We start from the raw sequence: 144179 nt of genomic DNA, 5'->3' as shown, positions 1-144179 counted from the left end.
TATTAATATTTATAAAATAATTATAAAAAAGAGCCTGAGGGGACCTTCACATTGGATCCCCAACCACGGTAAAGCTGCCAGCTGTGGTTTTCAGGCTACAGCCGTCTGCTTTACCCTAGCTGGCTATCAAAAATGGGGGGACCCAACGTCATTTTTTTTTTTAACTATTTTTTAAATAGAAAAAATTAATGGGCTTCCCTGTATTTTGATTGCCAACCAAGGTAACGGCAGGCAGATGGGGGTGGCAACCCATAGCTGTCTGCTTTATCTGCGCTGAGAATCAAAAATACCGCGGAGCGCTACGTCATTTTTTTAAAGATTTATTTTTACAGCACTGTGATGTCCAGCAATCAAAATACAGGGAAGCCCATTTTGTTTTTAGTTATTTAAATAAATAATTAAAAAAAATATATATGGGCTCCTGCTGCATTTTTTGTATTGCTAGCTAAGGGTAATCCAAGCAGCTACTGGCTGCTAACCCCCACTGCTTGATGTTACCTTCACTGGCAATGGAAAATCCAGGGAAGCATTTTTTATTTTTTTTGCCAAAAAACTACAAAAAAAGGACGTGAGCTTCGCCATATTTTTGTATGCTAGCCAGGTATAGCAGGCAGGTGCTGGAAGAGTTGGATACAGCGCCAGAAGATGGCGCTTCTATGAAAATGCCATTTTCTGAGGCGGCTGCAGACTGCAATTCGCAGCAGTGGTGCCCAGAAAGCTCAGGCCAACCTGTGCTGCGGATTCCAATCCCCAGCTGCCTAGTTGTGAAATTCATGAAATAATAAAAAAAAGGCTTCCCTTTATTTTTGGTTCCCAGCCGGGTACAAATAGGCAACTGGGGGTTGGGGGCAGCCGTACCTGCCTGCTGTACCTGGCTAGCATACAAAAATATGGCGAAGCCCACATAATTTTTTCAAGGGGCTAAAAACTTCTGCATACAGTCCTGGATGGAGTATGCTGAGCCTTGTAGTTCTGCAGCTGCTGTCTGTCTGTATGGAGAAGAGCAGACAGCAGCTGCAGAACTACAAGGCTCAGCATACTCCATCCAGGACTGTATGCAGAATTTTTTTGCCCACGAAAAAAAATGACGTGGGCTTCGCCATATTTTTGTATGCTAGCCGGGTACAGCAGGCAGCCACGGGCTGCCTCCAACCCCCAGTTGCCTATTTCATGAAATAATTAAAAAACAAATGACGTGGGCTTCGCCCCATTTTTGTGTCCAGCCGGGTACAACTAGGCAGCTGGGGATTGGAATCCGCAGCACAGGCTAGCCCGAGGTTTCTGGGCGTCTCTGCTGCGGATTTCAGTCCGCAGCCGTCCCAGAAAATGGCGCTCTCATAGAAGCGCCATCATCTGGCGCTGTATCCAACTCTTCCAACAGCCCTGGAGCCGGGTGGCTTGTTGGGTAATCATGAGTTAATACTGGCTTTGTTTTACTAGCCAGTATTAAGCAAGAGATTCTTAATGTCAGGCACGTTTGACCCGGCCATTAAGAATCTCCAATAAAGGGTTAAAAAAAAAACACCACACAGAGAAAAAATACTTTAATAGAAATAAATACACAGACACATTAGAGACTCCATCTTTATTACCCCCTGTCAGCCCTCCACGATCCTGCTCTTCTGTCTTCTTTCTAGTGTAGTAGTAGTGACGATTGTAGTGAGGAAGGATGAGGCTCACCAGCCCATCACTTGGGGCTGGGGAACCTCATCCTCACTACAATGCTCACTACAATCGTGCAGCCTTCACTCCGTGAGTGATCAGTGCTGGCTGTCAGCGGTAACAGCGGTAACGCTGACAGACGCGTTACCATAGCAATGGTGCTCTCGGACCCGCGGTTAGCGGTGACGTCACCGCTAACTGCGTTGCTATGGCAACGGTGATCTCCGTTAATGACCGGCTGTGTCAGCCGGTCCCTAACGGAACGGGGAGTCGACCGTGTGCTAGAGCATGTCGCCGGTACACGGCGATACACATATGTGCACCGTGTACCGGAGAGATGCACTCGCAGGTCCTACATGACGCGTCATAGTCATGTGACCAGTCTGTAGCCAATGAGATAATAGCCACGTGACTGGTCACATGGCTATTTTGACGTCACGATAGGTCCTGCATCTCTGCTGGCAGTGCCGGTCGCCGGGAGGATTCAGTGATCATCGGATGGAATAGCGGCAGGAGACAGAGTGCAGAAGGGATCGCGGGGACCGGTAAGTGTTATGGCAATGTTTATTAACTGTTTGTGTACATTTATCATGCATTTTTATGTGTTTGTTATTGCCTCCCATTATAGTCTATTGGCTCGAGTTCGGTTCGTCGAACGTTCGACGAACCGAACTCGAACGGGAGCTCCGTTCGGCGAACCGACCTCGAGCCGAACCGGGACCAGTTCGCTCATCTCTACCCGGGACCCCAAACCAACGACATTGCTGAGAGTGACAGCTAGAGATGAACAAACCCCTCACGGTTCAGTTCACTGAGCTGAACCAGGGGCATGATCGAAAACCTTTAGCAAAACAAAGCAATGGGAGGTTAAACGTAAGGCACAGATAACACCTTAAGGGGAATTGAAAAGCTTGCAAAACAGCAAAAATATGTTTTACAGTCTAAAGGCCACTTTACACGCTACGACATCGCTAAAGCGGTGTCGTCGAGGTGACGGAAATTGTGACGCACATCCGGCCGTGTTAGCGATGTCGTTGCGTGTGACACCTATGAGCGATTTTGAATCATTGCAAAAACGTTCAAAATCGCTCTTGCCCCCCTAATCTCGAATATCATTGCTGCAACTATGTAGTTCGTCGCTCCTGCGGCAGCACACATCGCTCCGTGTGACACCGCAGAAACGAGGAGCCGCCGACCGCAATGAGGAAGGAAGGAGGTGAGCGGGATGTTTACGTCCCGCTCATCTCCGCCCCTCTGCTTCTATTGGGCGGCGGCCTAGTGACATCGCTATGACGCCGAACGAACCGCCCCCTTAGAAAGGAGGCGGTTCGCCGGTCACAGCGACGTCACTAGGCAGGTAAGTAGTGTGATGGGTCCGCGCGATTTTGTGCGCCACGGGCAGCGATTTGCCGGTGTCGCACAAATGATGGGGGCGGGTGCGCATGCTAGCGATATCGGTCACGATATCGCAGCGTGTAAAGTGGCCTTAACACCACTGTTTTGGCATAGCCATTAGCTTCCTAGCCTATTGACAGAAGAAATATAGAGGTGGATGAGAGACAGGTGTAGGGCTGGTGCTCCCATACCACTGCTAGTACAGACAAGACACAACTTGGAGACCTATGTAGTAGTCTCAACATTAAAAATCCTTCCAGGGACACAGCAGTACAATACCATTATTTGCCTCCCTCCCCATAGGGCTTTAAAACACCAGGAAGTTGTGGTCCATGCAACACACAGGCTGTGGGTAGGTTTTTTGTTTTGTTTTTTTTAATCAAGACATGCATTAGTGGACCAATGGCAGGTGTAGGCCTCTGTTTCCAACAACACTGACAGCAACCTCTCCACAACATTTGAAGACACATCTTTTAGTCTCTGCCTTCCAACACAGCAGTACAGTACCATAAATTGTTCCCCCTGTGAGGTTGTACCTCGCAACCTGGGGTTTCCAATCGCTTGCAGCGGTGCAAGGTAGCTTCAGCAACACAGGTACACAGTTTCTTTATAAAAAATTCCAGCCATTTATTTAAACACTTGTCATAAACGGCAAATATTCAAAATAACAGGCCTCTCCTGGCTTAAAAGGAAAACAGGTACTGCCACCTACCGTGGGCTTCCAGTCCAATACAGTCTCTATTAGAGGTCTGGCACCTGTACACACAGGGTCCTGCCAGCAAACACCACTTGCTGTGGTTCCTTCCAAGAACCCAGAGACACTCTATAGACTCCTATCTGTCTCTCCTACAGGAGAGGTTCGGCCCTGCAGCCACAGCCCTAGCCTGTCTGCACTCACCTACCAGTCTCAACTCAGACTGAATTCCAGACTCTGACAGTCTCCTAAATCAGACTGGACACAACCACAGGTGGAGGTCTGTGTTTCTCCAGACCTGCACAGCACACTGGCATTATTAAAGGGAATCTGACTGTTATATGCAGAAACAAGCCTTTGTGGAACTACAAGTCCCATAGCAACTTCTTCAGTTTAATATTGTAGGGACCTTCTTCACTGCGACACATAATGTGACGCCCTGGACCCCAGGGGTCACAGGTCATTACACACACACACACCCTTCCCTGGACAGGGCACACCAGTCAAACTCAAAATCCTTGTTGCCACCCTCCAGGGCTGATGTTCACACCAGGTGGGGCGGAGCAAGGCAGTTGGCCCCGCCCACCGAGGAGTTCACAGCCTGGAGGCGGGAAAAACACAGCAGTGAGTCGAGTTGTGGTCTGTAGTGAGAGAGGAGTGGAAACTGTTGGTGTCTGGGTCGGAACCCAGGCACATTCAGCAAGGTCGGCAGACGGTGGTGGCCGTCTGCAGGAGTTGGCGAAGGTCAGCGGAACCGTAGGACTGGGGTTGGGTGGTGGCCCATCGGTACCGAACCGGGGAGCCGATTGAAGCCAAGCACCAGGCAGGGTACTCAGACCCCGACTAGGCTTAAAGCCAACCTCTAGTCAAATTCTCTGATTGCGGTCTGGACCTCAGGGGTTCATTCTCAACCAAGTCCCGATTGAAGGCAACAGCCCAAACAGTACGGATAAGTGCCACCGCCAAGGGCCAGAGATCCAAAGGGCCAGCGTCTGCGGGCAAAGGGGCTCCTCTGGCACATACACGTCGGAGAGCGGACTACCGGTGCCCAGGCATTGGAGTCAACATTCAAACACAGGTGCAGGGAAACGACAGCCACCATCAACCCATCCAGGGAAACACCGCAGCCGACTGCGGGCCCCGTCTATCCAGCCGTTTGGTTTACCAGAGACACTGTCCATCTGTATCTGAGTGAGTACACCAGTGCCATCCGACACCACGCTGCGCTGCACCGCGACCCTGCACCCTGCGAGCCCCATCCTACGGGAATCCCAAACCTCCTACCGGGCCCCGGGACCAATCACCCCTACCCACGGAGGGGTCAACACCTAGCTGCTCCCCGCCATCGCTCCCGGGAACCCCGTCACCAGCAGCGGTGGTGCCCACAATCACCACAACCCGTGGGTGGCGTCACGAACTCTATCTATCCCAAAAAAGTCCAATTCCACCCCCCTTTTCACTCGAGGAGCGCTGCTCCAGCCCCGGGTCCGGCCCGCTCAAGCCACCGAGGAGGAGGCACCAGATCCTAGCGCGATCTCCCCAAGCAGCCCCCGCGACGAAGAAGCCGGCCCCCGCCCCCGCCAACTGCGACCATTTACCACATTGGTGGTCGCTACCTCACACCCCCATAGGGAATTGCCGCCTCCCACATAGGTCTTTAAAACACCACGGAGTTACGGTCGATGCAACCCAGGCTGTGGGCCGGCATTTTTTTTAAAAGCAGTGAAGACCTGCATTAGGGTAAGAATGCACTTTGCGTTTCCACCTGCGTTTCAGGTGCTTTTTAGATCCGTTTTGAACTGCAGCGTTTTCATGCCAAAAGGCATGCGTTTTGATTTTCCAGCAAAGTCAATGGAAAATGGGGATTTTCAGACCGCACTTTGCGTTTCGAAACGCTGCGTTTAATTTGCATATTTTGTGGCAAAAACCATGCGTTCAAAGAAGCAGCATGTCAATTGTTTTTGCCATTTTGGGTGCGTTTTGCTAACATTGAAGTCAACGAGAAATGTCAAAAACCAAGATTCCTTCAAATTCCTGCGTTTTACCTGCTTTTTATGTGCACAAAACATGCGTTTTGGACTACCAAAACGCATGCTTATGGACATCAAAATAATAATTTGATATGTCCCTTTACACACACACATAATCCGACAATTAAAGTTTAGAAAAATATGCATTTATTGCTATTTTAGCGATAAAATGTATATTACCGCCATAATTTTATGAAATATATCTCTTTTCATTATTTTTCCCATTAATATAGATTTGATCCTTTTTTTCTCTTTTTTCATTCTGTATGTTTAAACTTTATTAAGCAGTGTCTTGATGTTCAAAACACATCTGTCAAAACGCAGGTGGAAAAGCATCCAAAAAGCGCTAAAAACGCATCAAAAACGCGGTAAATACACATGCATTTTCAGAAAAAAGCAACTTTGGTCAAATCACTTAAGCCCAAAACGTGCGTTTAGAACTGCAAGTAGGTGACCGCAAAGTGCGTTCTTACCCTTACACTATTGTCCAGTAATGAAGAATGTTGTGTAAAGATCACAGATTTTTGGTAATCCTAAATTGTTGGCGAAACTTCATTAATGTCAACTTTGAGTGGGACACCCAACTACTGGGCTCATGAGGGGTTGATCACAGGAGAAGGAAGCAGCAGATGCAGTTGATTTGGTAGCCTGTGGTTGGGTAGGGATGGGCATGTTAATGCAGTGAGACTTCCACAGCAATGCATCTTGTTTGCGAATATACCAATTCATCCATGTAGTAGTCAAATTTATTGAATTTTTTCCTCTACTGCGTTGTTTTTCACAATGTTAGCAGATAACGGAGGAAATCTGGTGGTGGATGACAGACAGATGTAGGGTATGGGCTCCCATACCCATGCCACTTAAGACAAGACCCAACTTAGAGACCCATCTTGGAGCCTCCAAATTCAAAAACCTTTCAGGCAGACAGCAGAGCAGTATGGTAGCATCAATTGCTCCCTCCCCATAGGGCTTTAAAACACCAGGGAGTTACGGCCCACGCAACACATAATCTGTGGGGCAGTATTTTTTTTAAAATAAAATGAAGACATGCACTATTGGGCCAGTGGCAGCAGTAACCTCTACACAAAATTTGGAGCCATATTTTGTAGTCTCTTCCTTCCAAAACAGCAGTACATTAACATCAATTGCTCCCGCCCCATAGGGAATTGCCCTCTACCCATAGAGCTTGAAAACACCAGGGAGTTGCGGTTCATGCAACACAGGCTGTGGGCCATTTTTTATTATTTATCTATTTAACCCTTAACGACCGCGGGCAATAATATTACGTCCTAGCGGTCATAATGTTACTGCCCGCGGTCTGACGCCAGCAGCATGCCGCGATCGGCGCACATCTCAGCTGATTTTCACAGCTGAGATGTGTGCCTGCTAGGCACGAGCAGAATCGTTATCTGCTCGTGCCGTTTAACCCCTTAAATGGAGCTGTCAATATGTGACAGCACCATTATAACCGCGATCGCAGTAAACATTTACTTACTGCCCGATACCGGAAGTCACATGACATGAGCAGCACATGACTTTTGGTAGTTGTCATGGTATATACACACATTTGGTATCGCCGCATTCATAAACGCCCGATCTATCAAAATATAAAATCAATTAATCTGATCAGTAAACGGTGTAGCAGCAAAAAAATTCCAATGCCAACATGACTTTTTTTTGTCGCCACAACTTTTGCACAAAATGCAATAACAGGCGATCAAAACATAACATCTGCGCAAAAATGGTACAGTTAAAAATGTCGTCTCAAGACGCAAAAAATAAGCCGTCACTGAGCCATAGATCCCAAAAAATGAGAACGCTACGGGTCACAGAATATGGCATAAAACGTGCGCCACTTTTTTCGGACAAACATCCAATTTTTATTTAACCCCTTATATAAAAGTAAACCTATACGTGTTTGGTGCCTATGAACTTGCACTGACCTGAGGCATCACACCCACACATCAGTTTTACCATATAGTGAACACAGTGAATAAAATATCTCAAAAACAATAGTGCTATCGCACTTTTTTTGCAATTTTTCTGCATTTGGAAATTTTTTTGCTGTTTTCCAGTACACTATATGGTAAAACCAATGGTTTCATTTAAAAGTCCAGCTCATTCCACAAAAAAAATCAGCCCTCACATGACCATATTGACTGAAAAATAAAAAAGTTACGTCTCTCAGAAGAAGAATGGCAAAAAAAACCCCGGAAAGCAAACAAATCGTGTGCTGGTATTTTTTTTTTTAAACTCAAGACGTGTTAGTGGGCCAGTGGCAGGCATAGACCTTTGTTTCCATGAACACAGGCAGTAACTTCTCCACAACATTTGGAGACACATCTTTCAGTCTCTGCCTTCCAAAACAGCAGTACAGTAACATCAATTGCCCCCACCCCATAGGAAATTGCCCCCTCCTTATAGGGCTTGAAAAGACCAAGGAGTTACAGTTCATGCAGCACAGAGTGTGGGCCGCTAATTTTGTTTTTTTTTAAATCAAGACATCCAGTGGCAGGCCAGGACACTGTAAGTAACCTCTACACAACATTATCCCCTCCTCATTGGAAGTGCCCCCTCCACACAGGAAACCTGTCAGGTCCAATATGCCTTCTAACCTACAAGCAGGGGGATGTGTGGGCTAAAAATCCCTGCCTACCCATCCCAGTGTTATACTGTAATAGTGTGTAAAATGAAGTTATAAAAAAAGATTTAATGACTTCCGTGTTCCCTATGTAAATGAGCAAAGGGACTAGTCGCAAGGGCATTGCCTTGCCCTGTCTAATCTGCCCTCTTTCCGTGGTATCACCATCAGCTCATGGAAATCCCGTGCATGTGCACGTCTCTTTCAGCAGCCTTCTTAGCTGGGTAAAAACGTTTATAATCAGTGATTTCAAGTACATACCGTACTTTTGTACTTGATCTAAGCTCATAAATTTCCACACACCTGAACGCGCAGCTGTCACTGGTTGCCGATGCTTGTCCGATTCACTGTGTCTTTACGGCTCCCCCGTCTCAGGCCACGTGTTGCCCTGGGTCGGGTGATCTGTGACGCGTGGCTGACCTCGCGTCGACAGGTTACTATGACGGCGTGCGCGTCATTATTGGTGATATACGATGATTGGAGGTGGGTGTATTTAAACCTCCTCTCCGGTCAGTGAGACACACCCCCTGACAAATAGATCGAAACACGTGTCGGGTGTTACCCTCTCTTTAACAGTAACTGTTTAAATTGATGTTACATGTGTAAAAATGCCATAGCATTGTATTAACTATACTGTGAATCTGTGCGGACTAATTCGCTTTTGATGTAGGTGTGATGCCCTGGCAAAACCACAGAGTGTCACAGAGCCTGCAGAAATCCAGCAAAGTGCAGGCCATTCTCCTCCTTGGTAACCCGATCCCACACAAGTGCAGCAGGACAGACAAACCCCCCCCAGTGTAGAAGCTAAACAGAGCAGCGGGGGAGGGGCTGGAGCAGAGTGAGTGAGAAGAGTGAAGAGAGCAGGCCAGGGGAGGATAGCTCCTGGCTGCTGTAAGGAAGGGAAGTGTGAGAAAGGGGCAGGGTAGCGGCCCGCCGGTATCAAGGGAAGACCTGGATCACTGCAGGGGGAGTGGGCTCCCCGTTCCCGAATGAGGAGAGAGAGTGGAGAACAAGGCAGGAGAAAGAGGCATCTGGCTACAGGGCAAGAACAGGGGCTGCTGAACCCTGTGTGAGATACCAAAAACACGCTTCATACCAAAGGCTGCGGACATCGGCAGTTCCTAGTTTACCAGTGACTCTGTGTGGTTTAATCGTGAGTACAACAGTGCCATCCGGCACCGCGCTGCACTGCACCGCAACCCTGCACCCGGCCAAAACCCATCCTGCGGAATCCTCCTCCCTCTTATCGGGCCCCGGGACCACCAGCCCCTACCCACGGAGGGGTCAACACCTAGCTACTCCCCGCCATCGCTCCCGGGAACCCCGTCACCAGCAGCGGTGGTGTCCACCATCACCACAACCCGTGGGTGGCGTCACAAACTCTCCACATCCCGAAAGAAACCCAATTCCCCCTTTCACTCGAGGGCGAGGAGCGCTGCTCGAGCCCAGGGTCCGGCCCGCTCGAACCACCGAGGAGGAGGCACCGGATCCAAGCGCAATCTCCCCGAGCAGCCCCCCGCGACGGGGAAGCTGGCCCCCGCCCCTGACATAGGAAGCGCTGTTTAGATCCATGTGACAAACAGGGCTACCTGGCTGTCTTATATAGTATTAGTGACCTCTAGTGGTCTGGACGCAATTATCTAATTTGTGTATGTCATGCATCGGTCAAGCATGGGATTTATGACATACTTGGATATCTAATGTATGACAGATGCTTGACACAGTGTGCTCTGTTATTTGATATTTGACACATGGTTTTCTACAGCTCCATACCTGGCTGCCTAATATAGCAATAGTGACCCTTAGCGGTCCGGATGTAATTATTGATTCCATCAATTTTTGATACACAGTATTATATGTATTTATCCCTATTCAGATATCATTCGGGGGAATATACAATTGTGAGTAATATCTACAGTCCCGTTTTATATGTATATATTTATGATGCATACTAGTTGCCCGAACAAAGTACTTGTATAAATTAAATATATGTGATAATAAATTCAACTTTTTGATACAACCACTATCTTTGCATGATTGGTCTTCTTTGATCGCTTTTTCCTCTTGTTTTGCTTCTTAGCTGGGTGTATGTGTGACGCCCTGGGCAAGCCAGGGGTCACAGGTCATAACACCACCACACCCTACACCCCAGCTAGGAACACAAAGGCTAACCTAAAATCCTTGTTGCCTTCCTCCAGGGGCTGATGTCCACACCACGGGGTGGGCCAGGCGGTTGGCTCCGCCCACCGAGGAGTTCACAGCCCTGGAGGCGGGAAAACCAGGCAGTTAAGCTAGGGAAGTAGAAGGAAGTGAAGTGGTAGAGGAGCAAAGGAGTGAAGCTGAAGTAAAAGGAAAGTGACAGTTAAGACAGCCTGAAGTTGGTCCGGGTGTGTGCCCCGGAGTGACAGACAGCAAGGTCAGCAGACGGCGGTGACTGTCTGGAGGGGAGGCTGCTTGGAGGTTGCCGAAAGGACCGCGGACGAGTGGTGGCCCGGCGGTACCGGAGCGGTATACGAAGAACAGTCAGCACCATTGGCAGGGGCCTTTCGGATCCCGGCAAGGCTAGGAGTCGCCGTGAATTTGCCAAATCCGTTAGTGAAGGGGACTTCTGGGTCTCCCAACAAGCAAGTCCCGATTGAAGGCAACAGTCCAACCGTTACAGAGAGACACCGCCACCGCCAGGGCACCAGTTTCTCAGGGCCAGCGCCTGCGGGCAAGAAGGGGCTCCTCCGGCCCAGATTGAAGCCGGGGAGCGGGTTACCGGTGGGAACCCATCGCTACCAACACAGAAACATTAGGTGCAGGAAAAGTGACCGTCACCGTCAACTACTGGGGAATAGCAAGTGCAGCCGTCCGTGGGAACCGTCTTTCCAGCCGTGTGTTTTACCGAGAACTGTGTCATCGTCTCAGGCTGAGTGAGTACCACAGTGCCGTGAGGCACAGCGCTGCCCCCGCGTCCCTGCACCCCACCAAGCCCTGCATCACCCACCTCATCACTGGGCCCCGGGACAACTACCCCCTACCCACGGAGGGGAGAACCAACAACTTTGCTGCTCCCTGTCATCAATCCCGGGATCCCCATACAGAGCAGCGGTGGTGTCAACAAATCACCACAAACGTGGGTGGCATCACGGACAATAAACTATCCCAAATCCCAATCACCTTTCACTCACGGGCGAGGAACGCCGCTCGAGTCCCCGGGATCCGGCCCATCGCTCGAGCCACCGAGCAGCAGCAGCAGGCCGCAGCAGCCGCAGCGGCAGCCGGACCCGAGCAGTGGGAGAGCGCGGCGTCCCCTCCTCCGCCCGCGACATATGCTTGTTGGCTTCACAAGTGCACTGCACATGATCTGAAGGCTCCCGCACCTTCGACCATGTGGAGAGTATGTCTATAGCTTGAAAGCAAACACCCGGCACAGCGCATGATCAGAACCTCCAACCTGGCTCAAGTACACCGTGGAGCCGAAGAGCAAATGGAGAGGGCCTATTTGTAAGCTGCACTGTTGTTTACAGCCCAACTATTCCACCAATGATTTGCAACCTCTTTAAGATTACAATTGGCATCAAACTGAAGAAAACTACAACTGTTCACATAGTTTTCTACATTGAAGAAAAACAAAAAGCCAGCACTAAATGTGCACTTCAGCACTAAAAATTCCAAACTGTACTTATTATAAAAATGTGAAATTTTGGCAAAAAAATTGCAATTTCTTGAGCTACCCCGCCACATCACAGCAAATCTTTTTGGGCCAGTCCTACACTAAAATATTTTTATAAAATGTGCCAAGCAACCTCACATATGAAATAATAAAACTGCTCTTAGCAGCACTTACTTGGTCTTTTTCAATTCTAGTTTACAGCCCAACTGTTCCACGATGATTTGCAACCTCTTTAAGATTACAATTGGCATCACAATGAAGTGAACTACAATTGTTCACATAGTTTTCTACATTGTGGCAAAAAAAAAATGTATATATATATATATATATATATATATATATATATTGCTCAAAAAAACAAAGGGAACACTGAAACAGCACAATGGTATTTTAGTGTTCCCTTTATTTTTTTGAGCAATATATATATATATATATATATATATATATATATATATATATACTGTACATTGTGTGTGTGTCTGCGTGTGTGTGTGTATATGTATGTATATATATATATATATATATATATATATATATATATATAGAGAGAGAGAGAGAGAGAGAGAGAGAGAGAGAGAGAGAGCAAATTTTGACCACGCCCCTAGCCACACCCCTAGCCACACCCATTTGGCAGTAAGGGTCATTCAACAGATGCACCAGACTGTTCATTCATAGTCATAGCAGCGAGAATTTTACTATATTTATATATGTCACTATATTATTATTATTATTATTATTATTATTATTATTATTTATTATTATGGCGCCATTTATTCCATGGCGCTTTACAAGTGAAAGAGGGTATACGTACAACAATCATTAACAGTACAAAACAGACTGGTACTGTATAGGAGGAGAAAGGACCCTGCCCGAGAGGGCTCAGTCTACAGGGAATGGGTGATGGTACAATAGGTGAGGACAGAGCTGGTTGCGTAGTGGTGTACTGAACTGAGGGTTAAGGGTACACGCTGCGATATCAGTACCGATATCGCTAGCGAGCGTACCAGCCCCCATCGGTTGTGCGTCACTGGGAAATCGCTGCCCGTGGCGCACAACATCGCTAACACCCATCACAAAGACTTGCCTTCCCTGCGACGTCACTCTGGCCAGTGATCCACCTCCTTTCTAAGGGGGCGGTTCGTGCGGCGTCACAGCGACATCACACGGCAGCTGTCCAATAGCAGAGGATGGGTGGAGATGAGCGGCCGGAACATGCCGCCCACCTCCTTCCTTCTTCATTGCCGGTGGACGCAGGTAAGGAGATGTTTGTCGTTCCTGTGGTGTCACACATAGCGATGTGTGCTGCCGCAGGAACGACGAACAAAATCGTACCTGCAGCAGCAACGATATTTGGAAAAGGAGCGACGTGTTAATGAGCAACGATTTTTCCCATTTTTGCGCTTGTTGATCGTCGCTCCTTGGTTTCACATTCTGCGATGTCGCTTACAGCGCCGCATGTGCGTCACTAACGACGTGACCCCGACGATATATCGTTAGTGATGTCGCAGCATGTAAAGCACCCTTTATTGTAGGTTGTAGGCTTGTTGGAAGAGATGGGTCTTGAGGTTCCTCTTGAAGCTTTCCATGGTAGGGGAGAGTCTGATATGCTGAGGTAGAGGTAGAGGTGATATGCTGAGGTAGAGCGTTCCAGAGTATGGGGGAGGCACGGGAGAAATCTTGTACGCGATTGTGGGAAGAGGAGATAAGAGAGGAGTAGAGAAGGAGATCTTGTGAGGACCTGAGGTTGCGTGCAGGTAGGTACCGGGAGAATAGGTCACAGATTTAAGGAGGGGACAGGTTGTGGATGGCTTTGTATGTCATGGTTAATGTTTTGAACTGGAGTCATTGGGCGATGGGAAGCCAGTGAAGGGATTTGCAGAGTGGCGAGGCTGGGGAATAGCGAGGGGAGAGGTGGATTAAGCGGGCCGCAGAGTTTAGGATAGATTGAAGGGGTGCAAGAGTGTTGGAAGGGAGGCCAGAGAGCAGGAGGTTGCAGTAATCGAGGCGGGAGATGATGAGGGCATGTACTAATGTTTTTGCTGATTCTTGGTTAAGGAAAGCACGGATCCGGGAGATATTTTTGAGTTGTAGTCTGTCTGAGGTGAAGAGGGCTTGGATGTGTGGCTTGAAGGATAGAGGAGAGTTGAGGGTTACTCCAAGACAACGAGCTTGTGAGACTGAGGAGAGTGAGCAACCATCAAGTTTGATGGAAAGGCTTGGTGGAGGAGTTGAGTGAGGAGGAGGAAAGACAAACTCTGTTTTGTCCATGTTAAGCTTTAGAAATCGCGCAGAGAAGAAGGATGAAATAGCAGACAGACATTGTGGAATTTTGGTTAGTAGGGAGGTGATGTCAGGTCCAGAGAGGTAGATCTGTGTATCAAAGGCATAGAGATGATACTGAAAGCCGTGGGACTCTATGAGCTGTCTCAGGCTGAAGGTGTAGATGGAGAACAGCAGGGGTCCAAGAACTAAGCCTTGGGGGACACCGACAGATAGGGGGCGAGATGAGGAAGTGGTGTGAGAATGGGAGACGCTGAAAGTTTGGTCAGTTAGGTATGAGGAGATCCAAGACAGGGCCAAGTCTGTAATGTCCAGAGATGAGAGAATCTGTAGTAGGAGGGAGTGGTCTACCGTGTCGAAGGCAGAGGACAGGTCCAGGAGGAGGAGGACAGAGCAGTGTCGCTTGGCTTTGGCGGTTAGTAGGTCATTGGTGACTTTGGTTAGGGCAGCTTCAGTAGAGTGATGAGGTCGGAAGCCAGATTGTAGCTGGTCAAAGAGGGAGCAGGATGAGAGATATGAGGACAATTCAAGGTGGACATGCTGTATAGTGCCACACGTGATATATTGTTTAATGTGGAAGTTCTTAGATCCATCTGATGAATAAAAAGATGAGCTACGGAGAACATTGCCTTGTGGGCATTGTTTGGCCTGCAGCAATGTTCTCCGTAGCTCATCTTTTTATTCATCAGATGGATCTAAGAACTTCCACATTAAACAATATATCACGTGTGGCACTACACACGTGATATATTTCGCTACATGTACGTGCCCCCTGACCTATGTGGGGCTCACTTCCCGTGAGCTCCGCATTAGGGTCAGGGAGCACGTTAGAGACATTGCTGCGGCCAAATCAGAGGTAGACCCAAGTGTTTTAAAAACATTACCGCAACATTTCAGATCTCACCACTCCTGTGACCCCTCCAAACTTAAAATCAGAGGCATTGATGCCATAGTGGGAGGAATCAGGGGTGGTGACCTCAGGAAACGTCTAGCACAATGCGAGACGAAATGGATCGTGACATTGGACACTCTGGTCCCTAGAGGTCTCAATGAGGCCGTCAGTTATTCACCCTTCCTGTAATACTATTTAGGAAATATATATGAGGACACGTGCTCATATATATATGAGAATATACCCAGCCCTGTGGATGAAGTCTGCAGGGATAGATAGTTTGTAGATATCTCCTTTGTCTCACTTGTTGGTTACGATACCACCATTTTTCTTCCTAACCACCTATAATCTTATCATTTTTAATAATTTTTAATTTTTACCCTTCTGTCCATCTGTCCCAGAGTTTTCATTCATGCTCTTTGTGATTGCAGAATAATCTGATAAAAACTACCATTGGTGGAAGTGTGACAGGATACCCACATGGACTAATAAAGATGAAAAAGGATGCTCCTTGTGGAACATGATACAAATAATGTTATTATGCCTGCCACTCTCTGCAATTGTGTATTCTATGTACCTGCAACATGATATTTGTATATGCTGTTACGCTTCTGGCGAGTTCCGGTGGTTCCTGTGCGCGTGCACCGGCTCACATGCTCGTCCCTGCCTGATCGCCGCCGTCTGGCCGTCTCGCGCCTGCACGGGAGCCATGGAGACGCGTCCGCGCTCCCGCGCATGCGCATGCGCGATTATGACGTGACGGCGGTGGTCTCGCGGGACTTGCCTGTAAGCCGGCGCATGCGCCGTGTGCGAAGTTCCGGGTCGGTCTCATAGCGCGCTCATTTAAAAACCGGAGCTCTGGGATAGATGGTTAGAATACCTCTATCCTGATGAAGATTTTAATACATCATTGTTTGAAACGTACGTCGCCGTTGTGAGGTTGTTCCTGTGACCAGGCTGGGCCATACCACCCCACCACTGACTGGTAGATATACCGAACATAGCATGGCAATTGCCGTGATATGATGGGGCCTTGAGGGGTAACATTTCTGACAGGCTGATACTGCTTAAAGTGCACTCAACACATGCACCGGATTGGGTGCATTACTATATTATTGTTGTCTGAGATTGAGCCCTGATATGGCATGTATCCCAGCTCTGGGTCCTGTAAACAATGGATTTTATGTGATTTTATGGTTATTCACCTTCTGTATCTAATAAAACTTGCTTATCTTTTGCACACAAAAACTCTTGGTTCTCTTGTATATATATCTAGAAAGGTGCAGATTTTCCACTTGAATCCCTGCAATGCGTCCGGTCTTCCATCATACTGAGGTAGCCAGGCAGCGCCGTGCACGTAGGGCAAGGTGATCGGCATTATCGGCGTGACCACTTCAGCCCTGGGTGCCACCGCTCCTGCGCCCAGAGTGGTGCCCGCGGCATCCGCATCACCCTGGTCTGGCGAGGGCAGTGCCATGGTGCTCCCATCATCCGGCACGGACATCTTCCCGTTCCCCCTTGGTTTTCGTCAGCCAATCACTCTCGTGCAGGGGAACATTGGGAACTTCCGGTTCCGGCCACGCTCTCAGGACGAGGGGTGGAGCTTCAGCTTTGCGCTCTTTTGGTCGGGAAGTTGGCGTTTTTGCCGCTAAAGATGGCGGAAAATGGCGGGACCGAGATTTTGAAATTGCAACTTGGATTTTAAAAGCGCACCTCACCCGGGTTAGTGGGACCAGTCCAAATCCTGTTCGTGACTCCAGAAATTTGAGGTGTGCCGCCCCTGCATCGGTCGAACCGTTCGGATCCAGGGTCTGCTGTGGCTCGAGGGTCTCCGGACCTGGGGGCTCGCGGCCACTTCAAATGAATAGGGGGAATATTTACAGGGGATTAGAGTTCGTGACACCACCCGTGGTTCGCGGTAAGGGGAGTACCGCCACTGCTGATGGGAGTACCCAGGGGAGATGGAGTGGGGCAGCCAGATGACGTTCCCTCCACGGGTAGGGGAGGCCCTGGGACTCTGGATGCTGGTGGAGCAGGGGAGCGCAGGGCTGGTTAGGAGCAGGGGAGGACCATGTACTCACTCAGGCAGTGTTGGTGATGATGCAACCGCAAAGCAGACTCTGACAAGGTAAACCAAGTCTCTGGGTGCCGCTGCCCTCTTGGGGGAGCCAGTCCGAGTGTCTGTCCCCTCTGGTACTGCTGGGTTATTCGGAGCCTGCCTCCGTGCACAAATTAGAAGTGTTCTGGTGGCCCATTGGCTTAAAGCTGTCCCGGCCCCGCTCCCTACTTGTTAGTAGTGGAGCTGCGCTCGCAAGGGCTCACGCTTGGGATTTCTGTGGGCTGCATGGGTTGGAAAGCCCTTTCCCCCTTGATGTGCTAGTGCCCCTGATCTCTGAGCTTCTTGGGGACAGTCCATAAAGTCACTATCCTCCACAAGTTAATTGCCAAGTTACCTGAAGCTACTCCCCAAACTAGGGTCCTGTACCCCGCCGTGCTTTCGGTCCCGAACTGGTTATCAGACTCAGATGCTTCCCGTCCTCCAAGACCGGGTCTAGGCACCCAGCTTCAATACCCTGTGATCGGGTCTCCGACTCCTCTAGTCCCAGACCACCATCTGCGACCCAACCTGCCACAAACAGAGAGCCACCACTCCCTCAGCTCCTCACTTCTCAAGGGTTAACTCTCTTTTCCTTCTTCCCTCCCACCAGTCTGCCTGACCCCTAGGTGAGTGGCCCTAATCCAGCTAGGCAGCCCACTGGTGTGCCTGACAGGGTGTGGTGTGAGGTGTGATTGGGATTTGGACGCTAATGGAGGCAGTACCATAGGTTGGTAACCCAGAACCATGAGGGATTGAGTCCTGCACCAAAGGGCAGAAAGTGCAGTACCCTGTGACGCCCTGACTAGTCCAGGGGCATCACATTTGTTTTTTTATTTAATTAAATAATTTAATATTTAATATGTGGTCCCCCAATTTTGATACCCAGCCAAGAGAAAGCTGACAGCTGGGGCTATATTCTCAGGCCGGGGAGGTCCAGCCTAAAAATATCAGTCTCCAGCTGCCCAGAATTGTCGCATCCATTAGATGTGACAATCCCAGAGCTTTACCTGGCTCTTCCTGTTGCCCTGGTGCGGTGGCAATCGGGGTAATAAGGAGTTAATAACAGTGCACAGCTGCTATTAAACAATAGACTAGTGATGGCACATGCATCTATGAGACCCCTATCACTAATCTCTAAGTGAAAGTAAATAAACATAGACACTGAAAAAATCCTTTATTTGGAATAAAATACAAAAACCCACCCTCTGTCACCACTTTATTAATCCCAACACACCACTTCATGTCCAATGTAATCCACATGACGTCCCACGATGATTCAGCTCTGCTACATCTGAATATCACAGCCAGCGGCCATAGAGTAGCATGACTGCTCGCTATAGTGCAGAATGAATGAGCTGTGACTTGATGCAGGGAGACGTGTCTCACAGGCTGGGGGCGCGTCTGACTGCAACCAATCACATACACCAAGCCAGCCGGTGGGCTGGGAAAGCCGTGCATATGAAATGAGCGGCACAGGGAGGCCGCAGGAGCAGCATACAGCAGCGCAGGAGCAGCGTACAGCCGCCGGAGCCTTGGTAAATATGAAGCGTTAGCTTCACTCTTATTTTCTTTATTTTCCCTTTATTCTTTTTTTTTAATCTTTCAAGATCCGGATCAAACAGCGGGCAACTTTGAAACTGCACGGAGCCAGACTTTTTCAATCCAGGTCCGCTGAGCCCAAGTGTTGAGTTATTTGGAGGGCACCAAACTAAAGGCTGCTTTACACCAGAAGATCTATCGTGCGATAGATTGTCGGGGTCACGGATTTTGTGACGCACATCCGGCATCGCTTGCGATGCCGGCCTGTGTGACACCTCCTAGCGACGCAGTATCGCTCACAAATCGTGAGTCGTGTACTGGTCGCTAGGTTTCATAATATCGTTTAATTTAATTGTTCATCGTTCCCGGGGTAGCACACGCCGCTCCGTGTGACACCCCGGGAATGATAAACATCGCTTACCTGCGACCCGCGGCTCTCGCCGGCTATGTGGAAAGAAGGAGGTGGGCGGGATGTTTACATCCCGCTCATCTCCGCCCCTCCGCTTCTATTGGCCGGCCGCTGTGTGACGTCGCTGTGACGCCGAACGTCCCTCCCACTCCAGGAAGTGGACGTTCGCCGCCCACAGCGAGGTTGGACGGGAGGTAAGTATGTGTGACGGGGGGTTACCGACTTTGTGCGCCACGGGCAGCGATTTGCCCATGACGCAAAAAGGACGGGGGCGGGTACGATCGATTGTGAAATTGCACAATCGGTCGTACCGTGTAAAGCAGCCTTTACACTGTTATACAATCCATACACTGAATACTGTACATTGTATCAAAGGGTCAGATCTTCAGTGTTGTTCCATGAAAAGATAGAATTAAATTTTGTAAAAACTGTTAGGTTTGTACTCACGTCTGTGATATATTGTGTATGTGTGTATATATATATATATATTTTTTTTTTTTCTATACAAATTTATCTATATATGAAAATGTCACCCTCAAAATGAGCACAGAAGCAAAGATTCTCATTAAATTGTAAATAATGACACAAAAGCTGACACTTACACTCCTTACATTTACACTGTTACCCTCACCCCCACATCCTCGCCCCACTGAAATGAGCCACCATCTGTGTAGTGGTCAATTATGCATGATCAACATTGGGATTATTTGATGTCTCTGGTCTATCAATTGTTTACAGTCTTCAGAGGACTACAGAGAGCAAAGACTTTCTCGCACCATCTACCATATATTGAATATTGTGTTTTTACGGCTAGGTGTAGGTTCTATAGATGTGGTATTCATATTTTCAACATCGTTTCACCATCACGAACACAACGCATACACTGGCATTGTGGTGCAATTTATCTATTAGCCCAAAATTCATATAATCCAGAAACATAATGTTGTATATGCCATGTCTCATATGTATAGAAAGCTAAAATCATCTTAGGAAATATGGCATTAATATCTCCTACCTGTGTGACCCATGGTTGCAGATATGCTTAAAATTGTGGATGTCATATTTTTTTATTTATTTATTTTTTTACCTGAGCCTCATTTAACATCCCCATCTGATGTCACAATGGGAGGTGGGTGTAGTGTCTGTTACCTGATAAAAGCAGGTTATGAAGTAAAGTCTAGTTCTGCGTTGGGATTTACAGTTTACTGTTGGACTGCACCATTTCATACACGGAGCTCTCCCGTTCACAATCGATCACCATTCCTATAAAACAGGTATAGTAACTTTCTTTCGTTTGTCCCTTTCATTTTACGTGACTGTAAATACTGTATTGTCTTGTCCCATTTGTAACATCTTATATATTTTTTTAATTACTAACTAATTGTATTAAAGGGAAGGTATCGCTTTTTTTTATTTTTGTATTAAAAATAGTGATTATGAAATCAAGTATTTTTAATACAAAATTAAAATCACTGCTTATTTATTTTTTATTTAATTCTAATTTTACTGGCTTTACTAGCTGCCATGCTGGATTTGCTGTGTGTGTAACGACAGTTACTCACTCCTTTATGGCAGCCCCTGTGCATAGAGAACAGTGGTCGGGATCCGACCCTATGCAGTAACGTTACAGTGTGCATCTGCTGTGACCTGGACGCTCGTCCTGGGCTGTCCAGATCACAGCAGAGGGAGGAGATCGGCGCCATCATTGTGGAGCTCACAGCTATGCTGATTGCTCCACTGTACCCCTGTCACCCGCCGGAATGTGTGAGAACGGGCCGCCTACCCTACTCTCCCCTCGCTTTTACCGTCTCCAATGACACCCCCTCTCCCCCTTCTACCCAGCCCCGCTCTCCCCCCGCTACTGCTGCCACTGGCGCCCCAACCCCTTGCCATTCCCGTCTGCAATGACACCCCCTCCCTCCGCTCTACCCAACCCCCGCTATTGCTGATGCCGCCATCACTGCCCCTCCCCCCGCCGTTACCGTCTCCAATGACACTCCCTCCCTGCGCTCTACCCAGTCCCTGCTCTGCCCCCCGCTGCCCCGCTGCTGCTGCGTGTGTGTTTGTGTGCCTCTGCATGTTAGTACCGCCGCTGCTACCATCTCCAAAAACACCCCCCCGCTCAACACCTCCTTCCTCCTGCCACCTGTATGCAGGGCTGTGTATCTAATCCTATCCTGTGTGATACTGTATAAAGGGCTGTGTATCTAATGCTATCCTGTGTGATACTGTCTCCAGGGCTGTGTATCTAATCCTATCCTGTGATATAGTTACTGTGATACAGTCTGCTGAGCTGTGTACTAATCCTATCCTGTGATACTGTCTGCTGAGATGTGTATCTAATCCTATCCTGTGATACTGTCTGCTGAGCTGTGTATCTAATCCTATCTTGTGTGATACTGTCTGCTGAGCCGTGTATCTAATCCTCTCCTGTGTGATACTGTCTGCTGAGCTGTGTATCTAATCCTCTCCTGTGTGATACTGTCTGCTGAGCTGTGTATCTAATCCTATCCTGTGTGATACTGTCTGCTGAGCCGTGTATCTAATCCTCTCCTGTGTGATACTGTCTACTGAGCTGTGTATCTTATCCTAGACTGTGTGATACTGTCTGCTGAGCTGTATATCTAATACTATCCTGTATGATGCTGTTTGTTGAGCCGTGTATCTAATCCTCTCCTGTGTGATACTGTCTACTGAGCTGTGTATCTAATCCTATCTTGTGTGATACTGTCTGCACAGCTGTGTATCTAATCCTATCCTGTGATACTGTCTGCTGAGCTGTGTATCTAATCCTATCCTGTGTGATACTGTCTGCTGAGCCGTGTATCTAATCCTCTCCTGTGTGATACTGTCTGCTGAGCCATGTATCTAATCCTCTTCTGTGTGATACTGTCTGCTGAGCCGTGTATCTAATCCTATTCTGTGTGATACTGTCTGCTGAGCCGTGTATCTAATCATATCCTGTGTGATACTGTATGCAGGGCTGTGTATCTAATCCTATCCTTTGTGATACTGTCTGCACGGCTGTGTATCTAATTCTATCCTGTGTGATACTGTCTGCACGGCTGTGTATCTAATTCTATTCTTTGTGATACTGTCTGCACAGCTGTGTATCTAATCCTATTCTGTGATACTGTCTGCTGAGCTGTGTATCTAATCCTATCCTATTATACTGTCTGCTTAGCTGTGTATCTAATCCTATCCTGTGTGATATTGTCTGCTGAGCTGTGTATCTAATCCTATTCTGTGCTATCCTGTGTGATACTGTCTGCTGAGCTGTGTTTCTAATCCTATCTTGTGTGATACTGTCTGCTGAGCTGTGTATCTAATCCTATCCTGTGTGATACTGTCTGCTAAGCCGTGTATCTAATCCTCTCCTGTGTGATACTGTCTGCTGAACCGTGTATCTAATCGTCTCCTGTGTGATACTGTCTGCTGAGCCGTGTATCTAATCCTATCCTGTGTGATACTGACTGCTGAGCCGTGTATCTAATCCTATCCTGTGTGATACTGTCTGCTGAGCCATGTATCTAATCCTATCCTGTGTGATACTGTATGCAGGGCTGTGTATCTAATCCTATCCTTTGTGATACTGTCTGCAGGCCTGTGTATCTAATCCTATCCTGTGTGATACTGTCTGCACGGCTGTATATCTAATTCTATCCTGTGTGATACTGTCTGCACGGCTGTGTATCTAATTTTATCCTGTGTGATACTGTCTGCACAGCTGTGTATCTAATCCTATCCTGTGATACTGTCTGCTGAGGTGTGTATCTAATCCTATCCTGTGATACTGTCTGCTGAGCTGTGTGTCTAATCCTATCCTGTGTGATACTCTGTTGAGCTGTGTATCTAATCCTCTCCTATGTGATACTGTCTGGTGAGCTGTGTATCTAATCCTATCCTGTATGATACTGTCTGCTGAGCCATGTATCTAATCCTCTCCTGTGTGATACTGTCTACTGAGTTGTGTATCTTATCCTATCCTGTGTGATACTGTCTGATGAGCTGTGTATCTAATCCTATCCTGAGTGATACTGTCTGCTGAGCTGTGTATCTAATTCTATCCTGTGATACTGTCTGCTGAGCGGTGTATCTAATCCTCTCCTGTGTGATACTGTCTACTGAGCCGTGTATCTAATCATATCCTGTGTGATACTCCAGCTGTCTTTGGTGACACTTTAGACATTTCTGGTCACCAACAAAATGGCTTTGCACTGTGTCATCATTCTCTCTTATCTGTTGGAAACACTCAGGTTGGGAGGGGGAGATGACATCACTCACAGGAGCGCAGATTCTGCCCACTTTACTGCAGCTGTAATCCAGGCTTTTACTACAGTAGGATTTCTGTAGGATTTCAGCAGCTGCTCCCCCTAGTGTTTAACAGTGGAAAATATCAAACTTTTAATTTTTTTTATATTTTGCTCAATTAAAAAAAAATAATAATATTTAAACAAAACATTAAAACATTAATGCTTTACATTTTTCAGTTATTGAATTTTTTTTCTTTTTTTGACGACACCTTCCCTTTAAAGTGATTGTCACACTGAAAAAGTTGATTTTAATCAATAGATTTGAAATAATAATAATCTCCACAGTTGGATATTATATAAAATGTTCCTGAGGTGAGATAATCTTATATATGTGCCCCTGCTATGTACTGTGTAATGGCCGTATCTGACCATACAGGGATACGGTGTGATCATACCACTTCTACTGGGCAGTGGAGGAAGTAATAAAGTATACAGACATTACAGCATGGGATCACAAATTATTCTTTCTATGAGTAAAACATTTATAAAATAAAGACAGGGAAATTATTTACCTCACAAAAATAATCATCTTTGATCCTTGTTATGTAATGTAATGTTAGTAATCTTCAAGGGAATATGTCTGCTGAGTCATGCTGACCAAACTGTGGCCAGCATCTATCAGCCACTGGTTGTACGATCACAGCCGTATGGGCTAGGTCACACGACACATGGTAAAAAATCGCATTCCACTCGGACCCATGTTACTCTATGGGGCAGCTCCCATGTGCAATTTTTTTTCTCTGCCATAAAAGTGTATGGGTTTGAGTGAAACATTGGACTGCACTCTGATGTCATCCAAGTGCAGTGTGATATACACACAAACTGACATTGGAGGAGATGGAGAGATCACTCTCTCCCTCTGTTCTGTAGCGGTGATCTGATCACGCGGTTCACGCTCGCAGCAGAGGCTTAGCAGAGAGCCATTAGCATATCGCATCCATTGCCATACGCTAATTTGACTCCAGCTCATGAATATGCTGGACTACCTGGCACCACGCCAAGTAGCCCTCTAATGATAATTTACTGCTGATTAATTAATGATTTTATCAAAACCACACAAAACAGCCTAGTGACGCATTGCTGAAATCGGGCTCTCTGCCCACATCATGCTGCTCTGGGTGCGGAAATGGTGCACAAAATTATTAAACATAAAATAGCAAACAAAACCTACCAAACAAGCACTTTTAGACATAGACAGAGAGGGAGACAGACAGAGAGGGAGACAGACAGTCGGAGAGGGAGAGTGAGAGAGACAAACAGAGAGACACTTAGTTACTATCCCGGGCAATGTCGGGTACTACAGCTAGTTTATATATATATATATATATATATATATATATACTGTATATATGGCAAAAAGTAAACCTAGACCAGCTCACCTGTTGAAGCTCTGGAAAAACTGAATCCTCCTGGTTACTTCTGTAGTGCACAGATCCAGACAGTCGCGATGGTTACCCGATACACGTAGTTCGCCGCTGCAGGATGTGTATCGGGTAACCATCGCGACGAGGGAGGAACTTCGGCTGTCAGACGCTACTCAAAGGCTTGTGTGAAGCCCTGGACTAGCCAGGTAGTCACAGACATAACAACACACACACCCCTTCCCTGGATAGTTAACACCAGTCAAACAAAACCCTTGCTGCCTCCCTCCAGGGTCTGATGTCCACACCAGGTGGGGCGGAGCCAGGTGGTTGGCCCCACCCACCGAGGAGTTCACAGGCCTGGAGGCGGGAAAAGAGACAGATATGAGTCAACAGTGAAAGAGAGAGGACAGAAACTGTCGGTGTCTGGGTAGGGGCCCAGACACAAACAGCAAGGTCGGCAGACGGTAGTGGCCGTCTACAGGAGGTGGTGCAAGTCAGCAAAACCGCAGGACTGGGGTCGGGCGGTGGTCCGCCAGTACCGAGCCGGGGAGCAGAGTTGTACTAAGCACAACACGGCAGGGCCATTGGAACCCGACCAGGCTAGGAGCCGCCGACAACGGTCAAATCCGAGAGTGACTGGAACCCCAGGGGTTCCCTAACATCCAAGACCCGACAGAAGGCAACCGCCCACACCGTGAGGATAAAAAGCCACCGCCATAGGCTAGAGATCCAAGGGCCAGCGCCTGCGGGCAAAACGAGATTCCTTCGGTACATATACGCCGGGGAGCGGACTACCGGTGTGCAACCACAGGAGTCAGAACATTCTAACAGGTGCAGGGAAAGACAGCCACTATCACCCTGTCCGGGGAGAGCAAAAACACTGCAGCCGGCTGCGGGACCCATCCATCCAGCCATTTGGTTTACCAGAGACTCTGTGCATCTGTGTCTGAGTGAGTACAACAGTGCCATCTGGCACCGCGCCGCGCTGCGCCTACAACCCTGCACCCCAGCTACTCTGCCTCCCCGTATCACCACCGGGCCCCGGGATCACCAACCCCTACCCACGGAGAGGGAACCAACATCCTAGCTGCTTCCTGCCATCGCTCCCGGGATCCCCGTCACCAGCAGCGGTGGTGCCCATTATCACCACGACCCGTGGGTGGTGTCACGAACTATCTCCCAACACAAACCACCCCCTTTTCACTCTTGGGCGAGGAGCGCTGCTCGAGTCCCCGGGTCCGGCCCACCGCTCGAGCCACCAAGCAGCAGCAGCAGCAGCCCCGGACCCGAGCGTAGCGAGTGCGGCCCCTCCGCCCGCGACACTTGCCAGAGGCAAGCGGCTCCTGCCTTTGACATCAGCGTTCTGGCAGTGGAAGTTCCGGCTTCGGTCGCGATGGTTACCCAATACACATCTTGTAGCGGTGAGCTGCAAGTCCCAGGAGGCCGGCGATGGAACGGAAGGTAAGGTGAGCATAATCTGTGTGTGTGCGTGCATGTTTGTACGTGTTTGTGTGTGTGTGTGCGTGCATGTTTGTGTGTGTTTGTGTGTTTTTGCAGGTGTTTGTGTGTGCTTGTGCATGTGTGGAATGGCACAATAGGGGACCAGGATGGGACATTTAACAAGTTGTGGAAGGAATTGTCTGCATTGCAATGATTTCCTATGGGAAATCTTGCTTTGCTAAATGAGTAACTTGGTTAACAAGTACACTCCCAGAACGGATTGTTCTCGTAAACCAAGGTTCCACTGTATTAACATTGAATGACAGTATTACTATGAAAAGCCTGTTACGCTTTTGGTGATCGAACCGTTATCGAACATAACCTCGAACTGTTGAACTTGAAGCTAATTATTCGTGTTCGTCGAATGACTCGAACATTGCCTAAAACAGGTCGAATTTGAGATTGGCGAACAGTTCGATTCGAACAACGCTCATATCTAATATATATAAGAGACAAAAAAGTTTCGAGCAGCATAAAGACAAAAAAATTTTTAGGGTGCAATATTCCCACCTTGCGGTTTCTTCAGATAGCCATCCATGAAAAAGACAAAAATAAGCAGGCAGCACTCCACAATTTTTTTAAATTACTTGATCTGTATTGATCACATAGGTGCATATTGACGTTTTGGTTTTCACTTGAATTGTCTTCTGTCAGAAGATATATATAAAAATAAACATATATGTAAAAGTCTATCGGTCTCCATCTCTGTGTCTGTCTCTCTCTATCTCTGTGTCTGTCCCTATGTGTGTGTCTGTCTGTCTCTTTCCCCGTCTGTCTCTTTTCCGTCTGTCTTGGTCTGTCTCTTTCCCGGTCTGTCTCTTTCCCGGTCTGTCTCTTTCCCGGTCTGTCTCTTTCCCGGTCTGTCTCTTTCCTGGTCTGTCTCTTTGCCTGGCTGATTCTTTCCAGGGCTGTCTCTTTTCAGGACTGTCTCTTTCCCCGTCTGTCTCTTTCCAGGTCTGTCTCTTTGCCCGGCTGACTCTTTCCAGGACTGTCTCTTTTCAGGGCTGTCTCTTTCCCATCTGTCTCTTTCTAGGTCTGTCTCTTTCCCGGTCTGTCGCTTTCCCCGTCTGTCTCTTTCCCTGTCTGTCGCTTTCCCCGTCTGTCGCTTTTCCCGTCTGTCGCTTTCCCCGTCTGTCGCTTTGCCCGTCTCTCTCTTTGCCCATCTGTCTCTTTGCCCATCTGTCTCTTTGCCCGTCTGTCTCTTTCTCCGGCTGTCTCTTTCACCGGCTGTCTCTTTCCCCGGCTGTCTCTTTCCCCGGCTGTCTCTTTCCCCGGCTGTCTCTTTCCCCGCCTGTCTCTTTCCCCGCCTGTCTCTTTCCCAGGCTGTCTCTTTCCCAGTCTGTCTCTTTCCCCGTCTGTCTCTTTCCTCGTCTGTCTCTTTCCTCATCTGTCTCTTTCCCCGGCTGTCTCTTTCCCCTGCTGTCTCTTTCCAGGGCTGTCTCTTTCCAGGGCTGTCTCTTTCCCCGGCTGTCTCTTTCCCCGGCTGTCTCTTTCTCCATCTGTCTCTTTCCCTGTCTGTCTCTTTCCCCATCTGTCTCTTTCCCCGTCTGTCTCTTTCCTTGTCTGTCTCTTTCCTCGTTTGTCTCTTTTCTCGTCTGTCTCTTCCCCGTCTGTCTCTTTCCAGGGCTGTCTTTTTGCCCGTCTGTCTCTTTCCCCGGCTGTCTCTTTCCCTAGCTGTCTCTTTCCAGGGCTTTCTCTTTCCAGAGCTTTCTCTTTCCCCGGCTGTCTCTTTCCCCGGCTGTCTCATTCCCCTGCTGTCTCTTTCCCCTGATGTCTCTTTCCAGGGCTGTCTCTTTCCAGGGCTGTCTCTTTCCTCGTCTGTCTCTTTTTCCGTCTGTCTCTTTGCCCGTCTGTCTCTTTGACCATCTGTCTCTTTCCCCGTCTGTCTCTTTCCCCGTCTGTCTCTTTCCCCGTCTGTCTCTTTCCCCACCTGTCTCTTTCCCCGCCTGTCTCTTTCCCCGCCTGTCTCTTTCCCAGTCTGTCTCTTTCCCAGTCTGTCTCTTTCCCCGTCTGTCTCTTTCCCCGTCTGTCTCTTTCCCCGTCTGTCTCTTTCCCCGTCTGTCTCTTTCCTCATCTGTCTCTTTCCCCGGCTGTCTCTTTCCAGGGCTGTCTCTTTCCAGGGCTGTCTCTTTGCCTGTCTGTCTCTTTGCCCGTCTGTCTCTTTGACCATCTGTCTCTTTCCCCGCCTGTCTCTTTCCCAGCCTGTCTTTTTCCCCGGCTGTCTCTTTCCCCGGCTGTCTCTTTCCCTGCCTGTCTCTTTCCCCGGCTGTCTCTTTCCCCGGCTGTCTCTTTCCCAGTCTGTCACTTTCCCAGTCTGTCACTTTCCCCGTCTGTCTCTTTTTCCATCTGTCTCTTTCCCCGTCTGTCTCTTTCCCCGTCTGTCTCTTTCCCCGTCTGTCTCTTTCCTCGTCTGTCTCTGTCCCCGGCTGTCTCTTTGCCCATCTGTCTCTTTGCCCGTCTGTCTCTTTACCCGTCTGTCTCTTTGACCATCTGTCTCTTTTCCCAGCTGTCTCTTTCCCAGTCTGTCTCTTTCCTCGGCAGTCTCTTTCCCCGGCGGTCTCTTTCCCTGGTGGTCTCTTTCCCCAGCTGTCTCTTTCCCCGGCTTTCTCTTTCCCCGGCTGTCTCTTTCCCCATCTGTCTCTTTCCCCGTCTGTCTCTTTCCAGGTCTGTCTCTTTCCAGGTCTGTCTCTTTCCAGGTCTGTCTCTTTTCAGGGTTGTCTCTTTTCCCATCTGTCTCTGTCTGTGTCTCTGTCTGTCTGTCTTTTTCTGTCTATTTATCTATCTCTCCACCGACATCATATAACCTCACGCATAAGCTTCAACTAACAGTTTATTTTGTTCCTATAGCAACCACTGACAGTTGCTATTAATAACCTATAGCTCCCAGCTCCATTCAGTTTAATGACGACAGGATTTTAGAGACTAACTGTAAAGCCTGCTTTACACGAGTCGATCTATCGTGCGATAGAACGAGCGATCGTACCCGCCCCCATCGTTTTTGCGTCACGGGCAAATCGCTGCCCTGGCGCACGAACTCATTTAACCCCCGTCACACGCACTTACATTCCGGACGACCTCGCTGTGGGCAACGAACGTCCACTTCCTGAAGTGGGAGGGATGTTCGACGTCACAGCGACTCATATGGCAGCCGGCCAATAGAAGCGGAGGGTCGGAGATGAGCGGGATGTAAACATCCCTCCCACTTCCTTCCATTTATCCGGCAGGTGCCGTGGGACGGAGGTACGCTGTGTTCATCATTCCCGTGTTGTCACACGGAGCAACGTGTGATGTCACGGAAACGATGAACAACCTGCACCCATGAAAATAAACGATATTATGAAAGTTAACGACGAGTACACGATTCACGATTTGTGAGCGATACTGCGTCGCTCGGAGGTGTCACACGAGACGACGTCGTGCGCTATGCCGGATGTGCGTCACGAAAACCGTGACCCCGACGACATATCGCACGATATATCGTCTCGTGTAAAGCCCGCATAAAGCACGGGGTTAAATTTTTCTGTCAAACCATAGTCTACGACGCTCCCTGGTCACATGAGGTGCCTGTGCAAAATTTCCTGATTGTAAATGCGACGGTGCGGATTCCTTTAGCGGACATACACACATACACACATGTGTATATACAGTCAGATGAAAATGTTTGGGCACCCCTATTAATGTTAACCTTTTTTCTTTATAACAATTTGGGTTTTTGCAACAGTTATTTTAGTTTCATATATCTAATAAATGATGGACTCAGTAATATTTCTGGATTGAAATGAAGTTTATTGTACAAACAGAAAATGTGCAATCCGCATTTTATCAAAATTTGACCGGTGCAAAAGTATGGGCACCTCAACATAAAAGTGACATTAATATTTTGTAGATCTTCCTTTTGCAAAAATAACAGCCTCTAGTCACTTCCTGTAGCTTTTAATGAGTTCCTGGATCCTGGATGAAGGTATATTTGACCATTCCTGTTTACAAAACAATTCCAGTTCAGTTAAGTTTGATGGTCGCCAAGCATGGACTGCACGCTTCAAATCATCCCACAGATGTTCAATGATATTCAGGTCTGGGGACTGGGATGGCCATTCCAGAACATTGCAATTGTTCCTCTGCATGAATACCTGCTTAATGGTCACACCAACATCCATACGGCCTGAGTGAGTACACTCTCCCCTGAATCTCACTGCCAGGCCTGCACCACGCTCCCCTACGCCTCCACCATCGAGAGTCCCGGGGCCTCCCCTACCTGTGGAGGGAACGTCATCTGGCTGCCCCACTTAATCTCCCCCAAGTACTCCCATCGGCAGCGGCAGTACTCCCCTTACCGTGAACCACGGGTGGCGTCACAAACATTAATCCCCTGTAAATAGCCCCCTTTCATTTTCGGGTGACCCCGAGCCCCCAATTCCGGAGACCCTCGAGCCACAGCAACCCCGGATACAAGCAGTCCGACTGCTGCAGGGGCAGTACACATCTATATATCCCTATGAGTCTGCATATATATATATATATATATATATATATATATATATATAGATTTCGATATATACACATCTATACAGAAACTCAGGATATGAGGTCTATTTACTTTTCAGGATAGATCTATTTACTTTTTTACAGCAATGTAGTAACAGGTGGCAGCAGTTTAAAGTACTCCACCCTTGTGTCTGTGTGTATATCTATATAAATATATATATATATATATATATATATAAAATGTATGTACCGCCCCAAGTCAGCAACCAGGCTGCTCAGATCCGGATCTGCAGTGTGGCTCGAGGGGGTCTCTGGACCCGGGAGCCTCATGGACATTTCGAAATAAAAAGGGGATGTTGGTATGTGGGGATATTATATACAGTCCGTGACGCCACCACGGTGTGTGGAAAAATGGGGTACCACCGCTGCTATTAGGGAGCACCTGGGGCATTGGGATGGCAGCTAGCTGTTGTTAAGCCTCCGTTGGTAGGGATGGATGTCCCGGGGCCCAGTGTCTCTGTGCTGAGGATGGTGATTGCAGGGGCCGGCGCGCCCGGATGGACCGGGGGATGTTGGTGTACTCCAATTGAAGAAATCACACAAGTCTGTGGTAAACCAAGGTGCCAGTGGCCGGAGCTCTGTGGCTGGGTGTATTCTGGTCCCTCACCCGGGGTGATGGTCGGTGTCACTTTCATCTGCACTATTTTAGTTCTCTTTTGGACTTCTCGGTATGAAACTCGGGAGTCCACTCCCAGAACTAGGGGTGGGAGCCTTGCCCGCAGACTCTGACCCATGGGATCTAAAGAGGCCTTGGCGGATGGCCTATCCCTCTTGGTGGGCTGCTGTTCTGCTTTTGGGACTTTGGGTTGGACAGGACCTGTAATCCTGTCCTCAACTGGTTGATTAACAAAGTCGGTGGTTCCGTACTCTGCTTCAGGGTCCAGGTACCCCCTCTGTGCACGGTTTCTGGGTCGGTTCTATGGTGTCGGTACCGGCGGGCTCCTACCCTGTCCCGGTCCACCTCGGATCTCCGGCAGCCATCTTCCTGTCTCCTGTCAGACACTTACCACCATCTGCCCCCTAGCCAGAACGCCGGGGTTCCAACCCCGACGCCTTTTTGCACTCTCACTCCTACTCCTCTCCCAACTTCACTCCACTCAACTCAACTCAAAACTTCAACTCCAAACTTCAACTGCCTCTTTTCCCGCCCCCGGATTCTCTAGACCCCTAGGTGGGCGTTGTCCTTCCGCCTGGTCCCGCCCATTGGTGTGCCTGTCCTACCCTGGGGGAGGTGACTAGGGTTTTTGTTGGCTTTGGTGTAACCCTGTGAGGGATGGTGTTATGCGGGGGCCTATTTTATGTGTTACCACCTGGGGCACCAGGGCGTCATATATTTATATATATATATATATATATACAAGTAAAATATATCTTTGTACCGTGTTAGCCAGTAGAGATAAAAAAATTGTTTAAAAGAACAGAGAGTCCTCAGTGGTTGATACCTTTTAATGGCTAACTGAAAAGATGGTAATAATTGCAAGCTTTCGAGACTACTCAGGTCTCTTCATCAGGCATGGTATAACACAAAATCTGAAGAGTCACGTATTTATACACAACAGGACTTAGAATAGTGCAGTAAAAAAAAAAAAAAAAAAAAGGAAAAAAAAAAGGACAAGTTATATGAAACAGAACTATCTCTATGGCAGGGGGACAAGCTGTTCTAGCCATAAATACTGCTGCAGTTCAGTGTGAAAGTTTTATTGTCCTTTGATAAGGGTCTGGTCCAGGGCTGTGACATGCTCGGATGGTCAGAGGAGCACATCTTTTAACTGATGTAAAAAGACATGAATCCATGAGACACATTCATTCCTTCTCTGAATGTGTCAAAGGTCATCATAAGTTTGTACTCCCATAGTCTAAATATATATATATATATATACATATATGCGCACGCTGTTACGGGGGGCTGTCTGATAATAAAACCTAAAGGAATGTCAGACAGTCAGGGTCCACCGTGCAAAGACTCTGCTGCAGACTATGGCAGGGGATAAGGGGTATATAAGTGTGCCACTGTAAAAAATAATAGCACAAGTGCAGAGTGCAATGCCTTTGTTAAACTCACAGAGGAATATAATTAGAAAATAAAGCAATTCCTCCCTTACTTGGAGGGTGTGTGGAATGGTCTCTGTTAAAGATCACAGAGACAAAAGCAGTGAGTGTGAAATGGCACCTACCTAGGTCAGCTCCTCTAGTGGTGCCAGGAGACGGACAGCAGCATAAGCCGCACAAAGCTCCTACCTGCGTTCGCTCCCCTAGTGTGCGAACAACTGCCAGACGCAGTATAAGGAACGTTACCCTAGCGGCAACGACCACCTACGAGTAGAATCACAAGGCCCAGCTGGACCATGTCCGCTCCACTAAGAGGTAAGGATACGGACTGCAGCCGAAGCTGTAAGGTATAAGAACGCTACCCTGCCGGTAGTGCTCACCTAACATAGACAGAGAGATGCCTAGAGGGACGTGCACAGGGCGTCTACCCTCATGCATGAACCAAGAGGACTGAGCGCCGGGCGGCGTGCGTCAGGGTCTTATATAGACTCTGTGCCTCATCCAAGATGGAGGACACCAGAGCCAATCCGCTGCCAGAATGACAGCAATGACGTCACACTGGCCTATCACCGAGCAAAGCGTCACAAGCACATGACCAGCAACCAATCGGCATAGAAGGTGTCAGAGACATGTGACCACGTGTCACAAGCACATGACCAGTGGCCAATCAGCTTAGAAGGTGTCAGAGACATGTGACCTCGTGTCAGCGATGATGTCACCCGCACATGTGCAATGGCTCCAAGATAGGACTTAGTCTCCAGCGCTTGCACATGTGCAGTAGCAAGAAATCCGGACATAGTCTCCACAGCCACAGCAACCGTAACACACGCGCACACACGCATACGCACGTACGCATGCACGGACCATCAGTTGTGTTGTGCAGAAGTCTGGTGGCTACACAGCAGATAGTCCTACTGAATAGACTGTTAGAATTTGTATTATGGGATGAAAAAAGCAGCTAAGTAAAGAAAAACGAGTGGCCATCATTACTTTAAGAAATGAAGGTCAGTCAGTCCGAAAAATTGGGAAAACTTTGAAAGTGTCCCAAAGTGCAGTGGCAAAAACCATCAAACATTACAAAGAAACTGGCTCACACGAGGACCGCCCCAGGAAAGGAAGACCAAGAGATACCTCTGCTGCGGAGGATAAGTTTATCCGAGTCACCAGCCTCAGAAATCGCAGGTTAACAGCAGCTCAGATTAGAGACAAGATCAATGGCACACAGAGTTCTAGCAGCAGACACATCTTCTGAACAACTGTTAAGAGTAGAGTTGAGCGCGGTTCGTGGTTCGTGGTTCTCCAGTTCTAGGCTCGAGTGATTTTGGGGCATGTTCTAGATCGAACTAGAACTCGAGCTTTTTGCAAAAGCTCGATAGTTCTAGAAACGCTCGAGAACGGTTCTAGCAGCAAAAAACCAGCTAAATCCTAGCTTGGTTTCTGCTGTAATAGTGTAAGTCACTCTGTGAATCACACTATTATGACATTTCAGTGTATAGTGTGCGTCAACAGTGCCTTCAGATCACTGCTGTTTCTATAATGGCGATCGCCATTTTTTTTTTTTTTTTCTTGTCTTCCTTCCCTAAGCGCGCGCGTCTTGTGGGGCGGGCCAGCATGTCAGCCAATCCCAGACACACACACAGCTAAGTGGACTTTTAGCCAGAGAAGCAACGGCATGTGTGATAGGATGTCCATGTCACATGTCCCTGCATTATAAAAACGGACATTTTCCTCCAGGACGCCATTATCTGCCTTCTGCGTCTTTGGTGTCAGACATCACTGTCGCAGCTCCGTCCTCCTGAGTCCTATCACCGATACAGCTGTATGCGCTGCATACACAGCGTTAGACAGCTTAGGGAGAGCACTTTCTAGCAGTCCTTTTAAGGGCTCAAACCGGCAGGGTCAGAGAGCCATAGGTGACAGGTCCTGAAAACAGCAACAGCGTCTGTGTAGCCAAGGTCAGGGATTTCCTCCCTGCATTTCACTATTAGGAGGGAATAGAAAGGCAGGCTTCCATTCCTCTACCCAGAGCACCACAATCCTGCCACTGTACCCTCTTGTCCTCTGCACACTCCAACTCATTATAACTAAGCCATTATACTAGCAAACACTCAGTGTACCTAGTGGCATCCTAAACGTGGCTATTGGACTTTGCTATAGTCCCACTAGTGCAAAGACATTTGCAGAGCACGTCTGCCTGCATTGCAGACTCCAACTCTTTTTAACTAAGCCATTATACTAGCAAACAGTCAGTGTACCTAGTGGCATCCTAAACGTGGCTATTGGACTTTTGTCTATTCACACTATTGTAAAGATATTTGCAGCACGTCTGCCTGCATTGCACACTCCAACTCATTATAACTCAGCCATTATACTAGCAAACAGTCAGTGTACCTAGTGGCATCCTAAACGTGGCTATTGGACTTTTGTCTATTCACACTATTGTAAAGATATTTGCAGCACGTCTGCCTGCATTGCACACTCCACCTTTTTTTAACTCAGCCATTATACTAGCAAACAGTCAGTGTACCTAGTGGCATCCTAAACGTGGCTATTGGACTTTTGTCTATTCACACTATTGTAAAGATATTTGCAGCACGTCTGCCTGCATTGCACACTCCACCTTTTTTTAACTCAGCCATTATACTAGCAAACAGTCAGTGTACCTAGTGGCATCCTAAACGTGGCTATTGGACTTTTGTCTATTCACACTATTGTAAAGATATTTGCAGCACGTCTGCCTGCATTGCACACTCCACCTTTTTTTAACTAAGCCATTATACTAGCAAACAGTCAGTGTACCTAGTGGCATCCTAAACGTGGCTATTGGACTTTTGTCTATTCACACTATTGTAAAGATATTTGCAGCACGTCTGCCTGCATTGCACACTCCAACTCATTATAACTCAGCCATTATACTAGCAAAGAGTCAGTGTACCTAGTGGCATCCTAAACGTGGCTATTGGACTTTTGTCTATTCACACTATTGTAAAGATATTTGCAGCACGTCTGCCAGCATTGCACACTCCACCTTTTTTTAACTCAGCCATTATACTAGCAAACAGTCAGTGTACCTAGTGGCATCCTAAACGTGGCTATTGGACTTTTGTCTATTCACACTATTGTAAAGATATTTGCAGCACGTCTGCCTGCATTGCACACTCCACCTTTTTTTAACTCAGCCATTATACTAGCAAACAGTCAGTGTACCTAGTGGCATCCTAAACGTGGCTATTGGACTTTTGTCTATTCACACTATTGTAAAGATATTTGCAGCACGTCTGCCTGCATTGCACACTCCACCTTTTTTTAACTCAGCCATTATACTAGCAAACAGTCAGTGTACCTAGTGGCATCCTAAACGTGGTTATTGGACTTTTGTCTATTCACACTATTGTAAAGATATTTGCAGCACGTCTGCCTGCATTGCACACTCCACCTTTTTTTAACTCAGCCATTATACTAGCAAACAGTCAGTGTACCTAGTGGCATCCTAAACGTGGCTATTGGACTTTTGTCTATTCACACTATTGTAAAGATATTTGCAGCACGTCTGCCTGCATTGCACACTCCACCTTTTTTTAACTCAGCCATTATACTAGCAAACAGTCAGTGTACCTAGTGGCATCCTAAACGTGGCTATTGGACTTTTGTCTATTCACACTATTGTAAAGATATTTGCAGCACGTCTGCCTGCATTGCACACTCCAACTCATTATAACTAAGCCATTATACTAGCAAACAGTCAGTGTACCTAGTGGCATCCTAAACGTGGCTATTGGACTTTTGTCTATTCACACTATTGTAAAGATATTTGCAGCACGTCTGCCTGCATTGCACACTCCAACTCATTATAACTAAGCCATTATACTAGCAAACAGTCAGTGTACCTAGTGGCATCCTAAACGTGGCTATTGGACTTTTGTCTATTCACACTATTGTAAAGATATTTGCAGCACGTCTGCCTGCATTGCACACTCCAACTCATTATAACTAAGCCATTATACTAGCAAACAGTCAGTGTACCTAGTGGCATCCTAAACGTGGCTATTGGACTTTTGTCTATTCACACTATTGTAAAGATATTTGCAGCACGTCTGCCTGCATTGCACACTCCACCTTTTTTTAACTAAGCCATTATACTAGCAAACAGTCAGTGTACCTAGTGGCATCCTAAACGTGGCTATTGGACTTTTGTCTATTCACACTATTGTAAAGATATTTGCAGCACGTCTGCCAGCATTGCACACTCCACCTTTTTTTAACTCAGCCATTATACTAGCAAACAGTCAGTGTACCTAGTGGCATCCTAAACGTGGCTATTGGACTTTTGTCTATTCACACTATTGTAAAGATATTTGCAGCACGTCTGCCAGCATTGCACACTCCACCTTTTTTTAACTCAGCCATTATACTAGCAAACAGTCAGTGTACCTAGTGGCATCCTAAACGTGGCTATTGGACTTTTGTCTATTCACACTATTGTAAAGATATTTGCAGCACGTCTGCCTGCATTGCACACTCCACCTTTTTTTAACTCAGCCATTATACTAGCAAACAGTCAGTGTACCTAGTGGCATCCTAAACGTGGCTATTGGACTTTTGTCTATTCACACTATTGTAAAGATATTTGCAGCACGTCTGCCTGCATTGCACACTCCACCTTTTTTTAACTCAGCCATTATACTAGCAAACAGTCAGTGTACCTAGTGGCATCCTAAACGTGGTTATTGGACTTTTGTCTATTCACACTATTGTAAAGATATTTGCAGCACGTCTGCCTGCATTGCACACTCCACCTTTTTTTAACTCAGCCATTATACTAGCAAACAGTCAGTGTACCTAGTGGCATCCTAAACGTGGCTATTGGACTTTTGTCTATTCACACTATTGTAAAGATATTTGCAGCACGTCTGCCTGCATTGCACACTCCACCTTTTTTTAACTCAGCCATTATACTAGCAAACAGTCAGTGTACCTAGTGGCATCCTAAACGTGGCTATTGGACTTTTGTCTATTCACACTATTGTAAAGATATTTGCAGCACGTCTGCCTGCATTGCACACTCCAACTCATTATAACTAAGCCATTATACTAGCAAACAGTCAGTGTACCTAGTGGCATCCTAAACGTGGCTATTGGACTTTTGTCTATTCACACTATTGTAAAGATATTTGCAGCACGTCTGCCTGCATTGCACACTCCAACTCATTATAACTAAGCCATTATACTAGCAAACAGTCAGTGTACCTAGTGGCATCCTAAACGTGGCTATTGGACTTTTGTCTATTCACACTATTGTAAAGATATTTGCAGCACGTCTGCCTGCATTGCACACTCCAACTCATTATAACTAAGCCATTATACTAGCAAACAGTCAGTGTACCTAGTGGCATCCTAAACGTGGCTATTGGACTTTTGTCTATTCACACTATTGTAAAGATATTTGCAGCACGTCTGCCTGCATTGCACACTCCACCTTTTTTTAACTAAGCCATTATACTAGCAAACAGTCAGTGTACCTAGTGGCATCCTAAACGTGGCTATTGGACTTTTGTCTATTCACACTATTGTAAAGATATTTGCAGCACGTCTGCCTGCATTGCACACTCCACCTTTTTTTAACTAAGCCATTATACTAGCAAAGAGTCAGTGTACCTAGTGGCATCCTAAACGTGGCTATTGGACTTTTGTCTATTCACACTATTGTAAAGATATTTGCAGCACGTCTGCCAGCATTGCACACTCCACCTTTTTTTAACTCAGCCATTATACTAGCAAACAGTCAGTGTACCTAGTGGCATCCTAAACGTGGCTATTGGACTTTTGTCTATTCACACTATTGTAAAGATATTTGCAGCACGTCTGCCTGCATTGCACACTCCACCTTTTTTTAACTCAGCCATTATACTAGCAAACAGTCAGTGTACCTAGTGGCATCCTAAACGTGGCTATTGGACTTTTGTCTATTCACACTATTGTAAAGATATTTGCAGCACGTCTGCCTGCATTGCACACTCCACCTTTTTTTAACTCAGCCATTATACTAGCAAACAGTCAGTGTACCTAATGGCATCCTAAACGTGGTTATTGGACTTTTGTCTATTCACACTATTGTAAAGATATTTGCAGCACGTCTGCCTGCATTGCACACTCCACCTTTTTTTAACTCAGCCATTATACTAGCAAACAGTCAGTGTACCTAGTGGCATCCTAAACGTGGCTATTGGACTTTTGTCTATTCACACTATTGTAAAGATACCGTATTTTTCGCTTTATAAGACGCACCTGATTATAAGACGCACCCCCAAATTTGGTGAAGGAAAAGAGAATTTTTTTTTTTAATGGTAAATGGGGTCCATCTTATAATGCCAGTGTCCCTCTAACAAATCATATAGGGTATATGTCCCTCATAGCCCCCCATCCTAAAATTAGCCCCCTTAATCTGGATATGGCCCCCTTATATTGAATATAGCCCCCTTGTGATGGCACACGTTCCCCTGTGCTGCCTATGGTCCCCTATGGATTGCACACGTTCCCGTGTTAGATAACGCCCCCATGCTGCTGCCCATGGCCCCTATAGATCGCACAAGTCCCCCTGTGTTAGATATTGCCCCCATAGTGCTGCCCATGGCCCCTATAGATCGCACAAGTCCCCCTGTGTCAGATATCGCCCCCATAGTGCTGCCCATGGCCCCTATAGATCGCACAAGTCCCCCTGTGTCAGATATCGCCCCCATAGTGCTGCCCATGGCCCCTATATAGATCGCACAAGTCCCCCTGTGTCAGATATCGCCCCCATAGTGCTGCCCATGGCCCCTATATAGATCGCACAAGTCCCCCTGTGTCAGATATCGCCCCCATAGTGCTGCCCATGGCCCCTATAGATCGCACAAGTCCCCCTGTGTCAGATATCGCCCCCATAGTGCTGCCCATGGCCCCTATATAGATCGCACAAGTCCCCCTGTGTCAGATATCGCCCCCATAGTGCTGCCCATGGCCCCTATAGATCGCACAAGTCCCCCTGTGTCAGATATCGCCCCCATAGTGCTGCCCATGGCCCCTATATAGATCGCACAAGTCCCCCTGTGTCAGATATCTCCCCCATAGTGCTGCCCATGGGCCCCTATAGATCGCACAAGTCCCCCTGTGTCAGATATCTCCCCCATAGTGCTGCCCATGGGCCCCTATAGATCGCACAAGTCCCCCTGTGTCAGATATCGCCCCCATAGTGCTGCCCATGGGCCCCTATAGATCGCACAAGTCCCCCTGTGTCAGATATGGCCCCTAGGCTGCTGCCCAAAGTAAAATAAACCCCTCTTTCCTTATCTCCTGCAGTGCTGAGCTCCCTCCTGTCTGCTCCGTGCTTCTGTTCTTCCTTACTTCCTGGTTGTCAGTGCGGTCATGTGATCGGCACAGCAGGCTGAGATCTCTGCTTGCCTGATCACACTGGAAGCAGGGGCACGAGGAGAAACGCTGCAGGGTGAGTAAAGATTTTTTATTTTAGAATGAGCAGCAGCCTGGGGGCCAAATCTAACACAGGGGTGGGCATGTGCGATCACACTGGGACGCAGGCTCATATAATATGCACCGCTCACCAGCCCCTCACTGCGTGCGATTTCAGCACCATTGGAGATGGACAGCGGCTGTGCATATTATATGAGCGGGTGCAGGAGATCAAAGGCAGCAGCCCGCAGCGTTCCACTGTGCTCCAGAGCTGCTGCCCCCACCTCCCCTGGACGCTGCAGGGTACATATATATATACCACCCCCCCTCCCCCCCCCGTATATTCGGCTTATAAGACGCACCCCCTACTTTCCCCCAAAATTTGGGGGAACAAAAGTGCGTCTTATAAAGCGAAAAATACGGTATTTGCAGCACGTCTGCCTGCATTGCACACTCCAACTCATTATAACTAAGCCATTATACTAGCAAACAGTCAGTGTACCTAGTGGCATCCTAAACGTGGCTATTGGACTTTTGTCTATTCACACTATTGTAAAGATATTTGCAGCACGTCTGCCTGCATTGCACACTCCAACTCATTATAACTAAGCCATTATACTAGCAAACAGTCAGTGTACCTAGTGGCATCCTAAACGTGGCTATTGGACTTTTGTCTATTCACACTATTGTAAAGATATTTGCAGCACGTCTGCCTGCATTGCACACTCCAACTCATTATAACTAAGCCATTATACTAGCAAACAGTCAGTGTACCTAGTGGCATCCTAAACGTGGCTATTGGACTTTTGTCTATTCACACTATTGTAAAGATATTTGCAGCACGTCTGCCTGCATTGCACACTCCACCTTTTTTTAACTAAGCCATTATACTAGCAAACAGTCAGTGTACCTAGTGGCATCCTAAACGTGGCTATTGGACTTTTGTCTATTCACACTATTGTAAAGATATTTGCAGCACGTCTGCCTGCATTGCACACTCCAACTCATTATAACTAAGCCATTATACTAGCAAACAGTCAGTGTACCTAGTGGCATCCTAAACGTGGCTATTGGACTTTTGTCTATTCACACTACTGCAAATCTATGTGCAGCACCTCTGCATGACACCCTCCTGCTCTGTTTTTAATGAGCTATAATGATAGCAAAAAATACTGCCATTTTGTGGCATCATAGAACTGGCTGTTGTATTCCATTAGTGCCCCACTGGTGACAAGCTATTTCTAGCACCTCTACATGACACCCTCATGCACATTTTGCTACGCTAATGTTATAGCAAACTCATGGAATTCATTGCTGCATTTCATAATTCGGAGGGATAGAAAGTCAGGCTTCCTTTAGCTTTTCCTTCTGTTCATAGACAGCATCTCCAAGAGCAATTTCCCCTCCACGTCTAAGTGTGGAGAGGCAGCTAGTGCGCATGCGTGTGCCGATTTACCCCAGCTGCAGCCTAGTTACAGTGTTTTGCCTAGTGAGTATGCTCAGCCTGACTGTGTTATTCCTGACGCTAAGTCTTCATTTCGGGATACAGCGCATGCTCCCACACTAAGTGTGAAAAGCCTCTTTGCACAGGTGCTTGCATTCCGTGCCGGGTCTAAGTCCTGTTTTGTGCCTAGACACCATGCTAAAGCTGATAGTCTTTTTTCAGAGACTGTATTTCATGCTACTGAGCATGCTCAGGAACTTACTGCATCAGAGACTAGGTACGGTAATGAACTCTTGGGCCCTGCCCCTGATGTGGGGGTCCCATATAGACCACAGGGCATCAGGTGTCCTCCCAAATGGCTTGCAGAGGCCCACACCTATGACTTGTCACCGCATTATTGATGGTCAGACGATGACTGGTGAGGTGTTTGGGTCATGGCAGCCATGAGGTCATCATTGAAGTTGCGGTTCCAAATAGGACGCTACTTATGCCACTCATGACGTGTCACTTTACTTTTGTCTCCAGGAGGTGCATTGTGGTTCACCCTGGTTTGGGGCGGACCCAGGTTATAAAAGGGGCTGGAGCCAACAAGGAGGTACGCAGTCTTCTATTATGCTACGAAAGAGCACACCTCCATGTGTTGAACCCATTGCGGCTTTAGGCCAGAGGTAGGCAGGGATAGGGTGGTGGATGCAGGCCACCACCACAGTTGGTAACGCAGAACGGTTAAGACCAGCTCCTGTCCTACCAGTCCTGCTTGTGCAGCCCAGTGGCATTAACAGGCCTGCTGCTGCTGATGCGCCTGCTGTCCACAGGTGTGGCCCCTACGCACACGGTCAGCGTACTCAATGGCCCCTGTGTGGTTAACAGGGAGTTCCTGGGCTGGGTGGGCATGTGGACCCTGTGACGCTAACAGGGCTCCCAGTCTCCAGATCCGAATGGCGTCTAACTCGGTTCAGCATACTATTAGTTTCATAGCCACACAGCTCTGTATCCTCCACCAAACCTTCCAGTTGCCAAACTCTCCTTTTCCAACTGGGAGCACGGTGGACACTGACTGCTGAAGGTGATATATACCTTTCTCTTTCTTTTCTTATTAATTTACGTTATATAGCGGTAACATAGTATATACCACTTTATCCAAATCTGCCAGTCACACTGTAACAGATGGTGTTTCTTCAGCAAATGTTACTGTTGCTTAACCACCAAATCCACGGACCAAAACTTTTTTCCCCTTTCCAACACACCTGTTCCCCGTTCCACCAGCATCTGTCCTTTTTCAACTCATTTTGGTATATGAACAAAAGTGCAACTCTGCAGGGACACCGTACTCAACGCCATCTCAGCACAGCAGCCAGCCCTCGGTCCCTCAGATGTGGACAAGTAAAAGACCATTTCCTCCTATCCATGACAAAGCGTTGAGATTCACTCTGTGCAGCACTGGTGTTTAGTGGGAAAGTAGATCTAAGATTGCGTACCACATTATGCAGATACTCCTGTATACGTGCGTCCATTTCTATGGCACGAATTATTTTGCCAAATTTTGTCTTGTACCGGGGATGTAACAGTGTGGCATCCCAGTATTCTGGATTACTTTGAATTCGTACAATCCGAGGGTCATGTTGTAGGTAGTGCAGCAAGAAGCCGCTGATGTGTCTTGTGCATCCAGGAGGACCAAGTCCTTGGTGTGTTGGTGGCAGAGAGGTGAGAATCGTGCCTCCTTCCTCTGCCCTCTCACCACAACCTCGCACAACCGAAATGTGAGCAAGCTCTCACTCATCTGCTGAGTCTTCCATGCCCATCGCAAGTTCGTCCTCCATTTCTTCATTGGCTCCTGCACCTTCCTCAACACTTTTTGCTGATACTATGCACCCTTGTTAATCACTCTCCCTCACCATGACTGCCGCCTAGGTGCCACTGACCATCTGGACCTCGTAGATCTTGTTATCCCTTCCGCATATGACTCCTCCTGTACTTCCTCCCCTTCCTGTTGTCCCAACACCTGACTCCGAATAATAATTACAGTGCGCTCCATCATGTAGATGACCAGAATTGTCACGCTGAGAATGACATTGCCAGTGCTAAACATCTTCATCGACATTTGTAAACTGTGTAGCAGGGTGCATAGGTCCTTGATCTGACACCACTCCAGCAGCGTGATCTGCACCACCTCTGGATCAAGTTAGGCCAGGCTATATGTCATAACGTATTGCAGCAGGGTTCGGCGGTGTTGCCACAAACGCTGCAACATGTGCAGATTCAAATTCCTGCGTGTGGGCACATCGCATTTCAGGCGTTTAACCAGCAGACCTAAAGACTTCTGTTGCGACGAAAGTTGTTGAGCTGCTGTGTGCGCACGATGGAAGTGAGCACATAGCGAGCGTGCACGCTGCACAAGGCCATGTAGGCCGTGATGGTGTTTTAAAAATTGATGGAGAATTAGGTTCAACACGCGAGCCATACAAGGCTCGTGTGTCACATTGCCATGCTGATGGCCCGCAGCCAGGTTTGCATCATTGCCGCACACGGCTGTTAAGTCACCAACGGAGTCCGCTCCGTTAATTTGTACTCCGGTCGCCAGGTGACAACGTGTTCCTTTCATGAATAGTGCTGATGATGGGAGAGGAGTCGATGCCAGCGGCGCAGGTGGACGCAGGTTATGCTCACACACTGGGCTGCATTACCTTGACAGATGCAGAATCTCTGGCTGAATGTAGCTGGTGGGTATCTCACACATGAAATACCATCATACAGCTACAACCAATGGGAAGACACTACACCCTTTTTTATGCCCATCCTGTCTTTTGACCACTGCCAGACATAGCTATGAACCTCTGGTTAATTTTACCCCCAGTTCTGTTTTATGATTTTGTGTGCTTGTTACCTGACTACTTTTCCTGCTTGCTGTTTATGTACCTTGTTGGCCGATCCGCATTTCACCTCTGCTTGTTTTCTGATTAAGTCCTGCCCGTCCCATTCTGTTCCTGTTCCTCAATTAATGTTTTGACCCTGCCTGACTACTATTCTCTGGAACTGCAGCCTTCCACAGGTATTAATCATCTTGGGCCCTGTGTAATTCCTAATCCCTGTATAGGGGTTAAAGGGTTTCAGGGTTCTAGGGGTCCTACTTGGTGAGTGGCTTCCCTCTAGCCTATCATTAACAGCCCATCTGAGTGTGTGGATCAAGGAAGGCGTTACACCGTGCTCTCTGCAGAAGGCCATGTGGGCCAGGATAGTGCTTTAAAAATTGCTGGACAACCAGGTTCAACACGTGAACCACACAAGCCATGTGTGTCACATTGTCACAGCGAAGGGCCGCACCCATGTTTGCATCATTGTCGCACCCGGCCTTCCCTGGCTGCTGGTTCAGTGGAGACAACCATTGATGAAACTCGGTCTCCAGAGCTAACCGTCCACAACTTCTCAGCGGTGTGACTCACATTTCCCATACATTTCAAAGTAAACCTTTGACCGCCTGATGGCATTGAGCTCTGCTGCCAGCATAGTAAGGAGGTGTGTGGTATTCCTTGTGCGCAGTTACAAGGAAGGGTGGCCTGACCACACAGGGTTTGCGCCAAGGTGGAGGACCCACACGAGGTTGAAGAGGCAGAAGCAGTGTATTAACTTCTACATACAGAAGAAGGATTGAAACAACTCGTGGGGACGGCAAGACTTGGACAGCAGACCCTTCTCCATCTCTCACCATAGTTTGCCAGTGCCCAGTCAGTGACATGTAATGACCCTGTCTATGCTTACTGGTCCAAGTATCTGTGTTGAAATGCACCCTGTCGCACACAGAGTTGCTCAAGGAAGTGGTGATGTTGTGTGCGACATGCTGGTGTAGCGCGGGCATGCTGTTCTTGGAGAAGCAGTGGTGATTGGGCATCTTGTACTGGATCACAGCGACAGACATAAGGTCTCTAAAATCCTGTGTGTCCACTAGGCGGGAAGGCAGCATTTTGGTAGCCAACAGCTTACAGAGGGATAGAGTCAACCTCTTAGCTTTGTCATGGGTCGCAGGAAGTGGCCTTTTATTTGACCACATCTGAGGGACAGAGATCTGGCTGCTGTGTGTAGACGGTGTTGAGTAGGGTGTCCATGGAAAAATGCAGGTTTGTGAGGAAAGTGCAGGCGGAGACATGATGTTGCCTTCATCCAACGTTGGTGCTATCAATGTCTGAGAGAGCTGTACACACGTACTTGTTTCCCCTTCCAAACCAACTGACGACCTACCAAGCAAACTGCCTGTAGCGGTTACAGTGGTGGAAGTTGTGGGTGGAAAAACAGGTGTGACAGCTGTCCCCACAGTCCTAGAAGATGACGAGCGCGCGGATGCACTGGAAGGGGCAGGCGGTGGATGGTTGGCTCCGCTAGGCCGCATTGCAGCACGGTGAGCTTCCCACCGGGCCATATGATATTTATTCATGTGACGATTCATGGAAGAAGTTGTCAAACTGCTGAGGTTTTGACCTCTACTAAGAGAACCATGACAAATTTTACAGATCACATAATTTGGGCGATCTTTTTCTATGTCAAAAAAGGACCAGGCTAGGCAAGGCTTAGAGGCCATGCGACCTGTTGATCCACCCCGAATAATGCTCAGAGGCAGAGTGGTGGCTGAGGATGCAGTTGTAGACGTGCTACCAGTGCTCCGACTCTGTCCAGGAAGGCGCAAGGTAACTTCGTCGTCGGTTGCATCCTCCTCCACCGCCTCTGTTGACCTCCTCGAGTGTCTGACTGTGGGTTGACAGTAGGTGGGATCTAGAACTTCATCATCAATTGTTGTGTTTGCACTCCCCTCCCCCTCAGACTGAGCCTCTTCTTGCCCTGACCGAATATTTCAGTTGTCATCCCAATCGGGTATCTGCGTCTCATCTTCATCAGTATGTTCCTCATTGTCTATAACCACAGGTGTTGGAAAGGCAGCATTTTGGTAGCCAACAGTTTGCAGATGCTGAAAGTCAACCTCCAAGCCATGTCATGACCTTCTAAAAGCATGTAAAACACAGCGAGGGGACTCCAACCACAGTCTCCCTCGTTGCCACTAACTGGGCCACACACCCCACTTGACTGGCATCGGTTGACCCCCCCTTTTGAAAAAGAAAAAGATGCTTTGCATAAAGCACTCTCAAAAATACGCGTGCCTTTCCCGTCCCCTGGCTGACCCAGGGGAAGAAAAGTCCTCTGAGAGCCATGTCCACATTGTCAGTGGACAGACGCGTGTGCTTATCTGCCAGCAGACCACCAGCAGCACTGAAGACAGGTTCCGAGAGAACGCTGGCTGCAGGACATGACAAGATCCCCAAGGCGTACGTGGCGAGCTCAGGCAATTTATCCAGATTGGAAGCCTAAAATGAGCAGGGCTCAAGTTGCACAATAATGGAATCGATGTTTCCTTGCATATACTCTTATATCTGTGTGTCCTCCTCTTTTTCCTTGTCCAGCTGTTTTGTTTTCGCATGAGTTTATGTCCTTGTCACTTTCCCATGTGTTTGTGTTGTGTTGTGAGTTGTTTGTCACCTTTTGGACACCTTTGAGGGTGTTTTCTAGGTGTTTTTCTGTGTTTGTGATTGCCTGCCATTGTTTCCTATTGGCTCGAGTTCGGTTCGTCGAACGTTCGACGAACCGAACTCGAACGGGACCTCCGTTCGGCGAACCGACCTCGAGCCGAACCGGGACCGGTTCGCTCATCTCTAGTTAAGAGGAGACTTTGTGCAGCAGGCCTTCATGGTAAAATAGCTGCTAGGAAACCACTGCTAAGGACAGGCAACAAGCAGAAGAGACTTGTTTGGGTTAAAAAACACAAGGAATGGACATTGGGCTAGTGTAAATCTGTGCTTTGGTCTGATGAGTCCAAATTTGAGATCTTTGGATCCAACCACTGTGTCTTTGTGCGACGCAGAAAAGGTGAACGGATGGACTCTACATACCTTGTTCCCACCGTGAAGCAAGGAGGAGGAGGTGTGATGGTGTCGGGGTGCTTTGCTGTTGACACTGTTGATGATTTATTCAAAATTGAAGGCATACTGAATCAGCATGGCTACTACAGCATCTTGCAGCAGTATGCTATTCCATCAGGTTTGCATTTAGTTGGACCATCATTTATTTTTCAACAGGACAATGACCCCAAACACACCTCCAGGCTGTGCAAGGGCTATTTGACTAAGAAGGAGAGTGATGGGGTGCTACGCCAGATGACCTGGCCTCCACCCTCACCAGACCTGAACCCAATCGAGATGGTTTGGGGTGAGCTGGACCGCAGAGTGAAGGCAAAAGGGCCAACAAGTGCTAAGCATCTCTGGGAACTCTTTCAAGACTGATGGAAGACCATTTCCAGTGACTACCTCTTGAAGCTCATCAAGAGAATGCCAAGAGTGTGCAAAACAGTAATCAAAGGAAAAGGTGGCTACTTTGAAGAACCTAGAATATAAGACATATTTTCAGTTGTTTCACACTTTTTTGTTAAGTATTTCATTCTACATGTGTTAATTCATAGTTTTGATGTCTTCAATGTGAATCTACAATTTTCAGAGTCATGAAAACAGAGAAAACCCTTTGAAGGAGATGTGTCCAAACTTTTGGTCTGCACTGTGTATACTGTTCAAAAAAATAAAGGGAACACTTAAACAACAAAGTGGTTTTTTAGTATTCCCTTTATTTTTTTGAGCAGTATTGAGCAGTATATATATATATATATATACATATATATATATATATATATACACACACACACACACATACACACACACACGCGCACACATACACACACACACGCGCACACATACACACACACACGCGCACACACATTTATGGCCAAAAGTGTTAGCACCCTTGAAGTTGTTCCAGAAAATGAAGTATTTCCCTTACAAAATTAATAATACACCCTCTACACCCTCTACATCTCACCTCTCCATAATACACCCTCTACACCACATTACCCTCTCCATAATACACCTTCTACACCGCCCCTCTCCATAATGCACCACCTACACCACCTCTCTCCATAATACACATTGTACACTGTCCCTCTCCATAATACACCCTCTACACTGCCGCTTTCCATAACACACTCTCTACACCGCCTCTTTTCATAATACACTTTCTATACCATCTCACTCTATAATACACCTTCTACACTGCCCCTCTCCATAATACACATTCTACACTGCCTTTCTCCATAATACGCCCTCTACACCGCCTCACTCCATAATACACCTTCTACACCGCCCATCTCTATAATACACTCTCCACACCACCTCTTTCCGTTATACACCCTCCACACCACTCCTCTCCATAACACACCTTTTACACTGCCCCTCTCCTTAATACACCCTCCATACCGCCTCTCTCCATAATACACCCTTTACACTGCCTTTCTCTATAATAGACTCTCTACACCGCTTCTTTCCATAATACATCTTCTACACCGCCCTTCTCCTTAATACACCCTCTACACTGCCCCTCTACATAATACACCCTCTACTCCGCCTCTCACCATAATACACTTTCTACACCACCCGTCTTCATAATACACCCCGCTACAGCACCTCTCTCCATTATATCTCTCCCACACTGCCACTGTGTATAATATCACCACACATACTCTATCCCTGTATAGAATATCTCTCCCACACACACTCCCTCTCTATATAATATGCCCCACACACACCGCCCCTCAGTATAATATCCCCCACACACACTGTCCTTCTGTATAATATCCCTCACATTTGTTGTCCTTCTGTATATTATCCCCACATACAAGCTGCCCCTCTTTATAATATCCTCCCACGCACACTGCCCCTCTGCATATTGCTCCTACACACTACCTCTCTATATACTATCCCCCCACAACACACACACATTCCCCCTCTGTATACTATCTCCTACACACACACACACACACTGCCCCTCCTGGTATACAGTTAGGTCCAGAAATATTTGGACAGTGACACAAGTTTTGTTATTTTAGCTGTTTACAAAAACATGTTCAGAAATACAATTATATATATAATATGGGCTGAAAGTGCACACTCCCAGCTGCAATATGAGAGTTTTCACATCCAAATCAGAGAAAGGGTTTAGGAATCATAGCTCTGTAATGCATAGCCTCCTCTTTTTCAAGGGACCAAAAGTAATTGGACAAGGGACTCTAAGGGCTGCAATTAACTCTGAAGGCATCTCCCTCGTTAACCTGTAATCAATGAAATAATTAAAAGGTCTGGGGTTGATTACAGGTGTGTGGTTTTGCATTTGGAAGCTGTTGCTGTGACCAGACAACATGCGGTCTAAGGAACTCTCAATTGAGGTGAAGCAGAACATCCTGAGGCTGAAAAAAAAGAAAAAATCCATCAGAGAGATAGCAGACATGCTTGGAGTAGCAAAATCAACAGTCGGGTACATTCTAAGAAAAAAGGAATTGACTGGTGAGCTTGGGAACTCAAAAAGGCCTGGGCGTCCACGGATGACAACAGTGGTGGATGATCGGCGCATACTTTCTTTGGTGAAGAAGAACCCGTTCACAACATCAACTGAAGTTCAGAACACTCTCAGTGAAGTACAGTCAGGGCCAGAAATATTTGGACAGTGACACAAGTTTTGTTATTTTAGCTGTTTACAAAAACATGTTCAGAAATACAATTATATATATAATATGGGCTGAAAGTGCACACTCCCAGCTGCAATATGAGAGTTTTCACATCCAAATCGGAGAAAGGGTTTAGGAATCATAGCTCTGTAATGCATAGCCTCCTCTTTTTCAAGGGACCAAAAGTAATTGGACAAGGGACTCTAAGGGCTGCAATTAACTCTGAAGGCGTCTCCCTCGTTAACCTGTAATCAATGAAGTAGTTAAAAGGTCTGGGGTTGATTACAGGTGTGTGGTTTTGCATTTGTAAGCTGTTGCTGTGACCAGACAACATGTGGTCTAAGGAACTCTCAATTGAGGTGAAGCAGAACATCCTGAGGTTTAAAAAAAAGAAAAAATCCATCAAAGAGATAGCAGACATGCTTGGAGTAGCAAAATCAACAGTCGGGTACATTCGGAGAAAAAAGGAATTGACTGGTGAGCTTGGGAACTCAAAAAGGCCTGTGCGTCCACGGATGACAACAGTGGTGGATGATCGCCGCATACTTTCTTTGGTGAAGAAGAACCCGTTCACAACATCAACTGAAGTCCAGAACACTCTCAGTGAAGTAGGTGTATCTGTCTCTAAGTCAACAGTAAAGAGAAGACTCCATGAAAGTAAATACAAAGGGTTCACATCTAGATGCAAACCATTCATCAATTCCAAAAATAGACAAGCCAGAGTTAAATTTGCTGAAAAACACCTCATGAAGCCAGCTCAGTTCTGGAAAAGTATTCTATGGACAGATGAGACAAAGATCAACCTGTACCAGAATGATGGGAAGAAAAAAGTTTGGACAAGAAAGGGAACGGCACATGATCCAAGGTACACCACATCCTCTGTAAAACATGGTGGAGGCAACGTGATGGCATGGGCATGCATGGTTTTCAATGGCACTGGGTCACTTGTGTTTATTGATGACATAACAGCAGACAAGAGTAGCCGGATGAATTCTGAAGTGTACCGGGATATACTTTCAGCCCAGATTCAGCCAAATGCCGCAAAGTTGATCGGACGGCGCTTCATAGTACAGATGGACAATGACCCCAAGCATACAGCCAAAGCTACCCAGGAGTTCATGAGTGCAAAAAAGTGGAACATTCTGCAATGGCCAAGTCAATCACCAGATCTTAACCCAATTGAGCATGCATTTCACTTGCTCAAATCCAGAATTAAGACGGAAAGACCCACAAACAAGCAAGACCTGAAGGCTGCGGCTGTAAAGGCCTGGCAAAGCATTAAGAAGGAGGAAACCCAGCGTTTGGTGATGTCCATGGGTTCCAGACTTAAGGCAGTGATTGCCTCCAAAGGATTCGCAACAAAATATTGAAAATAAAAATATTTTGTTTGGGTTTGGTTTATTTGTCCAATTACTTTTGACCTCCTAAAATGTGGAGTGTTTGTAAAGAAATGTGTACAATTCCTACAATTTCTATCAGATATTTTTGTTCAAACCTTCAAATTAAACGTTACAATCTACACTTGAATTCTGTTGTAGAGGTTTCATTTCAAATCCAATGTGGTGGCATGCAGAGCCCAACTCGCGAAAATTGTGTCACTGTCCAAATATTTCTGGACCTAACTGTAGGTGTATCTGTCTCTAAGTCAACAGTAAAGAGAAGACTCCATGAAAGTAAATACAAAGGGTTCACATTTAGATGCAAACCATTCATCAATTCCAAAAATAAACAGGCCAGAGTTAAATTTGCTGAAAAACACCTCATGAAGACAGCTCAGTTCTGGAAAAGTATTCTATGGACAGATGAGACAAAGATCAACCTGTACCAGAATGATGGGAAGAAAAAAGTTTGGAGAAGAAAGGGAATGGCACATGATCCAAGGCACACCACATCCTCTGTAAAACATGGTGGAGGCATCGTGATGGCATGGGCATGCATGGTTTTCAATGGCACTGGGTCACTTGTGTTTATTGATGACATAACAGCAGACAAGAGTAGCCGGATGAATTCTGAAGTGTACCGGGATATACTTTCAGCCCAGATTAAGCCAAATGCTGCAAAGTTGATCGGACGGCGCTTCATAGTACAGATGGACAATGACCCCAAGCATACAGCCAAAGCTACCCAGGAGTTCATGAGTGCAAAAAAGTGGAACATTCTGCAATGGCCAAGTCAATCACCAGATCTTAACCCAATTGAGCATGCATTTCACTTGCTCAAATCCAGACTTAAGACGGAAAGACCCACAAACAAGCAAGACCTGAAGGCTGCAGCTGTAAAGGCCTGGCAAAGCATTAAGAAGGAGGAAACCCAGCGTTTGGTGATGTCCATGGGTTCCAGACTTAAGGCAGTGATTGCCTCCAAAGGATTCGCAACAAAATATTGAAAATAAAAATATTTTGTTTGGGTTTGGTTTATTTGTCCAATTACTTTTGACCTCCTAAAATGTGGAGTGTTTGTAAAGAAATGTGTACAATTCATACAATTTCTATCAGATATTTTTGTTCAAACCTTCAAATTAAACGTTACAATCTGCACTTGAATTCTGTTGTAGAGGTTTCATTTCAAATCCAATGTGGTGGCATGCAGAGCCCAACTCGCGAAAATTGTGTCACTGTCCAAATATTTCTGGACCTAACTGTAGGTGTATCTGTCTCTAAGTCAACAGTAAAGAGAAGACTCCATGAAAGTAAATACAAAGGGTTCACATTTAGATGCAAACCATTCATCAATTCCAAAAATAAACAGGCCAGAGTTAAATTTGCTGAAAAACACCTCATGAAGACAGCTCAGTTCTGGAAAAGTATTCTATGGACAGATGAGACAAAGATCAACCTGTACCAGAATGATGGGAAGAAAAAAGTTTGGAGAAGAAAGGGAATGGCACATGATCCAAGGCACACCACATCCTCTGTAAAACATGGTGGAGGCATCGTGATGGCATGGGCATGCATGGTTTTCAATGGCACTGGGTCACTTGTGTTTATTGATGACATAACAGCAGACAAGAGTAGCCGGATGAATTCTGAAGTGTACCGGGATATACTTTTAGCCCAGATTAAGCCAAATGCTGCAAAGTTGATCGGACGGCGCTTCATAGTACAGATGGACAATGACCCCAAGCATACAGCCAAAGCTACCCAGGAGTTCATGAGTGCAAAAAAGTGGAACATTCTGCAATGGCCAAGTCAATCACCAGATCTTAACCCAATTGAGCATGCATTTCACTTGCTCAAATCCAGACTTAAGACGGAAAGACCCACAAACAAGCAAGACCTGAAGGCTGCGGCTGTAAAGGCCTGGCAAAGCATTAAGAAGGAGGAAACCCAGCGTTTGGTGATGTCCATGGGTTCCAGACTTAAGGCAGTGATTGCCTCCAAAGGATTCGCAACAAAATATTGAAAATAAAAATATTTTGTTTGGGTTTGGTTTATTTGTCCAATTACTTTTGACCTCCTAAAATGTGGAGTGTTTGTAAAGAAATGTGTACAATTCATACAATTTCTATCAGATATTTTTGTTCAAACCTTCAAATTAAACGTTACAATCTGCACTTGAATTCTGTTGTAGAGGTTTCATTTCAAATCCAATGTGGTGGCATGCAGAGCCCAACTCGCGAAAATTGTGTCACTGTCCAAATATTTCTGGACCTAACTGTATACAGAGACATTTCAATAAACAAGAATATCATCAAAAAAGTTAATTTATTTCAGTAATTCAATACAAAAAGTGAATACATTATATACAGAGTGATCTATTTCAAGTGTTTATTTATGTTAATGTTGATGATTATGGCTTACAGATGATATTCTAATTTACTGAGATGTACCTGTATGTCCCCATCCTGGGCCCTTCCTAGTATGTATGTCCCTCTTCTGGTATATATGTCCCCCTCTTGGGCCATTTTGGTTTATTTGTCCCCTTCCTGGCAAACATGTCCTCCTCCTGGTATATATGTCCTTTCCCTGGGATGTTCCTGGTATATATGTCCCCTTCCTTGTTTATTTGTCCCATCATGGTATATATGGCGCATCCTGGGGGCCCCCTGGTATATATATCCCCCTCATGGATAAATTCTGGTATATATGTACTCATCCTGGTTTCTGTCCCCTTTCTGAGGGGCTCCTGGAATACAAAAAAACAAACATTTTACTCATGCTCCCCGACTCCCAAGTCATTTAGCACCCTCTCTGAGCTGCGATGCATTTTAGCTGGATGTGCGCCCAATGACGCACATACAACTCAAGCAAGGCAGGGACCAGGGTCGGCGGGCCCCTCTACCACTCCGGCTATTGTCCCGCTCCTGTCTTCGACTCATAGAGCGGTTATCTCACCCCACTGGCTGCCGAGTCATCGCCACCTCCACGGCTCTGCTTTCCTACAGCAGTGTGATGACCTCATCACACTGCTACACGCTGAACCCTGCTCTGCCCCTGCCTCCGGCACAAGGGCTGACACTGACAGCTTAGGGCCCCTGTGCAAGAAATTGTGCCTGGCCCCCCCTTTCTTTTATGGTGACAAAGCTGCAGATATACTGTATATGTATATACATATATATTACATAGTGCCCTCTTTTGTTATGTACAGCACCATCCCTTACATATTGGATTCTATTGTCATTTTTGTTATTTATAGAGCTCTGTCTTTATTTCATAGCATCCTCTCTTGTTAGATATAAAATGACATGACTACTGATGGAACATGGTAATGTTTCTTTTCTGATGGGTTGGTATTCTGGTATTCTGGACAGATGCTGCTCCATTAGCAGTCATTTTATATCAAACAAGAGAGGATTATATAATAAAGAGAGGGAGCTGGGAATAGCAAAAATAAGGAGAATATACTATATAAGAGATGGTGCTATACAGAAAAAGAGGACACTATATAATAAAAGACAGCACCATACATAACTAGCGAGGATGCTAATAAGGGACAGTGTTATACATAATAAAAGGAGAAACTACAGTATGTACTTAAGGATGGCACTTTACATAGTGAGTACACAAAATACTAATGGACGGTGTTATACGGTGTTATACATAATGAGGTTACATCCTGCATCCATTTGCAGTGTCAGTGTGCTGCCTGACTTTTTTTTCTCAGACAGCTCACAGACCCATGAAGTTTGTCCTATTCCTCATAATCAGATCAGAACAGCACACACTCTGAGTCTCACAGATTTCATTCTCAGAGCTATGATTTTCACAGATATGTGAATGGATTTATGAAATTCTAGGAGTCTGCGACACATGAAAATGTCACACGAATGTGATAATATGGCCTAAGGGATTTAACAAATAACAGCAATACTCCAAGCCATACAGTACAGAATAAGTATTTTCAGAAAGTTACTTACCGTTGACATCTCATCTGCTTAGTTATTTTCTGTTCTTTCTTCTCCGTCGAGTCAGATCTTCATGTCGACATCTAAAAGCCATGACTCTTCTTGTCACACTGATCACTGCAGCCCTGAAAATAGCAAGTTTACAAATATTATAGACAAACATTTACCTCCTGAATAAAAATCCCCTACACTGCGTCCCTGAATATAAATATGTACCAGACTATATATTATACAATTAGCCATACACTAGTCAAAATATAAGGTGATAAATAAGCGGGCACTATGGCCCCCATTAACCCTAGAGCACATACCTGGGGCCTCGCAGGCCTGCTAGGTCACTTGTTTTCTATGGTAGATATGAAACACCCGCGCCGGGGCTTGCAGGGCTCGCACGGTCACCGGGCTGGTGGTATTCGGGGTCAGACTATGAGTGGCCCGACCCGGCTTCCGTGAACCCCGGCGGGTTTCAATAAAAGGAAAATCCGACCGTCAGTCCGGTGTTACAAGGGGGATGGAAGGAGGGTAACGGGGTTCCTGGAGAGCTTGCCATCACTCTCCCCCCAGGAAACGGTACGGGACGGGGACGGGGGATGCTTGCAGCGCCACCCGTGGTTTGCGGCCAGGTGTTCAGCTGCCGCTGCGCAGTCTCTTTCCGGGGAAGGTGTTACGGGCAGCCGGATGGAATTGCTCCCCACGGGTGGAGCGGGGTGGCCCCGGGAGGTTTATGAGACCCAGGGCAACAGTCCTCAGGGACACCGGGGGCACAGGGTGGCAGCATTACTCACAGCAGTCAAGGAGTGCGGTTCCAGTTGTTCTTTATTTAAAGTCCGTTCCACATCACATTCTTCTTCCCCGAGAAAGGGCGCAAAGTTGAAGCCCCGCCCCCTGGGAACACGGCCGGAAGGAAGTAAGACTCTGAGGCTGGGAGCGAAACTAGAGAGCCGCGTCTTGAGACTGCTCCCAAAAAACCAGGGGGGGCGGGCGGAAAAACTGCGGCATGTGACCAAAGGCGATAAGAGGCAGGGACACCAGGACTCTGCCATCTTCTGTTCCTGGACACCACCTCGAGAGGATGTCTGACCGGTCCGGCAACCCGAAGATGGAGGAACCTGCTCCCGGGACTGCCGACTGGGTGGAAGCCCAGACCGCGAAAAGGTGCCGCAAGATCCAGGCTCAAGCAAATTTCCTGCTAGCAAGATGGACGGCCGAGATGAGGGATCTGGCTGCAGCCATCCGGGCACGCAAATAGGAGATGGCCTCGGAGGAGCGAGTAAGCGACCCACGCCCCTATGTTCCACCAGAACCGGCCCAAATGGCTGAGGAGCTCGGTCTGCCCCGTCCGCCATGTCGCCTCCCTCACTGCCCGTATGTGTAGCTAGTGCCCCGCTCGGAGCGCTGCCCCAAGCAACGGCAGTGGTACCAGTTACATCTGCCTGCGAGGACCCAGCAACAGAGTCCTCGGGCCATGAGCACGCCACCGCTCCGGCACCCGTACCAGCCCCGCGCCAGACTAAAGCCCAGAAGACATCTCCTCCAGCCCCGAGCCTGGCCGCATCTAAGATGATATCACCCCCGGTCCCGAAGATGGCTGCGCGCTTGATGACGTCAGCCCTGCAGTCAGAAGTCGGCCCCAGCAAAGACGCCGGCCATTCCCCAGTACCTAGTCCCGGCTGAGGCGCAGCCGGGATGCACCTGTAGGGCGGCAGAGCAGGCCGCAGAGCATCGGAGCCCTCCACTGCAAAGGAGGCCGGTTGTAGCAGGCAGCGAGGGTATCCGGATGGGCCAAGCCATTGAGCAGGAGGAAGCGGAGCACGAGACCAGTGCCCCGTACTGGGAGTGGCAACGGCAGCAGCTGAAGACCGAGATCGCTGCACGTGAAAAGCGGAAGTCAGAGGTGTTAACCCGTACCTACCGAGAAAAGGACAATCTCCGGTAATCAACCTTCTGGGTGCGGGGCCCGACCTACCAAGGGCAGGTCCAGCATGTCAATGCCCAAAATGGATGGGGCTTTATCTATGAGCCGGGCCTGGATGCCGAGATATTTGTTTCTCGGAGGGATGTGGCCCCACACCTGCCTACGGGCCATCCGGATCGAGACCTGGAGCCCAGAGAGCTGGTCTCTTACACCCGGCACTGTGAAGAGAGGGGGTGGTATGCCCTTGATGTGAGAAATTGGGTGAAAATCGATGGGAATTTGTGCCTCCACCCCCTCCGCCATTTTCAAGCACATAAGATGAGTAAGGTAGCGGTTCCTGGCTACCCCAGTTGACCCCGTTGCAGTTTCTTTAGTTCAATTGGACCATGGCTTTTGGACTGGAAAAGCCATCCAAAAACTTTTGGGCTTTGTAAATATCCCAAACCTACCTTCTTGTTTGCTCGCCGCAGTCTCTGGAGAGGCTGATTGAAAGAAGGGCCTGCGGTAGAGTAGGCCGAGGCCCAGTCACCACTGCAACCTGTGACAAACCTCCAGGCCAGGGGTCCCCGGACTTGGGGCCCATGACAAGGACTGCCGGGCAAGGGACTTTTTACCCGGCCCGTGTGGGCGTCACCCGGACCCGTTCTTGAACTGGGGAAAAGGGGCGTGCACCAGTGTTGGCGGTGGCACTAGGGAACAGGTTGTTTTGCGTGGGAGCAATGAAAAGGTGGCTCGTTCTGTTTGTGTTTTTACCTGTTTTTATATGTTATTATACTTGTTACCCCTTTTTCTATTTTCACAGTTGCAGTTAAAATAAATTTTGGTGGTCAGACAGCCCGCGGACGGTCTGTATTTAACCAAGGGGGACTGTGAGGCCCTGGCAAAACCAGGTAGTCACACAGAAAAGGCCACCGCATAACACCATCCCACACAGGGTTCAAGGAGAGTGGAGTGGAGTAGTTGAGGAGGAGAAAGTGAAGGCTGAGACAGAAAGGAAAGGCGTCGGGGTTGGAGCCCCAGCGTACTGGCTAGGTGGCAGACGGTGGTCCGTGTCTGACAGGAAGCGGGAAGACGGCTGCCGGAGATCAGAGGTGGACCGGGGCAGGGTTGGAGCCCGCCGGTACCGACACTGAAGAACCGACCCGGAAACCGTGCACAGAGGGGGTACTTGGACCCTGAAGCAAGGACCGGAACCAACGTCCTAGCTAATTAACCAATTCAGGGATGATTATAGGTCCTGTCTCAACCAAAGTCCCAAAAGCAGACAACAGCCCACTGCGGGGATAGGGCATCCGCCAGGGTCCGGTAGATCCCACGGGCCAGCGTCAGTGGGCAGGCTCCCAACAAAAGGACCGGGAGCGGACTCCCGTGTTTCACACAAGGAAGTCCACCACATCAAACACAGAGTGCAGAGGAAAGTGATACAGACCACCAGCCCGGGTGTGGGACCAGATGCACACGACCGCAGCGGCCGGCCACCAGCACCTTGGTTTACCACTGGACTTTTGTGATTAATTTAATTGTGAGTAAACTAACATCCCCCGGTCTGACCGGGCGCGCCGGCCCCTGCAGTTACCATCCTCTGCATAAGAGACACTGGGCCTCGGGGCATCCATCCCTACCCACGGAGGGGTTAACATCCAGCTGCCATCCCATCGTCCCCCGGGTGCCCTACAACAGCAGAGGTGCCACATTTCATTTTCACCACACACCGTGGCTGGCGTCACAGACAGTTTACGGCAAAGCCCGTACAAATACACTTTTTCATTTGAAGTGTCCACGCGACCTCCAGGTCCGGTAAAATCCCTCGAGCCACACTGCGTTTCCGGACCCGAGCAGCCCGGCTGCTGGCATGGGGGCGGCACAGAAACAGCTCAGGTTATAAATCCTTTTTAAACATTGATTGTAGTAAAAAGCATTACACAGGGCTGATTATGCAGGGAAGTTTGATATATAGATGAGAATGCTGAGGGAGGGCATAGGAAAGCTGACAGTTTGCTTTGAAATTCACATATGATGTCCTTCTCGCCCCCCCTCGTTCATCATAAGGCCCTAAAGCACCTTTTCCAATCCCAATCCTCCCCCTCCTTACTGTCTCCTCCTCAGTCTATTAAAAATAAAACAAACTCACCCCTCACCTCTCCTTACGGGCCCCCACTGCGCCGCGCCGATTCCTCTCCTGTACGGGCCCACACCACACTGCTTCTTCACCTTTCGGGTACTTTTCAAATGACACAGTTGCACAGTCATCAAGGAGTGCACGCCTGTGTCACACAGAAAAGTACTAGGCAGGGAGCAGAGGACGGATTTCTCCGTTCCGCGCTCTCTGCACTGTGTGGAGCTGCGGGATAGCTTCCTGCCCGACACCATGCTTTTGATGAGGGCAATATGGCCAGGAGTCCCCAAAGCAGCAACAGGTCAGATTACCCTCATTACTCACAGGCCAGCAAGACTCCCCCTGAATCTCTGGGCCCGGTGCAGCTGCATCAGCGGTATCTCCAGCACACGTGATTAATTTGCATACGATACAAATTAGCGATGTGTATAGTGGCAAAAGCGACACTGCCGGGCCCCTCTGCTGCAGCTGTGACTGGGGCCTGGTGAAGAGAGGGGCCCAGCCGGCCCTGGGCTTAATAAAGCTAAATAATTATCCTGGTCTCAGCTGGGCCCCTCTTTTCACCAGGCTCCCTACAGCTGTCACGGTTCTAATACCCTGATGGCAGCCCTGAGTTCACACAACAGCTGGGCACAGGCAGAAGCTTGCAATATAATTAGTGGGGAAGCGGCTCTGAGATAGAGAATACTACTGTAAGTGGTGTGCCACAGTTCTTATGTAATCTCAGTGTAGTGCCCCTGAACTCCTCAGGGCACTACTAGGTACTGCATCCTGACAAAAATGTAGGGCCTACCCCCAGGGACCTGGAAACCCAGTGTCAGTACCAACAACACACATAACATTCACAGTTTCCCACTCCCCATTAGGGATGACTGACTAGTCCAGGACCCAATGGATGGCCGCCTAGAGGTGGAGCCAGTCCAGTCCAATAGAAAGCAGCCCGGTGGGAGGGGACAAACAGACACAGAAAGACACTCAGACAGAGGAGTCCCGTGGTGACAGTTGGAGGGGACGGACGAGTCTCCAGATGGGGTCATGTAATGGTGACCCAGGTGGCAAGGAGAGTGGTTACAGGGACGGTACAGCCAGGTACCTCTGGAACCAGAGCACCAACGAGGCACAGGGCCCTTGGTCAGGTGACAGCTTCACGAAACCTGGCAAATACCTGCACAGTGAGGGGACCTTCACGGACCTCACTGACCCAAAGAATCTGGGGGTACCAGCAGTGAAGATTGAGTCAGGGACTGGAATACCCTACAGGGTTCGCACTGCCCGCTGTATGGACAAGAGACTGCCAAAAGACAGTAAGGGACCCACAAACGCTCCAAGCTATGGGGTCCCAACCACAAGTTAGAGGTGCCGGGGAAAGAGACTACCAGGCCACTACACTGACACTGGGACAAAAGGGACCAGGGGTCTGAACCAGCCATCTTCGAGGTCATCATTCCATCTGACAGTGAGTAAACAGAAGTTGCACTGCATACCCACTGTGTGGTCTCCCTTCTTTCTGCAACGGACCCCTCCATCCATTCCCTGGGGCCTAGCCCTACTTGCGGCGGGCCTACCATCTCGGCTGCCACCACCATCAGCCCCAGAGGTAATAGACTGTGCATCGGCCGGCCGTTCCAACATCTAACCGCAAGCTGCAAGTGGCATCACAATACAAACTCTTTCACTCCACTGTATATACACCCCTTTTAAAAAGCGTCCCCAGGGTCACGGAATCGGGTCTCGGCCATTATACAACCGTGACACAGCACCCCCGTACATATACGGCCCGGGACCGAGTACCCCATAGCCCTGGGCGACACATCAGCATCTGCTTCGATATCATACTGGGTAGTTGATTAATATATTGCTAAGAAGCTGCCTTCTATCTTCTGATGCCTTCAATCTCTGAGCTCTTGGGGAAAGTTCATAAAGAGACTATCCTCCACAGGTTAATTATCAAGGTGCCTGAACTCCTCCCTGATCTATGGTCCTGTACCCTACCGTGCTCGGTACCAGTAAGATAATTGGGCTTTCTGGTGCCGACATTCCTCCTAGACTGCGACCGTTTCACTCCTGTCCAGTGTTCCTGATACCGGTCCCCGACTCCTGTGGTCCCGGACCACCGTCTGCGACCCAACCTGTCACCTCCTTGGAGCTCCAACTCCCCAGCTCCTCACTCTTTGAGGGCTACTACTGAACAACCCTGTCTCTCCTCCCACCAATCTGCCTGACCTCTAGGTGGGCGGCCGTGCTCCAACTTGACCAACCCACTGGTGTGTCTGTACAGGTCATGGTGTGAGGTGTGGTTGAGCTTTGAAGTGCGGATGTTAGTGACACCATTGTTGGGAACCTGGAACCATGGCGGTAGGCCTTGCACCCTGGTTGAGGATTGCAGTACCCTGAGGCACCCTGATATATTCAGGGGTGCCACATTTACATCTCAACCAGGAGTAACTTTTTGTGAGCTATTGTGGGGTGTGTTATTTTTCTCCTGTGTTTTGCTGTGGCTTATGATTGGTCAGCATCCTAGAGGGAAAGAAGTACATGATTCCAGTGAATGCTCACTGATAACTCCCACTTTGGTTTAAAGAAACATAGCTGCAAAATACTTTGTTAAAGCACCACTACAGCATTTTTTTTTTTTTATTGGAGCTCTGGAGTTGTGCTACTGTGCCGCCCCCGTGCCAGCAGCCGCCACTGCTCGGATCCAGACCTTCTAAGGGGGTGGCTCGAGGGTCTCCGAACCCGGGGGTCTTGCGGACACGCCGAATAAAAAGGGAGACGTAGATGTACGGGCTAGGCCGTAGTAAGTTCGTGACGCCACCCACGGTGTGTGGTGAGGTGGGACACCACCACTGCTGTTGTAGGGCACCCGGGGGAGATGTTGTGCAGCAAGTTGTTAACCCCTCCGTGGGTAGGGATGGTGGCCCCGGGACCTGGTGTCTCTGTGCAGGGGATAGCGACCACAGGGAGTGTTGTGTACTCACAGTTATTAAACCTCGCAAGTCTCTGGTAAACCAAGGTGATGGTAGCCGGTGCCACGGCCGGTTGCATTCGGGTTCCCCCACCTGGCTGGTGGTCTCTATCCTTTTTTCTGCACAGTTTTGTGTAAGGTGGACTTCTATGGGCCCTGGCGGTGACCTCTTATCCCTATCGGTGGGCTGTTGTCTTCTATGAGGGACTTTGGGTGGGACAGAACCTCTAGTCCTGGCCTCAATCGGTGAATTAACCAGTCCGCTGGTTTTCGGTCCTGGTTTCAGGGTCTGAGTACCCCTCTTGTGCTACGGTTTTCGGGTCGGGTCCCCTTGTCTGTACCGGCGGGCTACAACCCTGTCTCGGTCCACCTCGGTTTTGCCGAGCTGTCTTCCCATCTCCTGCTGATGGAGACCACTGTCTAGCCAAAGGCACCAGGGCTCCTACTCTGGTACCGTCCAACTTGAATTTCCCTGCTGGAGCTACACTTAGCTCCAGCCCACACTCCTCTCCACTTGAACTTCAAACTCCTTCTCTTTCTACTGTTTTTCCTGCCCCGGGCTGTCTGGACTCCTTTGTGGGCGTGTCCCAACCACCTGGTCATGCCCACTGGTGTGTCTGTCTGTTCCTAAGGGGGGTGACTAGGGTTACTGGTTGGCTGAGTGTTTCCTAGTGAGGGAAGGTGTTATGCGGGGGCCTATTTGTGACTACCTGGTTTTTCCAGGACTTCACACTACTAATGTAATGTACCTAGTATTACATTTACTATTTGCCATCTTCATTTTTTCTCAGTGCCGCTCCTGTTCCATGCCGCCATCTTGTGACCACAATGTCCAACTGACCGGAAATGAGAGGTAACTGTCACAAGCCTTCAATGCAAATTTATGAGATCCTTGTTTTTGCTTTCATAGACTTACATTAAGTTGAAACTACCAGCTAGCCAGCAAGCATTGGTGGGATCTGGCAGGTCACAAACTGCTGGATACCATCCAGTGAGGTGCTGATAAAAAATGAAGACTGGTAAGTATAAGGCTAAAGGGTACTTTACACACTTCGATATCGGTACAGATATCGCTAGCGAGCGTACCCGCCCCCGTCGGTTGTGCGTCACGGGCAAATCGCTACCCGTGGCGCACAACATCGCTAACACCCATCATATGGACTTACCTTCCCTGCGACGTCGCTCTTGCCGGCGAACTGCCTCCTTGGGGCGGTTCGTGCGGCGTCACAGCGACGTCACACGGCAGCTGTCCATCAGCAGAGGAGGGGCGGAGATGAGCAGCTGGAGCATACCACCCACCTCCTTCCTTCCTCATTGCCAGTGGACAGAGGTAAGGAGATGTTCGTCGCTCCTGCGGTCTCACACATAGCGATGTGTGATACTGCAGGAACGAGGAACAACATCGCTACTGACCAGACAACGATTTTTGGTAAAGAAACGACCTCTCACAGACAAACGATTTTGCCTCTTTTGTGATCGTTTAAGGTCGCTCCTTGGTGTCACACGCTGCGATATCGCTAATGACGCCGAATGTGCGTCACAAACACCGAGACCCCGGCGATATATCGTTAGCGATGTTGCAGCGTGTAAATGGCCCTTAAAGGGCGATGTCATGAGCGATAGCACCCGCCCCCATCGTTCGTGCGATATGTGGTGATCGCTGCCGTAGTGAATAATATCGCTACGGCAGCGTCACATGCACATACCTGCTTAGCGACGTCGCTGGAGACACCGAACAATCTCTCCTTTAAGGGGGCGGTTTGTTCGGCGTCACTAAGTGGCTGCCCAATAGCAGAGGAGGGGCAGAGATGAGCGGCCGGAACATGCCGCTCACCTCCTTCCTTCCTCATTGCCGGTGGACACAGGTAAGGAGGTGTTCGTCGTTCCTGCGGTGTCACACATAGCAATGTGTGATGCCGCAGGAACGACGAACAACCAGCGGCATGCACCACCAACGATATTATGAAAAGGAGCGACGTGTCAATGATCAACGATTTTTTACGTTTTTTGCAATCGCTGATCGTCGCTCCTAGCTGTCACAAGCTGCGCTGTCGCTAACGATGCCGGATGCCCGTCACAAACACCGTAACCCCGACGATATATTGTTAGCGATGTCGCAGCGTGTAAAGCACCCTTAAGTTCAGGGAAAATAGACTACTGGAACCACTCCAGCGATGCAATACAAAAAAATGCTGGAGTGGTGCTTTAATATCTCCACAGAGAAGAGGCAAAATTAAAAAAAAAAAAAAAACAAAAACCCAGTTTATTGGATTTTTCCCCCACTATTACATGGTGTGTCTAGTTCAACATGAAAAATTTGGTGAAAGGTCCTCTTCTCTACAAAAGTAAGACATTAAGCATAGTGCTGGTGTGATTTTTATATACCAAAATTCATAGTAGTCTCTATGTATATTTTTGAACTATGTGACAGTTTTCTTGATCTTATTTTTGTTTTTAGGAAAACCGTTAGAATGTCCTATTCTAACACAATATGGTTCAAGATTGTTTTGGTTCTTGTAATGTTTTTCACCACATTGCTTAGCTTCATCATTCATATTAAGGTAGGTTCTTCATGAGATAAAATATCATGCTTTTAAAAACATTTTAACTTGTGTAACCAAATAAATATTGCTTGCTTCTCATCAGCCTAATGACCTTAAAATCCTACCCAACCAGTTTATCTCTGTATTGGAAAAGGCTAAAACATCAATCCCATCCACTGAGCCAAACAGCATAGATGTGCAAATACATGGGCTAATGACGCTTGTGAATCGTACTGTTCCAAATGCGGATTTTACATTTATAAATGTAACGACCAGTGCCAAACACAGCACCGCAACCATCGTAGATTATAAACCTATGTACTGTGTTGGAGACACCATAACAGTTCGGGTGGAGATGTATAATTTCTTCGGTGTAAAAAAAACCTATGGAGGAGATTTCCTAAGAGCTCGTATTTTTTCTCCAAAACTTGGAGCTGGAGCCTCTGGAGAAATTAAAGATTTTAACAATGGGACTTATAATGTGTATTTTAGTCTGTTTTGGGAAGGTGAAGTGAAGATATCTATACTCTTGATGCATCCCAGTGAAGGAGTCACTGCTTTATGGAGGTCAAGGAAGCTTGGCTACAAATATATCAAATATACTGGAAAATTCCTCAATAAAAGTCAAGAAGTAAAGACAGAATGTGGATTTTCTTTAGATACCAAAGAAGAGAAATGTAGTTATGTGGATGAAAGATATGGAGAGTCCTTCTACTGTATTAGACCTCCCGATGTAGCTTGTGAAGCTTTCATATCTTTGAAGAGTGAAAACAGTCCTTATACCAATCTGACCGGACTTCAGAAGAACCTCTTTATAAGGTGAATAAATACCACTTTCAACTTAATTAAAATATGTAAAAAATATATTTAACTTTTTTTTTACCTCTTTACTAATTTGAAATTGCTATTTTCCTGCATACAACTTTGATATGCACCAACGACAAAATGAAATAAAAGAACAGATTCAGGCTGCTATTACTTCATTAATCATTACTATAAGGCCCGTTTCACACGTCAGTGAAAAACACTGACGTTTTTCACTGGCGTGTAAAACATGCACATGTCCCTCCGTGTGCCGTGAATTACGGCACACGTGGGTTGTCTAAGTGCAATCCGGGCTCCGTTCTCCGTGGCCCGTTATTGCACTTAGAAATCAACTCACCTGTGCGCGCTCCCGCTCTCCATGGTGCTGATCGCTCCCGCGGTGCAGCATCCGGCCGGCGCTGACCCCTGCAGCAGCTGCTTCCGGGTCGGCTGTGTCGTGCATCATGAATATGTGCGACAGTAATGAGCCGGCTCAGAAGCAGCAGGCTGCACGGGCTGCAGAGAGCGCCGCTGAAGCCGGGGGGGGGGGGAATGTTTTTTATTTTAAAAGCACGTTTTTTTCTGGAACGTGTTTCACGGACCACACCACTGCGTGGTCCGTGGGACATCAGTGATGCCAGAAAAAAATGGACATGTCTCCATGCGGCAATCACGCACACGCAGGTACGCCGCACGGAGACACGTGCAGTGACAAATCACTGACGTGTGAGCAGACCCATTCATTATAATGGGTCTGCGTATGTCAGTGATTCTGGTACGTTTAAAAAAAAGCACAAACGTACCAGAATCACTGACGTGTGAAAGAGGCCTAACACATAAATAAATACAACCACACTCTGAGCACATTAAACCCTTAAGAGATTTTCAGTTTTTACTTTCATTTTTCCTCCTCTTATCCCTAAAGTCCTAATTTTGTTTATTTTGCCAGCCTCAGGTTGGCTTTCACAGAAGTACCAAAAAGAGAGGTAAAGGGATCTTGAGCAAACCGCTGGCTGTCACAGCAAACCATTGGCATCCCCCGCTCACATCGTGGGAGCACAGATGAGAAGTTAGAGTAATGTGCCCTTCTTCAGGCTGTCTGTAAATGCTGCTGTCATAGATCGACAGCAGCATTTAACAAGTTACCAGCCACAGGCGGAGCTCCTGTTCACCCAAAGCTGGTAGAGGCAGATGGTGGTTGAATATCACAGCCAACATCTGCTAGGAAAGATGCAGGCTCAGCTTATGAGCATGCATCAAAGGCAGAGAACTGGCATATGATGTACCCTGTAAGTCCCATGTAGATCCCTTTTATATACCATTCTAGAATACTGTATATAAGCGCCCAGGCCGTGCTGTATAATGTAATAAACACTTATTATACTCACCTAGAGGGAAGGTCCGGTCTGATAGGTGTTGCTGCTCTCCCTATCAGGCGCTTCGTCTCTGCGGTGATCTCTATCCACCTTCTTCTGATGTCCCACATCACCCACACTAGCCGACATTGAGGTCCTGCGCAGGCGCACTTTGATCTGCCCTGCTCAGGGAAGATCAAAGTATTTTAGTGCGCATGTGCGGGAAGTCTTTATACTCTCCTTGCGCTTGTGTATTACAGTACTTTGATCTGCCCTAAATAAAGTGCTTTTTTTTATCCCCAGTGCACTGACAGACAGATTTGCCTTCAGTGCTAGATTTCTTATGAACTGGCATAGTGGCATATCAGATCTCTACAAAAAAGCAAAGAAATGATATAATGCTTATATTCCAGGTTATATTTGTCTGCTAAAGGCCCCAGTTGGAATGTACACCAAAATATTTCATTTATATCAACAGGTGTGCTTGCCCATATTTTGAGTTTTGCTTTAGGTCTTTGTACTTTGTAGATTTTTGGGTGTGCAGCCCCCTCTTCTCCTCTTTTCGGCAGTGTAACTTGTCTATTTAGTTTTCCACAAGAATGTGTAAAACATAGGCTATTTTCGGACCTGCTGGCACGTAGCGAGGTGAATAACTAAAGTTAGGGACCATCATGAATGGGTAAATCTTTTCGAGCAGGTATGGCTTTTAAGCTTTTATTAATCAAAAACTGGTAACTATTCAAAGCAGTTGGGGGTCCTGCAAAAGGCCTCTATTACTGCCATATTGGTATTGTTTTGAAGTCTAGCCATAAGATGAGCTTTATAGGAAACCATGATTTGTCCTATTTGTTGAAACACCAAACTATTGCATTACATAAAACAAACAATCAAATGCTGTCAGAGTTGATTCCCCTATGGGTAAGAAAAATTAGTGTAATGTAGAAAAAATGAAAACAATACTATAAACACCCATAAACACATAAAAATTAAAAGTTGTTCCAAGTTAAAAATAAATAAAACAAATAGCTTAAAAAATAGGCACATTCAGTACTGTGAAATCATTAAAGATCTAATAAATGTTAAAATTATTTCAGTCATATGGTAAATGTCCTAAAGAAAAGAATGTGACAACACAAAAATTGCCAGGTTTGTTTAGACATTGCAGCTCTATTAAAGCTTGTGCCACAAAATTCAAGCCTCCATACCACTATATTGACAGAAAAAAAATAAGTTATGGCTTTTGAAAGAGAAGGAAGAAAAAAATTGAAACAAAAAACTAAAGTTGTCTGCATCTTTAAGGGTATCACATATTTTCTTTCGTTTTTTTTAATTAAATTAAAGATCCTCTAATTATGGAGCAGAGATTCCCAAACTAGAACAAAGTGTTGAAGTTCAAAAGTGTTCAAGTAAGTGTTTTCATCTTTTAATTTCTTCTTTGTCACTACTATTGGATTTGTGGTCAATTCTTAATCACCAAATGAAAAACTGTCTGAAATTAGTATTTACTAACAAATTCCCACTTTTAACGTTAATAAACATCCTGGGTAGAGTTTTGCATGTTTTGAGGGGGGTTCTGTATGGTGAAATTAATGGTGTAATTATAAACAACATATAGTTCAGCAAAAAACAAGCCCTCATATGTAAATGTAAGAGAGTAGTAACAATGGTCCCGAAGAATAACTAGGAACTCAGTAGCAGCATAGATATTTCCTTGAGGGAATAAATTTGAAGAGACAATAGGTCAGGTGGTAGTAGTGGTGCAGCAACTTAGTATATAAAAGATCGGGATGGCAAAGAAGGTATGGATTTGGTGCCAAGACTCAAAAGGAAGCTGTGAGACAGTTTGAGACTACAGATCCCATTACCGAAGTACAGTAGTTGGTTGTTCAAACATTCAAAGGAACCCGAAGACCGAATACCAAATACCAACTCCAGAAGGAACCAAAAGACCAAATACTGACTCAAGATGAAGCCAAAGACCAAATACCAACTCCAGTAAGCATCTGAAGACCAAAGACCTAACAACACCGCCAGATTTGCTCACTATACCTGTATGGGCCCAATTGTCATTGGAAGCAGTGAAGGTGCAAGTTGAACCTTCACTGGAAGGGGAAGAGATACCAGGACTGCTGGTTGCCTATACTCTGGCAACCATGCATCAATGGTAGGTGCTGGTGAAGTGTCTTAACCTGAGTGAGACGAGTTTATAGCTGATTCCCAACAATGAAGTGGCCTAAGTTTTATGTGATGCTTGAAAACCTCACGTGGTTTGCTGCTATAAAACTGAGTCCTGTGAAAGGGGATCCATGTAGCTTGTTGATGTGTCCCAACACAAAGAAGAAGAAGGGTGAAGCAATAGAAGGCAGCGACTTCTTGGAGCAAATGGAAGCAAATCTGACAAAGTTCTCTCTTGACTAGTGGGACAGGTGGAAGAACTTTTGAAACAATATCAGTAGGTGTATGCTTAACTTGATGATGTCTTTAGGTGTACAATGGCTATCTAACTCAAGATTCCTATGGGAAATGCAGCTCCAATACAGGAAAAATACAGCCATATTCCACCACAAATGTATCAGGAAGCAAAAGATCTACTGCCACACATGCTGCAAAATGGGATCATACGGAAGAGGCAGAGCCCTTGGACTGCCAAGATTCTAATGGTCAGGAGAAAGGATGGAATGCTGAGATTCTGCATAAAATATCAATGGTTGAACACCTGCATGATCTGAAACTCACAGCCACTGCCAAGGATCAAAGAGTCCCTGTCTGCTCTCAGCAAAGTTAAATACCTCTCTTCCCTCCATCTGGCCAGCAACTACTGACAGGTCCCCGTGGTTGAGTAGGATCAGCCAAAGACGCTGTTTATTTTTTTCATGGGGTTATTTGAGTTCAACTGGATGCCATTCAAGCAAATGCTCTGGGAGGATTTCAGCATCTGATGGAGAGATGTCTTGAGGACTTGAACTTTGAGGCAACATTGATATACCTGGATGACATTATCATCTTCTCCACTATGTTTGAAGAGCATCTCATCAGATTTGTGCGGGTGCTGGAAATTGAGTGCCTGTCCATGTGGTTTCTGGTGAAAGAGTATAACCAACAACGGAGAAGGTGGCTGCCACGCAAAAATGGCCTACACCCACAATGCTGAGAGAGCTGGGAGCATTCTTGGGACTGTCTGGGTATTACCAAAGGTTACTTAAGGACTTTGCATAAACATGGCACTACTGCATGAATTCTTGAGAGAAAGAGCAGGAGGTGCCAAATACCGCTGGCTTCAGAGGGGTTGAAGAAAGGCAGGATTTTTCCAGGCCTTGAAATTCGCACTAACATCCCAATATTTGTGTGCACAGACTTTTCTCAACCTATTGTGCTATACACAGATGGGAGCCTCTACATTCTGGAATCAGTATTAGCTCAGGTTCAGGAGGGACATGAATGTACAGGGCTCAGAGAAGAATCCTGTCAACTACAGCTCATTCAAACTAAGGTTGTTAGCCCTGGTGTCGGCCATAACAGAGAAGTTTGCAGAGTTCCTGCATGGATCAGAAGCTTATGTGCAGACTGATAATAATCCATATGGAGAATGTAAAGTGGGGGGTGTTAGAAAAGTGATGGATTACAAAGATATCCAAGTATCGATATAAGAAATCCTACAGGTCAAAGGCCAAAATTACGTGTGCAGATGCACTCTCTAGGGTGACCCAATATCACGATTACCTCTCAGTGTGGAGTGATTTGTGACGGTTCTACTATTTGAGCTTCTCCCTACCCTGGAGACTAATAATAAATGTACTTTGCTTTCTGTTGGCGCAGTAAGGGTTAATGTCAGTTTTCCCTTGCTGTAAGTTGCTTAATTGGAGCTCAGCTGCAGCCTTTTGTGGCCACTCCCCTCCTCCTTAAAAGGCCCATCAGCCACCTCTTCCGTGCAGTTCACATTCTACCATGGAGAGAGGGAGTTGTTTTGCAGCTGCTGGTGCAAGTGTTTCTGTTTAGTTGCTGTTGTTGTGGAGCAGCGCCGGACTGGAACTAAAATGCAGCCCTGGCATTTGGGGGTGCACAGGCCCACGTTTCGCGTGGTGAAAGTGTAGTATCTTTGTGCACTTGTAGATTGTGTAACACGACCATATAACATGTAGTCACGGCTGCGTCCTGTATTACAGCTCAGCCTATTTATTGCTCTTAGTAGCAGGACCTGGTGAAGCCGCTATTTTCCTACAGAGCTGGGTCTCGCAGATAATGTAGAGGATGCTGCTCTCCATGTAATGCTGCGGTCACATAGCTGATGGGCAGGGATACAAAATCACACCCCCCTGAACTAAGATTGATAACCTATTCTACAGATAGGGGATCAGGGAAGCTGTAGTTTTGACTGGTGATAATTTTGGATACATACCATTTAGGGAATGTGCAATGACATTTTTGGGAGCAGATCACACCATGGAAACTACTATGAAAAATACTCGAATGACCATGCGCATGTATTACTGTGCACACGATCAGGCTTTTGAAAATGTTTTAATCACTTCAGGTTTCCAAAACCACCAAGTGGTTAAAAGAAGTGACCGGTCCATTCTTCTGGTGTTTTCCACTCAGAAAATGCTCTGTGCTTTACAATGCATATCAATGGGAAGGCTTGGAAGATGCCTGGATTTCTTTTGTTGCGTTTTCCCATCGCTTTTTATTGAAAGCGCAATAAAGAATATGTGACAAAAACAATGGGAAAATAGCCCACACACATAGCCTCTCTATATAATATATCCCACACACACAGCCTCTCTATATAATATATCCCACACACACAGCCTCTCTATATAATATACCCCACACACACAGCCTCTCTATATAATATACCCCCCACACACAGCCTCTCTATATAATATACCCCCCACACACATAGCCTCTCTATATAATATATCCCACACACACAGCCTCTCTATATAATATACCCCCCACACACAGCCTCTCTATATAATATACCCCCCCACACACAGCCTCTCTATATAATATATCCCACACACACAGCCTCTCTATATAATATACCCCACACACACAGCCTCTCTATATAATATATCCCACACACACAGCCTCTCTATATAATATATCCCACACACACAGCCTCTCTATATAATATATCCCACACACACAGCCTCTCTATATAATATATCCCACACACACAGCCTCTCTATATAATATATCCCACACACACAGCCTCTCTATATAATATATCCCACACACACAGCCTCTCTATATAATATATCCCACACACACAGCCTCTCTATATAATATATCCCACACACACAGCCTCTCTATATAATATATCCCACACACACAGCCTCTCTATATAATATATCCCACACACACAGCCTCTCTATATAATATATCCCACACACACAGCCTCTCTATATAATATACCCCCCACACACAGCCTCTCTATATAATATATCCCACACACACAGCCTCTCTATATAATATACCCCCCACACACAGCCTCTCTATATAATATATCCCACACACACAGCCTCTCTATATAATATATCCCACACACACAGCCTCTCTATATAATATACCCCACACACACAGCCTCTCTATATAATATACCCCCCACACACAGCCTCTCTATATAATATACCCCCCACACACAGCCTCTCTATATAATATATCCCACACACAGCCTCTCTATATAATATATCCCACACACACAGCCTCTCTATATAATATACCCCCCACACACAGCCTCTCTATATAATATATCCCACACACACAGCCTCTCTATATAATATACCAGCCCACACACACAGCCTCTCTATATAATATACCCCCCACACACAGCCTCTCTATATAATATATCCCACACACACAGCCTCTCTATATAATATACCCCCCACACACAGCCTCTCTATATAATATATCCCACACACACAGCCTCTCTATATAATATACCAGCCCACACACACAGCCTCTCTATATAATATATCCCACACACACACAGCCTCTCTATATAATATACCCCCCCACACACAGCCTCTCTATATAATATATCCCACACACATAGCCTCTCTATATAATATATCCCACACACACAGCCTCTCTATATAATATATCCCACACACACAGCCTCTCTATATAATATACCCCACACACACAGCCTCTCTATATAATATATCCCACACACATAGCCTCTCTATATAATATACCCCCCACACACACAGCCTCTCTATATAATATATCCCACACACACAGCCTCTCTATATAATATATCCCACACACACAGCCTCTCTATATAATATACCCCCCACACACAGCCTCTCTATATAATATATCCCACACACACAGCCTCTCTATATAATATACCCCCCACACACAGCCTCTCTATATAATATATCCCACACACACAGCCTCTCTATATAATATATCCCACACACACAGCCTCTCTATATAATATACCCCCCACACACAGCCTCTCTATATAATATATCCCACACACACAGCCTCTCTATATAATATACCCCCCACACACAGCCTCTCTATATAATATACCCCCCACACACATAGCCTCTCTATATAATATACCCCCCACACACAGCCTCTCTATATAATATATCCCACACACACAGCCTCTCTATATAATATACCAGCCCACACACACAGCCTCTCTATATAATATACCCCCCCACACACAGCCTCTCTATATAATATATCCCACACACATAGCCTCTCTATATAATATATCCCACACACACAGCCTCTCTATATAATATATCCCACACACACAGCCTCTCTATATAATATATCCCACACACACAGCCTCTCTATATAATATACCCCACACACACAGCCTCTCTATATAATATACCCCCCACACACAGCCTCTCTATATAATATACCCCCCACACACAGCCTCTCTATATAATATATCCCACACACACAGCCTCTCTATATAATATACCCCCCACACACAGCCTCTCTATATAATATACCCCCCACACACATAGCCTCTCTATATAATATACCCCCCACACACAGCCTCTCTATATAATATATCCCACACACACAGCCTCTCTATATAATATACCCCCCCGCACACAGCCTCTCTATATAATATATCCCACACACACAGCCTCTCTATATAATATACCCCACACACACAGCCTCTCTATATAATATACCCCACACACACAGCCTCTCTATATAATATACCCCCCACACACAGCCTCTCTATATAATATACCCCCCACACACAGCCTCTCTATATAATATACCCCCCACACACAGCCTCTCTATATAATATATCCCACACACACAGCCTCTCTATATAATATACCCCACACACACAGCCTCTCTATATAATATACCAGCCCACACACAGCCTCTCTATATAATATATCCCACACACACAGCCTCTCTATATAATATATCCCACACACACAGCCTCTCTATATAATATACCCCACACACACAGCCTCTCTATATAATATACCAGCCCACACACAGCCTCTCTATATAATATACCCCACACACACAGCCTCTCTATATAATATATCCCACACACACAGCCTCTCTATATAATATACCCCCCCACACATAGCCTCTCTATATATATATCCCACACACACAGCCTCTCTATATAATATACCCCCCACACACAGCCTCTCTATATAATATATCCCACACACACAGCCTCTCTATATAATATATCCCACACACACAGCCTCTCTATATAATATATCCCACACACACAGCCTCTCTATATAATATACCCCACACACAGCCTCTCTATATAATATACCCCCCACACACAGCCTCTCTATATAATATACCCCCCCACACACATAGCCTCTCTATATAATATACCCCCCACACACAGCCTCTCTATATAATATACCCCCCACACACAGCCTCTCTATATAATATATCCCACACACACAGCCTCTCTATATAATATACCCCACACACACAGCCTCTCTATATAATATACCAGCCCACACACAGCCTCTCTATATAATATATCCCACACACACAGCCTCTCTATATAATATATCCCACACACACAGCCTCTCTATATAATATACCCCACACACACAGCCTCTCTATATAATATACCAGCCCACACACAGCCTCTCTATATAATATACCCCACACACACAGCCTCTCTATATAATATACCCCCCCACACATAGCCTCTCTATATAATATACCCCCCCACACATAGCCTCTCTATATATATATCCCACACACACAGCCTCTCTATATAATATACCCCCCACACACAGCCTCTCTGTATAATATACCAGCCCACACACAGCCTCTCTATATAATATACCCCCCACACACAGCCTTTCTATATAATATACCAGCCCACACACAGCCTCTCTATATAATATACCCCCCGCACACAGCCTCTCTATATAATATACCCCCCCGCACACAGCCTCTCTATATAATATACCCCCCGCACACAGCCTCTCTATATAATATACCAGCCCACACACAGCCTCTCTATATAATATACCCCCCGCACACAGCCTCTCTATATAATATACCAGCCCACACACAGCCTCTCTATATAATATACCATCCCACACACAGCCTCTCTATATAATATACCAGCCCACACACAGTCTCTCTATATAATATACCCCCCACACACAGCCTCTCTATATAATATACCAGCCCACACACAGCCTCTCTATATAATATTCCCCACACACAGCCTCTCTATATAATATACCAGCCCGCACACAGCCTCTCTATTTAATATACCCCCTACACACAGTCTCTCTATATAATATACCCCCACTTACTGCCCCTCTCCAAAATTTTGCGCCTTTCCCCACACACACACACACTGCCGTACACACACTGCCCCCCTCTGGATAAAGTACTCCCCCCACTGCCTCTCGCAAAACTGTGTGCCTTTCACAAACATTCCCCCATTATGTGCCTTAATCCCCTCTTCACCCATCCACAGTGATTACTCCTTTCATCTTCGGCTCCTCCATGGAGCGCGCTGCCCGATGTGTCTCTATGGCGACAGCAGCACGGTGATCACGTGAAAGTGCTGAAATCATCACGCAGCTGCACGTCCGAGTCCAAGTCCCGGCGCTATCACGGATCAAATGTATTTACGTCTGACAGGGACAAATACATTTGAAAAGGGAGGCGGGAGCTGCAGTCATCGCAACCGCTGCTATCCTTGCCGTGTGTACCGTGGGCAGCATAGTTTGCCTTGCACAAACAATTGCACAGCAGAGTCGGGGTGGCACAGCACAGCGCACTGCCTCCTGCTGATTTCAGCTGTGCAAGTGTGCGCAAGGGAAACTAATGCTGGGCGCGTGCACACGGCAGAAGAGACTGAGCAGCCCACTACAGGCACCGGACTATCAAGCATTTGCCAGAATTGCCCTATGGCCAGTCTGGCCCTGTTGTGGAGCTACCCTTTCTCTTGTATTTTCTTCTTTGATATGGTTTTTCCCCTTTACCATTTGTTGTCTTATACCTCTGTGTTTGAGTGCAGTGCAACTGAGTTTTGGTTTTCCCCGTTTGTCTATTTTCTGAGGGAGCCACCACACTGATCCCGGTCCTCCCCTGGGGTGGGGGGAGAGGCGGATACTAGATCAGGGCTGGTTATGAGCAGGGTCAGGGTGGTGACCCAGATATCCTCACCTTCAGAGGTATTTCTGGGATTAGGGATAGCTAGAGCCCCCCTAGCCTGAGGGTCAGTCCAGGAGCTCTTATCCCTATTACTTTCATTCGGTCCCATGATACACAACAGTGACCAATTTATGATGTGAAAGAAGAATTGGAGGGAGATGAGACCCCCGACTTCAGGTGCTTCTCTTTCAGCCTTGGTAGCCACTCAAGAGGTGGGATAAGAGAGACAGTCAACTCGGTTACTGGGACACCCAAAAGATGAATGGTTACAGTTACATCAGTGTGATCCTGGACTTTGAATACTGCGAAATTGGGCGACCCTAGGCCAGAAGCCCAGCACAGAAGAGAGGAGAACCTTATTGATCAGAGCCTTGCAGAAACTAGGCCAGTTGAATTGGCTCTGCATGAAGAATGGCCTGCTCTACTGATGGATCTAGTCACCTTGAGAATTTGGGATCACCTAGCAGGCATCAAGCTTAGCGAAAGAGACCAATGAAAGGGGCACTTACTTTGGAACAGAAAGTATCTTCCTGTGGTTGCAGCAGCTTGTGTATTGGCCTCAACTGCAGTGGGTGGTAGAAGAGGTCTGCCGAAAGTGCCAAAGTATGTACTGACCAAGCCTCCAGACCATAGGTCCCCCACTCAAGTGATTAGAACATCTGAACCCCTGGAACTGATGTCAACTTGCTCATTAGGTAATGGGTACAAATACTGCTTGGTCATGACTGACCACTTCACTAAATTCAAGGTCAAGACCTCAGCCAGAAATTAGAATGCTGAGTCAGCAGCCCAGACAATCTGCCGAGACTTCCAGCATTGGTGTCCCACCTACTAGGTATGCACAGGATGAGTTCATCTGGTAGCAAATAGTGAAGAAGGCTCATGAATGTGCTCAAGTACTGACCACCTTGCATTCACCTTTGAAGACCATCAAGATACAAAGTGACTCCTCTTATCTGAGGACTGCTGAGTTTAAAAGAAGGAAGTAGGTAAGGGAGAAGGTACAACAAAAGAGGAACTTAACTAAAATCTTGGAGTGTTTATGCAAGAACATCAGCATCTGCTTATCCTGAAGAACAATTAGGAGCTCAATAACAATGTAAGTGTTTTCTCGAGGGAAGAAATTTGAAAAGATGCTAGGTCAGGTGATGGTTGTAGTACAACTTTCTGTATAAGCACGGGGTGGCAGAGAAGGGGCGGAATTGGCGTCAAGATTCAAAAGGAAGCAGATGGTTGTGAGTCGGATTGGACCTGTGTGTACAGATTTTCCCAGGAAAGTCAATTCACAGAAAAAGTATTTGTAAGTATGTAAAAGATTTTAAAAATAAAAAACACAGTATATGACATAACTATTTAACACTAATTTTCTAAGTAAATATAGGGTTTCTAAAGGTGCTATTGACATGAATTTCTTACCAGATGTCAGTAATAGAGATGAGCGAACCAGTCCCGGTTCGGCTCGAGGTCGGTTCGCCGAACGGAGGTCCCGTTCGAGTTCGGTTCGTCGAACGTTCGACGAACCGAACTCGAACCGCATAGGAAACAATGGCAGGCATTCACAAACACATAAAAACACATAGAAAACACCCTCAAAGGTGTCCAAAAGGTGACAAACAACTCACAACACAACACAAACACATGAGAAAGTGACAAGGACATATACTCATGTTAAAACAAAAGAGCAGGACAAGGAAAAAGAGGAGGAGACACAGATATACGCATGGCACGCCCTTCTAAAATCATGTAAAACACCGCAAGGTGACTCCAAGCGGAGTCTCCCTTTTTTCCAAAAATTGGGCCCCACACACACCCACCCCTTCAGTGGCAGCAGTTGTGCCCCAGTTGTACACTTCACAGCTAGGTTTGCATCAAGCACATTCAAAAATACGCCATAATTAACCGTCCCCAGGATGACACCAGGGTAGGTAGCAAAGTCTTTCCTGATCCCAGCTCTGTTCATCTTGGCTCCTTTTAAAAAACACAGCAAGCAAGGGTTACTACAAGCGGAGTCTCCCTTTTTTCCAAAAATTGGGCCCCACACACACCCACCCCTTCAGTGGCAGCAGTTGTGCCCCAGTTGTACACTTCACAGCTAGATTTGCATCAAGCACATTCAAAAATACGCCATAATTAACCGTCCCCAGGATGACACCAGGGTAGGTAGCAAAGTCTTTCCTGATCCCAGCTCTGTTCATCTTGGCTCCTTTTAAAAAACACAGCAAGCAAGGGTTACTCCAAGCGGAGTCTCCCTTTTTTCCAAAAATTGGGCCCCACACACACCCACCCCTTCAGTGGCAGCAGTTGTGCCCCAGTTGTACACTTCACAGCTAGATTTGCATCAAGCACATTCAAAAATACGCCATAATTAACCGTCCCCAGGATGACACCAGGGTAGGTAGCAAAGTCTTTCCTGATCCCAGCTCTGTTCATCTTGGCTCCTTTTAAAAAACACAGCAAGCAAGGGTTACCCCAAGCGGAGTCTCCCTTTTTTCCAAAAATTGGGCCCCACACACACCCACCCCTTCAGTGGCAGCAGTTGTGCCCCAGTTGTACACTTCACAGCTAAATTTGCATCAAGCACATTCAAAAATACGCCATAATTAACCGTCCCCAGGATGACACCAGGGTAGGTAGCAAAGTCTTTCCTGATCCCAGCTCTGTTCATCTTGGCTCCTTTTAAAAAACACAGCAAGCAAGGGTTACTCCAAGCGGAGTCTCCCTTTTTTCCAAAAATTGGGCCCCACACACACCCACCCCTTCAGTGGCAGCAGTTGTGCCCCAGTTGTACACTTCACAGCTAGGTTTGCATCAAGCACATTCAAAAATACGCCATAATTAACCGTCCCCAGGATGACACCAGGGTAGGTAGCAAAGTCTTTCCTGATCCCAGCTCTGTTCATCTTGGCTCCTTTTAAAAAACACAGCAAGCAAGGGTTACTCCAAGCGGAGTCTCCCTTTTTTCCAAAAATTGGGCCCCACACACACCCACCCCTTCAGTGGCAGCAGTTGTGCCCCAGTTGTACACTTCACAGCTAGATTTGCATCAAGCACATTCAAAAATATGCCATAATTAACCATCCCCAGGATGACACCAGGGTAGGTAGCAAAGTCTTTCCTGATCCCAGCTCTGTTCATCTTGGCTCCTTTTAAAAAACACAGCAAGCAAGGGTTACTCCAAGCGGAGTCTCCCTTTTTTCCAAAAATTGGGCCCCACACACACCCACCCCTTCAGTGGCAGCAGTTGTGCCCCAGTTGTACACTTCACAGCTAAATTTGCATCAAGCACATTCAAAAATACGCCATAATTAACCGTCCCCAGGATGACACCAGGGTAGGTAGCAAAGTCTTTCCTGATCCCAGCTCTGTTCATCTTGGCTCCTTTTAAAAAACACAGCAAGCAAGGGTTACTCCAAGCGGAGTCTCCCTTTTTTCCAAAAATTGGGCCCCACACACACCCAACCATTCAGTGGCAGCAGTTGTGCCCCAGTTGTACACTTCACAGCTAGGTTTGCATCAAGCACATTCAAAAATACGCCATAATTAACCGTCCCCAGGATGACACCAGGGTAGGTAGCAAAGTCTTTCCTGATCCCAGCTCTGTTCATCTTGGCTCCTTTTAAAAAACACAGCAAGCAAGGGTTACTCCAAGCGGAGTCTCCCTTTTTTCCAAAAATTGGGCCCCACACACACCCACCCCTTCAGTGGCAGAAGTTGTGCCCCAGTTGTACACTTCACAGCTAGGTTTGCATCAAGCACATTCAAAAATACGCCATAATTAACCGTCCCCAGGATGACACCAGGGTAGGTAGCAAAGTCTTTCCTGATCCCAGCTCTGTTCATCTTGGCTCCTTTTAAAAAACACAGCAAGCAAGGGTTACTCCAAGCGGAGTCTCCCTTTTTTCCAAAAATTGGGCCCCACACACACCCACCCCTTCAGTGGCAGAAGTTGTGCCCCAAATGTACACTTCACAGCTAGGTTTGCATCAAGCACATTCAAAAATACGCCATAATTAACCGTCCCCAGGATGACACCAGGGTAGGTAGCAAAGTCTTTCCTGATCCCAGCTCTGTTCATCTTGGCTCCTTTTAAAAAACACAGCAAGCAAGGGTTACTCCAAGCGGAGTCTCCCTTTTTTCCAAAAATTGGGCCCCACACACACCCACCTCTTCAGTGGCAGCAGTTGTGCCCCAGTTGTACACTTCACAGCTAGATTTGCATCAAGCACATTCAAAAATACGCCATAATTAACCGTCCCCAGGATGACACCAGGGTAGGTAGCAAAGTCTTTCCTGATCCCAGCTCTGTTCATCTTGGCTCCTTTTAAAAAACACAGCAAGCAAGGGTTACTCCAAGCGGAGTCTCCCTTTTTTCCAAAAATTGGGCCCCACACATACCCACCCCTTCAGTGGCAGCAGTTGTGCCCCAGTTGTACACTTCACAGCTAGATTTGCATCAAGCACATTCAAAAATACGCCATAATTAACCGTCCCCAGGATGACACCAGGGTAGGTAGCAAAGTCTTTCCTGATCCCAGCTCTGTTCATCTTGGCTCCTTTTAAAAAACACAGCAAGCAAGGGTTACTCCAAGCGGAGTCTCCCTTTTTTCCAAAAATTGGGCCCCACACACACCCACCCCTTCAGTGGCAGAAGTTGTGCCCCAAATGTACACTTCACAGCTAGGTTTGCATCAAGCACATTCAAAAATATGCCATAATTAACCGTCCCCAGGATGACACCAGGGTAGGTAGCAAAGTCTTTCCTGATCCCAGCTCTGTTCATCTTGGCTCCTTTTAAAAAACACAGCAAGCAAGGGTTACTCCAAGCGGAGTCTCCCTTTTTTCCAAAAATTGGGCCCCACACACACCCACCCCTTCAGTGGCAGCAGTTGTGCCCCAGTTGTACACTTCACAGCTAGATTTGCATCAAGCACATTCAAAAATACGCCATAATTAACCGTCCCCAGGATGACACCAGGGTAGGTAGCAAAGTCTTTCCTGATCCCAGCTCTGTTCATCTTGGCTCCTTTTAAAAAACACAGCAAGCAAGGGTTACTCCAAGCGGAGTCTCCCTTTTTTCCAAAAATTGGGCCCCACACACACCCACCCCTTCAGTGGCAGCAGTTGTGCCCCAGTTGTACACTTCACAGCTAGATTTGCATCAAGCACATTCAAAAATACGCCATAATTAACCGTCCCCAGGATGACACCAGGGTAGGTAGCAAAGTCTTTCCTGATCCCAGCTCTGTTCATCTTGGCTCCTTTTAAAAAACACAGCAAGCAAGGGTTACTCCAAGCGGAGTCTCCCTTTTTTCCAAAAATTGGGCCCCACACACACCCACCCCTTCAGTGGCAGCAGTTGTGCCCCAGTTGTACACTTCACAGCTAGGTTTGCATCAAGCACATTCAAAAATACGCCATAATTAACCGTCCCCAGGATGACACCAGGGTAGGTAGCAAAGTCTTTCCTGATCCCAGCTCTGTTCATCTTGGCTCCTTTTAAAAAACACAGCAAGCAAGGGTTACTCCAAGCGGAGTCTCCCTTTTTTCCAAAAATTGGGCCCCACACACACCCACCCCTTCAGTGGCAGCAGTTGTGCCCCAGTTGTACACTTCACAGCTAGATTTGCATCAAGCACATTCAAAAATACGCCATAATTAACCGTCCCCAGGATGACACCAGGGTAGGTAGCAAAGTCTTTCCTGATCCCAGCTCTGTTCATCTTGGCTCCTTTTAAAAAACACAGCAAGCAAGGGTTACTCCAAGCGGAGTCTCCCTTTTTTCCAAAAATTGGGCCCCACACACACCCACCCCTTCAGTGGCAGCAGTTGTGCCCCAGTTGTACACTTCACAGCTAGATTTGCATCAAGCACATTCAAAAATACGCCATAATTAACCGTCCCCAGGATGACACCAGGGTAGGTAGCAAAGTCTTTCCTGATCCCAGCTCTGTTCATCTTGGCTCCTTTTAAAAAACACAGCAAGCAAGGGTTACTCCAAGCGGAGTCTCCCTTTTTTCCAAAAATTGGGCCCCACACACACCCACCCCTTCAGTGGCAGCAGTTGTGCCCCAGTTGTACACTTCACAGCTAGGTTTGCATCAAGCACATTCAAAAATACGCCATAATTAACCGTCCCCAGGATGACACCGGGGTAGGTAGCAAAGTCTTTCCTGATCCCAGCTCTGTTCATCTTGGCTCCTTTTAAAAAACACAGCAAGCAAGGGTTACTCCAAGCGGAGTCTCCCTTTTTTCCAAAAATTGGGCCCCACACACACCCACCCCTTCAGTGGCAGCAGTTGTGCCCCAGTTGTACACTTCACAGCTAGATTTGCATCAAGCACATTCAAAAATACGCCATAATTAACCGTCCCCAGGATGACACCAGGGTAGGTAGCAAAGTCTTTCCTGATCCCAGCTCTGTTCATCTTGGCTCCTTTTAAAAAACACAGCAAGCAAGGGTTACTCCAAGCGGAGTCTCCCTTTTTTTCCAAAAATTGGGCCCCACACACACCCACCCCTTCAGTGGCAGCAGTTGTGCCCCAGTTGTACACTTCACAGCTAGATTTGCATCAAGCACATTCAAAAATATGCAATAATTAACCATCCCCAGGATGACACCAGGGTAGGTAGCAAAGTCTTTCCTGATCCCAGCTCTGTTCATCTTGGCTCCTTTTAAAAAACACAGCAAGCAAGGGTTACTCCAAGCAGAGTCTCCCTTTTTAAAAAAATTGGGCCCCACACACACCCACCCCTTTAGTGGCAGCAGTTGTGTCCCAGTTGTACACTTCACAGCTAGATTTGCATCAAGCACATTCAAAAATACGCCATAATTAACCATCCCCAGGATGACACCAGGGTAGGTAGCAAAGTCTTTCCTGATCTCAGCTCTGTTCATCTTGGCTCCTTTTAAAAAACACAGCAAGCAAGGGTTACTCCAAGCGGAGTCTCCCTTTTTTCCAAAAATTGGGCCCCACACACACCCACCCCTTCAGTGGCAGCAGTTGTGCCCCAGTTGTACACTTCACAGCTAGATTTGCATCAAGCACATTCAAAAATACGCCATAATTAACCGTCCCCAGGATGACACCAGGGTAGGTAGCAAAGTCTTTCCTGATCCGAGCTCTGTTCATCTTGGCTCCTTTTAAAAAACACAGCAAGCAAGGGTTACTCCAAGCGGAGTCTTTCTTTTTTCCAAAAATTGGGCCCCACACACACCCACCCCTTCAGTGGCAGCAGTTGTGCCCCAGTTGTACACTTAACAGGTAGATTTGCATCAAGCACATTCAAAAATACGCCATAATTAACCGTTCCCAGGATGACACCAGGGTAGGTAGCAAAGTCTTTCCTGATCCGAGCTCTGTTCATCTTGGCTCCTTTTAAAAAACACAGCAAGCAAGGGTTACTCCAAGCGGAGTCTCCCTTTTTTCCAAAAATTGGGCCCCACACACACCCACCCCTTCAGTGGCAGCAGTTGTGCCCCAGTTGTACACTTCACAGCTAGATTTGCATCAAGCACATTCAAAAATACGCCATAATTAACCGTCCCCAGGATGACACCAGGGTAGGTAGCAAAGTCTTTCCTGATCCCAGCTCTGTTCATCTTGGCTCCTTTTAAAAAACACAGCAAGCAAGGGTTACTCCAAGCGGAGTCTCCCTTTTTTCCAAAAATTGGGCCCCACACACACCCACCCCTTCAGTGGCAGCAGTTGTGCCCCAGTTGTACACTTCACAGCTAGATTTGCATCAAGCACATTCAAAAATACGCCATAATTAACCGTCCCCAGGATGACACCAGGGTAGGTAGCAAAGTCTTTCCTGATCCCAGCTCTGTTCATCTTGGCTCCTTTTAAAAAACACAGCAAGCAAGGGTTACTCCAAGCGGAGTCTCCCTTTTTTCCAAAAATTGGGCCCCACACACACCCACCCCTTCAGTGGCAGCAGTTGTGCCCCAGTTGTACACTTCACAGCTAGGTTTGCATCAAGCACATTCAAAAATACGCCATAGTTAACCGTCCCCAGGATGACACCGGGGTAGGTAGCAAAGTCTTTCCTGATCCCAGCTCTGTTCATCTTGGCTCCTTTTAAAAAACACAGCAAGCAAGGGTTACTCCAAGCGGAGTCTCCCTTTTTTCCAAAAATTGGGCCCCACACACACCCACCCCTTCAGTGGCAGCAGTTGTGCCCCAGTTGTACACTTCACAGCTAGATTTGCATCAAGCACATTCAAAAATACGCCATAATTAACCGTCCCCAGGATGACACCAGGGTAGGTAGCAAAGTCTTTCCTGATCCCAGCTCTGTTCATCTTGGCTCCTTTTAAAAAACACAGCAAGCAAGGGTTACTCCAAGCGGAGTCTCCCTTTTTTCCAAAAATTGGGCCCCACACACACCCACCCCTTCAGTGGCAGCAGTTGTGCCCCAGTTGTACACTTCACAGCTAGATTTGCATCAAGCACATTCAAAAATACGCCATAATTAACCGTCCCCAGGATGACACCAGGGTAGGTAGCAAAGTCTTTCCTGATCCCAGCTCTGTTCATCTTGGCTCCTTTTAAAAAACACAGCAAGCAAGGGTTACTCCAAGCGGAGTCTCCCTTTTTTCCAAAAATTGGGCCCCACACACACCCACCCCTTCAGTGGCAGCAGTTGTGCCCCAGTTGTACACTTCACAGCTAGATTTGCATCAAGCACATTCAAAAATACGCCATAATTAACCGTCCCCAGGATGACACCAGGGTAGGTAGCAATGTCTTTCCTGATCCCAGCTCTGTTCATCTTGGCTCCTTTTAAAAAACACAGCAAGCAAGGGTTACTCCAAGCAGTCTCCCTTTTTCCAAAAATTGGGCCCCACAAACACCCACCCCTTCAGTGGCAGCAGTTGTGCCCCAGTTGTACACTTCACAGCTAGATTTGCATCAAGCACATTCAAAAATACGCCATAATTAACCGTCCCCAGGATGACACCAGGGTAGGTAGCAAAGTCTTTCCTGATCCCAGCTCTGTTCATCTTGGCTCCTTTTAAAAAACACAGCAAGCAAGGGTTACTCCAAGCGGAGTCTCCCTTTTTTCCAAAAATTGGGCCCCACACACACCCACCCCTTCAGTGGCAGCAGTTGTGCCCCAGTTGTAAACTTCACAGCTAGATTTGCATCAAGCACATTCAAAAATACACCATAATTAACCGTCCCCAGGATGACACCAGGGTAGGTAGCAAAGTCTTTCGTGATCCAAGCTCTGTTCATCTTGGCTCCTTTTAAAAAACACAGCAAGCAAGGGTTACTCCAAGCGGAGTCTCCCTTTTTTCCAAAAATTGGGCCCCACACACACCCACCCCTTCAGTGGCAGCAGTTGTGCCCCAGTTGTACACTTCACAGCTAGGTTTGCATCAAGCACATTCAAAAATACGCCATAATTAACCGTCCCCAGGATGACACCGGGGTAGGTAGCAAAGTCTTTCCTGATCCCAGCTCTGTTCATCTTGGCTCCTTTTAAAAAACACAGCAAGCAAGGGTTACTCCAAGCGGAGTCTCCCTTTTTTCCAAAAATTGGGCCCCACACACACCCACCCCTTCAGTGGCAGCAGTTGTGCCCCAGTTGTACACTTCACAGCTAGATTTGCATCAAGCACATTCAAAAATACGCCATAATTAACCGTCCCCAGGATGACACCAGGGTAGGTAGCAAAGTCTTTCCTGATCCCAGCTCTGTTCATCTTGGCTCCTTTTAAAAAACACAGCAAGCAAGGGTTACTCCAAGCGGAGTCTCCCTTTTTTCCAAAAATTGGGCCCCACACACACCCACCCCTTCAGTGGCAGCAGTTGTGCCCCAGTTGTACACTTCACAGCTAGATTTGCATCAAGCACATTCAAAAATATGCAATAATTAACCATCCCCAGGATGACACCAGGGTAGGTAGCAAAGTCTTTCCTGATCCCAGCTCTGTTCATCTTGGCTCCTTTTAAAAAACACAGCAAGCAAGGGTTACTCCAAGCAGAGTCTCCCTTTTTAAAAAAATTGGGCCCCACACACACCCACCCCTTTAGTGGCAGCAGTTGTGTCCCAGTTGTACACTTCACAGCTAGATTTGCATCAAGCACATTCAAAAATACGCCATAATTAACCGTCCCCAGGATGAAACCAGGGTAGGTAGCAAAGTCTTTCCTGATCCCAGCTCTGTTCATCTTGGCTCCTTTTAAAAAACACAGCAAGCAAGGGTTACTCCAAGCGGAGTCTCCCTTTTTTCCAAAAATTGGGCCCCACACACACCCACCCCTTCAGTGGCAGAAGTTGTGCCCCAAATGTACACTTCACAGCTAGGTTTGCATCAAGCACATTCAAAAATACGCCATAATTAACCGTCCCCAGGATGACACCAGGGTAGGTAGCAAAGTCTTTCCTGATCCCAGCTCTGTTCATCTTGGCTCCTTTTAAAAAACACAGCAAGCAAGGGTTACTCCAAGCGGAGTCTCCCTTTTTTCCAAAAATTGGGCCCCACACACACCCACCCCTTCAGTGGCAGCAGTTGTGCCCCAGTTGTACACTTCACAGCTAGATTTGCATCAAGCACATTCAAAAATACGCCATAATTAACCGTCCCCAGGATGACACCAGGGTAGGTAGCAAAGTCTTTCCTGATCCCAGCTCTGTTCATCTTGGCTCCTTTTAAAAAACACAGCAAGCAAGGGTTACTCCAAGCGGAGTCTCCCTTTTTTCCAAAAATTGGGCCCCACACACACCCACCCCTTCAGTGGCAGCAGTTGTGCCCCAGTTGTACACTTCACAGCTAGGTTTGCATCAAGCACATTCAAAAATACGCCATAATTAACCGTCCCCAGGATGACACCGGGGTAGGTAGCAAAGTCTTTCCTGATCCCAGCTCTGTTCATCTTGGCTCCTTTTAAAAAACACAGCAAGCAAGGGTTACTCCAAGCGGAGTCTCCCTTTTTTCCAAAAATTGGGCCCCACACACACCCACCCCTTCAGTGGCAGCAGTTGTGCCCCAGTTGTACACTTCACAGCTAGATTTGCATCAAGCACATTCAAAAATATGCAATAATTAACCATCCCCAGGATGACACCAGGGTAGGTAGCAAAGTCTTTCCTGATCCCAGCTCTGTTCATCTTGGCTCCTTTTAAAAAACACAGCAAGCAAGGGTTACTCCAAGCAGAGTCTCCCTTTTTAAAAAAATTGGGCCCCACACACACCCACCCCTTTAGTGGCAGCAGTTGTGTCCCAGTTGTACACTTCACAGCTAGATTTGCATCAAGCACATTCAAAAATACGCCATAATTAACCGTCCCCAGGATGAAACCAGGGTAGGTAGCAAAGTCTTTCCTGATCCCAGCTCTGTTCATCTTGGCTCCTTTTAAAAAACACAGCAAGCAAGGGTTACTCCAAGCGGAGTCTCCCTTTTTTCCAAAAATTGGGCCCCACACACACCCACCCCTTCAGTGGCAGAAGTTGTGCCCCAAATGTACACTTCACAGCTAGGTTTGCATCAAGCACATTCAAAAATACGCCATAATTAACCGTCCCCAGGATGACACCAGGGTAGGTAGCAAAGTCTTTCCTGATCCCAGCTCTGTTCATCTTGGCTCCTTTTAAAAAACACAGCAAGCAAGGGTTACTCCAAGCGGAGTCTCCCTTTTTTCCAAAAATTGGGCCCCACACACACCCACCCCTTCAGTGGCAGCAGTTGTGCCCCAGTTGTACACTTCACAGCTAGATTTGCATCAAGCACATTCAAAAATACGCCATAATTAACCGTCCCCAGGATGACACCAGGGTAGGTAGCAAAGTCTTTCCTGATCCCAGCTCTGTTCATCTTGGCTCCTTTTAAAAAACACAGCAAGCAAGGGTTACTCCAAGCGGAGTCTCCCTTTTTTCCAAAAATTGGGCCCCACACACACCCACCCCTTCAGTGGCAGCAGTTGTGCCCCAGTTGTACACTTCACAGCTAGGTTTGCATCAAGCACATTCAAAAATACGCCATAATTAACCGTCCCCAGGATGACACCAGGGTAGGTAGCAAAGTCTTTCCTGATCCCAGCTCTGTTCATCTTGGCTCCTTTTAAAAAACACAGCAAGCAAGGGTTACTCCAAGCGGAGTCTCCCTTTTTTCCAAAAATTGGGCCCCACACACACCCACCCCTTCAGTGGCAGCAGTTGTGCCCCAGTTGTACACTTCACAGCTAGATTTGCATCAAGCACATTAAAAAATACGCCATAATTAACCGTCCCCAGGATGACACCAGGGTAGGTAGCAAAGTCTTTCCTGATCCCAGCTCTGTTCATCTTGGCTCCTTTTAAAAAACACAGCAAGCAAGGGTTACTCCAAGCGGAGTCTCCCTTTTTTCCAAAAATTGGGCCCCACACACACCCACCCCTTCAGTGGCAGCAGTTGTGCCCCAGTTGTACACTTCACAGCTAGGTTTGCATCAAGCACATTCAAAAATACGCCATAATTAACCGTCCCCAGGATGACACCGGGGTAGGTAGCAAAGTCTTTCCTGATCCCAGCTCTGTTCATCTTGGCTCCTTTTAAAAAACACAGCAAGCAAGGGTTACTCCAAGCGGAGTCTCCCTTTTTTCCAAAAATTGGGCCCCACACACACCCACCCCTTCAGTGGCAGCAGTTGTGCCCCAGTTGTACACTTCACAGCTAGATTTGCATCAAGCACATTCAAAAATACGCCATAATTAACCGTCCCCAGGATGACACCAGGGTAGGTAGCAAAGTCTTTCCTGATCCCAGCTCTGTTCATCTTGGCTCCTTTTAAAAAACACAGCAAGCAAGGGTTACTCCAAGCGGAGTCTCCCTTTTTTCCAAAAATTGGGCCCCACACACACCCACCCCTTCAGTGGCAGCAGTTGTGCCCCAGTTGTACACTTCACAGCTAGATTTGCATCAAGCACATTCAAAAATATGCAATAATTAACCATCCCCAGGATGACACCAGGGTAGGTAGCAAAGTCTTTCCTGATCCCAGCTCTGTTCATCTTGGCTCCTTTTAAAAAACACAGCAAGCAAGGGTTACTCCAAGCAGAGTCTCCCTTTTTAAAAAAATTGGGCCCCACACACACCCACCCCTTTAGTGGCAGCAGTTGTGTCCCAGTTGTACACTTCACAGCTAGATTTGCATCAAGCACATTCAAAAATACGCCATAATTAACCGTCCCCAGGATGACACCAGGGTAGGTAGCAAAGTCTTTCCTGATCTCAGCTCTGTTCATCTTGGCTCCTTTTAAAAAACACAGCAAGCAAGGGTTACTCCAAGCGGAGTCTCCCTTTTTTCCAAAAATTGGGCCCCACACACACCCACCCCTTCAGTGGCAGCAGTTGTGCCCCAGTTGTACACTTCACAGCTAGATTTGCATCAAGCACATTCAAAAATACGCCATAATTAACCGTCCCCAGGATGACACCAGGGTAGGTAGCAAAGTCTTTCCTGATCCCAGCTCTGTTCATCTTGGCTCCTTTTAAAAAACACAGCAAGCAAGGGTTACTCCAAGCAGAGTCTCCCTTTTTACAAAAATTGGGCCCCACACACACCCACCCCTTCAGTGGCAGCAGTTGTGCCCCAGTTGTACACTTCACAGCTAGATTTTCATCAAGCACATTCAAAAATACGCCATAATTAACCGTCCCCAGGATGACACCAGGGTAGGTAGCAAAGTCTTTCCTGATCCCAGCTCTGTTCATCTTGGCTCCTTTTAAAAAACACAGCAAGCAAGGGTTACTCCAAGCGGAGTCTCCCTTTTTTCCAAAAATTGGGCCCCACACACACCCACCCCTTCAGTGGCAGCAGTTGTGCCCCAGTTGTAAACTTCACAGCTAGATTTGCATCAAGCACATTCAAAAATACGCCATAATTAACCGTCCCCAGGATGACACCAGGGTAGGTAGCAAAGTCTTTCCTGATCCCAGCTCTGTTCATCTTGGCTCCTTTTAAAAAACACAGCAAGCAAGGGTTACTCCAAGCGGAGTCTCCCTTTTTTCCAAAAATTGGGCCCCACACACACCCACCCCTTCAGTGGCAGCAGTTGTGCCCCAGTTGTACACTTCACAGCTAGATTTGCATCAAGCACATTCAAAAATACGCCATAATTAACCGTCCCCAGGATGACACCAGGGTAGGTAGCAAAGTCTTTCCTGATCCCAGCTCTGTTCATCTTGGCTCCTTTTAAAAAACACAGCAAGCAAGGGTTACTCCAAGCGGAGTCTCCCTTTTTTCCAAAAATTGGGCCCCACACACACCCACCCCTTCAGTGGCAGCAGTTGTGCCCCAGTTGTACACTTCACAGCTAGATTTGCATCAAGCACATTCAAAAATACGCCATAATTAACCGTCCCCAGGATGACACCAGGGTAGGTAGCAATGTCTTTCCTGATCCCAGCTCTGTTCATCTTGGCTCCTTTTAAAAAACACAGCAAGCAAGGGTTACTCCAAGCAGTCTCCCTTTTTCCAAAAATTGGGCCCCACAAACACCCACCCCTTCAGTGGCAGCAGTTGTGCCCCAGTTGTACACTTCACAGCTAGATTTGCATCAAGCACATTCAAAAATACGCCATAATTAACCGTCCCCAGGATGACACCAGGGTAGGTAGCAAAGTCTTTCCTGATCCCAGCTCTGTTCATCTTGGCTCCTTTTAAAAAACACAGCAAGCAAGGGTTACTCCAAGCGGAGTCTCCCTTTTTTCCAAAAATTGGGCCCCACACACACCCACCCCTTCAGTGGCAGCAGTTGTGCCCCAGTTGTAAACTTCACAGCTAGATTTGCATCAAGCACATTCAAAAATACACCATAATTAACCGTCCCCAGGATGACACCATGGTAGGTAGCAAAGTCTTTCGTGATCCAAGCTCTGTTCATCTTGGCTCCTTTTAAAAAACACAGCAAGCAAGGGTTACTCCAAGCGGAGTCTCCCTTTTTTCCAAAAATTGGGCCCCACACACACCCACCCCTTCAGTGGCAGCAAATGTGCCCCAGTTGTACACTTCACAGCTAGGTTTGCATCAAGCACATTCAAAAATACGCCATAATTAACCGTCCCCAGGATGACACCAGGGTAGGTAGCAAAGTCTTTCCTGATCCCAGCTCTGTTCATCTTGGCTCCTTTTAAAAAACACAGCAAGCAAGGGTTACTCCAAGCGGAGTCTCCCTTTTTTCCAAAAATTGGGCCCCACACACACCCATCCCTTCAGTGGCAGCAGTTGTGCCCCAGTTGTACACTTCACAGCTAGATTTGCATCAAGCACATTCAAAAATACGCCATAATTAACCGTCCCCAGGATGACACCAGGGTAGGTAGCAAAGTCTTTCCTGATCCCAGCTCTGTTCATCTTGGCTCCTTTTAAAAAACACAGCAAGCAAGGGTTACTCCAAGCGGAGTCTCCCTTTTTTCCAAAAATTGGGCCCCACACACACCCACCCCTTCAGTGGCAGCAGTTGTGCCCCAGTTGTACACTTCACAGCTAGATTTGCATCAAGCACATTCAAAAATACGCCATAATTAACCGTCCCCAGGATGACACCAGGGTAGGTAGCAAAGTCTTTCCTGATCCCAGCTCTGTTCATCTTGGCTCCTTTTAAAAAACACAGCAAGCAAGGGTTACTCCAAGCGGAGTCTCCCTTTTTTCCAAAAATTGGGCCCCACACACACCCACCCCTTCAGTGGCAGCAGTTGTGCCCCAGTTGTACACTTCACAGCTAGGTTTGCATCAAGCACATTCAAAAATACGCCATAGTTAACCGTCCCCAGGATGACACCGGGGTAGGTAGCAAAGTCTTTCCTGATCCCAGCTCTGTTCATCTTGGCTCCTTTTAAAAAACACAGCAAGCAAGGGTTACTCCAAGCGGAGTCTCCCTTTTTTCCAAAAATTGGGCCCCACACACACCCACCCCTTCAGTGGCAGCAGTTGTGCCCCAGTTGTACACTTCACAGCTAGATTTGCATCAAGCACATTCAAAAATACGCCATAATTAACCGTCCCCAGGATGACACCAGGGTAGGTAGCAAAGTCTTTCCTGATCCCAGCTCTGTTCATCTTGGCTCCTTTTAAAAAACACAGCAAGCAAGGGTTACTCCAAGCGGAGTCTCCCTTTTTTCCAAAAATTGGGCCCCACACACACCCACCCCTTCAGTGGCAGCAGTTGTGCCCCAGTTGTACACTTCACAGCTAGATTTGCATCAAGCACATTCAAAAATACGCCATAATTAACCGTCCCCAGGATGACACCAGGGTAGGTAGCAAAGTCTTTCCTGATCCCAGCTCTGTTCATCTTGGCTCCTTTTAAAAAACACAGCAAGCAAGGGTTACTCCAAGCGGAGTCTCCCTTTTTTCCAAAAATTGGGCCCCACACACACCCACCCCTTCAGTGGCAGCAGTTGTGCCCCAGTTGTACACTTCACAGCTAGATTTGCATCAAGCACATTCAAAAATACGCCATAATTAACCGTCCCCAGGATGACACCAGGGTAGGTAGCAATGTCTTTCCTGATCCCAGCTCTGTTCATCTTGGCTCCTTTTAAAAAACACAGCAAGCAAGGGTTACTCCAAGCAGTCTCCCTTTTTCCAAAAATTGGGCCCCACAAACACCCACCCCTTCAGTGGCAGCAGTTGTGCCCCAGTTGTACACTTCACAGCTAGATTTGCATCAAGCACATTCAAAAATACGCCATAATTAACCGTCCCCAGGATGACACCAGGGTAGGTAGCAAAGTCTTTCCTGATCCCAGCTCTGTTCATCTTGGCTCCTTTTAAAAAACACAGCAAGCAAGGGTTACTCCAAGCGGAGTCTCCCTTTTTTCCAAAAATTGGGCCCCACACACCCACCCCTTCAGTGGCAGCAGTTGTGCCCCAGTTGTAAACTTCACAGCTAGATTTGCATCAAGCACATTCAAAAATACACCATAATTAACCGTCCCCAGGATGACACCAGGGTAGGTAGCAAAGTCTTTCGTGATCCAAGCTCTGTTCATCTTGGCTCCTTTTAAAAAACACAGCAAGCAAGGGTTACTCCAAGCGGAGTCTCCCTTTTTTCCAAAAATTGGGCCCCACACACACCCACCCCTTCAGTGGCAGCAAATGTGCCCCAGTTGTACACTTCACAGCTAGATTTGCATCAAGCACATTCAAAAATACGCCATAATTAACCGTCCCCAGGATGACACCAGGGTAGGTAGCAAAGTCTTTCCTGATCCGAGCTCTGTTCATCTTGGCTCCTTTTAAAAAACACAGCAAGCAAGGGTTACTCCAAGCGGAGTCTTTCTTTTTTCCAAAAATTGGGCCCCACACACACCCACCCCTTCAGTGGCAGCAGTTGTGCCCCAGTTGTACACTTAACAGCTAGATTTGCATCAAGCACATTCAAAAATACGCCATAATTAACCGTTCCCAGGATGACACCAGGGTAGGTAGCAAAGTCTTTCCTGATCCGAGCTCTGTTCATCTTGGCTCCTTTTAAAAAACACAGCAAGCAAGGGTTACTCCAAGCGGAGTCTCCCTTTTTTCCAAAAATTGGGCCCCACACACACCCACCCCTTCAGTGGCAGCAGTTGTACCCCAGTTGTACACTTCACAGCTAGATTTGCATCTAGCACATTCAAAAATACGCCATAATTAACCGTCCCCAGGATGACACCAGGGTAGGTAGCAAAGTCTTTCCTGATCCCAGCTCTGTTCATCTTGGCTCCTTTTAAAAAACACAGCAAGCAAGGGTTACTCCAAGCGGAGTCTCCCTTTTTTCCAAAAATTGGGCCCCACACACACCCACCCCTTCAGTGGCAGCAGTTGTGCCCCAGTTGTACACTTCACAGCTAGATTTGCATCAAGCACATTCAAAAATACTCCATAATTAACCGTCCCCAGGATGACACCAGGGTAGGTAGCAAAGTCTTTCCTGATCCCAGCTCTGTTCATCTTGGCTCCTTTTAAAAAACACAGCAAGCAAGGGTTACTCCAAGCGGAGTCTCCCTTTTTTCCAAAAATTGGGCCCCACACACACCCACCCCTTCAGTGGCAGCAGTTGTGCCCCAGTTGTACACTTCACAGCTAGGTTTGCATCAAGCACATTCAAAAATACGCCATAATTAACCGTCCCCAGGATGACACCAGGGTAGGTAGCAAAGTCTTTCCTGATCCCAGCTCTGTTCATCTTGGCTCCTTTTAAAAAACACAGCAAGCAAGGGTTACTCCAAGCGGAGTCTCCCTTTTTTCCAAAAATTGGGCCCCACACACACCCACCCCTTCAGTGGCAGCAGTTGTACCCCAGTTGTACACTTCACAGCTAGATTTGCATCAAGCACATTCAAAAATACGCCATAATTTACCGTCCCCAGGATGACACCAGGGTAGGTAGCAAAGTCTTTCCTGATCCCAGCTCTGTTCATCTTGGCTCCTTTTAAAAAACACAGCAAGCAAGGGTTACTCCAAGCGGAGTCTCCCTTTTTTCCAAAAATTGGGCCCCACACACACCCACCCCTTCAGTGGCAGCAGTTGTGCCCCAGTTGTACACTTCACAGCTAGATTTGCATCAAGCACATTCAAAAATACGCCATTCTTATCCGTCCCCAGGATGACACCGGGGTAGGTAGCAAAGTCTTTCCTGATCCCAGCTCTGTTCATCTTGGCTCCTTTTAAAAAACACAGCAAGCAAGGGTTACTCCAAGCGGAGTCTCCCTTTTTTCCAAAAATTGGGCCCCACACACACCCACCCCTTCAGTGGCAGCAGTTGTGCCCCAGTTGTACACTTCACAGCTAGATTTGCATCAAGCACATTCAAAAATACGCCATAATTAACCGTCCCCAGGATGACACCAGGGTAGGTAGCAAAGTCTTTCCTGATCCCAGCTCTGTTCATCTTGGCTCCTTTTAAAAAACACAGCAAGCAAGGGTTACTCCAAGCGGAGTCTCCCTTTTTTCCAAAAATTGGGCCCCACACACACCCACCCCTTCAGTGGCAGCAGTTGTGCCCCAGTTGTACACTTCACAGCTAGATTTGCATCAAGCACATTCAAAAATACGCCATCATTAACCGTCCCCAGGATGACACCAGGGTAGGTAGCAAAGTCTTTCCTGATCCCAGCTCTGTTCATCTTGGCTCCTTTTAAAAAACACAGCAAGCAAGGGTTACTCCAAGCGGAGTCTCCCTTTTTTCCAAAAATTGGGCCCCACACACACCCACCCCTTCAGTGGCAGCAGTTGTGCCCCAGTTGTACACTTCACAGCTAGATTTGCATCAAGCACATTCAAAAATACTCCATAATTAACCGTCCCCAGGATGACACCAAGGTAGGTAGCAAAGTCTTTCCTGATCCCAGCTCTGTTCATCTTGGCTCCTTTTAAAAAACACAGCAAGCAAGGGTTACTCCAAGCGGAGTCTCCCTTTTTTCCAAAAATTGGGCCCCACACACACCCACCACTTCAGTGGCAGCAGTTGTGCCCCAGTTGTACACTTCACAGCTAGGTTTGCATCAAGCACATTCAAAAATACGCCATAATTAACCGTCCCCAGGATGACACCAGGGTAGGTAGCAAAGTCTTTCCTGATCCCAGCTCTGTTCATCTTGGCTCCTTTTAAAAAACACAGCAAGCAAGGGTTACTCCAAGCGGAGTCTCCCTTTTTTCCAAAAATTGGGCCCCACACACACCCACCCCTTCAGTGGCAGCAGTTGTGCCCCAGTTGTACACTTCACAGCTAGATTTGCATCAAGCACATTCAAAAATACGCCATAATTAACCGTCCCCAGGATGACACCAGGGTAGGTAGCAAAGTCTTTCCTGATCCCAGCTCTGTTCATCTTGGCTCCTTTTAAAAAACACAGCAAGCAAGGGTTACTCCAAGCGGAGTCTCCCTTTTTCCAAAAATTGGGCCCCACACACACCCACCCCTTCAGTGGCAGCAGTTGTGCCCCAGTTGTACACTTCACAGCTAGATTTGCATCAAGCACATTTAAAAATACGCCATAATTAACCGTCCCCAGGATGACACCAGGGTAGGTAGCAAAGTCTTTCCTGATCCCAGCTCTGTTCATCTTGGCTCCTTTTAAAAAACACAGCAAGCAAGGGTTACTCCAAGCGGAGTCTCCCTTTTTTCCAAAAATGGGGCCCCACACACACCCACCCCTTCAGTGGCAGCAGTTGTGCCCCAGTTGTACACTTCACAGCTAGATTTGCATCAAGCACATTCAAAAATACGCCATAATTAACGTCCCCAGGATGACACCAGGGTAGGTAGCAAAGTCTTTCCTGATCCCAGCTCTGTTCATCTTGGCTCCTTTTAAAAAACACAGCAAGCAAGGGTTAATCCAAGCGGAGTCTCCCTTTTTTCCAAAAATTGGGCCCCACACACACCCACCCCTTCAGTGGCAGCAGTTGTGCCCTAGTTGCAAACAGGATGTTTTGATTTGCATCAAGCACATTCCAAATCCACAAGCATTTACTCTCCCCAGGATGACACAGGGGTAGTAAATTCCTTCTGGATCCATGACTTGTTCATTTTGATGAACGTCAGTCTGTCCACATTGTCACTGGACAGACGCGTGCGCTTATCTGTCAGCACACACCCAGCAGCACTGAAGACACGTTCAGAGACAACGCTGGCAGCTGGACACGACAAAATCTCTAAGGCGTAACTGGAGAGCTCTGGCCATTTTTCTAGATTTGAAGCCCAAAAGGAGCAAGGCTCCATTTGCAAAGTCATGGCATCGATGTTCATTTGGAGATACTCCTGTATCATCCTCTCCAGCCGTTGACTATGTGTCAGACTTGTTGTCTCTGGTGGCCTTGCAAAAGAGGGTCTAAAAAAATTATGAAAAGATTCCATAAAATTGCTGTTACCAGCACCAGATACGGTCCTACTGGTACGGGTAGACTGTTGAAGATGACGAGACCGTCCCATGTTTGGCAAGTTACAACTGGGAGAATCACTCCCTGCACCTGCACGGTTGTTTGGTGGAAAAGCCGAGCTAAGATCGAGTAACAGCTTCTGCTGGTACTCCTGCATACGTGCGTCCCTTTCTATGGCTGGAATTATGTCACAAAATTTGGACTTGTACCGGGGATCTAATAGTGTGGCAAGCCAGTAGTCATCATCACTTCTAATTTTGACAATACGAGGGTCATGTTGGAGGTAGTGCAACAAGAAGGCACTCATGTGTCTTGCGCAGCCATGCGGACGAAGTCCACGCTGTGTTTGTGGCATAGAGGTGCTAACCGTTCTTTCTTCCTCTGACATCTCCCCCCAACCTCTTTCAACTGAAATTTGACCAAGGTCTCCCTCATCTGCTGAGTCTTCCATGTCCATGGACAGTTCGTCCTCCATTTCTTCATGTTCTCCTGCACCTTCCTCAACATTTAGCCTGCTACTATGCGCCCTTGTTGATCCCTGTCCCCCATGGTCCCATGCCTGGCGCCTTGTTGATGATGAACGTCTGGACCTTGGTGATGTTGTTGTGTCTTGCGCATATGAATCCTCCTGTAGTTCATCCGCTTCCTGTTGTCCCACCCCCTGACTCCGAATAGTGTTTAGCGTGTGCTCCAGCATGTAAATGACTGGAATCGTCATGCTGATAATGGCATTGTCAGCGCTAAACATATTCGTCGCCATGTCGAAACTGTGCAGAAGGGTGCATAGGTCCTTGATCTGAGACCACTCCATCAGGGTGATCTGCCCCACCTCTGCATCTCGTTGGCCCAGGCTATACGTCATGACGTATTGCACCAGGGCTCGGCGGTGCTGCCACAGTCGCTGTAACATGTGGAGAGTTGAATTCCAGCGTGTCGCCACATCGCATTTCAGGCGATGAACCGGCAGGCCGAAAGACTTCTGGAGCGATGCAAGTCGCTCAGCTGTGGCGCTTGAACGGCGGAAGTGAGCAGACAGTTTTCGTGCCCTGTTCAGAAGGCCATCTAGGCCGGGATAGTGTGTTAAAAATTGCTGGACAACAATGTTCAACACGTGAGCCATACAAGGTACGTGTGTCACCTTGCCCAGGCGAAGGGCCGCACCTAGGTTTGCAGCATTGTCGCACACGGCCTTACCAGGCTGCAGGTTGAGTGGAGACAACCATTTATTAAACTCGGACCGCAGAGCTGACCACAACTCCTCAGCTGTGTGACTCTTATTCCCAAGACATGTCAAGCTAAAGACCGCCTGATGCCGTTGCGCTCTGCTGCCAGCATAGTAATGAGGGGTGCATGATTCCTTCTGCGCAGTGAGAACGCTGGTGGCCTGACCAGGCAGGCTTGGGGCGGAGGTGGAGGACCCAGATGAGGTGGAGGATGCAGAAGCAGTGGCGGAACTTGGACAGACAGAGGATTGACACACAAGTCGTGGGGACGGCAAGACTTGTGCAGCAGACCCTTCACCATCTATCACCATAGTTACCCAGTGCCTAGTCAGCGACATGTAACGTCCCTGTCCATGCTTACTGGTCCAAGTATCGGTGGTGAAATGCACCCGTTCACACACAGAGTTTCTTAAGGAAGCGGTGATATTGTGTGCGACATGCTGGTGTAGCGCGGGCACACCTTTCTTAGAGAAGTAATGGCGACTAGGCATCTGGTACTGGGGCACAGCGACAGACATAAGGTCTCTAAAATCCTGTGTGTCCACTAGGTGGAAAGGCAGCATTTCGGTAGCCAACAGCTTACAGAGGGATAGAGTCAACCTCTTAGCTTTGTCATGGGTCGCAGGAAGTGGCCTTTTATTTGACCATATCTGAGGGACAGAGATCTGGCTGCTGTGTGTAGACGATGTTGAGTAGGGTGTCCCTGGAAAAATGCAGGTTTGTGAGGAAAGTGCAGGCGGAGACATGATGTTGCCTTCATCCAACGTTGGTGCTATCGATGTCTGAGAGAGCTGTACACACTCACTTGTTTCCCCTTCCAAACCAACTGACGACCTACCAAGCAAACTGCCTGTTGCGGTTACAGTGGTGGAAGTTGTGGGTGGAAAAACAGGTGTGACAGCTGTCCCCACAGTCCTAGAAGATGAAGAGCGCGCGGATGCACTGGAAGGGGCAGGCGGTGGATGGTTCGCTCCGCTAGGCCGCATTGCAGCACGGTGAGCTTCCCACCGGGACATATAATATTTATTCATGTGACGATTCATGGAAGAAGTTGTCAAACTGCTGAGGTTTTGACCTCTACTAAGAGAACCATGACAAATTTTACAGATCACATAATTTGGGCGATCTTTTTCTATGTCAAAAAAGGACCAGGCTAGGCAAGGCTTAGAGGCCATGCGACCTGTTGATTCACCCCGAATAATGCTCAGAGGCAGAGTGGTGGCTGAGGATGCAGTTGTAGACGTGCTACCAGTACTCCGACTGTGTCCAGGAAGGCGCAAGGTAACTTCGTCATCAGTTGCATCCTCCTCCACCACCTCTGTTGACCTCCTCGAGTGCCTGACTGTGGGTTGACAGTAGGTGGGATCTAGAACTTCATCATCAATTGTTGTGTTTGCACTCCCCTCCCCCTCAGACCGAGCCTGTTCTTGCCCTGACCGAATATTTAAGTTGTCATCCCAATCGGGTATCTGCGTCTCATTTTCATCAGTATGTTCCTCATTGTCTATAACCACAGGTGTTACAGTTTGTGACAAAGGGTCAACATTATGTCAGAAACTTGGTCCTCACGGCCTGAATCAGAGTCACAAAGGTTCTGGGCATCACTGCAGACCATTTCCTGTTCTGTACTCGCTGTAGCTTGGGAGCAGACCTCTGATTCCCAGGCTATAGTGTGACTGAACAGCTCTGCAGACTCAGCCATCTCAGTTCCACCATACTGTGCAGGGCTGATGGAGACTTCAGAGCTGGGAGAAAGCAAGTTTGATTTGGATGACAACTCAGAGGACTGGTGTTTTTTGGATGCAGTACTTGAAGTGGCTGAGAGGGCACTTGTTGGACCACTTGAGATCCATTCAAGCATTTTCCTTTTTTGGCCATCATCTACCTTTGTTCCTGTTGTTCGTGTCCGTAAAAAAGGGAGCACATCGGATTGTCCACGGTAAGTAGTAGACATCTTACTTTTGCTGGTAGATGGTCTATCTTCAGCAGATGATAATGGAGCTTTGCCACCTTCCCCACGGACAAACCCTTTTTTTCCTTTTCCACCACGCCTCTTCCCCTTTCCACCAGCATCTGTCATTTTGCCACTCATGTTGATTGCGACAAGATTGTGCACTGAAAATGTGGTAGTAAAAATTGAGAGGTGGTGTAGATTGCAGCGGTGGTCTAGCTTTATTAACAGCAGAATAATAAAGAATAAATATCCCTGACAATGCAACTACGGCCCTTAAACTGGCAGCATCAATTGCTAGTATAATGGCTTAGTTATAATGAGTTGGAGTGTGCAATGCAGGTAGAGGTGCTGCAAATGTCTTTGCACTAGTGTGACTAGACAAAAGTCCAATAGCCACGTTTAGGATGCCACTAGGTACACTGAGTGTTTGCTAGTATAATGGCTTAGTTATAATGAGTTGGAGTGTGCAATGCAGGTAGAGGTGCTGCAAATGTCTTTGCACTAGTGTGACTAGACAAAAGTCCAATAGCCACGTTTAGGATGCCACTAGGCACACTGAGTGTTTGCTAGTATAATGGCTTAAGCGGGCTTTACACGCTACGACATCGCTAATGCGGAGTCGTTGGGGTCACGGAATTCGTGACGCACATCCGGCCGCATTAGCGATGCCGTTGCGTGTGACATCGATTAGCGATTTTGCATCGTTGCAAAACAGTGAAAAATCGCTAATCGGCGACACGGGGGTCCATTCCCAATTATCGTTACTTCAGCAGTAACGAGGTTGTTCCTCGTTCCTGCGGCAGCACACATCGCTGCGTGTGACGCCGCAGGAGCGAGGAAGCTCTCCCTACCTGCCTCCCGGCCGCTATGCGGAAGGAAGGAGGTGGGCGGGATGTTACGTCCCGCTCATCTCCGCCCCTCCGCTGCGATTGGGCGGCGGTTCAGTGACGGTTCAGTGACGTCGCTGTGACGCCGCATGGACCGCCCCCTTAGAAAGGAGGCGGTTCGCCCGTCACAGCGACGTCGCCGGACAGGTAAGTATGTGTGACGGCTCTGGGCGATGTTGTGCGGCACGGGCAGCGATATGCCCGTGTCGCGCAACAGATGGGGGCGGGTACCCACACTAGCGATATCGGGACCGATATCGCAGTGTGTAAAGTAGCCTTTAGTTATAATGAGTTGGAGTGTGAAATGTAGGCAGAGGTGCTGCAAATGTCTTTGCACTAGTGTGACTAGACAAAAGTCCAATAGCCACGTTTAGGATGCCACTAGGTACACTGAGTGTTTGCTAGTATAATGGCTTAGTTATAATGAGTTGGAGTGGGCAATGCAGGCAGAGGTGCTGCAAATATCTTTGCACTAGTGGGACTATAGCAAAGGTCAATAGCCACGTTTAGGATGCCACTAGGTACACTGAGTGTTTGCTAGTATAATGGCTTAGTTATAATGAGTTGGAGTGTGCAATGCAGGCAGAGGTGCTGCAAATGTCTTTGCAGTAGTGTGACTAGACAAAAGTCCAATAGCCACGTTTAGGATGCCACTAGGTACATTGAGTGTTTGCTAGTATAATGGCTTAGTTATAATGAGTTGGAGTGTGCAATGCAGGTAGAGGTGCTGCAAATGTCTTTGCACTAGTGTGACTAGACAAAAGTCCAATAGCCACGTTTAGGATGCCACTAGGTACACTGAGTGTTTGCTAGTATAATGGCTTAGTTATAATGAGTTGGAGTGTGCAATGCAGGTAGAGGTGCTGCAAATGTCTTTGCACTAGTGTGACTAGACAAAAGTCCAATAGCCACGTTTAGAATGCCACTAGGTACACTGAGTGTTTGCTAGTATAATGGCTTAGTTATAATGAGTTGGAGTGTGCAATGCAGGCAGAGGTGATGCAAATGTCTTTGCACTAGTGTGACTAGACAAAAGTCCAATAGCCACGTTTAGGATGCTACTAGGTACACTGAGTGTTTGCTAGTATAATGGCTTAGTTATAATGAGTTGGAGTGTGCAATGTAGGCAGAGGTGCTGCAAATGTCTTTGCACTAGTGTGACTAGACAAAAGTCCAATAGCCACGTTTAGGATGCCACTAGGTACACTGAGTGTTTGCTAGTATAATGGCTTAGTTATAATGAGTTGGAGTGTGCAATGCAGGCAGAGGTGCTGCAAATGTCTTTGCACTAGTGTGACTAGACAAAAGTCCAATAGCCACGTTTAGGATGCCACTAGGTACACTGAGTGTTTGCTAGTATAATAGCTTAGTTATAATGAGTTGGAGTGTGCAATGCAGGTAGAGGTGCTGCAAATGTCTTTGCACTAGTGTGACTAGACAAAAGAGCAATAGCCACGTTTAGGATGCCACTAGGTACACTGTGTGTTTGCTAGTATAATGGCTTAGTTATAATGAGTTGGAGTGTGCAATGCAGGCCGAGGTGCTGCAAATGTCTTTGCACTAGTGTGACTAGACAAAAGTCCAATATCCACGTTTAGGATGCCACTAGGTACACTGAGTGTTTGCTAGTATAATGGCTTAGTTATAATGAGTTGGAGTGGGCAATGCAGGCAGAGGTGCTGCAAATATCTTTGCACTAGTGGGACTATAGCAAAGGTCAATAGCCACGTTTAGGATGCCACTAGGTACACTGAGTGTTTGCTAGTATAATGGCTTAGTTATAATGAGTTGGAGTGTGCAATGCAGGCAGAGGTGCTGTAAATGTCTTTGCAGTAGTGTGACTAGACAAAAGTCCAATAGCCACGTTTAGGATGCCACTAGGTACATTGAGTGTTTGCTAGTATAATGGCTTAGTTATAATGAGTTGGAGTGTGCAATGCAGGCAGAGGTGCTGCAAATGTCTTTGCAGTAGTGTGACTAGACAAAAGTCCAATAGCCACGTTTAGGATGCCACTAGGTACATTGAGTGTTTGCTAGTATAATGGCTTAGTTATAATGAGTTGGAGTGTGCAATGCAGGCAGAGGTGCTGCAAATGTCTTTGCACTAGTGTGACTAGACAAAAGTCTAATAGCCACGTTTAGGATGCCACTAGGTACACTGAGTGTTTGCTAGTATAATGGCTTAGTTATAATGAGTTGGAGTGTGCAATGCAGGCAGAGGTGCTGCAAATGTCTTTGCACTAGTGTGACTAGACAAAAGTCCAATAGCCACGTTTAGGATGCCACTAGGTACATTGAGTGTTTGCTAGTATAATGGCTTAGTTATAATGAGTTGGAGTGTGCAATGCAGGCAGAGGTGCTGCAAATGTCTTTGCACTAGTGTGACTAGACAAAAGTCCAATAGCCACGTTTAGGATGCCACTAGGTACACTGAGTGTTTGCTAGTATAATGGCTTAGTTATAATGAGTTGGAGTGTGCAATGCAGGCAGAGGTGCTGCAAATGTCTTTGCACTAGTGTGACTAGACAAAAGTCCAATAGCCACGTTTAGGATGCCACTAGGTACACTGAGTGTTTGCTAGTATAATGGCTTAGTTATAATGAGTTGGAGTGTGCAGAGGACAGGAGGGTACAGTGCCAGGATTGTGGGGCTCTGGGTAGAGGAATGGAAGCCTGCCTTTCTATTCCCTCCTAATGGGGAAATGCAGCGACGAAATCCCTGACCTTAGCTACACAGACGCTGTCTCTGTTTTCAGGACCTGTCACCTATGGCCAGGGCCGGATTATAGGCGGGGCAAGCGGGGCTCCAGCCCAGGGGCCCCCACCAAAAGAGCTTCTAAGGGGGCCCCCACCACCAGGGCCATACTTGTCAGCATTTTTTTTTTCTTCACACCCTCTCCCCCTCCGTAAAGACAGTCTAATAAATCAGCTGTGTTTTCGGAGGGGGGGGGTGGTGCGGTGCACCGGCATTTATTTGTATCTGCGTCTTTAAGACGCAAAAACAAACTGCGGGCACAGGACGCTGAATGACCCCGGAAGTACCAGCGATTGTACTTCCGGGGTCAGAGGTGTGCCAGTGAGCTCCCTGCTATGTGCTGCGGCCGTCATGGGCGTACCCAGCGAGGGGCGGGGGGGCACCTGCCCCCCCCTTCCTAGAAGCAGGGGCACGGTGTAATGGGCCGCTGTATGTGCAGCCACGCTCCTCCGCAGTGTGTGCATGCAGGCCCGACACACTAGCTGCAGCAGGAGCAGGAGGCAGCGCTGTGCTGTGCCGGCTCTGCTGTGTGCTGTGTGTACGGCATGCACACAATGCAGAGGAGCGCGCCGGAGCCGGTGCTCGCAGCTTCCTCCTTCTTCCTATTCAAATGTATTTGCGTCTTTCAGATGTAAATACATTTGAACAGCGCGCCGGGACTGGGCCCCACCCCCGACGTGCAGCAACGTGATGAGATCAGCACCTTGCTGACGTCATCACAGTGCTGCGGTCGCCGGCACACAGGGGAGATCAGATGGTAAGCGCTCCATGAAGGAGCCGAAGAGACAGGTTTAATTAGTGATGATGAGTGGGGAGGAGCTGAGGACACATAACGGGGAACATCTGTGAAGGAAGTGGAACACAGCTTTGTGACAGGCAGAGGGGGAGTACCGTATTCCGAGGGGGGAGGCAGGAATGTGTAGGGATGGGGCAGTGTGATTTTTGTGTGTAGGGGGTGATGAGGGTTGCATTGTATTGTGTTTGGGGGGAGGGGTAATGGGGGGGTGCATTGTGTGTGTGTGTGTGTGTGTAGAGGTGATGGGGGGGTGCATTGTGTGTGTGGGGGGGGTGATGGGGGGGATGCATTGTGTGTGTAGGGGGTGATGGGGAGATGCATTGTTTGTGTAGGGGGTGATGGGGAGATGCATTGTGTGTGTGTAGGGGGTGATGGGTGGGTGCATTGTGTGTGTGTGTGTGTGTAGGGGGTGATGGGTGGGTGCATTGTATGTGTGTTTTGTGTGGGGGGAGTAATGGGGGGTGCATTGTATTTGTGTGTGTGTAGGGAGGAATGGTGGGTGCATTGTATTTGAGTGTGTGTGTGTGTGTGTAGGGGGTGATGGTGAGTGCATTGTGTTTGTAGGGGGCGATGGGTGCATTGTGTGTGTGGGGGGTGTATTGTGTGTGTGTGTGTGTGTGTAGGGGGTGATGGGGGGTGCATTGTGTGTGTGTGTGTGTGTGTAGGTGTAAAGGGGGTGCATTGTGTGTGTGTAGGGTGTGATGGGGGGTGCATTGTGTGTGTGTAGGCAGTAAAGGGGGGTGCATTGTGTGTAGGGGGTGATGGGTGGGTGCATTGTGTGTGTCAGAGCTGTGTGTGTCAGAGCTGTGTGTGTCAGAGCTGTGTGTGTGTGTCAGAGCTGTGTGTGTGTGTGTCAGAGCTGTGTGTGTGTCAGAGCTGTGTGTGTGTCAGGGCTGTGTGTGTGTGTGTCAGGGCTGTGTGTGTGTGTGTCAGGGCTGTGTGTGTGTGTCAGAGCTGTGTGTGTGTGTGTGTGTGTCAGAGCTGTGTGGGTGTGTCAGAGCTGTGTGGGTGTGTCAGAGCTGTGTGTGTGTGTCAGAGCTGTGTGTGTGTGTGTGTGTGTGTGTGTGTGTGTGTGTGTCAGAGCTGTGTGTGTAAGAATCAGTCTGTGCAGCCCCCCAGAACTATATGGGTCCCCCAGAGTGCTATGTCACCCATCCCAGTAATGAGTACACCACCAGAGCTGTTTGCCACTCCAGTAACGTCTATGCCCCCTGCCCCTCTTGTAATGTATATATTGTAGCCCCCAGCCCCTCCTGTGATGTATATACAGCAGTGCTGTCAGTGTGCAGTCATGTCTGTTAGTGACAGCCATCGTGAAACACAGCCACATGTCCTAAAAGAGCTGGACGGAAACAAGCGGGAGAGGTGAGTGAGGCTGCTGGCGATTTCCCCATATTAATACCTGTAAGGGCTCATGCGCACGTAACTACTGAATATTCTGCAGCGATTTGACAGCACATGTGCACACGCGTCAAATCGCTGCAGAAACACTGCATAATGGATGCAGTTTTTCTTTACAAAAAATGCCGATTTCCTGCGCTCTGGCTGCTGCCCCCACCATAGACAGAGGGGAGCTGCATCCATAGCGCATGGAATAATTGACATGCTCATTTTATGAACTCACAGATTTGGGTCAACATTTTAGCACCCAAATCGCTGCGTTCATAAAAGCAACATGCGCACGTATCATGCACAATCTACATAGCTTGTATAGGGGACGCAGGACGCATGCATTTACACTGCAGTGCTATATGCAGCATAAATGCATGGAATTACGCAACGTGCGCACGAGCCCTAATGCGTCTGTGTCTGCATATATGTCATTGTATATGACTGTGCATATATTTGTCTGTTTATATGTATTTTTCTGAATTTGTCTTCAAATATGTATATATACGTATGCCTGTATGTGTGTGTGCGTGTCTGTGTGTGTATGTGCGTGTCTGTGTGTGGATGGGGCACACTGAGACTCTTTCACCCGGAGGCCACAAAAACCTGGAGCCGGCCCTCGCTGCCTTAACATTGGGATCAATAAAAAATATGTGAGTAAGGTTCTGTACGCACGTTGCGTATTTGCATGCAGTTACGCTGCGATCTGCACCGCAGCGTAACTGCATGCGTCCTGCGTCCCCTGCACAATCTATGAAGATTATGCAGGAGCCGTGCGCACGTGGTGTATTAGAGTGCAGCGATTCGGCTGCTGCCTGAAGTGCTGCGTTCTAAGAAGTGACGTGTCACTTCTTTCATGTGCTTTGGATGCAGCCCCTGCTCTGTCTATGGGAGGGGCTGCACTCAGAGCGCATGAAATTGGCTTTTCATTACGGACTCTTTCTGTAGCGATTTGAAGCGCACGTGTGCTGTTCAAATTGCTGCAGAAATTTCTGCAGAGACAAACGCAACGTGCGCACATAGCCTAACTCTACTATCTGTGTATAAGTGACGGATGTGAGTGATCCTGGACTGTGTCTGTATTGTAGTACTGTAAATCTGAATGTGTCAGAACAGGATAAGATAAATGTTCATTGGATTTATATCTAAATGCTACAGTTCGCACTCTACTGTTATAGCTAAAAATGTTAACGTTATGGGGCCCCCACCAGATTTTCTGCCCAGGGGCCCACACCAACCTTAATCCGGCCCTGCCTATGGCTCTGACCCTGCCGGTACGAGCCCTTAAAAGGACTGATGGAAAGTGCTATCCCTAAGCTGTCCAGCGCTGTGGATGGAGCGCATACAGCTGTATCAGCGATAGGACTCAGGACAGAGCTGCGCCAGTGATGTCTGACACCAAGGACGCAGAAGGCAGATAATGGCGTCCTGGAGGAAAATGTCCGGTTTTATAATGCAGGGACATGTGACATGGACATCCTATCACACATGCTGTTGCTTCTCTGGCTAAAAGTCCACTTAGCTGTGTGTGTGTCTGGGATTGGCTGACATGCTGGCCCTCCCCACTACACGCGCGCGCTTAGGGAAGGAAGACAAGGAAAAAAAAAAAAAAATGGCGATCGCCATTATACAAACAGATCTGAAGGCGCTGTTCACGCACACTATACACTGAAATTTCATAATAGTGTGAGTCACAGAGTGACTTACACTATTACAGCGGAAAGCCAGCTAGGAATTAGCTGTTTTTTTGCTGCTAGAACCGTTCTTGAACGTTTCTAGAACTATCGAGCTTTTGCAAAAAGCTCGAGTTCTAGTTCGATCTAGAACAGGCCCCAAAATCACTCGAGCCTAGAACTGGAGAACCTCGAACCTCGAACCGCGCTCAACTTTAGTCAGTAACAACCCTACAATCCACACAGGCAAAGAAATTAAACCATAGATTTACATACATTTACTGATGTGTAATAATGAGAACTTACACAGGGAAAAAGTATTGAACATGCTAACTGAAATGTATTTAATACTTAGTACAAATGCCTTTGTTGGTGATGAAAGCTTCAAGACGCCTCCTGTATGGAGAAACTAGTTGCATGCATTACTCAGGTGTTATTTTGGCCCATTCTTTCATACTGTTCAAATTCTGAAAGGTTCCGTGGGCTCTTTATATGAACTCTAAGCTTTATGCCGGCATCACACGGTACGATATATTGGGCGATATGTTGTCGGGGTCACGTCGTTAGTAGAGATGAGCGAACTGGTCCCGGTTCGGCTCGAGGCCGGTTCGCCGAACGGGGGTCCCGTTCGAGTTCGGTTCGTCGAACGTTCGACGAACCGAACACGAACGTATAGGCTATAATGGGAGGCAATCACAAACACATAAAAATGCATTATAAATGTACACAAACAGTTAATAAACATTGTCATAACACTTACCGGTCCCCGCGATCCCTTCTGCACTCTGTCTCCTGCCGCTATTCCATCCGATGATCGCTGAATCCTCCCGGTGACCTGCACTGCCAGCAGAGAAGCAGGACCTATCGTGACGTCAAAATAGCCATGTGACCAGTCACGTGGCTATTATCTCATTGGCTACAGACTGGTCACATGACTATGACACGTCATGTAGGACCTGCGAGTGCATCTCTCCGGTACACGGTGCACATATGTGTATCGCCGTGTACCGGCGACATGCTCTAGCACACGGTCGACTCCCCGTTCCGTTAGGGACCGGCTGACACAGCCGGTCATTAACGGAGATCACCGTTGCCATAGCAACGCAGTTAGCGGTGACGTCACCGCTAACCGCGGCTCCGAGAGCACCGTTGCTATGGTAACGCGTCTGTCAGCGTTACCGCTAGCAGCCAGCACTGATCACTCACGGAGTGAAGGCTGCACGCTGCTTCCCGATTGTAGTGAGCATTGTAGTGAGGATGGAGGTTCCCCAGCCCCAAGTGATGAGCTGGTGAATCTCATCCTCACTACAATCGTCACTACTACTACACTAGAAAGAAAGAAGACAGAAGAGCAGGATCATGGAGGGCTGACAGGGGGTAATAAAGATGGAGTCTCTAATGTGTCTGTGTATTTATTTCTATTAAAGTATTTTTTCTCTGTGTGGTGTCTTTTTTTTAACCCTTTATTGGAGATTCTTAATGGCCGGGTCAAACGTGCCTGACATTAAGAATCTCTGGCTTAATACTGGCTGGTAAAACAAAGCCAGTATTAACTCATGATTACCCAACAAGCCACCCGGCTCCAGGGCTGTTGGAAGAGTTGGATACAGCGCCAGATGATGGCGCTTCTATGAGAGCGCCATTTTCTGGGACGGCTGCGGACTGAAATCCGCAGCAGAGGCGCCCACAAACCTCGGGCTAACCTGTGCTGCGGATTCCAATCCCCAGCTGCCTAGTTGTACCCGGCTGGACACAAAAATAGGGCGAAGCCCACGTCATTTGTTTTTTAATTATTTCATGAAATAAGTGAAATAATTAAAAAAAACGGGCTTCCCTATATTTTTGGTTCCCAGCCGGGTACAAATAGGCAACTGGGGGTTGGAGGCAGCCCGTGGCTGCCAGCTGTACCTGGCTAGCATACAAAAATATGGCGAAGCCCACGTCATTTTTTTGGTGGGCAAAAAACTTCTGCATACAGTCCTGGATGGAGTATGCTGAGCCTTGTAGTTCTGCAGCTGCTGTCTGCTCTTCTCCATACAGACAGACAGCAGCTGCAGAACTACAAGGCTCAGCATACTCCATCCAGGACTGTATGCAGAAGTTTTTTGCCCCCTGAAAAAATTATGTGGGCTTCGCCATATTTTTGTATGCTAGCCAGGTACAGCAGGCAGGTACGGCTGCCCCCAACCCCCAGTTGCCTATTTGTACCCGGCTGGGAACCAAAAATAAAGGGAAGCCCTTTTTTTATTATTTCATGAATTTCATGAAATAATTAGAAAACAAATGACGTAGGCTTTGCCCCATTTTTGTGTCCAGCCAGGTACAACTAGGCAGCTGGGGATTGGAATCCGCACCACCGGTTGGCCTGAGCTTTCTGGGCCCCACTGCTGCGAATTGCAGTCTGCAGCCACCTCAGAAAACGGCATTTTCATAGAAGCGCCATCTTCTGGCGCTGTATCCAACTCTTCCAGCACCTGCCTGCTATACCTGGCTAGCATACAAAAATATGGCGAAGCTCACGTCCTTTTTTTGTAGTTTTTTGGCAAAAAAAATAAAAAATGCTTCCCTGGATTTTCCATTGCCAGTGAAGGTAACACCAAGCAGTGGGGGTTAGCAGCCAGTAGCTGCTTGGATTACCCTTAGCTAGCAATACAAAAAATGCAGCGGGAGCCCATATATATTTTTTTTAATTATTTATTTAAATAACTAAAAATAAAATGGGCTTCCCTGTATTTTGATTGCTGGACATCACAGTGCTGTAAAAATAAATCTTTAAAAAAATGACGTAGCGCTCCGCGGTATTTTTGATTCTCAGCGCAGATAAAGCAGACAGCTATGGGTTGCCACCCCCATCTGCCTGCCGTTACCTTGGTTGTCAATCAAAATACAGGGAAGCCCATTAATTTTTTCTATTAAAAAAATAGTTAAAAAAAAAAAATTACGTTGGGTCCCCCCATTTTTGATAGCCAGCTAGGGTAAAGCAGACGGCTGTAGCCTGAAAACCACAGCTGGCAGCTTTACCGTGGTTGGGGATCCAATGTGGAGGTCCCCTCAGGCTCTTTTTTATAATTATTTTATAAATATTAATAATTACACAATAAAAGTAGGGTCCCCCCCAAATTGGATCACCAGCCAAGGTAAAGCGGACAGCTGTGGTCTGGTATTCTCAGGGTGGGAAGGTCCATAGTTATTGGGCCTTCACAGCCTAAAAATAGCAGGCCGCAGGCACCCCAGACGTGGCGCATCCACTAGATGCGCCAATCCTGGCGCTTCACCCCAGCTCATCCCGTGCCCTGGTGCAGTGGCAAACGGGGTAATAAATCGGGTTGATACTAGCTGTAAAGTCACCTGAGATCAAGCCCAGCAGTTTGTGATGTCATGGCGTCTATTAGATACCCAACATCATAAACTGTCAGTACTAACAAAAACAAAAAATCGACAAAAGAAATTTATTTGAAAAAACAGTCCCCAAAACATTTCCTCTTTCACCAATTTATTGTAAGAAAAAAAATAAAGGGGTCCCACGACGACTCTGGACCGTCTAGAATATGGGGGGGAGACACTCAGGGAACGTATCCCCCATTTTCTAGGAGTGCGGACCCTTCATGTGAGGAGTGTGGGTGCAATGAATCTGCACTCACTCTCCCCGGGTCCACAGCAGCAGAGTCCATGTCGTAATGGTTGCTACCAAAGCTGCAATGCCCTGCTCATGAGGTAAGGGCATGCCTAATCAGGAGAACTACTGTAGAGGAAGCTCTGCTCACTGGTATATAGGTGCTCAGAGGTAATAATAGATAAAATTAGTGAGTAACCTCGGAATTCTATATCTCCCAGACTAAGTCAGTAAGTCACAATGGATAGTAATGCAAAATCACTCTTTATTGGTCCGTATTAAGAAAAAAATTTTTTCATAAGCATATATGTTTTTGTCCAAAACAAGTTACAAATGACGTTTCGGCCTGAGCCTTCGTCAGATTGGACTTATTTGCATGTAATCATGAAAAATGACAATAATCAGTATCACATAAGAGTGAGAGAACAATAACATAAACTCGAACAATGTAGAGGTACAATTGGGATGCAGCAAAAAAATTGCAACACAGCAAGAAATGAAACACATGATACAAATGTCATAATACAGTACAAGGACAATATAGTAATGACAAATATGGGGTCAGAGTAGGCTTAGACAGCTCTGGTACGAAAGAGATGTCAATCATAAAGTAACATGTGCAGTAGGTGTAGAGCTACAGTATGCATGGCAGAGCTAATGGGTAGACCGACCATAGAAAAAGAACGGAGAAAAAGTGGAGCATAAGAGGAGAAAAAATGGAGCATAAGAGGAGAAAAAGTGGAGAAAAAGTGGAGAAAAAAGTGGAGAAAAAGTGGAGCATAAGAGGAGAAAAAGTGGAGAAAAAAGTGGAGAAAAAGTGGAGAAAAAGTGGAGAAAAAGTGGAGAAAAAGTGGAGCATAAGAGGAGAAAAAGTGGAGAAAAAGTGGAGCATAAGAGGAGAAAAAGTGGAGAAAAAAGTGGAGAAAAAGTGGAGAAAAAGTGGAGAAAAAGCGGAGCATAAGAGGAGAAAAAGTGGAGAAAAAAGTGGAGAAAAAGTGGAGAAAAAGTGGAGAAAAAGTGGAGAAAAAGTGGAGCATAAGAGGAGAAAAAGTGGAGAAAAAAGTGGAGAAAAAGTGGAGAAAAAGTGGAGAAAAAGTGGAGAAAAAGTGGAGCATAAGAGGAGAAAAAGTGGAGAAAAAGTGGAGAAAAAGTGGAGAAAAAGTGGAGCATAAGAGGAGAAAAAGTGGAGAAAAAAGTGGAGAAAAAGTGGAGAAAAAAGTGGAGAAAAAGTGGAGAAAAAGTGGAGCATAAGAGGAGAAAAAGTGGAGAAAAAGTGGAGAAAAAGTGGAGCATAAGAGGAGAAAAAGTGGAGAAAAAAGTGGAGAAAAAGTGGAGAAAAAGTGGAGCATAAGAGGAGAAAAAGTGGAGAAAAAGTGGAGAAAAAGTGGAGCATAAGAGGAGAAAAAGTGGAGAAAAAGTGGAGAAAAAGTGGAGAAAAAGTGGAGCATAAGAGGAGAAAAAAGTGGAGAAAAAAGTGGAGAAAAAGTGGAGCATAAGAGGAGAAAAAGTGGAGAAAAAGTGGAGAAAAAGTGGAGAAAAAGTGGAGAAAAAGTGGAGAAAAAAGTGGAGAAAAAGTGGAGAAAAAGTGGAGAAAAAGTGGAGAAAAAGTGGAGCATAAGAGGAGAAAAAGTGGAGAAAAAAGTGGAGAAAAAGTGGAGAAAAAGTGGAGAAAAAGTGGAGAAAAAGTGGAGAAAAAGTGGAGCATAAGAGGAGAAAAAGTGGAGATTAAGAGGAGAAAAAGTGGAGCATAAGAGGAGAAAAAGTGGAGAAAAAGTGGAGAAAAAGTGGAGCATAAGTGGAGAAAAAGTGGAGAAAAAAGTGGAGAAAAAGTGGAGAAAAAAGTGGAGAAAAAGTGGAGAAAAAGTGGAGCATAAGAGGAGAAAAAGTGGAGAAAAAGTGGAGAAAAAGTGGAGCATAAGAGGAGAAAAAGTGGAGAAAAAAGTGGAGAAAAAGTGGAGAAAAAGTGGAGCATAAGAGGAGAAAAAGTGGAGAAAAAGTGGAGAAAAAGTGGAGCATAAGAGGAGAAAAAGTGGAGAAAAAGTGGAGAAAAAGTGGAGAAAAAGTGGAGCATAAGAGGAGAAAAAGTGGAGAAAAAAGTGGAGAAAAAAGTGGAGAAAAAGTGGAGCATAAGAGGAGAAAAAGTGGAGAAAAAGTGGAGAAAAAGTGGAGAAAAAGTGGAGAAAAAGTGGAGCATAAGAGGAGAAAAAGTGGAGAAAAAAGTGGAGAAAAAGTGGAGAAAAAGTGGAGAAAAAAATGGAGAAAAAGTGGAGAAAAAGTGGAGAAAAAGTGGAGAATAAGAGGAGAAAAAGTGGAGCATAAGAGAAGAAAAAGTGGAGATTAAGAGGAGAAAAAGTGGAGAAAAAGTGGAGCATAAGAGGAGAAAAAGTGGAGCATAAGAGGAGAAAAAGTGAAGAAAAAAGTGGAGAAAAAAGTGGAGAAAAAGTGGAGAAAAAGTGGAGCATAAGAGGAGAAAAAGTGGAGCATAAGAGGAGAAAAAGTGGAGAAAAAAGTGGAGAAAAAAGTGGAGAAAAAGTGGAGAAAAAGTGGAGAAAAAGTGGAGCATAAGAGGAGAAAAAGTGGAGAAAAAGTGGAGAAAAAGTGGAGAAAAAGTGGAGAAAAAGTGGAGCATAAGAGGAGAAAAAGTGGAGAAAAAGTGGAGAAAAAAGTGGAGAAAAAAAGTGGAGAAAAAGTGGAGAAAAAGTGGAGCATAAGAGGAGAAAAAGTGGAGCATAAGTGGAGAGAAAGTGGAGAGAAAGTGGAGAAAAAGTGGAGAAAAAGTGGAGAAAAAGTGGAGAAAAAATGGAGAAAAAGTGGAGAAAAAGTGGAGCATAAGAGGAGAAAAAGTGGAGAAAAAAGTGGAGAAAAAGTGGAGAAAAAGTGGAGAAAAAGTGGAGATTAAGAGGAGAAAAAGTGGAGAAAAAGGGGAGCATAAGAGGAGAAAAAGTGGAGAAAAAGTGGAGAAAAAGTGGAGAAAAAGTGGAGCATAAGAGGAGAAAAAGTGGAGAAAAAAGTGGAGAAAAAGTGGAGAAAGAGTGGAGCATAAGAGGAGAAAAAGTGGAGAAAAAGTGGAGCATAAGAGGAGAAAAAGTGGAGAAAAAAGTGGAGAAAAAGTGGAGAAAACGTGGAGCATAAGAGGAGAAAGAGTGGAGAAAGAGTGGAGAAAGAGTGGAGAAAAAGTGGAGAAAAAGTGGAGCATAATAGGAGAAAAAGTGGAGAAAAAAGTGGAGAAAAAGTGGAGAAAAAGTGGAGAAAAACGTGGAGCATAAGAGGAGAAAGAGTGGAGAAAAAGTGGAGAAAAAGTGGAGAATAAGAGGAGAAAAAGTGGAGCATAAGAGGAGAAAAAGTGGAGATTAAGAGGAGAAAAAGTGGAGCATAAGAGGAGAAAAAGTGGAGCATAAGAGGAGAAAAAGTGGAGCATAAGAGGAGAAAAAGTGGAGAAAAAAGTGGAGAAAAAAGTGGAGAAAAAAGTGGAGAAAAAAGTGGAGAAAAAGTGGAGAAAAAGTGGAGAAAAAGTGGAGAAAAAGTGGAGATTAAGAGGAGAAAAAGTGGAGCATAAGAGGAGAAAAAGTGGAGAAAAAAGTGGAGAAAAAGTGGAGAAAAAGTGGAGAAAAAGTGGAGAAAACGTGGAGCATAAGAGGAGAAAGAGTGGAGAAAGAGTGGAGAAAGAGTGGAGAAAAAGTGGAGAAAAAGTGGAGAAAAAGTGGAGCATAAGAGGAGAAAAAGTGGAGAAAAAGTGGAGAAAAAGTGGAGATTAAGAGGAGAAAAAGTGGAGAAAAAGTGGAGCATAAGAGGAGAAAAAGTGGAGAAAAAAGTGGAGAAAAAGTGGAGAAAAAGTGGAGAAAAAAATGGAGAAAAAGTGGAGAAAAAGTGGAGAAAAAGTGGAGAAAAAGTGGAGAAAAAGTGGAGAAAAAGTGGAGAAAAAGTGGAGAAAAAGTGGAGAAAAAGTGGAGAAAAAGTGGAGAAAAAGTGGAGAAAAAGTGGAGAAAAAGTGGAGAAAAAGTGGAGAAAAAGTGGAGAAAAAGTGGAGAATAAGAGGAGAAAAAGTGGAGAATAAGAGGAGAAAAAGTGGAGAATAAGAGGAGAAAAAAATGGAGAATAAGTGGAGAAAAAAATGGAGAAAAAGTGGAGAAAAAGTGGAGAAAAAAATGGAGAAAAAGTGGAACACCCTTTGGTACCTTTCATGTGGCACTAAGGGGTGCTTAGCTTTGTATTTAGCCAAAAAAATAAAAAAAAAAATGACGTAGGGTTCCCCCTAGTTTTGTAGCCAGCTAGGGTAAAGCAGACGGCTGCAGCCTGCAGACCACAGCTGGCAACCTCACCTTGGCTGGTAATCCAAAACTGAGGGCACCCCACGCTGTTATTTTAAATTAAATAAATAATTTAAAAAAAAAAACACGTAGGGGTCCCCCAAAATTGGATCACCAGCCAAGGTAAAGCAGACAGCTGGGGCCTGATATTCTCAGACTAGGGAGGTCCATGGTTATTGGAATCTCCCCAGCCTAAAAATAGCAGGCCGCAGCCGCCCCAGAAGTGGCGCATCCATTAGATGCGCCAATCCTGGTGCTTCGCCCCAGCTCATCCCGCGCCCTGGTGCGGTGGCAAACGGGGTAATATATGGGGTTAATACCAGATGTGTAATGTCACCTGGCATCAAGCCCTGGGGTTGGTGAGGTCAGGCGTCTATCAGATACCCGACATCACCAACCCAGTCAGTAATAAAAAAAATAGACGACAAACACATTTTTATTTGAAAAAACACTCCCCAAAACATTCCCTCTTTAACCAATTTATTAGATTGAAAAACAAATCCAGGTCTGGTGTAATCCAAGGGGTTGCCATGACGATCCACACTGTCCCAGTCAATGAAGAGCAGGATGTTCCCCATTGGCTGGGAGAGCAATGCAGTGACCTGAGCTAACATCAATGGGTCAGCCCAGGTCACTGCAGGGGGGTGACAAGTGCTGCTGTCAGCGAGGTACATTACCTGCGCTGATCTCCAGCACACTGACAGCCCCTGTCACTGAGTTCAATGACCGGCGCCTTCCCCTCAAGTATCGCGAGAGGTCCGTGACTTCACCGCTAGTCAGTCTCGGGTCGGAAGCGAGAGGTGATGTGACAAGCGGCGGCCATGGAGGAAAGTGACAGCGCTGAGGTCGGGATGGCGGGACTTCATCACCGCAGGTAAGCCGAGCGGGCGGGGGGGGGGGGGGGGTTTGTGTGTGTGTGTGTGTATGTATGTGTACATGCCGCGGGCAGGAGGGGGCGGAGCGAGCTGAGCGGGGAAGTGTGGGCTTCCTGCACGTAACTAAGATAAACATCGGGTTACTAACCAAAGCGCTTTGCTTGGATACCCGATGTTTATCTTGGTTACCAGCTTCTGGCAGGTTGCCAGCGATGGCTCCTGCACACTGTAGCTGTAAAAAGCCCTGCTTTTTGCTGCTAGAACCGTTCTCGAACGTATCTAGAACTATCGAGCTTTTGCAAAAAGCTCGAGTTCTAGTTCGATCTCGAACAGCCCCAAAAATCACTCGAGCTTAGAACTGGAGAACCTCGAACCACGAACCGCGCTCAACTCTAGTCGTTAGTGACGCACATCCGGCATCGTTAGAGATATCGTACCATATGACACCTCTGAAAGACTGTGAATGAGCAAAAATACTCACCTTATCGTTGCTCGTTGACACGTCATTTCCATAATATCGTCCCACCTTCTCTGCGCCGGTTGTTCATCGTTCCCAAGGCAGCACACATCGCTCCGTGTGACACCCCGGGAATGATGAACACAACTTACCTGCATCCCTCTGGCAATACGGAAGGAAGGAGGTGGGTGGGATGTTTACGTCCCGCTCATCTCCGCCCGTCCGCTTCTATTGGCCGGCCGCTGTGTGACGTCGCTGTGACGCCGAACATCCTCCCCCTTCAGGAAGAGGATGTTCGCCGCCCACAGCGACGTCGTCCGGGAGGTAAGTGCGTCTGACAGAGGGTTAACGACTTTGTGTGCCAGGGGCAACTAATTGACCGTGACGCACAAACGACGGGGGCGGGTACCATCGCTCGTGCAATTGTGAAATGGTGAAATGGTGGAAGGGGATGAGGGTAAAGCCAACCTGCTGAATGACTTTTTTTCTACGGTTTTTATACAAGAAAATGCCATGGCAGATGACATGACCAGTGATACCATAAATTCACCCTTGAATATTACCTGCTTAACCCAGCAGGAAGTACGCCGCCGCCTCGAAATCACTAAGGTTGACAAGTCTCCGGGCCCGGATGGCATACACCCCAGAGTACTACAGGAATTGAGTTCTGTGATAGATAGACCATTATTTTTAATCTTCTCAGATTCCTTAATAACAGGGTCGGTACCGCAGGACTGGCGCATAGCAAATGTGGTGCCAATATTCAAAAAGGGGACAAAAACTTAGCCGGGAAATTATAGGCCGGTAAGTTTAACCTCTACGGTTGGTAAAATCCTTGAGGGTTTCTTGAGAGATGCTATACTGGAGTATCTCAAGAAAAATAACCTTATGACAGAGTATCAACATGGGTTTATGAGGGATCGATCCTGTCAAACTAATTTGATCAGCTTCTATGAAGAGGTAAGTTCAAGCCTGGACCAGGGAAATGCAGTGGATGTTGTGTATATGGACTTTTCAAAAGCTTTTGATACGGTGCCACACAAAAGGTTGGTACATAAAATGAGAATAATGGGGATAGGGGAAAATATGTGTAACTGGGTTAAAAACTGGCTCAGTGATAGGAAACAAAGGGTGGTTATTAATGGTACGTACTCGGACTGGGTCTCAGTTCATAGGGCCCGCTTCTTTTCAACATATTTATAAATGACCTTGTTGGGGGCATGCGGAGTAGAATTTCAATATTTGCAGATGATACTAAACTCTGCAGGGTAATCAATACAGAGGAGGATAATTTTATATTACAGGGAGATTTATGTAAATTGGAGGATTGGGCTGAGAAGTGGCAATTGAAGTTTAATGTAGATAAATGTAAGGTCATGCACTTGGGTAGAGGAAATAACATTTATGATTATGTACTTAATTGTAGAACACTGGGTAAAACAGACACAGAAAAAGACTTGGGTGTATTGGTGGATGGTAAACTTCACTTTAGTGGACAGTGTCAGGCAGCTGCTGCCAGGGCTAATAAAATAATGGGATGTATTAAAAGAGGTATAAGTGTTCATGAAAAAAATATAGTTCTACCTCTGTACAAGTCACTAGTGCGACCGCACCTAGAATACTGTGTACAATTCTGGTCACCGATATATAAGAAGGACATAGCTGAACTGGAGAGGGTGCAGAGAAGAGCCACCAAGATTATTAGAGGAATGGGTGGGCTGCAATACCAAGACAGGTTATTAAACTTGGGGTTATTTAGTTTGGAAAAACGAAGGCTTAGGGGGGATCTAATCACAATGTATAAATATATGAGGGGACAGTACAGAGACCTTTCCAAAGATCTTTTTACACCTAGGCCTGCGACTGGAACACGGGGGCATCCGCTACGTCTTGAGGAAAGAAGGTTTAATCATAATCACAGACGAGGATTCTTTACTGTGCGAGCAGTGAGACTATGGAACTCTCTGCCGCATGATGTTGTAATGAGTGATTCACTACTAACATTTAAGCAGAGCCTGGATGCCTTTCTTGAAAAATTTAATATTACCAGTTATGTATATTAGATTTTATGACAGGGTGTTGATCCAGGGAACTAGTCTGATTGCCGGATGTGGAGTTAGGAAGGAAATTTTTTCCCCATTGGAACTTGTTTGCCACATTGGGTTTTTTTTGCCTTCCTCTGGATCAACATGTTAGGCTACGGGTTGAACTAGATGGACTTAGAGTCTCCCTTCAACCTTAAAAACTATGAATTGCCCGATATATCATTCCGTGTGTCGCCGGCATTAGTTCCTTCCATAAATTTTCTGTTGGTTAGTTAGCTGGTTGGCTGAGCCATTCTAGCAGCTTTATTTCTATCTCTGAAAGCAATTAAGTTTCCTTGGTTGTGTGTTTGGGATCATTATCTTTCTGAAATGTCCACCCTCATTTCATCTTCATAACCCTAGTACAGGGGTGGGGAACCCTTGGCCTGCGGGGAGATTCCTGAGTCCGCAGGGCTGGCAGCCGGCCACTGCATCTTGCCAGCCGCCAGCACTTTAAATCCCCATGTGAGCTGCGAGGATGCACATTCCGGAGTCACACTTGCAAGTAACTTGCGCTAGTCTCACATCGCATCACCCGGCACGGCTGCACTCTCCCCTGACAGGAGCGGGTCAGCTGCATGTATTTCTATGCAGCTGAGACGCTCCTGTACGGAGAGTATGCAGGTCATGCTGGGTGATGTGATGTGAGACTAGCGCGAATCACTTGTAAATGGGAAACTGGCGCTGAAGCATTCACTACTAAACACTACATGACCATATCATTGGGTCCTCACACTGGCCAGTGCCAGTGTGCTCAGTACTTACTTTGTGGGTGGAGTTAGAGCTCTGATCTCCTGTCCCAGAGAAGATGAGCAGCAGCTTCTCGGCTTCCAGTGCTGTGTAGCCACCCTCCGATGCTGTGTGTCCCCTACCTCAGTGCTGTGTGTGTCCTCCGATGCTGTGTGCCTCTGTGCTGTGTGCCCCCACCCCCATTGCTGTGTGTCACCCTCCCCCAGTGCTGTGTGTGTCCTCCGGTGCTGTGTGCCCCGTCCCCAAGTGCTGTGTGTGTTCACCCCGTGCTGTGTGCCACCCATAGTGCTGTGTGCCCCCTCCCCCCAGTGCTGAGTGCCCCTATGTTGTGTGATCCTCCAGAGTTGTGTGCTACCCCCCAGTGCTGTGTAGCACCCTCAGTACTGTGCCAGTGATGTCCTTGTTCACCTGTGTTATCCGTGCCCCCTAATGATGTCTGTGATCCCCAGTTCCCCCTAGTGATGTCTGTGCTCCCCTAGTGATGTCTGCGCTCTTCAATTGTTATCCGTTTTCCAGAGTGTCTTCCCAGTGCTTTCCGTGCCCTCTAGTGCTATCTGTGCTCCCCTCATGATAGCCGAGACCCCTTGTGCTGTCCATGTCCCCGAGTGCTGTCCATGCTCCCCAGTGATGTCCATAATCCCCACTGATGTCTGTGCCCCGGAAGTGCTGTCTGTGCCCACCTGCCCCCCTAGTGATGCCTGCTCCCCAGTGATGTTTGTGCCTGAACAGTGCTGTCTGTGCCCCCCAAGTGCTGTCTGTGCCCCTCAGCAATATATATGCCACACAGCGATGTCTGTGCCCCAGTGACTCTTGTGCTGTATATGCCCCAGCCCCTCCTGTGATGTGTACGCACTCAGTCCCTCCAGTAATGTATATGCCCTCAACCCCTCCTGTGATGTATATGCCCAGGCCCACTTTTGATGTATATGCTCCAGCCTCTCCTGTGATGTGTATGCCCCCAGCATCACCTATGATGTGTATGCCCCCAGCATCTCCTGTGATGTGTATGCCCCCAGCATCTCCTGTGATGTGCATTCCCCCAGCATCTCCTGTGATATATATACATTACAGGAGGGACTTGGGCATATACATCACAGGAGGGACTAGGGCATACACATCACTGAAGGGGCTGGGGCATATACATCACAGGAGAGGCTGGGGGTATATATATCACAGGAGGGGCTGGGGGCATATATATCACAGGAGGGGCTGGGGGCATATATATCACAGGAGGGGCTAGATCATATACCTCACAGGGGGCGGGGCATATACATTACATGAAGGGCTGGGGCATATACATCACAGGAGGGGCTAGGGCATATAAATGTCCCCAGCCCCTCATGTGATGCATGTGCTCCCAATGTCTCCTGTGATGTATATACAGCAGTCCCAATGTCTCCTATGTGATATATATGATTTACCAATCTTATTATCACAAAGAGTCGACTGCGTTCCAGACAGAGACAAACCTGGAAAAGTAGTTGTGAAAAGCAACATTACGTGCTCAATGTCAAAGAAAATTAACTGCCCCACCAAAGAGAAGCAGCTCCGGCCACCAAAGTAGGGGTGAGTTAATTGCTTGACCAAATCTAGCCGGGTAATTTTCACATTGATTATTTGGTACGGCCCCCGAAGGTTGGTAGAAATATACAAATGGCCCCTGGCAGTAAAAAGGTTCCCCACCCCTGCCCTAGTAGATGGCAACATATTTTTATCAAGAATGTCTCAGTACATTTGTCCATTTATCCTTCCTACAATCATATAATGTTTGCCAATGCTGTATACTGCTCCCTGGAACCTTCAACAGTTTAGAAATTTGTCTGTAACCAATGCCATCCGTATGTTTTGCAAAAATATGGCTGTGAAGGTCTTGAGACAGTTCACTGGTTTTAGCCATAATGAGATGTTTCCTTTGTGGCACCTTTGTAATGAGACACCTTTTTATAAGTCATCAGTTGAACCAGCTGATATTAATTTTCATTAAGGCTAAGTTCACATTTCCGCTAAAATGTATCAGTCACAATCCGCTGCTCTGGTAAACAACGGAATCCGTTTAGCGGATTCCGTTGTTCCCATAGACTTGTATGAGCAGCGGATTGTGACTGATGATGCTGCGTTGCACCCTCCGCCCGACTGATCAGTCGTGGAATGACTGACCGCCGGGCGGGAGGAACGCAGCCTGTAACGTTTTTTGAGCAGCGCGATCCGTCGGATTTAGCTGCACATGCTCTCTGGCTCCCTGCACACGTAACCAGCTTTAGTTGGTTACCCTTATATTTACCCTGGTTACGGTGCTAGGAGCCGGCGCTAAGCGGTGTACGCCCGTAACCAAGGTAAATATCGGGTAACCAGGGTAAACATCGGGTGCTTTGCTGTTACCCGATATTTAGTCTGGTTACGTGTGCAGGGAGGCCGACACTTCCCCGCTCGGCCCCGCCCCCTCCCGCACTCCTCACATGTGTGTACAAACACACACACACACACTCACCAGTCACCAGCCATGCAGACGAGCACTGCCACTGACACCCTCGTCTGGACCCGCTCGGCTCCGCCCCCCGCTCGGCTCTGCCCCCTCCCGCACTCCGCATGTGCACACACACACACACTCACACTCACACTCACACACACTCTCACACACACTCACCTGTCCTGCAGTCCCTGCGGCACTGACGTCCTCAGTGCCACGGCCCAGCTCGGCTCCACTCCCCCCGAACTCCGCCCTCTCGCGCTCCGCCCCCCGCACACAACGGATTCCGACAAAGAATTCTGTTCTTTGTCATCCATTGTACAGCATTGTACAGCGCATCAGTCACATGCATCAAGCGACGCATGTGACTGATACAAAACAACGGAAATGTGAACTTAGCCTAAGTGGCAGGATTGCTTTCTAATTCCTGATAGATGCATGACTTTTCATGGCTTTGTGCACCTCTTTATTCATGTGTTCAATACTTTTCCCTTGTGTGATGTATCATTACTGTGCACAACTTAATTTATGGACAGCTAGGGTACAACATCTTGTGAGAAATTCATGTCACTAGCACCTTTAGTAATATATTGACTTAGAAAATTGGTCATGTGTAGTGATGGAAAGACCATGTTACTTTCCAGGGTCAGCCACCCGAACTCTAAAATGTAAAAAAAAAAGTTACTAGGAAGCAAAATGCAGATTAAAGCAGGAGAATTCTGCTTACTGAGTCTGCCCTGTGGCTGTCACAGTACTTCCGGGTTTGCTCATTAACCTTCATGCTTATTGACTGTTTCCCCCGCCAACCTCTGTGACAGTGTCTGTGATTGGTTGCAGTCAGACTGCTGGAGTGCCGATGTCTATTAATTGTTGAGGAGTGGAAAAATAAATAAATAATTGAGAAGAATGACATAGGGTCCCTCGTATATCGAAACATAGCACAGATATAGCCGACGGCTGTAGTTTGTAGCCTAGAGTGTTATCTTGGCTGTGTATCAAAATACAAGGAACACCATACGTTTTTATTTAAATTGATCATTTCAAAAACTGGCGTGCGGTCCCCCGCCTAATTTTGATACCCAGCCAAGTTAACCCCTTCACGACCATGGACGGATATATCCGTCATGGATCGTGTCCCGGTAAGCCCCGCCCCCTGCCGCGGGCAGGCGGCGTGGATCGGCACACATATCAGCTGTTTTCAACAGCTGACATGTGTGCCTACATGTTCCGAGTGGAATCGCATTCCACCCGGAACATTAACCCCTTAGATCTCGCTGCCAAAATCTGGCAGCGAGATCTATATGCGCGCGGCCATCTTTTTTACTTACCGCCGCCCCCTCCGGACGTCACGTGAGTGATCACGTGTCGTTCGGTGGTTGCCATCGTAGCACAGGGTCATGTGATGACGCCTGGTGCTACGAAGTTTCACTTTCATTCTTCCTCGGCACGGAGCAGAGGAAGAAAGAAAGTGACTATTTCTGCTGTTTACTGCGGTATAGCTGTAATCAGCAGATAGCGATCAGCAATCGGATTGCTGATCGCTATAGCCCCCTAGGGGGACTAGTAAAATAAAATAAAAAAAGTAAAAAAAAAGTTTTAAAAAATTAAAAAAAAAACAAAAAACCTAAAAGTTCAAATCACCCCCCTTTCCCCCCATTGAAAATTAAAGGGTTAAAAAATAAATAAATATACACATATTTGGTATCGCCGCGTTCAGAAATGCCCGATCTATCAAAATATAAAATCAATTAATCTGATTGGTAAACGGCGTAGTGGCAAAAAAATTCCAAACGCCAAAATTACGTTTTTTGGTCGCCGCAAGTTTTACGCAAAATGTAATAACAGGCGATCAAAACGTAGCATCTGCGCAAAAATGCTACCATTAGAAACATCAGCTCGAGACGCAAAAAATAAGCCGTCACTGAGCCATAGATCCCAAAAAATAAGAACGCTACGTGTTTCAGAAAATGGCGCAAAACGTGCGCCACTTTTATTGGACAAACTTGTGAATTTTTTTTATCCCCTTAGATACAAGTAAACCTATACATGTTTGGTGTCTACAAACTCGCACCGACCTCAGGTATCATACCCACACATCAGTTTTACCATATAGTGAACACCGTGAATAAAACATCCCAAAAACTATTGAGCCATCACACTTTTTTTGCAATTTTTCCACACTTGGAATTTTTTTGCTGCTTTCCAGTACACCATATGGTAAAACTTATGGTTTCATTTAAAAGTACAACTTGTCCCGCAAAAAACAAGCCCTCATATGGCAAGATTGACGGAAAAATAAAAAAGTTACGGCTCTCGGAAGAAGGGGAGCAAAAAACAAAAACGCAAAAACGGAAAGTGCCCCGGGGCTGAAGGGGTTAAAGTGGACAGCTGAGAGCTGGAATTCTCAGGCTGAGTAGACCCCTGGTTATTGGGCCCCCCAGCCTAAAAATAGCAGCCTGCAGCCACTCCGGAGTTATCGCATCCAATAGATGGGAAAATTCCAACACTTTTCCTAGCTCATCATGATTGCCCTGGTGCGGTGGCAATCAGGGTAACATAAGTGGTTAATGGCAGCTGTGATTTGTCTAAAAATCACAGCTTTCATCAAGCCTGAAGTTAGTAATGGAGAAGGGTCCATGAGACCCCCCTATTACTATTCTGTAAGTCAAAAGAAAAAACACATAGAAAAATCCTTTATTTAAGAAAATAAATAAAACACCCTCTTTCTCCAGTTATTATCTCCAAAACACACAAATATTATTTAGTTATCTTTCCACTCCACAACCAATTCCAGGTGCCGGAACGGTGGCAGTCTGACCGCAAACAAAATCACAGATGCAGTCATAGAGGATGGGAGGGGAGAGCAGTGAATATGCATGAGAGCAAATGAGAATGAGCGGATTCAGAAGCAGTGTGACAGTCACAAGGGAGACTCGGTAAGTATAATTGTATCATTCTCCTGCTTTGCAGCTCCCAGTCCTTTGTATCACCATTCTACAGCAGAATATTTAAGTCCCCATAGACTTATATGGGGTTTTGGCGTCCGGGCAAATATTCTGGCTCAATGTTAGTGCATGCTAGTGCATGCTCTCATAATCTCCCGCCTCGACTACTGCAACATCCTCCTCTGTGGTCTCCCTGCTTACACGATCGCCCCTCTCCAGTCCATCCTTAACTCTGCTGCCCGAATGATCCACCTCTCTCCTCAATACCACTCCGCTTCTTCTTTCTGCAATTCCCTCCATTGGCTCCCAATCTTCTATCGTATCCAATTCAAACTACTAACACTGACCTACAAAGCCATCCATAATCTATCTCCTCCGTATATCTCTGAACTAATCTCTCGCTACACTCCAAAACGTAATCTCCGGTCCTCCCAAGATCTCCTTCTCTCCTCCTCTCTCATCTCCTCCTCTCTCATTCGCTCCTCACGCAACCGACTCCAAGACTTCTCCCGAGCATCCCCAGTCTCCTGGAACTCGCTGCCTCAACACGTCAGACAATCTACCACACTTGCAAACTTCAAACGGGACTTGAAAACTCATCTGTTCAGAACTGCCTATAATCTTCAATGACCCCACCACCTTGCGGAGCTGCCACCCCACCACCTTGCGGAGCTGCCTCCCCACCACCCTGCGGAGCTGCCGCCCCACCACCCTGCGGAGCTGCCGCCTCACCACCCTACAGAGCCCCCGCCCCACCACCGTGCGGAGCTGCCGGCCTACCTACACCCCACCTACTGTCTCCTCCCCAAAACCCTTTTTGAATGTAAGGCCGCAAGGGCAGGGCCCTCTTCCCTCTGTACTAGTCTGTCTATTGTAACTTGTAGATGTACTCTGTATGTAACCCCCTCTCATGTACAGCACCATGGAATCAATGGTGCTCTATAAATATTATTAATAATAATAATAATAATAATAATAAAGTGCTGCCCCCGGACCGTACTTTTTATTTTTTTTAAGTCCGGCCGAACCCGAACATCTGCATGTTCACCCATCTCTAGTGACGAGTTAAATACTTATTTCACCCACTGTATACTCATCTCACCATTCACGTCTTCAGACACTTTGCTCTGCACAATTCCCTGTACAATCGTTAAGATATCCTCTTACCATTGCTGTTGATCGCTGAATTCTGCAGCCTTTTCACACTTGCCTGGGACTTCTGGCTCTGATGAGACCTAGGACAGTTCTTCCCTTACGCACGTAAAGATCAAGACATCTTGACGTCATGATGTGAAATATGACTTTGCATATCCGTGCATTGAATCATACAGGGACTAATCAAAGCTAGAAGGCCCAGCCTTCTGCAAAGAGACCAGGGAATTCAGTGCTCCGCAGCAGTTATAAGACTCCAGTAGGACCAGACATGTGATAGTGAGGAGGTGACTGGCTGACATGTGAGTGGTGAGGTGAATATAAGTATTATTTAATATTTTAACCTTTTAATGGACCTTTTTGATTCATCAAAATTGTGGCCCATGGCTGAAATTTTGCTAAATTTGCAAGAACACGAATTCCAAAAAAGTCAGCATTTTGGTGAATGCAGATTTTTGCATTATTCGAGTAGAATTCAATTCTGCTTAAATGTATTCACTCATCTCTACTTAAACGTCCATGTCAACATAAAATAAACCCCAAGATTCCTTGGTCACTAAAGAGTTAATTTTAATATCACTATTGAGACTATTTTATTTTCTCTTGTGTCACAACATCAATCTCCAGAAAATTTTGTGTAACTATATTAATTTAGAGTTTTTAATTTTTTTGGATGCAGTGTATTCGTCATAGGATTGACCCACTGTAAACCCACCCACTACAGTAAATTATTGTCTTGGCAAACGTTACCAGAAAACCTTACCGTCATTATCTTCATCCTTATATTTAAGCATCTATTTGTGGTAATGTTGTAATGCAAAAATTCTCATTTTTCAATATGGAATTGTGATAAAAAACATTAATTTTTTCTAAATGGTTTTTTTTCGGTAAACATTTTTCAGACCTCTCAGGAAAAGAGTTCAAAAAATGCCAAAATGGGATGCTTCCCCCTTTTCCCAGTGGATACTTCTATAAAAACCAATGGTTTCCAATATACTGTAACCTATCGACCTATGAACCCTTTACTCATATGGAATCTTGCCTGGCTAACAAAATGATATACCTTATGAGAGATTCAACTATTTGTCAGTGGATCGAGTACTTCCCAAAATTCATAAAGAGTATGTATGATGTTACTGTATTCTTTCATCTGTTGTTTATCCTTCATACAGAATATCTCCAAATACAGAAGTTTAGAAAACTATAGAATTTTCCAAAAACATCCTCCTATGTCCAGTCAATTAAATATTATAAATGAGGTGAAAAATTCTACAGCTTTGTCTGGGTTCTTAGTACTTCTGAGAACAAAATGGTTCTTACCCTCAGTGAAAAGGTGGTCATGGCCTTGCTCCAAAGAAGTGTCTTGCAATGACTAGCAGCAACAGGGATAGAGAGACCTCACTATTGAGCAATCTTGATTTTAGGTTTTCAAGCTGCTGGACCTGTTTGGCTGGGGCCACATGGGGATTACTGCGATCCCCTCACATGACACTCGGCTCACGCTGGCAATACAGCAGAGCCGAGTGTCATGCAAGTGTCCCTGCGAGTGAGGTCCGACCGTGCGAGCGGACCTCAGCTGCAGGGGGGTGAACCGGCACTGAGGAGGGGCGGGCCGCTGCTGCGGAGGGGATACCTGGCATGGAGGAGGGGAGGGAGGGATTTATCTCCCTCTCTCCACCGTAGCTGGCTATTGCCATTCTCGCACTACACGGGTGTACCGTGAGTGCAGTCCGATTTTTCTCTCGCCCCATAGACTTGAATAGGTGCGAGAGAAAGAGTCTCGCATTACAGTCGCAGCATGTTGCAATTCTTTTCTCCGACCGATTAGGGCTGAGAAAATAATCGCTCATGGGTGCTGACAGACAGGCTAATATTTTTTATCGCACTCCACTCGCACCGATTTTCATGCTGTGTGGCTTAGAACTTACTCTGACAGTTTTAAGGAATAATTCATGTAATACAAGTCAGGTCCAGAAATATTTGGATAGTGGTTGAATCTCCGTCATTTTGGGCTCTTCATGCCACTTTTTTTTATATAAAATTAAACAACTGAGATGCAATTAAAGTGTAGATTTTCTAGTTTAAATAATGAGGTGAACAATAATATCCTGTGAAACATTTAGGAATTGGAACCATTTTTCTACAAAGACTGCTCATTCCAGGGGCTCAAAAGAAATTGGACAAATTTACTTTACCAAAAATATGTTCATTTTTAATCTCTTCACGACCAAAGACGTAGGTCCTAAATCATGAATGGGTGATCACCGCTGGCTGCTGTGGTGAGCCAGCGTCAATCCCTGCACATGTCTGCTGATTTGTACAGCAGACATGTGTGGCTAACAGGCACAGGTGGATCCACGATCCACCTGCCTCTATTAACCCCTTAAATCGCACTCTCAAAATGTGACAGCGCGATTTAAATGGCTGTTTCAGGTAACGGGCACTTACCCGACGCCATCAGAGGCCCCCGTGTTGTGATTATGGGGAGCCAATGGTTGCCATGGCAGTGACAGGTCATGTGATGACTCCTGTCGCTATCACGACTCACTTCTTGTTACAGCCGGCAGAACTCTTGCTGTAACAGAAGACACGCATTTCTGCTGATCTGAGCTGTGCAGCTCTGATCTACAGAAATGAATGAGTGATCAGACTACTGATCCTTATAGTCCCTTAGGGTGACTAGTTAAATAAAACAAATTTTAAAACAAGTTTTAAAAAATTAAAAAAACCTAAAATTTCAAATCACCCCCTATTTGCCCCATTGAAAATTAAAGGGTTAAAAACATAAAAAATATACACACATTTGGTATTGCCACATTCAGAAATGCCCGATCTATCAAAATATAAGATCAATTAAACTGATTGGTAAATGACATGGCAGCAAAAAAAAATTCCAAATGCCAAAAAAAAAATTCCAAATGCCAAAAGTATGTTTTTTGGTTGTCGCAAATTTTGCGCAAAATGCAATAACAGGCGATAAAAATGTAGCATCTGCGCAAAATTGGTACCATTAAAAATGTCAGCTCAAGACACAAAAAGTAAGCCATCACTGGGCCTCATATCCTGAAAAATGAGAACGCTTCAGGTCTCGGAAAATGGCACAAAAAGTGCGCCACTTTTTTGGACAAACGTCTGAATTTCTTTTAACCACTTAGATAAAAGTAAACCTATACATGTGTGGTATCAACGAACTTGTACTGACCTGAGGCATCACACCGACAAATCAGTTTTACCATATAGTGAACATGGTGAATAAAATATCCCAAAAACTATCTTGCAATCACACTATTTTGCAGTTTCCACACTTGGAATTTTTTTTGATGTTTTTCAGAACACTATATACTAAATCTTTCTGGTTTCATTTAAAAGTACAACTCATTATGCAAAACCAAGCCCTCACATTGAAGAAAAAAATAAAAAGGTTATGGCTCTTGGAAGAAGGGGAGCAGAAAACAAAACTAAAAACTGAAAAAAAAGACCTACGGGTTAACGGGTTAATACTTTGCAGAGAATACTTTGCTGACAATGACTGCATGAAGTCTGGAAGCCATGGACCTCATCAAATGCTGGGTTTCAGCCTCTGACTCTTTGCCTGCCTTTACTGCAGTTGATTTCAGTGTTTGCTTGTTTCTGGGTCTTTCTAGATGAGGTTTTATCGTAATCATATGAAAATCATGCCTGATGGGGTTGACATCAGATGAGTGATTCGGGATTACAAAATATTTCATTTGTTTTGCCTGAAAAAACTCCTGTGTTGCTTTCGCAGTATTTTTTGGGTCATTGTCCATCTGTATTGTGAAGCGTCGTCCAATCAACCTTACTGCATTTGGTTAAAGCTGAGCAGAAAGTGTACACTTCAGAGTTCATCCAGCTGCTTGTATCTTAATTGACTGAACGAGGAAAAAATCTATAACACATCACAAAATAAGGCAGTTGCCTGCTTCTGTCTTTAGCCACATCATTAACACCTTCACCACCTGGAAATTTTCAATTTTTCGCTTTCATTTTTTTTCCTCCCTTTATCCCACGAGCCATAACTTTTTTCTTTTTCTGTCAATATAGTCATATGATGGACGAGTTGTACTTTTCAATAACACCATTCATTCTGCTACATATTGTACTGGAAAACAGGAAAAAATTCCAAGTGCGATGATATTTCAAAAATAATATGGTAAAACTGACCTAACAGTATGATTCCCCAAGTCAGTACAAGCTCATAGATACCAAACATGTACAGTGCTGGTCAAAAGTATTGGCACCCCTGCAATTCTGTCAGATAATACTCAATTTCTTCTTGAAAATGATTGCAATTACAAATTCTTTGGTATTATTATCTTCATTTATTTTGCTTGTAATGACAAAACACGAAAGAGAATGAAACAAAAATCAAATCATTGATCATTTCACCAAAACTCCAAAAATGGGCCAGACAAAAGTATTGGCACCCTTAGCCTAATACTTGGTTGTACAACCATTAGCCAAAATAACTATGAACAACCACTTCCGGTAACCATCAATGAGTTTCTTACAATGCTCTGCTGGAATTTTAGACCATTCTTCTTTGGTAAACTGTTCCAGGTCCTTGAGATTTGAAGGGTGCCTTCTGCAAACTGCCATTTTGAGATCTCTCCACAGGTGTTCTATGGGATTCAGGTCTGGACTCATTGCTGGCCACTTTAGTAGTCTCCAGTGCTTTCTCTCAAACCATTTTCTAGAGCTTTTTGAAGTGTTTTTTGGGTCATTGTCCTGCTGGAAGACCCATGACCTCTGAGGAAGACCCAGCTTTCTCACACTGGGCACTACATTATGCTGCAAAATTATTTGGTAGTCTTCAGACTTCATAATGCCATGCACACGGTTAAGCAGTCCAGTGCCAGAGGCAGCAAAGCAACCCGAAAACATCAGGGAACCTCCGCCATGTTTCACTGTAGGGACCGTGTTCTTTTCTTTGAATGTCTCTTTTTTTTCCTGTAAACTCTGTTGATGACTTTTCCCAAAAAGCTCTACTTTTGTCTCATCTGACCAGAGAACATCCTTCAAAAACGTTTTAGGCTTTCTCAGGTAAGTTTTGGCAAACTCCAGCCTGGCTTTTTTATGTCTCGGGGTAAGAAGTGGAGTCTTCCTGGGTATCTTACCATACAGTCCCTTTTCATTCAGACGCTGACGGATAGTACGGGTTGACACTGTTGTACCCTCGGACTGCAGGGCAGCTTGAACTTGTTTGGATGTTAGTCGAGGTTCTTTATCCACCATCTGCACAATCTTGCGTTGAAATCTCTCGTCAATTTTTCTTTTCCTTCCACATCTAGGGAGGTTAGCCACAGTGCCATGGGCTTTAAACTTCTTGATGACACTGCGCACTGTAGACACAGGAACTTTCAGGTCTTTGGAGATGGATTTGTAGCCTTGAGATTGCTCATGCTTCCTCACAATTTGAATTCTCAAGTCCTCAGACAGTTCTTTGGTCTTCTTTCTTTTCTCCATGCTCAATGTGGTACACACAAGGACACAGGACAGAGGGCGAGTCAACTTTAATCCATGTCAACTGGCTGCAAGTGTGATTTAGTTATTGCCAACACCTGTTAGGTGCCACAGGTAATTTACAGGTGCTGTTAATTACACAAATTAAAGAAGCATCATATGATTTTTCAAACAGTGCCAATACTTTTGTCCACCCCCTTTTTTATGTTTGGTGTGGAATTATATCCAATTTGGCTTTATGACAATTTTTTTTTTTTTTCATTGAAGACAAATTAAATGAAGATAATAATACCAAAGAATTTGTGATTGCAATCATTTTCAGGAAGGAACTGAGTATTATCTGACAGAATTGCAGTGGTGCCAATACTTTTGGCCAGCACTGTATATATATCTTTTTTATTTAAGTATAGAAAAAAAAATTGGAAATTTGTAAAAAAAAAAAAAAAAAGAATTGCGCTTTTGATGATATTTTCCGAGACCGGTAACGTTCTTATTCTTCAGGATCTTCGGCTGTTTGATATTTTATTTTTTGCGTCCTCGTCTGATGTTTTTAATGTTACCATTTTTGGGTATTTGTGATATTTGAGCGCCTCTTACTGTATTTTATTGCAATATTGCAGCTACCAAAAAAAATGTAATTCTGGCATTTTGATTTTTTTTTCACTACACACTTTACCGATCAGATTAATTTATTTTATATATTTATAGATTTGGCATTTCTGAACAGCAATATCAAATATGTGTATTTTTTTTATTTTTTATTGTTTTTACTTAGTCCCCTCAGGGAACTTTAAGCTGATATATTCCAATTGCTTCTGCTGTGCTCAGGATTTTTTTTAGTTTCTAAGCTCACTGTTTTTTTGCCGATGTACTGATTTGGCTATCTCTTTGATGGATTTCTTTTTTTTTTTCAGTCCAATGGAAGTATGTTTATTTTCCATTGAACATGCTATGGAGAAAAAGACATGGATCGCACATCCCAAAAATACATTGATCTAAAAGCCGCTAGGCAAAAATTTAAATAGAACATGAGGTTCTTAGTTACCATTCTGATCAGACTGTATTAAGCCCACTGCCACGTCACGGCGAACCTCTTGAGTGGGTCCCTAATCTAAAGCCTTTGTGGTGCGGCACTGTGCACCAACCACTGCTGCAGCGACAAAGCACCAGCAGGGCAGGCGACCCGGTGCCTCACAGCACCCATGCTGCAAGGCAAAGCCCCCAAGGCTCCAGGCCGCACTGCCCCACTGTCACGACACCACCACAACAGCGGCCACTGCACAGCACCAACACACAGTGAGAGAAGCTGCGCACTCACCTCCCACCGGCTCCCATGTGTGAACTGGGAGCAAAAAAGGCTGACCCCTCTTGCAGTCTCCTGCTGATTAAAAACACCTGTGCCAAATGGGGGGAGTGCAGATCCAAGCAAAAAACAGAGGGGGATAGAATGTTATATAACATGCTATGGAGAAAAAGACATGGATCGCACATCCCAAAAATACATTGATCTAAAAGCCGCTAGGCAAAAATTTAAATAGAACATGAGGTTCTTAGTTACCATTCTGATCAGACTGTATTAAGCCCACTGCCACGTCACGGCGAACCTCTTGAGTGGGTCCCTAATCTAAAGCCTTTGTGGTGCGGCACTGTGCACCAACCACTGCTGCAGCGACAAAGCACCAGCAGGGCAGGCGACCCGGTGCCTCACAGCACCCATGCTGCAAGGCAAAGCCCCCAAGGCTCCAGGCCGCACTGCCCCACTGTCACGACACCACCACAACAGCGGCCACTGCACAGCACCAACACACAGTGAGAGAAGCTGCGCACTCACCTCCCACCGGCTCCCATGTGTGAACTGGGAGCAAAAAAGGCTGACCCCTCTTGCAGTCTCCTGCTGATTAAAAACACCTGGGCCAAATGGGGGGAGCCTTGGGGGCTTCGCCTTGCAGCATGGGTGCTGTGAGACACCGGGTCGCCCGCCCTGCTGGTGCTTTGTCGCTGCGGCGGTGGTCAGTGCAGGGTGCCGCACAAAAAGGTCAGGTTAGGGACCCACTCAAGAGGTTTGCCGTGACGTGGCAGTGGGCTTAATACAATCTGATCAGAATGGTAACAAAAGAACCTCATGTTCTATTTAATTTTTTGCCTAGCGGCTTTAGATCATTGTATTTTTGGGATGTGCGATCCATGTCTTTTTCTTCATAGAGTGTTATATAACAGTCTATCCCCCTCTTTTTTTTTTTTTTGCTTGGATCTGCACTCTCCCCATTTGGCACAGGTGATTTTAATCAGCAGGAGACTGCAAGAGGGGTCAGCCTTCTTTTTGCTCCCAGTCCACATATGGGAGCCAGTGGGAGGTGAGTGCACAGCTCCTCTCACTGTGTGCTGGTGCCGTGTGGTGGCTGCTGTTGTGGTGGTGTCGTGTCAGTGGGGCGGCGCGGCCTGGAGCCTTGGGGGCTTTGCCTTGCAGCATGGGTGCTGTGAGACACCGGGTCGCCCGCCCTGCTGGTGCTTTGTCGCTGCGGTGGTGGTCAGTGCACGGTGCCGCACAAAAAGGTCAGGTTAGGGACCCACTCAAGAGGTTTGCCGTGACGTGGCAGTGGGCTTAATACAATCTGATCAGAATGGTAACAAAGAACCTCATGTTCTATTTAATTTTTTGCCTAGCGGCTTTAGATCATTGTATTTTTGGGATGTGCGATCCATGTCTTTTTCTTCATAGAGTGTTATATAACAGTCTATCCCCCTCTTTTTTTTTTTTTTTTTGCTTGGATCTGCACTCTCCCCATTTGGCACAGGTGATTTTAATCAGCAGGAGACTGCAAGAGGGGTCAGCCTTCTTTTTGCTCCCAGTCCACATATGGGAGCCAGTGGGAGGTGAGTGCACAGCTCCTCTCACTGTGTGCTGGTGCCGTGTGGTGGCTGCTGTTGTGGTGGTGTCGTGTCAGTGGGGCGGCGCGGCCTGGAGCCTTGGGGGCTTCGCCTTGCAGCATGGGTGCTGTGAGACACCGGGTCGCCCGCCCTGCTGGTGCTTTGTCGCTGTGGCGGTGGTCAGTGCACGGTGCCGCACAAAAAGGTCAGGTTAGGGACCCACTCAAGAGGTTTGCCGTGACGTGGCAGTGGGCTTAATACAATCTGATCAGAATGGTAACAAAAGAACCTCATGTTCTATTTAATTTTTTGCCTAGCGGCTTTAGATCATTGTATTTTTGGGATGTGCGATCCATGTCTTTTTCTTCATAGAGTGTTTTATTGTCCATTGAGAGCGCTTTTGACTGCATGTTGTGCGTGCACAGCAATAGCTTCCAAATGCAAATGCCACACCTGGAATCAGCCCCAGACCTTCTAACTGCTTAACTGATGATGATTGAATAGCCCATGCAGGCCATTGAAGGGTGTATCTGGTACTTTAAAAAAATGTACCTAAGCACTAACAGGCAGGTAATTGGTAACTACCTCCTGTTTGACCCAACATTGTTCCTTACCGGCACAGAATGGTCATAGGCCACTCATACCGACAATACAGTGGCTTCATCAACAGTACAATGCCTTTTTTTCTGCTCTTTGCTGTAGATGGGGTGATTGACTGCCAACTCCCTACTACCTTACTGGGGCAGCCAGCATGACAACGGTTGTCCCGCCCCGTCTACAGAGCAGAGCTCATGAAAAACCACCATTTTGTTGACACAACGTCAGCAGAAGCAGCTGAATCACTGGCAGGAGCAGTCTGTGAGCACTTTGTGCGTGCGAAGAACGACACCGGGAACAACAGGCAGGTAGAAAGCAACTAACTGCCTGTTAGTGTTTAGGCAAAAAAAAATTTCAGTCTTGGATATACCCTTTAAACAGTTTTGGAAATAATTGTCCTATTACCTTTGGTCCCCTGAAAAAGAGACAGCTGCATATTAAAGAGCTGTAATTCCTAAACCCTTACTACAAATAGCATGTGAATACCCTCAAATTGAAGCTGAGAGTCTGCACTTTAAACCCAAATTGATTACATAACGGTATCTTGAATATGTTTTAGTTACCAGCTAAAATGCCATTCCAAATTATGTATCACTGTCCAAATATCTCTGGAACTAAATATAAATGTTTTCTTCATGTTTTAGGTAATCTTCCCAAAAAGATGTTTATAATTTTTTTTTCTACAACACTTACAAAGAGTAGTTGATAGCTGGAGAACCAGCCATTGGAACCCTCACTGATCCCAAGTAAATTACAAAGTACAGCATTTGGTTATCTCTGGCAGTCGCATAGACAATGAATGAAACAGCGTTATACATACATGGCCATTGCTATATTCTAATGGGGCTTTATGACTTCTGAGATCTGCTCATAAGATCAATGAGCTTCCAGTGGTTAGACCCTTAGGCTGTGTGCGCACTTTGCTTTTTTTCATGCGTTTCCGCAGCGTTTTGAACTGCAGCGTTTCCATGCCAAAATACATGTGCTTTGACTTTCCTGCAAAGACTATAGGAAATGGGGATTTCTTGTGCGCACTTTGCAGTTCAAAACGCTGCGTTTAATTTGCATAAATTTGGGCAAAAACTCAGCGTTCAAAGAAGCAGCATGTCAATTGTTTTTGCCATTTGGGCCGCGTTTTGATAACATTGAAGTCAATGAGAAGTTGTAAAAAGCAAGAAATATCAAAATTCCAGCATTTTACCTGCTTTTTAGCTGCAGAAAGAAAGCGTTTTGGACTACATAAACGCATGCTTTTCTAACATTAAAATAATGAAATGATATGTCCCTTTACACACACGCATAGTCCGACAATTAAATTAATGGAAAATATTAATCTTTTGCTATTTTAGCGATAAATAGTATAAAACCGCTATAATTATATGAAGTATAACTGTTTTCGTTATGATTTGAATAATTATATATGTGTTTCTTTTTCTTTCCCTTTTTTTCATTGTGTTTGACTGTTTAAACTTTATTTAGCAGTGTCTTAATGTTCAAAACGCATCTGTCTAAACGCAATGGAAAAGCAGGTAAAAAGCGCTAAAAACGCGGTAAAATCGCATGCGTATTTACCGCAATTCTGTGCTCAAATGCTACTTTGACAAAGGCAATTTCTGCCAAAGGATGCGTTTAGAACTGCAACTAGGATGACGCAAGGGGCGGACATAGCCTTAGAGATTAGTAAGTGATTGCCTATCCTAACAATAGTTTATATAAGGAATGTGTCATCATGTCATCAAGATAAGTAAGCCCAGTGAATTTGAAAATGCCACAACCAGATAGACATTCTCCATATAAATGATATAATATGAACATGAATGTGAATAATTTAATAAATATATTTAAAGACTGTAGTAAAGATAATAAAATATATTTTAGAATTGTAATTTGATTTTTATTTTCGAACATTTTATATTATAATGTATTAGTTAATTAAGTTTATTTTAAAAAAAAGTAAGCAATTTACATTCAGTAATTTTTATTTTACCACTGGAGTGATGCTTCTAATCTAAGTCACCTGACCCCAATGTTATACTCACATGCCGACGTCTTCACCTTCTATTCGCACCGATCTGGTTGGTCTTCAGCAGTTTGAGACCTGCCAACTCGCTCAGTTGTTTCTTGGAACATGCCAGAGGTCACTCTTCATTACAAGTCTATGAGAGATTCATTTTGGCTCTCATAGACTTATATTGAAAGCTTGTGACATAACTTCTGACTTCCGACCAGTCAGAGGTTGTGGTCACATGATGTTACCACGGAACCAGAGCGGCGTTGGTAAAAGGTGAAGACACTAGATAGGGAGTATATTACTAGGGGCAGGGACCTTAGATTAAAAGTACCTCTCCAAGGGGGAAAAAAAATGCTGGAGTGGTGCTGTAATGTACTATTTTACCTTTTAAAGAATTTATTTTTTTCTTCCTCTTGTTTCAGCACTTAAGATGTTTAATAATCATGGAACCGGTTGGCACAAGACATATTTAGAATTTGATTTGACAAATCATATTTCCATCCAGTGGAAGAAGCATGGACACCCCTTTGTTACTCAGACCTTCTTTAACATGAAAGACCATACCTATATTACTAATGAAATAGACAGGATTGGTGGAGGTGCTAACACTATTATAGTCATTTCTGTAGGACAACATTTCCGACCTTTTCCTCTTGACTTGTTCATCAGAAGAGTTCTTAATATTCGCAAAGCCATTGAAAATTTATTTTTAAGAAGCCCGGATACAAAAGTCATCATAAAGTCAGAAAACACTAGAGAAATGAATGATGACGTGGAACGATTTAGTGATTTCCATGGATACGTTCAATATCTCTTGGTGAAGGACATCTTCAAGGGACTTAATGTTGGGGTAATTGATGCTTGGGACATGACCACGGCCTATGGATCATATAGTGTCCACCCACCAGAAATAGTTATTAAAAATCAAATCAATCTGTTTCTTTGTTATATTTGTTAATTATATTATTATTATTATTATTATATGTATGTTATTTATTTATTTTAGATTTTTGGACAAAAACTCATATAGAAAAGACAAATCTTTTTTGTAGTGTTATTAGAAAAAAATATTTAAACAAACATCCGTCTTAGTAGAAGAGGAACAACCACGAAAAATAAAGATTTGTATACAGATATGGCCGAAAGTGTTGGCACCCTTGCAAATGTCCCAGACATTGAAGTATTTCTCCCAGAAAATTATTGACATTACTACATGTTTATTGCCTTTGTGTATATGGGAGCAACACCAAAAAAACTGTGAAAAAAAGGAAAATAAGACAAAATCTCACACAAAACTCCAAAAATTGGCTAGACAAAATTGTTGTCACCTTTCCAAAATTCTGGGTAAACAACTTTTATCAAGCATGTGATGCTCATTCAAACTCACCTGTCACAAGTAACATGTATGGGCAATATGAAAATCATACCCAAAACCAGATAAAAAGGGGAGAAGTTTACTCAATATTAACATTGTGTGTTTGTGTGTGACACACTAAGCATAGGGAACAGAAAAGGAAGAAAAGAACTGTCTGAGGACTTGAGAACCAAAATTATTGGAAAATGTCAACAATCTCAAGGTCACAAGTTCATCTCCAAAGATCTTGAAGTTCCTTTGTCCACCGCAACATAAACAAAAGAAGTTTACAACCCATTGCTCTGTAACTAATTTCCCTAGAGGTGGATGGCAGAGAAAAAAGTTGTAACACAGAATAGTCTGCATGGTGGATAAGCAACCCCAATCAGGTTCCAAAGAAATTCAAGTAGTGATGAGTGACTATATATAGTAACTATTTGTGTTCAGATAATGCTTACAGAATACCAAGTAATATTCCAGTATTTGTCACAACAAGAAAAATGTCTTTTTCCTCATTGACTTGCATTAGGTTTGTTATTCGTGACGAATATCAGAATAGTACTTTGGGATTCATTATGAATAATCTGAACACAAATAGTTACTATTTGACCATCTCTAAACTCAAGCTGTACTGCAGGCTTATGATGTATCACTATCAGTGCAAACTATCTGTTGACATTTGAATGAAATAAAATGCTATGGCAGGAGACCAGGATGACCTCACTGCTGACACAGAGACTAAAGGCCCCGTCACACTAAGCAACTTACCAGCGATCCCAACAACGATAGGGATCGCTGGTAAGTTGCTAGGAGGTTGCTGGTGAGATGTCACACTGCGACACTCCAGCGATCCCACCAGCAACCAGTGACCAGCCCCCAGCGCCGCGTGGAAGATGCTGCGCTTGGTAACTAAGGTAAATATCGGGTAACCAACCCGATATTTACCTTGGTTACCAGTGCACGCAGCTACACGTGCAGAGAGCAGGGAGCAGCGCACACTTAGCGCTGGCTCCCTGCTCTCCTAGTTACAGCACACATCGGGTTAATTACCCGATGTGTGCTGCAGCTACATGTGCACAGAGCAGGGAGCAGCGCACAATGCTTAGCGCTGGCTCCCTGCTCTCCTGGCTACAGCACACATCGGGTTAATTAACCCGATGTGTCCTGCAGCTACATGTGCACAGAGCAGGAGCCGGCACTGACAGTGAGAGCGGCGGAGGCTGGTAACAAAGGTAAATATCGGGTAACCAAGGACAGGGCTTCTTGGTTACCCGATGTTTACATTGGTTACCAGCCTCCGCAGAAGCCGGCTCCTGCTGCCTGCACATTTAGTTGTTGCTGTCTCGCTGTCACACACAGCGATCTGTGCTTCACAGCAGGACAGCAACAACTAAAAAATGGCCCAGGACATTCAGCAACAACCAACGACCTCACAGCAGGGGCCAGGTTGTTGCTGGATGTCACACACAGCAACATCGCTAGCAACATCACAAAAGTTGTTCGTTAGCAGCGATGTTGCCAGCGATGTTGCTTAGTGTGACGGGGCCTTAAACCTCAGTTTGCCAAAATGTGTGAAAGTAAGTCAAAATCCTTCTGGGAAAGTGTTTTTTGAAGATGAGACCAAGATTTTTGGTAATGCACATCATTCTACTAATTTTCAAAACTGAAATGAAACATACAAAGAAAAGAACACAATACCTACAGTCAAATATGGTGGAGGTTGTTGATGTCTTTGGTAGTAGGTACCTTGACTAGAGATGAGCAAACCTGAGGTTCAGGTTCAGGTTCGGAAACCAACTTTCAAAAAAGCTTGGACTTTAAATTCGAGTGAGTTATGAGTGCAAACCACTCAAGTGAGCAGCGCTGTGCTTGGGTACGATTGATACTCAGCCCTATGCAAGCTGCGTGCAGTGTTTGAACAGCTCACACTGGGGGTAAAATCAGCTTGCTCTAATGTAATGTGCAGACACAAAAATAAAAATTGAAAACCACTTTGAAGTGTTCTGCTTATTGCTGGCTTGATATGGGCGGATACACAAAGTGGCCAATTACTGACTTCCATTGAGGTTTGGTTCAAGTCAGGGTCACAAACCAAATGTTATCTACGGTTTGAATTTGCCCAGCAAACCGAACCTGCAAAGGTTCACTCATCTCTAACCTTGATTATTTGTAAGACATCATGAAGTCTGAGTTTTACCAAAGAATTTTGGGTGTAGTCACCAGTGTCAGAAACTGGGTTTGCTTCCTAGGTCATGAGTCTTCCAGCAGGACAATGACCCAAACATATTTCAATAAATGATACCATATTTTCAGAAATGGATGGAAACAAAGCTTTGGAGAACTCTGTAATGGCACCAAAGAGTCCGGTCTAAATCACATTGAACACCTATGAGGAGATCTTAAATTTGCTTTTGGCAGCAGGCAGTCTTCAAAGATGATAGACCTGGAGCAGTTTTCAAAAGAAGAGTGTTTCAAAACTACAGGTAAAAGGTGTGAGAAGCTTGTGATGGTTATAGGATGTGATTGATTGCAGGGTCTGCAACCAAACATTAATTTGAGGGTACAAATCCAAGAAAAAAAACAAACTACAATTGAAATCACTCAGATCACCCTCATGTTCCTGCGAGAAATGCTTGGCAGCCCCTGAAGTGTTAGTAATTTTCTGGTTGTACATCCAATATATGCCAAGTTACAATTCTCACATCTAATAATGTACACACATGAGTAGTGTCACAATTAATAAATTATTTCAATGTGTATGGTTTACCACCTCCACAAGTAACTGAGTTACTTTTAATGATATATGGGCAAATATTACATTTAGTACTGCCACATTTCTTGCAAGATCATGATTGTGATCTGAGGTGTATGGGTTTCCTACGAGTTAACATACCAAAACGGGGTGGGAATTGGAAAAAAGCAATACTAAAGGCAGAGGCTTTATGGATTCTCAACTTTAATATTAGGATCCCTTTTGGATTGAATTATCGCAATGATTTGATGTTCATTTATTAAAGGGAACCTGTCACCAGTTTTTCGGTTTCTAAGCTGCGGCCACCACCAGTGGGCTCTTATATACAGCATTCTAACATGCTGTATATAAGAGCCCAGGCCGCTGTGTAGAATGTAAAAAACACTTTATAATACTTACCTAACGGTCGCACGTACGTGGATTTTAGTCAGATGGGAGTCTCCGTTGTCCGGTGCCGGCACCTCCTCTTCGGACATCTTCGTCCTATTTCTGAAGCCTGTGTACATGATGCATCCTACGTCATACACACTCGCCGATCCTGTGCAGGCGCACTACAATACTTTGAGCTGCCCTGCTCAGGGCACCTGCACAGTACCTCAATGCCGGCCAGTGTGGATGACGTAGGATGCGTCAGAAAAAGGACGAAGATGGCCAAAAGAGGTGGCTCCGGCACCGGAAAATGGAGACGCCCATCTGACTAAAACCCACTGCAGCCCGACCGTTAGGTGAGTATTATACAGTATTATTTACATTCTTACCAGCGGTCTGGGCTCTTATATACAGCATGTTAGAATGCTGTATATAAGAGCCCACTGGTGGTGGCTGCAGCTTATAAAGCAAAAGCCTGGTGACAAGTTCCCCTTAAGACAGGGATTTCTAATATTATGTATTGTTCAGACTTTGTATGTAGTTAATTATGGATATCTGTTAATGTTGATGTCATGAACAGGGAGGCGCTTATTGTTTTTAAACTTTTCATTTTGAGAGATAGTCATGTTGCGATTAAGATTAATAGATCGAAACGCGTCAACATGGACTGCTCTCCCTGATCTGGAAAGATGTTTTTATGAATATAAAATAAATCGGATTTTAAGGAGTACTGGATTTTTTTTTCCTTGGATTTGTACTATTACCCACCTGTGGCCGATGGGTGTTCCGACCTCCTAAAGAAGATTCTGAGAGTGGTAATGAAGCAGCGAGAGGGTGCGTTTTTCTCTGGACTTTGATTAGGTTAGGGTGCCAACAATTTTGCCCAGCCTATTTTTTGAGACTTGAAATTATGTCCAATTTGCCTTTTTTTTTCCTCTGTTTTGTTTGTTTTTTGTTTTTGTTCCAATACACAGAAAGAAAATAACCAAGTGTAATTGCCATAATATTCTGAGAAAAATACTTTCTTTTCTGGAACAGTTTCAAGGGTGCCAACACTTTCTCCCATGACTGTATATATTTTTATACAGTATATCAAAACAAAAGGTGCCTAAAACCCGAGAGTAGTAAATAATATAGTATATATATAGTATAGTATAATATATTAGTAAATAGTAATATTTTACGGAGCAAGATTAAAATACAAGCTAAAATTAGCAAAAGGTCCACTGGGGGGCGGCATTATGCCAAGTATCAACAACTAACAAAGGTATTTTTCAATGTGAACAATATGAAAAATTGATGTACATATACAAAATAACATCTGTTAGACTA

The 144179-nt window shown here is 46.3% G+C and overlaps 1 protein-coding gene across 1 annotated transcript; it reads left to right on the top strand.

Moving 5' to 3' along the window:
- The first annotated feature begins 40207 nt into the window (after positions 1 to 40207).
- LOC142310215 (NXPE family member 1-like) lies at positions 40208 to 139330 on the top strand. The gene is made up of 7 exons (XM_075347703.1): positions 40208 to 40549; positions 63672 to 63733; positions 65339 to 65441; positions 65527 to 66242; positions 68924 to 68988; positions 128318 to 128536; positions 138795 to 139330. Exons 2-7 carry the CDS (start codon positions 63687 to 63689, stop codon positions 139328 to 139330), a joined length of 1686 nt encoding a protein of 561 aa, XP_075203818.1. The 5' UTR covers positions 40208 to 40549; positions 63672 to 63686.
- Positions 139331 to 144179: the final 4849 nt, after the last annotated feature.

The sequence above is a fragment of the Anomaloglossus baeobatrachus genome, chromosome 5 (genome assembly GCF_048569485.1).
Source record: "Anomaloglossus baeobatrachus isolate aAnoBae1 chromosome 5, aAnoBae1.hap1, whole genome shotgun sequence".
Classification (NCBI taxonomy): domain Eukaryota; kingdom Metazoa; phylum Chordata; class Amphibia; order Anura; family Aromobatidae; genus Anomaloglossus; species Anomaloglossus baeobatrachus.
Note: the sequence above shows the minus strand (reverse complement) of the source record. Positions and strands in the feature narration are given on the sequence as shown.

Excerpts from the sequence above, each read along its gene's own strand:
- LOC142310215 (XM_075347703.1), top strand. The coding sequence starts at position 63,687 with ATGCCGCCATCTTGTGACCACAATGTCCAACTGACCGGAAATGAGAG. Across the intron at positions 68,989-128,317 it reads TGAAGTTCAAAAGTGTTCAA|ACCTCTCAGGAAAAGAGTTC; the intron begins GTAAGTGTTTTC and ends AACATTTTTCAG. Across the intron at positions 128,537-138,794 it reads CTTCCCAAAATTCATAAAGA|CACTTAAGATGTTTAATAAT; the intron begins GTATGTATGATG and ends CTCTTGTTTCAG.